Source organism: Cibotium barometz, chromosome 49 (assembly GCF_041138505.1).
Source record: "Cibotium barometz isolate CiBa-2024 chromosome 49, ASM4113850v1, whole genome shotgun sequence".
NCBI classification, from domain to species: domain Eukaryota; kingdom Viridiplantae; phylum Streptophyta; class Polypodiopsida; order Cyatheales; family Cibotiaceae; genus Cibotium; species Cibotium barometz.
Window position 1 is genome coordinate 17,462,356 of NC_141094.1, and position 144,179 is coordinate 17,606,534.

Consider the following 144,179-nt stretch of genomic DNA (forward strand, 5'->3'; position numbering starts at 1 on the left):
GTGACTTTGGCCACTTCATCATCTTTGGATGTTGGGGGTTCTTCGGCTTGCATATTGTTACATTCTAGGGTTTCTTCCTCTATTGAGTGCTTCGGTTCCTTGCTCAGTCCTTCAATGCATGCCATTAGGATTTTGACCTTGAATCTTAGATATAAGTCTAGCACTTGTCTTAGTCAGACCTGTCTATCCAGCAACATTGACATTACATTGGTTTGTAAAACCAGTCCAGCATTCTTATGGCCTTTTTCTAGGCATTCCTTATTGAGTTGCTCTACATGCTTTCCACTTGTTTTCGAGAGATCTGCAGTGATTTCGCATGAGCCATCCTCCTTTTTCTTACATTGCCTTCTCTCTATTTCCTTAGTAGTTTGAATCCTCCCCTTTTCTTGCTGTTCCCAATACACAGCTGCCCCGCGGGCCTAGGGTTATTCTTGATTTTGTAGCGAAATTATTACTACATCAGATTCATTAGCTTTAGCCCTTGTAACTGCCAAGATGTCATGCACCTCACTCTATATGTCATCTACCTGCATCATGTTGGTGCTTGGCAGATTTTCTTTGAGCTGTATCAATTCTGCTTGTCTTTCTTCATAATGCTTTTTCTTCATGGCACATTCCACTTTGGTGTGTCTAGGCTGTTGACAATAGTAGCATGTGAAGGTTGTAGAGCCACTGGCTTGTCCTTGGCCTCTCCTTCTTGAATAATTTTTGCACCCTCTATTTCCATACCTTCCCATTCCTAGGGGTCTTCTTTCTGCTCCTTCCATGTTGTTCACCATGGAAGCTCTATTTTTCATGTTATACTTGCAGTTCCATGTACTATGATTGTACATATTACAAATGGTACGAGTTGGTGGCACAGTGCATTCTTCCTTGAGGTGACCTTCCTATTTGCATTGGGAATAACACATCCTTGCAAAAATCTAAGCCTTTTCTCTTTTTCATTTCTTGCATCAACTTTACTTACAGCAACAATTCTCTGAGGCTTACTTATGCCTTCCTGGTTTTTTTCTTTTTCTTTATTGCCACTGGAGTGTCCTGTAGGAGTCACTTGAATCGTCCTCTTCAGTGGTGACACTCGTCCTGGGTTTCCTCTTTTATCTCCTTTCTTGAATTCTTTTTTCTATCATTTTGGCTAGCTCAACCAGTCCCTCAAACTCCTCTTCTATTTTTGCTTGCTTTGTGCTTGACTACTGTGGATATCTGGCATAAGCCCAAACTAATCAGCAACAATTTGCATTGAGGGTTGGGTTTTTTCTGACACTCTCTGCCTCAAGAGTAGCAGCTTTGTTGTATAAGCTTCCATATCCATATCCTCTTATCGGAGCTCTCTCATTTGATTCACAAAGTTGAGTTACAGACTTTATCTTTTGAAATCTTCCCAGAAAAGCAGTCATGAACTTTTCATAGGTCTAGAAATGGTTGTCTTGATATCTTGACACCCACTCCGTGGCTCTGTCTTTGAAGGTATTCATAAAAGCATCTCTACAGATTTCACTCAGCTTTGGCTCTTCCACATCCCGAGGTTTGGCCACTTCCCAGTATTACTCAAACCTCCCCACATGCAGATCTGCATCTTCCCCTTTTTCTCTTGAGAACACCAGGAAATTTTTAGCTAATGATGCCATGGCTCCCTTGAACCTTTTCTAGGGGTTTTGTTGCTGTTGTTCTTCTTGGTTTTGTTACTCCAACCTTTTTGGCCTTTCTAGACCTGGATTGTGCTCGGCTTCTCACTCTTGGCACTCCTTTTCTTGGTCCAAATTGCCTGAGTTCTGACACTTCCTCTTACTCGTGCTGGGTTGTAGAAGTTTCCACACACTTACTTCTTGATTTGTAATGGTGTGAGGGACTCCTAGTTGCGAGATTCCTAGAGGGTCTCTTGGAAGGCATTACTTTTCACCATCCTTAGATTCATGAACATGCAGAAACAATGCCTGAATCTGGTTGGGTTGTGTGGTGAAAGGCTCTCCGCATTGTCTTTTCTAGAAAGTTCCTTCCATGCTATGTGTGAGGTCCCTCTGTCCCCTCCGCGCACCGGACTCCCTCTGACACAGTGGAAGCAGCCCCCTCATACACGGGGCAAGGTTTCTCACTCAAAGCCTCACCCACGAATGTCCAGGCACGAGACTAGGCTAGTGGTCACTCCGAAAACCGAAACAAGGAAAATTTCCCATGCTCGGAAAGCAGGGACGATTCCACCTTTTTGAATTTTCTTAACGAATTTTTCTAACGAGATCAAAACCTAAACTATCCTTCACCTAAATAAACCAGATAGAAGGAAACTATCGCTGATATAATTTGATTATCTGAGCAATTCAACGCTTTTTTCCTAATCAAGATTAAGCACAGCCGTTGATCCACTCAATTGAGAAGTTTATCAAGGAATTAACTAACTACTCGAATCCTAGCGTAATCCTAAGATTTGTCAGTTTGATTATTAAAACTCCACTGATTCCGGCCCATGGGTTAGCCACCACCCTACCACTGGAATCGTAGAACAAACAAGTACTCACCCACCCATAATTGAATGCCTTTCTTAACTTTAGCTTTAGAAAAAAGGTACACACACACTCCTCTTTAAAACTTTAATATAAAAATAATCCATTGACAAAACAGATATGATCATAGATTTCATAACTCAAAATTTCCATTCAATCCCTTGTTTCACAAAAAGAGTACCACTCTGGACTCTCCGTTGTTGGGACCAGCTGGTCAGCCAACGAGATCCAGTAACAAATTACAATAATCATTTCGTTAACATTCATATATATCTTCCACGACATACGCATGGGTGTCCTAAGCACCGCGAGCCCGTGCATCACCTGGTCAGAACCCAGGATCCTCCTTAGGTGTCCTGGTACTTCACTCAGGGACCGCTTCGTCGGCCCTCGTCCATCGTACTGGAAGCACACCATTTTTCACCACACCCATGCTGGTCAAGACCTGGGCAGGTTTTTGCCGCGTGAGCTGTCCCTTGAACACTCCCCGCCAGCTGTTGCAACCGAACTTCCCTTAGATAAACACATATCCGAAATGCTCCCTCCACAGTAATCTGGCGTAAGACAGTCATTTAAGAAAATAGGGTTTCAATGCAAGTTTTCAGTTTTGATTTTGTTTTTGTGAATACAATGGTTATATCTTAATTCCATATCCCAATACTTCTAGATCACAGGTCTAGATTCCCAAGCAGAATTCCTCGAATTCTGTAATCTTGATCCTCAGATCAAAATCAAAGGTCTCAACTTAGTTTCAGATTCGTTGGGTGATTTGAGTGCATTTTTCCTGAACTGGGCACATCGTCATTGATCGAAGGAATTAGGTCTTGGTCAAAAGTCTGAATCAGAGTTTGAGTCTGGAAAGGTTCTTCCTAAACTATCTTTCTCGAAGGTAATATTTCAATTTCTCTTTTTCTAAATTTCGTTCATTGAATATTTGCTTACAGATTTCTAAACTAAACATGAATTCCTAGGAGGAATAAAATAATCATTTATCTCGATCTCCGACTTCGATAGTTTATTTGAATTTTCTCATTCCTATCTTAGTGAATATGAAATGGTAGAATTTCCTCTCACATATTACCTACTTATTCATTTTTCTAATTTTTGCAAAAATTAACAGAGGATTAAAGATAACCCTTATTTAATTATAAAAATTCTATATGCATCTATTTATGCATAAAATCCAATTCTGATGAAAGTCACACTTTTATCATCATAAAAATCATTTATGATAAAAATCACTCTTTTAATAGGAAAGAATTTCTTTTATGCATCCACTTATGCATAAAAATCATTTATGATAAAAATCACTCTTTTAATATAAAAGAATTTCTTCTATGCATTCATTTATGCATAAAAATCATTTATGATCAAAATCACACTTTTAATATAAAAAATTATCTTTTATGCATATATTTATGCATACAAATCATTTGTGATGAAAATCACTCTTTTAATATAAAATAATTTCTTTTATGCATTCAAATCATTTATGATGAAAAACACACTTTTAATATTAAAAAAAATTATCTTTTATGCATATATTTATGCATACAAATCATTTGTGATGAAAATCACTCTTTTAATATAAAAGAATTTCTTTTATGCATTCATTTATGCATAAAAATCATTTATGATAAAAATCACACTTTTAATATAAAAAAATTTATCTTTTATGCATATATTTATGCATACAATTATTTGTCATGAAAATCACTCTTTTAATATAAAAGAATTTCTTTTATGCATAAAAATCATTTATGATAAAAATCACTCTTTTAATATAAAATAATTTCTTTTATGCATAAAAATAACTTATGATAAAAATCACACTTTTAATATTAAAGTTTTTTATCTTTTATGCATATATTTATGCATACAAATCATTTGTGATGAAAATCACTCTTTTAATATTAAAAAAACTTTTATGCATACAATTTATTTATGATGAAAATAACACTTTTATAATCAAAATAAAAATTTCAATATGCTTCCTTCTATGCATAGAATTTAATTCTAAAGGAAGTAACACTTTTTTAATAAAACATTTTTAGTATGCATTTTTCTATAAAAAATAACACTTTAAGAATACATATACGATGGGAATTACTCTTTTTAAATTAAAAAAAAGTAAAACTTATTTTACACAATTTTAGAAAACCTCCTTTGTATGGCTGACTATTTTTTAATTTTTTTACTCTATAAAATTAATTAGAATTTCACCAAGAGTATTTAAATCATTCTAATGTAAACATTTTATACTTATTTAAGAGAAACATTATGAAAAAAAAACTTGATTTTATCCATTAATCATTCATCCAAGATAAAGAATGGTTGGATTTACTAAAGAAGAGAGGGAAATGCCTTTTTTCAATGAGGCATAACATCATATTCATATTAGAGAAGACAAAAATCATAAAAACCCATAAAATAAAATAGAAAAGAGAAGAATCTCCAACTTACAAGGAGAATTTGAGAGCTTTCCTTTGGCTTGATGGTTTGAGGGATCTACTTTTGTTTGAACAAGAGTGGCCACCAATCTTTAGAAGAGAGAAGGTCAAAAACTAATGAATTATGAGTAAATTCACAGTTTTTGGCTCTTGGGAGAAGTAGGGTAACATTGCAAAAACGCTATTGAGCTTCAACAAAGAGGAAGGCTTCTATTTATAGGAATGAGCTTCTAACCAAGCCAACTGATTCTAGAATTTTCCAGATCAGTTTGGTCAATTTTTGACCATTTTTGGGTTAGTTTAGTCCACTTTTTGGATCTAGTTGAAACAGGAGAGAGGAGAGATAAAAATATCTCATTATTTGGGAGTTTAAAACTCTCCCACACATGTGAAATAGGCACCTCCTTCATGAGGGAAATTTCGACCCTTTTGTACTTCTTGAAGAAATAATTTAAAAACTCACAAATTACATCAAAATTGAAACAAAGACTTGAATTAATTGAAAACTAAAGAACATAGCAAATACAACGCAAGAGAAATAGAATAACAGCGCCATCAAGAGTGAAAGAGTAAAGGATAAAGAATACCACACATAGAAGACAAGATTGGGTGCAATCTCCCCCCTCAAGCGTGTAAATCCACTTCCACGACTTGAGTATTTAGAGAATTTTACTCATAAAAATAGTCCAAGGAGCTAAGAATAGATGTGCATACAAATTGGGCTTGCTTTTTCCCACTTTTGTGTATTGCTTTATATATTATTAACTGTATGAAGTCTCCTAAGGTTTCTACATATATAAAAACCTTTACCCAAATATAATTGCTCATGGGTCTTGTTACATAAAATAACTTTGTGCACATTTGCACATATAATAATATTGTGCACATTTGCACATTCCATTAAGTTGAATCCTGTACAAATTAAATTAAGCATATTTTTGTACAATTATTAACTCATAAAAAATATGATAAAATATATACCTGTAACAGTACTACTTATAAAATTCTTGCAAGGCCATCAGTAACATCTCCAGCCTCTCACCTCCCAAACTTCATATATGGTACTCAAACAGGTTTCATCCATGAAAGGAGCATCTTGGATAACATGTTCACATTTTTGGGAGGCAAAACAACATCTAGAATATCTACAAAGAGGAATCGGTGGTGCTTCTCATAGATTTTGAGAGAGCAAACAATAGTGTGAGTTGGGAGTTTCTCTTAAGGGCACTATGCTCAAAATGTGATTTTTAGCCAATTGGGTGTAGGGGGTCTTAAGGGTTTCAAGCCTATACTCCTCTGCTTACGCAAGATTATTATTCAAGGAACTAGGGGAGATAATTTTTCAATCTCTAGATCTCTGTGCTAGGGCTACCACTCCATCTCCCTTTCACTTTTTGTTCATGGTAGAACCGATGAGAAACATATGATACAAGTCTCTAGGGCTTTCACTACTCATTAAGACTTTTAATGAGCTCTTAAATTTAGAGTTTACTGATGACTACTCTCAGGCAAACAAGGAAAAATTATGGTGGTTTGATTTTCGTAAAACAGATCTACCACATTGTCCCATGTAGACATGTACACCATGTCAGTCTCTCCATGGAGCCTTTCCCTAACATAATGATAATGCACGCTCAATGTGCGAGCATAAACATTTCCTCACTAGTGTCCCACACGTAGATCAATCAATAGGCTATTTCTAACTCAGCCACATAATATACATGATCCACCAAGGATGAAACAAGTACTATGAGTGGACACTATTATGTCATACAACTAGCCCAATTGCTATTTGTAAAAACATGCAAGCAAGATTACGAGCCTTGGCCATAGAAGAGACCCAATGTCTGAGTGCCTTTGAGATAACAAAAGACACATTTCACGGCTTGTCAATGCTTTGTGCCGGGGCTGTGCATAAATTTGCTTGACTAAGAAACCCCAAACTGAATATCTGACCAAGAATTGCACAAGTAAATTAGGCATCCCATAGCCTACCAATAAAGAGAGGCATCAACTGGTTCTCCAACATCTTCCAATAATGAAAACCTGAATCTGGTTTCTACAAGTGTAGAAACAGGCTTGCAATCTTCAAATTGAAACCTCTAAAGAAGATATCCAATGTACTTAGACTATATATGATGAGACCCCCCTTGACTTATACAAATTATATGCTGAGATAATAGTGCAAAAGCCCTAGATTAGTCACATCAAATGAGCACTGCAAGTCAACCTTGAGTGCTACATTCTACTTTTTACTGGACTAGTCAAAAAGCATGTCATCTACATAAAGTATGAGAATAAGTATGTCGTCTACATGAATGAGCACTGCAAGGCAGCCTCCTTAAGGGCAACATTTTACTTCTTATTGGACCATTCAAAAGCATGTCGTCTACATAAAGTATGAGAATAAGGATGCCGCTAAAAACCTAAACCAAACCATTATAGATCTAAATCCTTTATCTTAAGACCTAGAAGAGCTAGAAACAATAACAATATTAATGGAGCATGATCCCTAGGGAGAGGACATGGTAATCTTACTAGACCCTAAGTGCCCTTAGGAGGATCCTAATTTATACCTCAAGCAACACCTCCAAAAGGAACCAATGTAGCAGGCCATGTAAATCATGTCTCCCCACTAAGAGACTTTGTTGAGGTTGTAGAAAGGATGGAGGAGGTCCAAGGTAATATGACCTAGATGGCTATTGTTAATCTATTTGTCTCCCTTTTGATGATCATCAACACTCTGACCAATCCATGAGAGCCCCTCTATAATGCACTAACAGAGTAATCTCTGCACCATTGCCACTACCTATAGGGTGTGTGTGTGTGTGTCCACGTGCATGCGCGCGTACATGTGTGCATGCATACATGCATATGTGTGTGTATATGCACCTATGTGCATGCATACATGCATGCACTTAGGTGTAGATGCATGTGTTGTATGCATGCACTTAGGTGTAGATGCATGTGTGCATGCATATATATACATGTGTTTGTATATGCACATGTGTGCACGTACATGTGTTTGCGCATGTGTGAACATGCACGTATGCATGCATACATGCATATGTGTGTGTATATGCACAGGTGTGCATGCATATGTGTGTGATATGCACCTGTGTGCATACATGCATACGTGTGTGTATATGCATGTGTGCACGTGTGCGAGTGCATACGTGTGTGTATATGCATGTGTGCACATGTGCGAGTGCATACATGCATACGTGTGTATATGCATGTGTGCATGTGTGTGAGTGCATACATGCATACGTGTGTGCGTGTGTGCATGTGAGTGTGAGTGAGCATATTCTACAAAGAGCTAGATGTTCTCAAGCCTTGAAATCCAAACCCTCCTCTCGCACTCTATATTAAGGATACATTGGAGCACCATATAGTTGCAATAAACAATATCTACCCCATGAGAGGTTGATATTGTTTCTATTTACTCAATCCTAATGGGACGATTTACTTTCATTATCCACTAAACATGCATTATATAGTATAACATGCCCTATTTTTTTAGATACTTCGCTATTTATTTTCATGTATTGTGACATTTGGCCTACGCATGGATTGCATGTACTACCTTCTAATTCATGTATTGTTGACATTACTCATGGATCACATGTACTATCTTTGGGTCTTTTAGACCTTTTGAGTCTTTAATAAATCTCTCTCTCTCTCTCTCTCTCTCTCTCTCTCTCTCTCTCTCTCATAATTTACTACTAGTTATCTCTTCTTTATATTTATATTCCTTGTAACTTTCAATATTTAATACATGTTTTAAAAATGAATATACTCTCTCTCTCTCTCTCTCTCATAATTTACTACTAGTTATCTCTTCTTTATTTTTATATTCCTTGTAACTTTCAATATTTAATACATGTTATAAAAACGAATATATATGTGTGTGTAGATTTGATAGACCCTCGAATAACTTGATCTTATATTAATAGAAAGAAAAATTTATAATGCCTTTATTAGAATGAAGGATTTAAATATCCTTTGAAATAATGTAAATGCTCCTACTCAAAAATATTAATCCTTTACTTTAAACATCACCACTCATCTACAGCTACCACCATCCAAAAGATTAAGTTAATAAGGACATAATCCCATGGAAATACATGGTTCAACATAGTGATGGATTTGTTATTATTGTCCACATTAAAAAACAAATTAACCAAGAGGAACCACCACACAAAGAACATACACTTATTGATATACATCATTACGTAAAGATATAATTGATCCACATAAAACATCACATGTGGTGGTAGTATGGGACCCAATAAGTATATCTAATGGATTCAAGTATATTTGTATCATGTAGACAAAACCATATGGTCCATTATTAAACCAACTCCATGTCATTGTTGACGTGATAATGTTTCTTAGTATGACTAGGGAAGAACAAACTTACCCCATCCTTATAATGGACAGAATATGGAAAATTAGCACATAATGGTGGACATCACACACATGGCTATATGGATTCCAAATATTATTTAAGGCTTCATTACAAATAATTTTCTCACTTAATTAGTGGTCCTTAATATAACTAAAGTAGCACTAGCACCAGGCAACTTAGTAAGGTGGTGAATAGATGCCCATCCAAATGTGTAAAAATGATTGTAAGTATAATGCTATCCAAGTCAAACTCAAAAATTAGGTTCCTTGAATATAGGGTGAATGCCCACGGCGACCACAAAACCATGCAACACAAGGTAGAATGTAAAACATAAATAATAAGTACATCGCATAACGACACAAGTCATAATATTATTAGACCTTAGTATATCTAAGGAATGACTTGACAAAAACACTTGGTTACTTTAATCTCATAGCAACCATATTTTGGTTAAATCTTGTTCACCAAGAGAACACTTGAGCCTTGCAAGGTAAGGAGAAGGAGAGCACAATGCAAGGGTCTTATCGGCTTACACCTCAAGCCACTCTTGGTAGAGTAGGATCCTCAGCCTTACCTCTTTCGTGGTCTAACCACAAAGGAGCTTTGTAAATGGGTGGGGAACAAAGAGAGAGAGAGAGAGAGAGAGAGAGAGAGAGAGAGAGAGAGAGAGAGAGAGAGAGCTATGGAACCTCTACTTTGATGTCATGAGTGAGAGCATGAGATACTAGACAAGGGCAGGAGAGAGGGAGAAGAGAACGTACATCAGCACCATCACTTACCCACATAATCCCTAAGCATGTATTCAACAAAGTAGAAGAATAGAAAGCATACAAGACTCATTTTTACAATTCCTAGAGCAAGAAGACTCGAAATCAATTGTGAGAATGTAATTATGTGTTTTCTCATTAGTCAAAATGTCTTATATACAAGACTCATTCTTACAATGCCCAGCCTCCCAATAATGTGTTTTCTCATTAATAAAAATCAATTGTGAGAATGGGATTATGTGTTTTCTCATTAGTCATAATGTCTTATATACAAGACTCATTTGTACAATGCCCTACCACCCAATTAGTCCAGGCTAATTTTTTAGTCTAGTTGTACATTACCAACATTACATAAATTATAAGCTTGATGTTTAACTTTCTTTCGGCATTACACAAGTCATAAGCTCAGAGATTTCCCATAATTATTTTACATAAAGCGCACTGCATGCATGGTATAAAAAATATGGCTTGAAAGTATTGCTACGTGTTTGGAGTAATGTAAGCTAATGTGGTTAACATACCCCCCTCCTAAATTACGATTCCAATGAAGCTCAATCGGAGGCTAGTGGTAAAAGCTATTGAAGTTTCAATAAAATTCAAAACGAGACTTCGTTTGATGAAAGGCTTTGTAGGATATCTAGAAGCTATTTCAAACATATCTTCAAATGTGAGCATGCACCAACCTTGCATCCATTATAGTCACTTATAGTAGCCAAGTACCTGGCAAAGAGTGGGGCCCTTATTGATGTCAAAGGCAATGCCCTATTGACCTTTATCAAAATAAATACCATTCTAAAAACTCCACCAAAAGGACAATGATGAGCCGAAAACCATGGTGTGTGGCCTTTTGTATCCTCCTTGGTCCTTCTTGTGATGAGATCTAGACCATTGATTGAACTTACGCTCCAGATAAATCTTGATGAGGCATATATCAAGGTCATCGATGATCCTGTTGATATCAGGGGGTAGGGTCGAGTTGCTATCATTGTTCCATGATCTGGAGGGCTCTGCCAATTTCAATCCCATCGAGAGGATCATGTCAATTAAATGGACAATTAGGGGGTGCATTTGCTATTGCTCTGTGATGTGGGGTGCTGGGATCTCACCTTCTTCTAAGACTTGTGATGGGGGGACAGGTTGGTTTTGACTACGCTGTTTTTTTATGAACAACTCCTTTTGAGTAGCCACAGAGTTGTTTTTTTTTATGAACAACTCCTTTTGAGTAGCCACATAGTTGTTTTTATCCAATAGTTGGTGTCATGGCTTTGATTGGTGTATGCTGGACCTTCCTTTTGGGTACCTAGATTTTCCTTTTCCCTTCATAGTAACCTTGTACCCGCATCATTACTTTTGGTACCCACCATTTGTCAAGATTATCATGGAAACATTGGTGTTGCTAGGGAATAATGGGTGGCACCAATGGTCCTAATTCTATAAGGTTAGAAATGTTAGCAATATTGGTGTTAGTTGGGTTAGTTTGGAGAGAGGCCACTTATGTCGGGGGATACTTCACGATGAAGGTTACTCCTGCTTAAGTAAGGCCTTTAATGGAGCTTGGTCACTTAACCCTATGGGAATAGGCTTCTTTTTTAGCAGAAATGTTGGAGTATGGGGTACCTTTGGATGCTCGAAAGATTGGAGCACTTCTTTGATGGGAGAATGGTTTTTTGGTGTTGAAGTTTGACAAGAAATGGGCTCCTTGTCTATCATTAGGACAGTTACCTATCTGATGGCTAGTTGCAAGGTAGTTATTCACAATTCCTAGTCTATTTAACATCAATTGTGCCCCATCCATCCTTGTCTGAGGAGAATTTCTTCACTCATGGTACCTATAGACATAACATAGAAATTTCCTTCCTAGGGGCTATTTTCAATGTGAAAAACATAGTAGTGAATGAACTTATGCATGAGGTTTTGAATGCATTTACTGCTTCTACTCTCACTTTTATGGATGTCAACAAAGGTTGTTGTACTATACAACGGTTGTTGTGTAGTACATCAAGTGCACTACAACGGTTGTTTTAGTGCACATCAAGTCATGTGGGACATCAAGTTGCGCGTGTGGAACATTAGGTTATGGCTACTAGCGCCCATGTCAATGAGCACATGATTTTGTTCTAGAACCTTCTTTGTGGTCACTCGTAGGCTTCACCTCCCACTCCTCTTCTTCTAAGTCGATAACTTGGGCCATGTTCTGTTAAAACCCTAAAGATCTCTCTAGCTAATCACTATGCATAAACATACATAATCGAGGCATATACTCATCCACCCGACCACCCCCGAGCCCAAGAGTACACACATCAACATAATGAAGAACCACATAAGGGGTTTTCCCACATGGAAGAGAAAATTGAAGGAAAATTCCGATGAGACAGATAGAAATTATTCCGCGTACACGAGAGAACCCAATGTATCAACATGCTATCCCAACTGATTTTCAGCAAAAAATCGATAAAATTTTGCTAACATGCCCACAGGAAACCCGCAAAAATGCATTAAAATGCCCATTTTACCATAAAAATATCCTTTAAAATTAGGATAAATTCCTAAATTTTTTAGAAATGTAGGGAATCCTTTCTACCAAAAAATTCCCCCAATAGCATGTGCAATATTTTGGTTAAAAATCCATAAAATGCTTATTTTAACCATAAAAATTGAGAAAAATAGCATTTCCACTCACAAAATTTCCTCAGAACGTCGATATGCACCGCGTTCCGATCGCCATATTGGCGTTTATAAGCCACCAAAATAAACTAAAAAATAACATTTTTTGCTTAGTAAATATTAAAATTTACTTTAAAAATGCTTAAAATTTTGGCACAATAAGAAAACTAAGAGAAGAAGAAACATCAAAAATTAACTAGAGACTACTCTTATACCACTGTTAAAACCCCATAGATCTATCTAGCTAATCACTATGTATAAACATATATAATTCAAGCATATACTCATCCACCCAACCACCCCCGAGCCCAATGGTGCACACATCAACATAATGAAGAACCACATACCTAACCTTGGTGTCCCATACCACCAAGAAGTATGTCTTCAAAATCCAGTAGCATATAGCTGTAGCATGAAATGGCAAGAGAGTAGATACAATTCTCTACACAAGAGAACCTCCCTTGAGAGTGCCCCATGCCCCTATTATATAGGAGAGTACTCAAGTGACTCTTGGCCTTCCATTTCCAGAGTGACTCTTGGCCTTCCATTTCCATGTGTGACTCTTGGTTGCCTGACCCTAACATCAACCCAAGGTTTGGCCTAACCCTAGTCCCACTAAAGCATGTTCCCATGCTCACATGCTTAGGGTGGAGTATATTCACATGATGTGCACATAACACATGTTAACAAAAACTTGGTGGTTGCATAACTTTTCTTGTCTAGCGTTAGCTTCTTGTTGAGCCTCACATTTTATTATAGCTTCTTTTATTTTCTCCTTTTCCTTCTAATGAATGGCCTTTTTAAGGCGAATTATAGTTACAGGGCCATAGTAGCATCTAAGTTTGCTACCATTGAAGAATCCTTTCATGTCTGCACCATCAAGTGTTTCAATGTGGGTAGATCCTTGTGGGGTGAGTTTGCACACAAGGAATGGTCCCATCCCTTTATACTTTAGCTTGCGCTTTTGGTTTTTTATGTTGTACATGAGAACCATGTCCTTGGCTTTAATATCTTTGTCTTTAAACTTTTCATCGAACCACTTATTACGCATATGCTTTTTAATTATCATTTTGTAGTAGACGACACGCGCTTTGGCTTCTTCCAAGTATCTAAGCTCAAACAATCAGTTGGTCAGGATATTTCTTGTCAACCTTTCTTTGTTGATGGGAATTATTAAGCTTGGTACTAAGAATTCCATTTGCATGATGAAATTTATTTTATATGTCAAGTTTAAACGTGTAGTGTGGATGGCTACCTTGTAGGCAATTCTGTAAGCCCAAAGAGAAGCTGGTGAGTTTGTTCCTAGTTATTGTGTGAGGCTTCAACTATCTTAGTCAAGAAAGCACAAATAATCTTACTAGTGCCCTCAACCTTGCCATTGGCTTGGGGGTGGTAGGGTGAGGATTTGTGTTGCACTACCATAAATTTATTTAGCAAGAATTGGATTACATCATTGATGAAGTGAGTCTCGCCATCGCTTAAGAGTTTGAGTGGACACCCAAATCTACTAATTATAGTTTTATAAAGGAAGTAGTTGCCTAGCTTATTTATCGGTACCTTTGGAAAAGCTTGGTGATTGTCTCTTCCTTAGCAGGTTTGTCATTATCTCACTCATATGAGGAGTCTTGAATTGGTTATTCTTACATACCCGCTTTTAACCCTCCATCCATCCAATCCTTTAAGACCTTTTATAGGCTTACGCTTCCTTGTAGTAAGGATCCAACAGAAATTTAGACTTAGGAGGAAAGGAAGACAATGAGTCTCACTATGTCCTTAGGTGTTTGTCCATTATTACTTACATAGCTTTCAGGACCGGTAATGGTGTGCAGAATATGTATAGGCCCCTTCGAGTGTGGCACTCTTTTGTCATCACCCAAGAATCCTCTGGAGATTCAACATCCATTTGTGCTTGGCATACTCTTACCAGTTCCAGGTTTACTTCTAGCCTACTTTCCTTAATAAGATTGGGATATTCTACCAGTTTCTTAGGCAGGTTGTTAGAGTCTATGTGACTAGTTCTTCTAGGTCTCTAGTGGGCTGAGGAGTTAATTCTTCCTCTGAAGAGGATGAAGAGATGTGGAAATTGTATCCTTGCCTGAATTATCACATGGTCTTCCTCTTTTCCTACCTTCTTGGAACTTCATCTTTTGGTCCTAGGGGTAACTATAGCATGTTCTAAAAGTTTGTTTACTAATAGGACTAGGGCTAGTTTTTGTGCCCTTTGAGTACAAGAATCTAAAGCTTGTTCGACTTTATGAGAGATGGGCTCTCCTCTTATTATGTATTCTAGTCACAACATTAGAAGGAACCATTTATAACATCCCATCCTTGCTAATTCTTAGCAAGTTAAGGCTTGTACTTGGTTTATTCTCTTGGGCTGGACCCAAAATGGATGATGCTGTTATTGGGCAATATGGCCAATACCACATCCTAGTAGAGTGGTATTAGCAGCTATGGGTTGGTCGGTGTGACTACCATATCCTTCTTGATGGGAAACTCTACCACTCTGTGAGGTCCTTTGTCGTGATAGCATTATAGTGGCATATAGGATCCTAAGGCATTGATATCCCTTCCCTTATTAGATTGCATTACTGCTATATATATATAGGGTAGACACTATCGCCATATTGAATGTAGTGACTTAGGATTTGACTTGGGGAATTCTATGCCTCTAGGGTTTTAGGTAGTTAGTGTGCCCCCCCATTCCCTCTTCCTTCCCCTCAGGTATTTGTGTCATGTCATGAGGGTCACCCTAGGCATGGGTGGTTGTTGTGACAATATCGGAGGTAGAAAGGGTAACTCTCTGGAACTCTTAGAACTCATCTTTGACGAATGTACTACCCCATGTGAAGTGTGTTGGGGCAAGCATGGGTCTTGACAATGATGGAGAAGGCAAGCCACATGTTGGGCAGGAGGTGGAGCTAGTGGGGCGACTAGCGAGATGGCTAGTGTCTCTAAGGTTGACTCTTATAGAAATGGGTAGTATCATGGTTTTCCATCCTCATGTAGTATGCACACCATATTCCTCTCCTCCTTGTCTTGGTCTTAGGTGGGGGCATTCTGTGCTTATATGGTTAATAAGGCATATTAAACACCAGACACCAACTCACGTCTAGGGTATAGATGTGGTTGACCTATGTTATCTTTTCTTACCCCCCTAACCTTCTACTACTCAGGCATTTGCTACATGAGCACAGGCAAGGTCTCCTATGGGGCTGCTGTAGAGAATGTAGCTCTTTCCCTTTATCAATGACCTTTGAAGGCACTGTGCCAAAGGATGCTTATAATGGAGTTTCTTTAGGAAGATTCCTTGTAGAAGTTCCCATGAAGTTATCGCCAAAGTCTATGGCACTTCTATAGGATGTCTCAAAGTTTTTATTCTTTTCTGAGTACAAGGTGTTTTACAAGGTTAAATCAAGGATCCCTTCGAGTAGTAATTGATATGGTAAAGTTAATTGACTGGATCCCATCGGGTTCCCTGATGGTCGGGTTCCCATCGATTATTTCTCTTGTTGTTTGATATGGTAAAGTTTATTGACTAGATTCCATCAGGTTCCCTGATGGTGGGAGTACCCAATTGTGAAAGTAGTCTTTAAGGTGTCAAAGTTAGCCTTGTCATTTAGTTCTGTGATCGGAACCATTGACCTGCCTTTCCTTGCATGCTAAGGCCACTCACCATAATAAGGTTAAGAAGTCAACCACCACGTGTGTTGCACATCTGATTACACACTTCCACGTGCACAATGGGATCTCCAGTTCCATTGAACTTGGGCATTAATTTTATAATTTGCATAGGTTTGATAGTATTTTGATGTCTAGGGTTCGGTCTTGTTGCACATCTGGATCAAACACTTCCAAGTGCACAATGGGATCTCCATCCCCCTTGAACTTAGGCATTAATTTTACAACTTGCATAAGTTTGATAGTAATTTGATGTCTAGGGTTTGGTCTTGTTGTTGTTGTAGCTATAGTGGTGATGCTACTACTAGCCCCATTGCTACCCTCTCCCTAATTGTGATACTATCCTCAAGAAATTTTCAGTGGTTAGAGCAGCAAGTAATGTAGGTGGAGGTTGGGGTAGTAGCTCTATGAGTGATATTATGGGTATGGGTAGGTTGGTGGCATGGCATAGGGTTGGGATAGTGTGGAGGGTAGCCATGTGTAAGGTTAGGTCGTACTGTGGTGTATAGGCTCCTCCCAATGTCAGGTATAATCCAAAGCTCCCTCCTCCATGTTGCAAGGTCCCCATAGTCATGTATCCAGCAGCTTGGATTGACTCTTCAACCCTAGTAGCCTAGGTTATTGTTGGGGCCTCTGTGGTCCTATTAAACTTGAATCTCCCCTATATTGCTTGTATTGAGGTCTACTGCTGTGAAGGTAAAATGTCTGGTGGGCCTGCAGGCTATTCCAAACACTTGAAGGTTCATGTTCTAAGAGCTAGCCTGGCCAAAAGCTACAGATGTAACAACCACTACGATCATTCAACCTCTAGTTCTAGGAAGGATTACTCCTTCCTCTATAGGGTTGGTGCTTCTTGTTTCTCATCCATACTGATTAGGGCTCGGCGACGGCACGGCTGTGATAATGTCTGTAATGATGTCTACAAAATTCCTTTCAGTAGTTGTAGTCAAGCACTCTAACTTCTCGGTCCATGCTTGTCTTTAAAGAGATAGGCTTCCAGTAATAGGTCTCACTCAAGCTTGCTATTGCTTAAATGTTCAGTCCCTAGGGTTGCTTGGCTCTTGTGAGGTCTTAAGGATTATAAAGCATGTAGAGATTCCTCTTGAGAAGTTACTCTTGATTCATCATCCTTTGAGGAACTCTCCTTTAGTGTGGGATTGAGTCCAAAAATCCTTCTTAGCCTCATGTACATGTAAGGGTAATCAGCTTAGAGCACACCTCTCCAACACAAGTCAAGCAATGATTTTTGGATATTCTGGATTAGCTGAATTTCTTTGTTTTTTAGTCTCTGTTAGACTTGTGAATGTTCGTTTACAAGTTAGGCATGTGTGAAAACACACAGGTACATGTGTGGCTAAGTGAGTTGGAAAGCCAGGTCTGAATTAGACTTGCAAACATGCATTCACAACCTTGGGAACGTGTGTGGCTAAGGGTTTGTGGTAGACTTGTGAACATGCGTGGCCAAGTAAGACAGGAACATGTGTTTCGAGATGAGAATGTGCATGGCTAAGTGTTCATGGAGTTGTGAATGTGCATTCCCAATTTGGTACATGCGTATGCAATTTTAATAGGTCTACCACTTGCAAAGCAGTGGTAGAAGTTAGGGCCATGCGATTGTTAGTTTTTAACCGTTTCTATCATTAAGATCATTAATTGGGAAGAATATTATATGACTCTTCCTCAATGAGAATATTCCCTGTCAGACTTAGGAACGTGCATTCCTCCCAATCAAGCACATATGCAGGCAAACCAGAGAGAAGTTTTTTATGTTTTGGTAACAAAAAACCTAGATTTTTCTCTAATTTTTCCTTAATGGTGCATGTTTTTGAATTTTTTATTAGATATAGTACTTTAGCTTTCCCTAACCTATCTAATGATATGCACAATGAAACTTAATGATTTTTCTAGAGATTAATGGTGAGATTAAGTCCTACATAAAGAAAAACTCAAAAATTTATAAATTCAATAAGGAAATAGCATAAATCAAAGAAAAAAGAGGAGAATACTTACTTGTAATCATGCAACTTGAGCCCGAAGGGTTTCTCCATGCTCCATTACCCCAAGGTAGCAAAATAAACTAAAAAACAACAACAAACAAGAGTTAGACCGGTGGATTTGCAATCCAAGCCAGGTTAAGAAAATACTCCAAATACGAAATATAGCAAGGGAGTCCTAAGCAAAGGCACTTCCCAAGAAGGGGCACCAAAGATGTTTATTACTAATTGAGAATAATTGAGTCTTGCAGGAGAATGCAAGGGTCTTACCAGCTTGCACCTCAAGCCACTCTTGGTAGAGCAACCTCTCTCTTGTGGAGAGCTAGGGTCCTCAAACTTGTCTCCTTCATTGTCACCACAAAGGAGCTTTAAAAATGGGTGGGAACCAAAGAGAGAGAGAGAGTTATGGAAAGCTTGACCTCTACTTTGATGCCATGGTGAGTGAGAGCATAAGAGAGTAGACAAGGGAATGAGAGAGCAAGTAGAGAATATACATCAACACCATTACTCATCCATGTAATCGCTAAGCATGCATGCAACAAAGGAAAAGAAGAGAAAGTATACACGTAACTTTAATCACAAAAGCAAGAAGACTCAAACTCAATTATGAGAATGGGATTATGTGTTTTCTTATTAGTCAAAATGTCTTATATACAAGATTTATGCTTTAGACATGTTTCCCATGCTTACAAGCGCATCCACAACTACATCTCTGGGTTGTTACCTTTCACTTTGAGATTCTTTTGATCTTGGAGATCTTTCCTCTCAACAACTAGAAGTGTTTTTCTTCTGTTTCTAATAGATGAGTAGTAGCTGTCCCAACTTGGGACATCTATGAACGTACCATAATAATAATGAAGCACTGGTTTCACAAAAAAGTGAGTTCTGGTCTTTAAGGATGAGCCAAGATGTAGTTGTTGCTTTGATACTTATACAGAATCCCACATGAGAAACAAGACCATCGATCCTCTTTGTTAGGGTAGTAATGACACGTGAGGTCCATTGATCCCATATGGATCCTATGGCGTCGTGTATAAATAGCCAAGTAGCACCTCTATCCCAAGGCAATGTTTAGAGAAGACATTTTTTTTCAACAAATCAAAAAACTTAGAGCCTAGAAAATTTTTAGGTAATTTTTTCTTTTGGAGAATTTGAAGGTTTTTGAGCTAAAAGTAAACTAAAATGATTCAAACTTTTGCAATTTTCATATAAAAGTTTAAAAAAGATGAAAATGTTGCAGGTCCCTTTTTTTTTAATTAATCAAATGAAAATGTTGCAGGTCCCATTGTACATAGTTTACAGATTTTCTGTGAACACTTGCAAGGTCTTAAAGTATCACGGGATCCAATTAGTGGCATACAAGAAAAACTGAAGAAGGCTATGCAAATTCCCAATATGTCCAAGTTTGTCTTCTACCTCCTACAGCCTCCTCAAATACGGTATTCTTGAACTTGTCTAGGTTCTCTTTATTCTAAATCCAAAGCTTAAAGATGAGTTCTTAAATGTGCAATAGGCTCTTTCCTTAGAATGAAAGTGTGGTCGTGTGACTATGAAATACTCTATTCAACTCTCAGTTGCAGTAATTTTTACTGCATGAAAGTGAGTGGATCTCATTGTTAATAGTGTGCGCAAAATATACGACATGCTTGGAGGTGACAAGAAGTTTCATTCCATGTCTTGCAAAGGAGATTTGGTTAAACTTCATGGCTTGCAATGGAGGTTTGTTTATACTAGAAATGCACAAATGCCAAGTCCATCATGTCAAGTTTGCAAACGATTCATGTTAGTCAACCAATACACTTATCTAAACAAGGTGAGTTTATTGACAAGGTTGTCTCTCTCAATTGCAAGACCAGTTATATTTCAAAAAAGGATTAAGATGGATCAAGTAAGTTTAGCTCCACAATTGGACATTTTTTTGTGCATCTAGACGTGATTTTTTAATAAGAGATTGTTTTGGGTGCAATCACCTGATTCTTGAATCGTTACAAGTTTTACAAGTGGCCGATTCAACTCTTAAATCGTGGGTTCTTCTTCACCCATGAATCAATATGTGTTGATTTTCCAGTTCAAAATTGTATCTCTACTACATTCTTCCTGCATGCACTTTGTGTACTTCCATGGCTCGGGTAAAGTTGATTTGGTACCTTCACTCATGAGAACATGGTGCTTCTTTGGTTGTGATACATGCATGGACTTTAAAAAATCTCCTAAAGTTGCATGTGGGGGAATTGAATGCCTCAAAGAATGGGAGCAAAAGAAATACTCTTGGTGCCTAGGGATGCCAATCAGTAGCTACATATAGGAGAAATGATCATATATAGAAGATCACAAAAGGAGAGTTATCAACAAACAAATCATATTCCAAGCATGATAGTCATAATGGGACCAACTTACAAGCGACCTTACATTGGGTGAGCTTGAGTTGGTGTCTCTATCACTCAAGAGACTATGGTGTTCTTTTAATTTTAATGCATGCATGTACTAAAAATTCTTGTAATTATTTTTGTAGTACATGCCTGCATGCATGTACTAAAAAATGATTGCATGGCTTGAGTGAACTTGATTTGGTACCTTCACTCACGAGAGCATGGTGCTCTTATGATTGTGATGCATGCATGTCCTAACAATTTCTCCGCGGGTTTACGGGGGAATTGGATGTCTAAAAGAATGAGATGAAAGAATTACCCTTGATGGCTAGAGATGCTGAAAGGTAGCTACATTAAGGATACGAAAGATGCAATGGGAGAGAAAGATGCAGAAAACTTAGATGTAGCAGGGTCAACGTCTAGTAGCCCAAGAAGGGCAAATGGAGAAGCCGCTGATGAGCATCATATCTTTTCTCTTCTTCACTTTCTATTCGACATTTGGAATGCTTTGAAATTAGTCATGCCAAGAGGCTAGCAATTTCTTTGATCATTAGATTTCGAAGAGAAAGCAATCAAGTTATTTCAAAAATAATATATAGAAATCCACCACCCCTCTCATAATGCATGTAGACAGACAATCACAATTATTGACCAAAGATGTAATATCACAATGTCAAAGCAAACAAAACAAACACTTACTGCATCAGGGCAAGACATATACATCTTCCAACCAAAACTATAGAAAGTCATGGTGAGCTCCTGTAATCCACAAAATGGGATAACATAAACTAGACATTATCATGAGTCACCTAGGGTCAGTCCTTCAATTCATGTGACCACTGAGCAGTTGCAAGGCTGCCTTCAGTCTTTGTGGATTACATACAAGTTGAAAATTTGAAGAACATCAAGCATTACAATCTGGTATTTCATAGCTAAAAGGTATAGTTTTTTCCTGTTTTCATCAAATGCATCTTGTGAAATAATGTCCATTGATATAACCGCCAGCCATCGATCTCTTCACATTCGACTCAAACTGTTTCGGATTATCTCTCAACACTTCTGCAGCTTCTTGATTAAGAGGGTCATCTGGGTTAGGGTCCTGCACTTGAACATGTATTAGCAACATATGGTTTGAACTTCTCACAATAACGTAAAAGACAAATTGGCAGGCATAAAGAGAGCCTCTACTAACCAGAAACAAGTACTGCAATCCATAGATGATAGAATTTATGCTCAAAACCGGTTTCCAGTCTTCTCGCAGAATGTTTAGACACACATTGCCTTCCAGATCTATATTCGGATGGTACACCTTTCATAGAAAACCGACCATGTGGCAAACAACAACATGAGTGACTTGCTTCACGAATATGGTGGGTATTAATTACATATATCATAATCCTATCAAAACACCTTAGTTTTGCATTTCACTTTTGGAGCTTCGTGAGGGTAGATGGGCGAAATACTGAAGCTAAAAACAAACGTACCACCCCTGCACAAAAAGGAAAGACTTAAAAGGCTTGCATAGCTACTATGCGATCACATGGAAGCTGTAAACAAGACTGATACCAATGTGACTGAAAACAAGAGGTGAACTAGAGGAAAAATCTTACAGATAGTAACCCTCATCTGGTCGAATTGTGATTTCAAAGTTCAGAAGGTCATCCTTCCCATTGGGAAAAGATATGAAAGTTGTCTTAGCCAGATTTAACTCACTAATATCTGCACACACACACACACACACACACACACGGTGAAGGTTTTCTTTTTTATAGCAAAAGCCAAAACCTCATCACATCAGTTAAAAAAACAAAGCACACATGAAACCATTCACAAGCGTGCACCATAAATGCGATGTGCATATATAACCTAACCCAAAAATGTGTCTCAAGCCACTGAAATGGCTCAATCCCATGACGACAGTTTCTCTCCGTCTATTGGGGTACAAGTTGCTGTTTCCAAACTTGGACACTGGATGCTGAACCACCCATTGGCACACCGCAGACATGATTAGACCTAAAAGTCCATTTCTCATGTGATGGTGTAATGTGGCCAATTAATGTTTCAGAAGTACTGATGCATAAATCTAATGCCCAAATGGGTGCCCAATGCCTGCATTGGTGCCACCATGAACATGCAACTATCCAACCATTCATCGAACAGTCTAACAAGAACCTCTTGAAAAAGCACTAATCAAGCTATATACTTCCACGGGTATTATGGACAACTACACTTTCTGCACTACTATGGGGGATATCAAATGCTATGTACTACCTTGATCAGAAAGCAGGGCGGTCTTTCTGATGTGTTGGTGCCTCCTTGACAAACCAGTTTTTCAATAAGACCCAATTTGCAAGCTCCCAGCGTCGTCTTCTTGCAAATGTTGAAGACACCGGTCTTCTACAGCTTCTTTCAAAAGCCTGTCTTCCTCTTCCTGCTAAACTTCAAACATTTGAGCCAATGCCCCATTAGTTGCATGTGTAGCTGCTAGCTCTACATCTTCTGAAGGTGTTACTTCCATCATCATCTAGAGCTGCCAGTGGGGGGACTCTTCAATCCATGGGGTTGTACATCTGATTTGAGATTTGTGCCGCAAAGGCCTACTCCTCAAGGTAAGAAGTCATGCATCCATGTCCATCTGTCAACCAAAAGGCAGTACCATCTGACAGGAATCCGAGATTTGATTTTCATAATGGAAAGTTGCAAAGCTGGGTTTTATCCATTTACAGGACTTTGAAAAGATTACCAGGATTATGGGGCACTTTCCTAGGACCTGCAAACACCCAGGAAAGTGATCCTCAAGAAAGAGAAGAAGGGGGGGGAAGGGGGGACGGGGGAGGAAAAAGGCATGGGTCGGTCTGTTTGCTGACTCAAGGGCTCTGTGTGGTCCTCTATGACAGCAGATTCTATCTCGTTTGTGTTGAGGCCTGGTGACCCTACCTCCTCCCTGAAACCAGGTCTCAAGAGTGTTGGAGAACAAGCCTTATCCAAGTACAAAATATTAAAGGTAAGTGCAGCCTCTAAAAAGGCTACATGTGTATGTGTGTGAGAACCCACTCTTAGAGTGGTTGACTAAAATATCTAGATATTATACCGGTAATGACTTAAGCAATGATGGCATACAGGAGAGGCTCTAAGCCTATAAAAGCATTGTACTTGATTAAAGTAACATACAAGTCACATCATTGAGTCGTGCAATCTATCTCTTTTTGAGCATTGTCTTTCTCTCTCTAACTCTCTCTCCCTCCCTTACTTCTCTCTATTCATCAAATGCCATAGCCATGTTTGCCTTCAAGCCTCCATTGCTTCCATTAATTCGTAGTAGAGCCCCTGTTCCAGTTCGAATGGAGCTACTCACTGAACGACCCGTGACTATAAAGCAGAGCTACGTGAGCCCAGCTGTAGCTGCTCAGCTATCCCCCCATCATCTGCAGCCTGCACCAAACAACACTGCCCACAGGCTGCCGACTGAGAAGGTGGGGTCACAGGTGAAGCAGGCGACACTACAAGCATAGGACTTCGTAGCCGGGGCCTCTAAAGATGCCAGGGAAGCTGCCCAGAACGTGGCGGAGGGCACCCGCAATAAGGCTGGACAAGTGAAGGACAAAGTGCAGAGCTACGAGGAGGATCTGGAGACAGTGGCTCACAAGTACAGATCCAAGCTGGGTAACCAAGCAGAGAACGTCAAGAACGAAGCTGCCTCTGGTGCTGACAGGTTAAAGGGAAAGTCCATCAGCTGACCTGTCTTGCCTCTCTGCCCCACTGGCTCCTCCCAGTCCAGCCTGGTGCTCGTGATTTTCCTCTGCAGCCACGTAATTCAATCTGCCAACTACTGCTAATGTCGATGATGTGCAACCACTACAAACGCCAGCTAATCGACAGACCAAAATCAATCAGGAAAGTTTTTTTAAAAATCAATTTGGGCCTTTTTACATTTTCTACAACCCTTGGCCTCTCTGATAAGCTTATACACCATGTTGCAGATCTCCCAACCTCCAAGAAGCCATGAGAAGCTGGACAAGCTTTTTGGGACTTAGGAAAAGAATTCCAAAATTTCTTTGCAGATAGAGTTCTATGGCCTTATGATGCAACCACATGAGAGCTTTGATGCTCACATGAACATGATGAAGTCCTTAATAAACCAACTTACAAGTCTAAACGTACAAGTTGAAGATGATGTGGCCCTTGCAGTACTCATAAAGTCCATGCCGGAAAAGCTTTACGGGAACCTCATCACCACACTAAAGAACCTACCAAATCTTACCTTGGAAGGGGTCATAGCCTCCTTCAAGGAAGAAGAAAGGAAGATTAAGAACAAAGCGAAGGGGAACAACAACAACTTCACAAAGAAGAACTTCAAAGGTATAAAGTGTTCCCTTTGTGGTAGGAACAATCATGCAAAGGACTGCTATTCAAAGAAGCCTTACAAACATCATGGATAAAACAACTACAATGAGAAGAATTACATTTATAAAAAAGCAGAGGCCAATGTCACACAAGAAGAAGAAGAGACTTGAAAAGATGTGAACTCTGCAGAGCATGAAGACTCATGGGTCTTTTAAAGGTCTACTACACAAGGTGTGGCTTGACTACCATTGTACTATACTCCAAGGATAGAACCACACAACTTCCAGTGAAACTACATCATAGACATAGATTTATCCAAATGAAGTGTGAACTAGGATAACGCTTGAGGGGAGTGTTGGAAAACAAGTCTTATCCAAGTACAAAAGGATAAAGTTATGTGAACAGCCTCTAAAAGGGCTACATGTGTGTGTGTGTGTGTGTGTGTGTGTGTGTGTTTGAACCCACTCTTAGAGTGGTTCACTGAAATATCTAGATATTGTACTAGTAATGACTTAAGCAATGATGTCATACAAGAGAGGCTCAGCGCCTATAAAGCAGTGTACTAAATTGAAGTACGATATACAAGTCACATCACTAAGTCATGCAATCTTTCCCTTTTTAAGCAATCTTTCTCTCTCTCAATCTTTCTGTCTCTCTTACTTCCCATGGTTGTCTTGTGAACACAAGTTGTCACACCTTCACCAATGGGAAGATGAAGCCGCAAAACCACAAGGGTGTGATTGGAGACGGTAGTGCCCATCATTACCATGAAACGTTGTGAAAGGTGGCCAAAGCTCAAAACAAAAATGGAGTGTGGAAACAAATAATGAATAAATGATGAAGTGTAAAGAGACCAAGGTGGCAGAGACAACATGGCAATGGGGAGGATAAGAGCAAATGCTAAAAAACCAAAATAGAAAGAGTATGGGTGAAGAAAGGAGCCGACGCAAAGGTTCCAGACGGCGGCAAAGCAAAGGCACGACAGGGAAAAAGGAAGAGGGAGACAATTTACGACATAGGGAGACGAGAGAGGGAGGAACAGCAAGAAGCATAGGAGTGAGTGAAGTAAGATAAGTACCTACAATGAAGCAAGCTAGCTACAAACAAAAGATCTTATTTTCGACGGGAGTAGAAGTGATGTTCAGAGCGATCGAAGTGAATTTGGGTAAATCAGACTAGAGAAGGCTCAAGGTCTAGAGAATCTCAGGAGAGGTGTTCCCGGTGGTTTCTGTGAGGCGACTCTGTTAGAGACGTGATTTAATCCAAAATCATGTTCAATTGCTACTGCTGTAAGTCAATTGTGTGCTGAGTTGAGTCTGTCTAGGGAAGGCCTACAGTTTGTGATAGCTTGAATAGTAGCTAGAGTCTACAAGTGGAGAAACAACAAGTTTTCAGTGTGTGTGTGTGATAAGTTTGAACCCATTGTCTCCAAGGTGTTGAGACAGTCTATCTTTGTTTTGTGAAGAGAAAAGAGAGTTTGGAGCTTGTATCTGTGACATGGTCAATGAGAATTTGTGTTATGGGGTTTGGTTTGAGTTGTTTTGTTTGATTTTGTTGAGGTAGGGCACCTATCAAGAGATGTCTGACGTTCTAGGAGTCAAAGCTGTCCTATGATTGAAACAATCTTCTTCTGTTGAGAATATGCTGTCAGAAAGGGTCAGAAGGATGTCAGTTACAGGCAACTATGTGTCTAGGGGGTCGACAAATGAAGTAAAGAGTGATTTTGATCTTTTAGGATACAAGGGAAGTTATTTTGGGTTGAGTCTGACGGTCTTGAACCTGACAGAAGTCAGATGGGGTTGTGGGCAAACAGGTCATTCTGGAGCAGCTGTAACTTGATTGTGATCAGCTAGGTGTCTATAGAGTTATATCTATGTGTGGTTTGAGTGTTTAGAGGGTTTATAGATGTTAGAGGACTCAGAACTAAGAAAGCATGTTCTTGTTGAGTCAAGCAATCAGCCGTCAGCAAACAGAGGTCAGATTAGTCCATAGTAAGTCGGCGGTGGGCAGCACATCAAAAACAGCACACAAAGTCAAAGAAATTCAAACATACATCCTTATGCAATGCACAAGTAATGACCCTCTTGTTCATGGATTGTCTTGTTTGGTTTAATCAGAAACCGTGCTGAGCTATCTGGCTCCTGAGACTATCATCAAGGCCATCTGGTCACTAGGACCGCCCGAGAGTTCATCAATAGTCATCTGGGTCATCTGGTCGCATTGACCGTCCGACTATGAAATCCAATACAGTCATCTGAGCCATCTGGTCGCAATGACCGCCCGACTGTGAAATCCAATGTAGTCATCTGGTCCAAGCATTGTCCACACATCAAAAACAGCATACAAAGTCAAAGAAATTCAAACATACATCCATATGCAATGCACAATTAATGATCCTCCTGTTCATGGATTATCCTGTCTAGTTTCATCAGAAACCGTGCTGAGCTATCTGGCTCCCGAGAAAAACCACTTAGACTATCCTCAAGGCCATCTGGTCACTAGGACCACCCGAGAGTTCATCAACAGTCATCTGGGTCATCTGGTCACATTGACGGGCCGCTCGACTATGAAATCCAATACTAGTCATCTGAGCCATCTGGTCGCAATGACCGCCCAATTGTGAAATCCAATACAGTCATCTGGGTCCTCTGGTCGCAATGACCGCCCGACTGGGAAATCGAATACAATCATCTAGGCCCTCTCGTCGCAATGACCACCCAACTGTGAAGTCCAAGATATCTGCCATCTCGCATCGTTGTTGTCCAATGGGTCATCTCGCATCATTACCTCCCATATACAAATCTCGTTCTGGCATCGTTGCCGTCGTCATCTGCGTCCAAATACAAATCTTGCTCCTTGGGCTATCGGGCATCGTTGCCACCCAAACTAGAGCATGTCCAAGTAACCATTATATAAGCAGAATAATGATCAATTCCTGTCCAATATATATACAATGAAGAGGCCTAGAGATACAATCCCTCCCTCTTGAATCTGTCTTCATCACAATGTTAGAATTGTGCATCTCAGTGTTCTGGGACCTTTACCATTTATCTGGGTATTTTATTGTATTTCTCCTATTTATTTGTCCTGTGAGCAATCGGCCAGCCCTAGAGGCAATCAGCCAGCTCATTGAGGCACTATATAAGGAGTTCCCCTTTATTCATTTCTTCATCCAATCCACTTGCACATATTTCAACATTCAGTTGCTGGCCGTTGCCATTGTAAAGCATTACTGCTATTATAAAAGGTGATCTTGTCCAACTCTCTCTATCTCCTTTGCACTCTCTCATATGTTTACTGTTTATGCTTCCGCCTGTGCTTTCTCCTTCATGGTATCATACGCTTAGGTCCACGCTACTCCAAACCCTGCAAATCTGCCCACTTTTGCTGTGCGTTTTTCCTCCATCACTTCTCCGGCTGCAGATCAGTCCACACAGCTGCTGCATTTTCAGTACCTTGCTGTGTTTATGGTCCAGCCCTCTTCTGATTGCTGTTGGCCAGCCCTACAGGCTGTGTTTTGCTCTTCAGAGGCAGATCTTGAAGTGTTTTGGCTGCGTTTTCTCCTACAGAGGCTATCCGGCCAGTTTTGGTGGCTGCGATTTCTTCTACAGAGGCAAACATTGGAGTTGTGGCTGTGTTTTCTGCACCGGCATCAGATTTGGTGAGTTCTCTTGCATGTGGAGTTGCCAGACAAGTGGCTATACATTTTCTTTTTCCTCCACGAGTCCCTGACCTTCCGGTAGGAGGTTCCCGATGGATCTTGGACTGTTTTGCTGCTGTCCCACCTCTTTCTCTCTACGGTTTGAGAGGGGGCTGATTGTTCCTGGTGCCTCGCTTCGTTGGAAAGCACTTGAGAGAAGTGTTAGAGAGCTGAGATTTGTTCTTTGCTGCTGTGGATATGGCTCTACCCTGTACAAACAAAGATGACAAGTTGAAAGGACCCAACTACGCTCATTGGAAGCTTCAGATGCGGGTCTGGTTCATCCACAAGGGTTTGTGGGACATTGTTCAGGGCACTGAAAGGAAGCCCGAGCGTCCTCAAATCTCTAGGAGGTGGACTCAGGATCAAGAGGATAAATCTGCTGTGGAATTACAAGAGTGGGAGAATCAGGACTCCAAGGCGCATTCTCTGCTTGTGTGGACCATCACCGAGGAGGTCTCACCGGCAGTGCAAACTCTCTCCAGTGCTCATCAGGTATGGTCAAAGTTGGAGGATCTCTTTGCACGACATTCATCGACCAGGGCAGTTACCTTGCAGGGCAACTCTACGGTTTGTTATTTCCTAAAGGCAATTCCATGCAGTCTTTTCTCATAAAGGCCAAGGTTATCCATGACTAGTTACTGGCTATGGGTACTACTTTGTCCTTTTTTTTTTTTCCGAGAAAAGATCCTTTCATTAGTTATATAAAAACGCTCGTAGGGCTACAAAAGATCCTCTCCTGCTCACAAGAAAAACAGAGCAGTGAACAAAGCAAGGCAATCCGGGAGACTCTCCCTAGGTGCTGAAAAGTACAAGCATCAGTACAAAGAACTGAGGGGCTAAATCATACAATAGGAGGGGGGAAAAGCCAAACAGGTGGCCTGTAATGCCAACGGGGGGACCCCGCGTGTAGGGTATAGAAGGGGCCACTGCGCCAGGTGGTGTGAAAGGCCTGGCGCCGCAAGATCGCCTCATCCGAGTCACCCCGGATGCGGTCATACTGTCCTCGCAGGGTGTGGATCAACTCCTGCCAAATCCCCCGTACAGTCTCTGCTGGTGGCTCCAGTCTCCCCTCAAAGGCCCTGAAACACCGGGCCCTCCAGGTGAACCAGATGGTGAGGCTGCTGAGGAGCTCCCATCGTAAATCCCTCTCCTGTGTCTAGCTGGCGGACGAGAAATCCGGTGATGGAACAAGGCGAGGCTGGCCCCTAATGAATCTGATGGCCTGACTGTCCTGCTCCGTCTCATAGCCCATAGCAGGCCCTGACGAAGTCGACCAAGCAGCGGCACCCCACGTAAACATACCCTCTGGAGAGAGGGGGGCCAGAATACGCAACATCCGCAACCAAATCTGCTACGCCTGAGGACAATCCCATAGGCAATGTCTCTGTGTCTCCCTAGGGTGGCCACATCGGACGCAGGCCGCCGGAAGACCGCTGTAGACAAGCCAGGTGCCAACTGCTGAGCCCCTATGGGCGACCCCACTGGAAAGTCGAGATCCTGCGGGCCTGTCGACTAGCCTTGAGCCGAGCCCAAAAATCCTCCAGGAACTCCTGTGAGAGTCCCTGTAGCCGCCAGTGCCCCGCTTCAGCTGGAGAGCCCATCCTCCTCGCCGTCAAAATATGCCGCCCCAACCGAACAGTATATTGGAAAAAGGTGATCTCTGTGGCCTCAAGGGATGCATAAGGATCATGCCACTCGTACTCCCCAGGGTCCCACTGTAGCCGGGCCAAGGGGCGCGCTACATATGCCCATATGCGCCAATCTGGGAGCACATCTGCAGGGTCTGGGTCAATATGCCACTTCCGAGAAGCGGCGGCCACTACCCGTATCCTCTGAAAGGTGCACTCTGTAACCAAAGGCGACTCCACCTCCACTCTGTGAAGTCTACCCTCATCCTGAATCTCATAGTAGAGGCATGTGCCATCCTCAGTGCAAGCTCTGACAGCAATCAGGATCTCCAACTGTGTAAAGGCTCCCATCCACCGTGGGGCCACTAGCTCGATAGGCATGAACCACTCCTCTGTGAGTGCCTCCTGAATGTCATCCCTCATAATCAACCCCCCTCTGAAGTGACTCAGCCTCTCCACCTGGATCTCCTCTGGGAGACTGCAGAAGGCCTGCCAGTCTCCAAAGCTACGTGCTGGGCCTGCCGCCCGCCAAAGGTCCCCAGGCTAGACGAGGCCGAGAACCCAGCATATGACCCTGCTCTGTGCGAACCGCTAGGCTCCAGATGAGCGGTTGTCTAGCCCGCTCCTCAACACAAGAAGGAGGTCGCTGAGAGAGCCCCGGTCTCAGTAGCTCCCAAGCTCTCAGGATGCTCAAAGCAAATCTGTCCTCCCATCCTCTACTGAGGCCTGTCCTCCTCATCTCTATGAAGATCCATCAAATCTCTGGTGCCCAAGTGCTCCCTGCTGGGGGAGCCTGAGCCTGCAGCCGTTGCAAGAGAAGCTCTTTCCAAGGCTCAGTGCCTGGAAGCAGCCCCCGAACAATAAGCTTCCCCAATAAGGCTCTACTCTGATCGACTAGATCTATAATGCCCAAGCCTCCCTGAGCCAGCGGAAGTGTAATAACTGCCCATGCAACCTTTGCCCGGGCTGGCTGACCGTCCCGCCCAGACCAAAGAAAGTTCCTGATCAGCCTCTGTACCTAGCTGATGCAAGAGCTCGAGAAGATCCAGCAAGACGTAATGTACCACATGGTCGCTAACAGCACCTGATTTGCCACCACCACCCTCCCAGCCAAGGATAGTCGAGCTGTACTCCAATACAAAAGCTTCTTCCGAATGCTCGGAAGAAGCGGGGCGATCTGTTGCTCAGGTGACAAATCTAGTCCAATCTGGCATCCCAAATACCGCACTGCTGTGCCAGGAGGAATCCATCAAAAACCGGGGTCCGGGCTCCATGCCGGAGTGGGAGCGCTAGTGATCCAAAAGGCCACTGTCTTGCACCAATTGATCAATGCTCTCGAAGCTGCACTAAAAACCTAGAGCGACTGATCTGCCCGAAGAAGATTGACCTCCTGGCCATGCAAAAATAAGCCCGTGTCGTCAGCAAACTCAGCATCGAGCAGGTCCTCCCCCCGGACTGGGACGCTCAAACCAACCTCCTCTGCCGTCAAATACATGCTCATAGCCTCCGCAAAGAAGAGAAAAAGAAAAGGGACGAGGGGACACCCCTGACGGACTGATCTGGTCAGCTCAAAACTCGGCCCCCATCCTCTTGCAATCAACACCTGGCTACGAGCTGTGGAATACAGAGCCGCCACCCCTCTAATCCAACCTGGCTCAAAGCCCAGGCGAAGCATAGTGCCCTCTAAGAAACCCCAATCAACTCTATCGTATGCCTTCTCAAAATCGAGAAGCATCACGACCAAGTCCTCACCAAGAAATTTAGCTCGGACCGTCGCCTCCTAGAAGGTGAAAATGTTGTCAAGGATACTGCGCTCCTTGACGAATCCTGTCTGGGTAGCATGAATCAACTCCCCCAGGAAGGGCTGGATCCTCAAACTCAAGGCCTTTGCTAAGACCTTGTAGACAGTATTGAGGATCGTAATAGGTCTCCAATGCCGAGTATCATCTGATACTGCCTCTCCCTTGGGGATAAGAAAGATCAGGCCCTCTGAAAAGCTCTGTGGCATCACCCCAGTGTCCAAAACATACTGAAAGCCCCTGCGGAGGCCTGGCCCCAAAAGGTCCCAATAGCGCATAAAAAAGGCAGGCGTCGGTCCGTCCTCCCCTGGGCAACTATGTCGTGGCAGAACCCTCAAGGCCTCAGCAAGCTCAACCTCTGAAAGAGGCACACCAAGAACTATACGCATATGATCTGTGACCCTCCTTTGCACATGGGCCCACACAGTCTGTCTGCAAGCATCCCGAGCCTCAGTGGCTGGCTCCGCTGAAAGCAGGTCTCTATAGAACCCAGTGGCAATAGCTCTGATCTCCCCGGGCTCAGTAGCTACCGATCCATCCGGCCTCCCAAGCTGACGGACTCCTGCTCGAGCATGGCGGGGTCTAGTAATCTCAAAAAACTACCCAGTCACCCTATCACCAAGCTGCGTCCACTGAGAGGCCTGGCGACGATAGTAAAACTCATGTCTCTGCTCTTCTGCCTCTCTAACCTCCTGGCGTGCCTGGCTCAGCTGGGACGCCACCCACTCACATGCAGGCTGCTGCTCCTGGAGGCGCTGAAGCGAAGCAAGGCTGCGTCTCAGCCGATGCTCCCGCTCGCGAATCTCTCCCAGCCGTGTCAAAGCTGCAGCGTGCAGAAAAGAGCTAAGCTCAATGAGTCCCTGGGCACACTGGCTTGCTGCATCCTGGTCAGAGCACTGACTATCATGCCAGATCCTCTCAATGTCCTCAGCGAGACTAGGATTTGTAAGTACCCTCTCTGGGATCCTCAACTGCAAGCTGGGCTCCCGTGTCCTCTCCTCAAATGTCAAAATAACTGGCGCATGATCTGAAAATGAGGTGCCGGCGAGAATGCCGACGGAGCCCCCTCGCTCCCCTAACCAGTCGCCCACATAAAAACGATCAATCCGTGATAGATTAGTCCCTCCCTGCCGGCGATCCGACCGAGAGAAACTAAGACTGTCCTGAGAGCGGCAGAAGGCCCCATGCTGCCATGCATCAGTGATCCTCAATGACATGCAAAATCGCTCCCAAGCTGCAAGCTCCGTGCCGTGCACTGTAACATGACTGCCTCCCACCCTATCGGCCGGGTCCTCAAGCATGTTGAAGTCTCCCCCGACACACCAATGTGCGGCCTCTGGCAATGCATCCGTAACCTGGGTCCAGAACTCTGCTTTGGCACTAGCATGGTTGGGCGCATAGACGTTGAGCACGCCGAATAGCTCATCATGCATCCTCAGAATGACATACTGTGCTCTACCAGGCACAATTATCCCTCGATCCACAATGGCCTGCCGCCATACATCTGCAATGACCATGCATACTCCTCCCTGTCCACCCAAAAGGACCCAACCCTGCAGACCAAAAGGTGTCCCATCTACCAGGCATCACCGAACCATATCTCCGGATCCTGCTCTCACCCAAGTGGTGCTCCTGCATCATCAAAATATCAATGCCGCCACCAACCAGGCATCTCTGAAGCTCCTGCCTCAAGCAACCACGATAGCGTATATAATGTGCTCCGCCAAGGCCCTGTACATTCCATGAGATGATCCTCATGGATGACCTGCTGAGGTGGATGCTGTCTCAGCCGTACGGCGAGCCTTCGCAAGCGGCTTGGATGGAGAGTAGTCCCCATCCGAGCGGCTGCGAATCTGCCCACCCGGTGTACTGCAAGAATCACGGATTAGGCGTCAGTGGCTGTGTCCCATGGCGACTGCCTCCCGCTCAGACAGAGCAACCTCGTGTATACATACATATCCAGGGTCGCGTGCTAAGTCTGCCACTATGCGAACGACCCAATGCCGAATCCCTGAGGCATCCACACTCCCGGGATCCAAGAGAAAATGAGCCAACTCCCATAGTCGGCCTAACACATCCGTCACCTCCAGATCGCTCACATGGTGAGAAAACTCAACTACCTGAGTCTTCAAGGTGCTAAGAGCGAGCTCGAGAGTCCACTCCCGGTCGCATGGGCCACAGAGAGGGAACGAGAAGGCCACCGCTGAATCAAGTGCCTCCTCCCCGCGGGCCGGAGGTATCACTACATGAACTCGGATGAGTGCTGGCTCATGGGGACCCTCTGCTCCAAAAAGCCGTGTGAAGGAGTAATCAAAAGCCTCTGAGCGCTGTCTAGTGCCGAGGCGACTCAACCGACTGCGGATAGATGATATCCGTGAAGCCCGAATCGGCATGGTAAGTCTCGTCTGCGGTGCTCGATCAAATCGGTGCTCAGAGCCCTCCGGACTGCAGGTGAACGGCAGGGGACTGCCAGGGCCTCTCGGGGAGCTGAGGCGGGCGGGGGACGGAGGAGGGGGGGGACGAGGGGGGTGGAGAAGAAGCCGCTGCCAAAACCGGAGCGGGGACGGGAGGCGGCGAAGGAAGAAGCGATGCGGTAGGGGGGGATGGGGGGGGGGGTGAAGGAGGGGGTGCTGGCATCTCCTGGTCCTCAGTCGTCACAGGGGTCTCCTCCTGTAGGGGAGCAAAGCTGTTCCTCACGGGAACCCAGTGATGCTGAGACTGTGGCTGCTGTTGCATCGGTCTCGGGGCGTGCTGCTGTGGCTGTCTCCCTCGACGGCGCCCCTGTCCAGGCTGCCACTCCGAGGTCTCTGTGGCCTGAGCAGGTGTCCCGGAGGCTACCTGCCGAGCCGCATCTGTGGACGGGCCATCAGGGGCCTGCTGCTGCGGTGAGGGTCGGGGTCTCCTGCGAGGACAGGCCTTGGCCAGATGGCCGACTTGCCTGCAAATAAAGCACTGGTTCGGGAGCCCCGAGAACTCCACTCTCTGATCAATCCATCCCCCCCCCCCCCTATCCTAGGTAGCTGAATGACCTTCGGAAGGGAGGAGATGTCTGGAACCAAAACTCTGACCGAAGGTAGCCCAGCTGCTCTGGCCACCACTGAAGCTGCTGTGGGGCCAGTCTCTAGTACCGAACCCACCAATGCTCCTAGCCTAGAAAGGAGCGGCAGGTACTCACGGCGGAGTCCAGGGAAGCAAACTGTAACATGGAAAAGGCGCTCCCCCTGCTCGGCCGTTGCTGGGTCAAAGCCATGCTGCCAAGGTTTGAAGAATGCCCGAGCACCCCTGATGTCTAGGGGACTCATGGCTAGGACCTTGGCAACGCTCTGGGAAGTCTCGAACTCGATCTGGTAGTGACCACGGCCCAGTAGCTGAACGTCCAGGATCTTGCCCACATCTGCAAGAAGGCGGGCCTGGAGAAGATCTCGGATCTCCCCTCTGCTGGGGCGAGTGCCGACTATACGGCAAATGGTGGAGTGTGCCTGGAGGCGTTCCACCTCTGCGGCGAGGCTCGCTTCCTCTTCTGGCGAAAGAGAAAGCCTGATGGGGGTATCCGCAGGGGCGGGCGAGGGGGCTGCGGGAGAGTCCCTCTGAGGTGGGGCGGGAGGAGCCTCCATCAGTGTCTGAAGCTAAGTGGAAGGCGGAGTGAAAGCGGAGAGTCCTGCAAGAGCCAAGCTACACACAAAGGACGGAGGGGGAAGGCGGAAGGCAAAAAGAAAAAAAAAGGGAAGACCCCAGGGGACGGAAAAATCAGAAAAAAGGAGGAGGTAAGGCGGCGAAGACAAAAAAAAACCCCAAGGGGGGAGGCGGAAACAGCGCGAAACAGGGGGCGGGGGGGAAGATAAGGCGACGGCGGCGAAAAAAGGGGGGGCGGGGCACTCAAGAAAAACGGGAGAAGGAAAGGGGAGGAGAAGGAGCAGGGAGCGGGCGCTGCAGCGCTGGGGTGCGCAGGACAACGCAGGCGGGGGGGAGGGGGGGCAAACGTGAGCGCAAGCGGGGGGGGGGGGGGGGGGGGAAGACGCGATGGCGGGAGAGGGGGGAAGGCGTGCAGACAGCGCGAGCAGGGGGGGGGGGGGGGGGAGCGTAGCTTCAGCGAGCCGAGATGATTTACACCGGGATACTACTTTGTTCTCTTCTCAGTTGGCTGCTCTTATCCTCACCAAGCTTCCTGATCTTTGCGGTGCCAGGTCACATCCACTCAGTTGGATTTTGATGAGCTTACCTCCCTACTTTTGGAGGAGTCATCCGTTCTCACGAGTCTCACAGGGTAAGTTGAAGGTGCTAGTCAACAGTTCTGACCAGGCACTTTCCTCAGTTCAGAAGAAAGATCGGAGTCGTCGTTTCTCTTGCGGGAAAAGAGGACATTTGTCCAAGGATTGTTTGTCCAAGAAGAAGGACAAGACCAAGGGCAAGGCTTCACCTCAAAGAAAAGGCAAAGACACGACACAAGATAGTGATACAGATTCTAGTACCACTTCTAGGGCTCTCAGGGCGCTTCCGTCTTGAGAGACCCCAAATGGTGTGCTTCTCTAGTACACATGCAGTTTCCCCCCATGTGCTTCCAACCAGAAGAGGCTTGTGGGCGAGAGGGGACTGATTACAGCTCCACCTACTGTTGCATGGGGACCGTGATTCGGAGTTCCAAGCATTAGACATCTGGCAGGACATGGTTATCTTTGGTATAGCATAGATTATGAACTGGATCTGTTCCAAGTTCATTGTTCGAGGCTTTTGGGACGTGATGTGTTCCGTCCACTGCCGGGGATTATGGGCGCGCTGCATCCAACACCTCATCATCTATTTTTGGAGTTCACTGCACACTTGTGTAGGAATTCGTTGCCAAGCAAAGTTCCTTGCTGTTCGTGGTGGCATCTTGTTTTGAGGAAACAAGTTGGTGGGTGCTCTCTCCGAGGTGATTCCAGTATTCGCGGTGCTGGAGGGTCCACGGTTGCATCTTCATCGACTTATCTTCTTCCAATTCTTGCACACACTGAGCTGCAAAGGGGGTGTTAGAATTGTGCATCTCAGTGTTCTAGGGCCTTTACCATTTATATGGGTATTTTATTATATTTCTCCTATTTATTTGTCCTATGAGCAGTCGGCCAGCCCTAAAGGCAATCGGCCAGCTCACTGAGGCACTATATAAGCTATGGCATGCTCATTTTGGGCATGTAAATTTTCGGAGTTTAATGCTTATGCAGAAGCATCATATGGTTAATAATATGCCGCCTCTTGAGTCTCCAACAAGACATGTATGTGAGGGGTGTATTTTGGGAAAGATGCAACGAAAACCATTCCCCAAAGATGGAGCTGTTAGAGCTGAAAGTAAATTACAGCTCATACATAGAGATGTATGTGGTCCAATGCGGACACCATCCATAGGGGGGCATCTTTACTTCGTCACATTCATTGATGACTACTCCAGGTTTGCTTGGGCTTACCCCTTGAAAACGAAAGCAAATGTGTTTACATGCTTTCGACACTTTGTAGCAATGGCTGAAAATATGTGTGGATGTAAAGTCCAAACACTCCGCTCCGATAGAGGCGGAGAATACATGTCAAATGCATTCAAGGATTATATGCTTCAAAAGGGCATCAAACACCAATGTACTGTGCCTTATACACCGCAGCAAAATGGTGTAGCTGAAAGGAAAAATAGATCTCTCATGGAGATGGCAAGATGCATGGTGAAAGCACAAAAGTTGCCTCACAAATTTTGGATGGAAGCTATAATGTGTGCAACTCATGTGTTGAACAAGTGTCCAACAAAAGCTTTGAAAACCATAACACCATTTGAGGCTTGGTATAGCCGAAAGCCAACAGTGGATTATATGCATACATTTGGGTGTTTGGCATATATGCACATGTGCCAGAACAACTCCGAACAAAGCTAGATGACAAACCAATAAAATGCATTTTTGTGGGCTACAGAAATGAGAGCAAAGGATACCGTCTTTATAATTCAACTACACGAAGGATTTTTGTCAGTAGAGATGTGGTATTTGCTGAAAATTCAAAACAGCCCATGTACAGCTTGTATAAAAGTAATGATACAGGCATCAGGACATGTTTGATGGACTTTTACCCATTGCAATTAGGGGGGATTCAGATCAGCCAGCCCCTACACAAGAAAATCCTCATGTAGAACATGTGGAACAGCCAGCCATTCAGCTCCCTTCTATGGAAGAAGTGGAAGATCTTGTCAGGGAAAAGCAAACAGCCATAGACACAGCCAAGTCAGTGCCAAGATGGTTGCGGAAAACTTTGCAAGAAAGCAAACTTGCAACTCCACTCACAGGTAGAACAAGGGCTAGTTTCAGCCATGCTTTGAATATACATCGTGGGGAGTCTGCATTAGCAATGGGTGGTCTCTTTGATTCAAAAGAGCCTTCTTCTTATGAAGAAGCACATGAGAATGAGCATTGGGTGCAAGCTATGCAAGCTGAAATCTCTTCTATCATGAAGAACAATACTTGGGATCTTGTGGAATTGCCTAAAGGCAAGCATGTCATTGGAACAAAGTGGGTGTACAAAGTCAAAAGAAAGTCCGATGGTACTATTGACAGGTACAAAGCAAGACTTGTGGCTAAAGGCTACTCCCAGAAAAAGGGAATAGATTATGAAGAGACTTTTGCTCCTACTTCGAGAATGACCACAATAAGATCAGTGATTGCATTGGCTGCACATAAAGGATGGAAAGTGCATCAATTGGACATCAAAACTGCATGCTTAAATGGGGATTTACAGGAGGAAGTATATGTAAATCAGTCCATTGGTTTTGTAGTTCCTGGTGAGGAACATAAAGTATGCAGGTTACACAAAGCATTGTATGGGTTAAAGCAAGCTCCAAGAGCTTGGTATGATAGGATACATGCTCATCTAACCAGCCAAGGTTATGTGAATAGTCCAGCTGAAAGCACATTGTATGTGAAGAAAACCGATGCCGATATTCTCATAGTCATCTTGTATGTAGATGACATGCTCATTACAGGTACTAGCAAAGCACAAATTTCAGATTTCAAAGCTGATTTGAAAGCTGAATTTGATATGTCAGATTTGGGACCTTTACACTACTATCTCGGCATACAGATGATGGCATTGTTATGCAGCAAACTAAGTACATAAAAAGTTTGCTAAAAAGGTTTCACATGGATGAATGTAAGCCCATTTCTACTCCAGTAGAACCAGGTGTACGGCTTACTATGCATGATATTGGAGAGCCTTTTGAGGCTGGCATTTACAGCCAGGCAATGGGATGTCTCATTTACTTGTGTAACACGAGGCCAAACATATCTTTTGGGGTGTCTTTGTTAAGCAAATTCATGCACAGCCCAGGCACAAAGCATTGGCATGCAGTCAAACGCATTTTTCGTTATTTTAAGGATACCCTGGATCTTGGTTTGTTCTATCCAAGGGGGGGCAACTTGCAGCTTTATGCATACAGTGATTCAAATTGGGCTGGTGATTATGATACCAGACAATCCACCAGTGGGAATTGTTTTTTTCTTGGCAGTTCATGCATATCTTGGTTGAGTAAAAAGCAACCCACTGTTGCCACATCTACTTGTGAGACTGAGTACAGGGCAGTCTTCACAGCTACAGTAGATTGTGTATGGTTGAGGAGACTATTGGCTGATCTTCGTGAGTGTCAGCAGACACCCACCACCATTCTCACTGATAGCCAGAGTGCTATGGCCGTGGCATGAAATCCAGTATTTCATGCACGTACCAAGCACAGCAGATCTATTCACAAAGGCTTTACCTCGAGAAAAGTTTGAAGCTTTCCGCAAAGCTTTGGGCTTACTCTCATACAGAGAGTGATCTGCTACCTTGTACAGGTTCACACTTCCACTACAGGGGGGATTTGTAGGCATATGCTCACTTATGGTAGTGCTATGTGTGAACAGGGCTTAACCAAGGGCACTTTTTCCCATGTGGTTTTTCCCCTTGGATATCAAGTGTGAAAGGACACTCTACATATAATATTTTGTACTTCTATATTATATGGATGTGGCACACATGCAAGGGTTGACTTGCATTTTGTGGATACCACACTTTTGGCTCTCTCTCTTTCTCTCTCTCATTTCTGTGTGTGAGCTTCTCTATCCTGCACCTAAACCTAATGTGCACGTTTGTGTGTGTGAGTGTGTGAGTCCGACACCAACAGGAATCATCCTCGTACTCATCTAGTTCTCCAAGAAGTGGTGGCACCTCAACAGTGGAAGCTGGAACATGCTCATCAAAGACAACATCTTTGCTGACAACAACCTCGTTCTGCTCTAACCTGTAGCCTTTGGAAAGAGAGTTATATCCCACAGAAACAACCTTTTGGGACTTTGAGTCAAGCTTCCCCCTCTGCTTCTTTGGAATGTGAACACAGGCATCGCTCCCAAAAACACGAAAATGGGAGACATCTGGTTTCTTGCCAAAATAAGCCTCATATGGAGTCATCTTAGGTACTGAAGTCATTGGAGATCGGTTGAGGGTATGGACAGCCGTAGCCACGACCTCTCCCCAAAGGGGACAAGGAAGATCACGATGCTTCAACATCGTCCTCGCCATCTCCACCATAGTTTGGTTCTTACATTCAACTACTCCATTCTCTGAAGGCAACCCTATATTGACTAGCTCCTGCTTGATACCATGCTCTGTTAGAAGAAAACTCCCTTCCTTTGTCAGCCCGAACAATCTTTACCTGCAATCCATACTCCTTTTTTCCACCATAACATGCCAATCCTTGAACCGAGCAAAAGCTTGGTCCTTCAAGGAAAGAAAATACTCAGATTTGAACCTCCTACGATCATCCACAAGCAACATGAAATACAAGAAACATCCCACAGATGGGGTCTGCATAGGTCCACACAAGTCAATGTGCCCCAACTCCAAAGGTTTCGAAGCCCGCCTAGTAGCCAGCTTCGGAAAAGACTCCTTGTGCTACTCACCACGAACGTTAGAACTACAGTGTCCCTGCTTGCTGCCAATATCTGGCAAGCCATCCACCATCTGGTCCCGGAAAGCCCGCCGCAGTGCATCCACCTTCAAGTGGCCAAAACGGAAATGCCACAAATAGCCAAGCTGAGTACCTGTCAGAGAAGGATTCATCACTCGCATCTACACTTCCAAGGAAATCCTCTTCATGGGCGATACCCTACTATACAAAGAAGCCAAGTGCTGCCAAATCCCTCAGGCCAGTGTCATGTGTTTGACGTGATTGATCACTTGGGGTGTGCAATTAAGGAAGATGAAAGAACGCACATGGGCATTGACACGATCCCACAACTGTGCCTGAGCCTCCTGCTCTTTCCTAGTAGAAAGTGAAGGCTCCTCCTCCTCCAAACTCTCGCCTTGGAACTCCAACCACAATGAAATTAGCCAAATCATAAGACTCTAAGACAGACTCCATATTACCTTCCAAATGCCATAATTGGTCCCATCCAACTGTCAGTCCACCGGGAATGTCCGAAGGGTGGGGATCTTCACATGCTTCTCAACCATCTCGAGCAAATCTGACATCTCGAGGATTCACAAGGTCTTGTGAAGGAAGGGTGGGTGGGAAAAAAATGAAGAAGAGGCTGCAACTGCTATGCAAGGTGGCTGTCTAGCAACAATGTCTGCCTTCTACCTCCTCCTCCACGTCCCGAACAGCCCAGAAATTCTCCAATCAACACTAGAAAACAGCAAAGCCTCAAGCTCTCACTGTCTCCAAGCTTCAAGCCGTTGCGGCTCTGATACCATGTCCGAATGGGCAGCGAAAATGAGACAAACTGCTGTGAGAGAGAAGCTGTATAAACTCTACTATATACACGTGATCCGATACAATGAGAAGTGGGGGGGCAAGGGTGGTATATATACCACCCTGGGGCTGCTGGTCGGCTAGCCTAAAACAAGTCGACAGCCCCATGAGAGTTCCACAACTGGATAAAATCTAGTTGGCCAGCAGAAACAAAGTCGGCCGGCAAATGATAGGCCACTCCTGGGCGGCTAGCAAATCTACAGCCCGACAACAGAAAAAAACACCCCCCCATGGGTCTTAAAAATAGGGAAAATGGACAATGAGGAAAAAATAGAGAGGCACTCACTCCAGGAGGGCACACCCACAACAAAGGCCCTCACTCCCTACTACTGAGTAATATGTATAGATAGGAGATGACTGCTAACAACCACAACATTGCAGATGTGTTTACAAAGGCGTTGCCTCGAGAAAAGTTTGAAGCTTTCCGCAAAGCTTTAGGCTTACTCCCATTCAGAGAGTAATCTGCCCTCCCATTCGGAGAGTAATCTGCCACCCTGTACATGTTCACACTATCACTAAGGGGGGATTTGTAGGGTTATACATATGTCGTAGTGACCCGTGTGAACGGGGCCTTACCAGGGGGACTTTTTCCCTCTAAACATCATAGAGGGTTTTCTCCCCTAGACATTTGGTATGTCAAAACACCAAATGGTAGTGGTAGTGACCATGTGTGAATGGGGACTTACCAGGGGCACTTTTTCTCTCTACACATAGAGGTTTTTCCCCCCCATACATTTGGTGTGTCCAAACACCTATACTTTTACATTTCGGGTTTGTCCTTAGGGTACTTCTAGTTGTACACATCTTATCACTTCATTCTAGTATTATCCACACTTCAAGCTCTCTAATGCTCCCTACTTTGTGTTCTTGCTGTTTTGTGTGTATCTCTACTGAACATTAGGGTTTCTCAAAACCCAACAGTGCCCACACATTAAAGAGGGTTCACATCATCAAAAGGGTGCCCAAAGGTTGCTGCCCATACATGGGTCCCTTGGGCCCCGGGCACTCGCCAATGGCCAATGCCCAACTTTAATGAATGTGAACAACAAAGGTTATAAAACCTTTAAAATAATACACAAGGGTTTAATTGAATACTTACCACATGTTCACATGCCACAAACCATGTCAAAAAATAGGGCACTCGCATGGTTCACGGGTAGGCGTCCCCTGCTTGTGAATTGGACACGTCATAGCAGGCAGTCACACAAAATCAGTTTCAAGCAAGCAGAGATGTGTGCACATGTATTACGCAATGGATATATCTCTCGTTCTGGGAACCTATAAATAGCACGTCTTCCCGACCATGGAATTGGCTCAGTGGAAAACCTAAACTAGAAACCTTGACAGTGGGTTCAACAACCTAACCACACTACAGGTGACACGAGCCCAGGCCTCCTGTAGGTGACACGAGTTTTAACCTCAGTACGGGCGCGACACGAAATAAGGCAGAGCGACTTGGGTGGCCAGATGGTGACATCAGCACACTGCATATGGATGACATCAGCACACTGCATAGGGAAGACGAAGAAAAGGGAGGACAAGAGAAGGGAAGGAGAAGAGGAGAAGGATAAGGAGAAGAAAAGGTAGGAGAAGGAGAAGGAGAAGGAGAATGGAAGGGAAGGAGATAAGAAGGGAAGGAGAAGAGAAGAGAAGAGAAGGGAAGGAGAAGAGAAGAGAAGAGAAGGGAAGGAGAAAGGAAGGAGAACGAGGGGAGAAGGGGAGGAGGAGCTCACGGGCTGTTTCAAAACATTTTGTCCTTAAATAAAAAACCAATACATTTCAAAAAGTCAAAATATTAGTTTTCAAATATGATTAGAGCATTTAGTGACCATTATATACAATGCACATTGCATATTATTATGGATGACCAAAAAACGTAATGATTCATGAAGAGAAGGACAAGACAAGGAGAAGACAAGGGAAGGAGAAGGGAAGTAGATAGAGGGGAGAAGGGAAGGAGAAGGAGGAGCTCACATGCTGCTTACGGGTTGCAAACAGGTGCACAAAGGGAGGCGAAGCAGCTCACCAACAGGCAGAGACCACGCGCATGCAAAACGTAATGCAAACGAGCAAGAATTTCTTTCTAAACCCTGAAAAAATGGACGAAACAGGTTTCACAGATTTCATGTTTAGCACATTTCGTGAGGATGCAATACGTTGTGTTCCACCAACATAAGATCTCTTACTCTGTCTCACCGCTCATCCACGTCTTGGGGTGGAGGCTTGGCTCGCCACTATGTGCTGACTGGCATATTGCCATTGCTGCAAAGCACCATGAGAGTCTCAGCATCACTGCTCACGAGATTGCCCAGCTACTCCACAAGTTTGGCGTAGGATGGTGCGCCTCTTCACCCTGGACCACCACAATGAACACTTTACAGCTTGTGGTACAGCGGTGTGAATGATGGAGGCACAGACCAGCCATTCACTATGAGTAGAATGGCATTTGTCAGGCTCTTCATTAATCCAACCAACATATGTCCATCTGGCCTGCTCACCAGGTGCCCAAAATTCCATGCTTGCCGACAACCACCCCTGATCCCCCCCTGGGAGTTGATCATCGGTGTAGCAGTATGGCAGATTCAGCAGGCCTGGTGCTGCAAGACCATCAATGGATCGGCAACACCTCCTACAAAGTACACCTGTGCTATATGGACCGACCTTACTCACGCTCTTTGGCCGACCTTACTCACGCTCTTTGGGGCAACTGGCAGCACATTCACAGGGCAGCTCCAGGGCTATGCAAGAGAGGCGGTTTGCTTTTCTACCCACATGCAGCCCTGACCAGGGGTAAAGGCAGTATCATTGGGTATTAGATGCCTCGAGTGTGGCTACACCCCCCCCCCCCTTCTCCCTCACATGTAATCTCCCTCCAAGAGCTTCATCCATGAAGGCACACCCCCTTCCCGTTTCCTGTTTTGCAGACTTTACCTCTCGTTGATGTCTGTATTCACTCAGTATATTTTCTCTTTACTGATCAAAGGATCTTGTTTCAGAAGGAAAAAATAATGAGAGAAGCGTGAAACAAGTTTGACACTTGGTAAAGAGAACAAACCAAATCAGCTATATACATAGCATGTTTGCTTCGCTCATCCTTCCTACATTCTGTTCAGGGTGGTGGTTTTCAAGTGCATTGACACATTTTGCAGCTCATAGCTATAATACAAAGGCTTCCCCCGTACGATTTTCCTTCTACTTTGAGTGCCACTCAAAGCGATTAGCACTGTCCACTTCCCCTGTAATACTTTCTTTCTTCTGCTCAGCACTGAGCAGCTTAATTGGTCAGTTTTGGGTGTAGAAAGAAACTCACACTCTCATCCTGTCTATCCATAATGAGTCTTGTGTTCCATTTTCCTTTGACAAACTTGATTTATTACTTTCATTCACTATCTTAATGCAAATAATGTTCATCTCCACTGTCATGCTGTTGTAAAATATTCCCATAACAGTGCCCAGTCCACCACATTGTCAGATACTTCCGAACTTATGGTCTATCTGAAAAACTGCATGTGAGGTACAGGCTTCGAGCTTGCATGTGCTCATATCCTCAGACCTGCAAGCTGTGTATTAGCTGAAAGGAACTATAATGGATTCAGCAAGTATGTAGAAAAGATATATGCACTGTAGTACATAAAATTTGTAGGATTCAAACATCACATTCAACCAAATGATGTGACCAAAAAGACAAATTAACCCAACCTTTCTGCACACGGAGTTCTCCAGCGCTCTGCCTCTTCACGGGTGCTCTTCCATTTGCACTTTCTGCAGCTTCCTTTTGCTTCTGCTTTACACTGAAGAGTTTGATCATATTTGCAGGAAAAGCGTCTACATCAAAGAGGAAACAATTCATGACAAAATGTTATTTTTAATTTTGGACTACAAGTAGAGGGAATAAAAGCGACCAAACATCTCTCTCTCTCTCTCTCTCTCTCTCTCTCTCTCTCTCTCTTTCGTGAAATGGTGTTTTATATTATATGTAAAAATGTACATCAGCCACATGGCTCACACAGAACCTATGGCCCCAAAAAAACCCCCACAAAAGATCCTCTAAAGGATCATGACCATGCAAACCTGTACACTAATAAGAAAGCCTCCTAGCCAAATAAGCATCCCAGATAAAAGTATCGAAGATGAGCCAGCCGAGCCGCCGTAGACCATAACGAAATAACATCTGTATCCAGTAGCTGAGTTGAGAGAAGAGAAGAAAACTGCCAAAGCAGCAAACCGCGGATACGTAGAATGTGCCCATGTATTCCACACAAGGAATCAAAGATGAACCCATTCCGTGTAGTCCAAATATGCCAAAGTCCTGTCCATCTAAGGAAATGGGATATCACAAGGTGACTGTCCGAAGTAATGACTTGAGGACAAATCCCAAATATCCACTGATAAGCCGAAACAGTAGACCTCTCTATTGCCTCCCAAACGCGAGAGACAAAAGACCAAATCCGACGGGCCACTAGACAACTCATGAACAGATGCATAACTGTTTCAGTGCATGTCGTGCGGAAGAAGCAAGAGGCCAATGTAATTTTACGACGGCTGAGCTGATCCCGTGTAGGTAGCCCTCCCACCAACATCCTCCAAATGAAAACCTTACCTTGGTAAGGGAGTTTAGACTGCCAACCACGCATAAGAGTTTTCTACCACCATGATTTAGACTTGTGCAATCCCCACACCTTATTGGCCTTGGCTAAAACCCAATCTTTCTCTGATACGAGCTTATGATAGACCTGGTTAGCTGAAAGTGATATCAAGTCACCAGATTTACATAGTGCCCAATCAAGCCAAGGCTGATCTGCAGATGGCCGAGGCAATGGAGTAAAAGGCTCAACTGCATGCATGATGTCAACCCATAGTGGCTGAAATGTCCGAGGAACCCTAAAGTGCTGCCCAATACAACGAAACGAATATGGCCTGTCACGACCAGGTATCACAGCATCTCGGATTCTAACCAAGCCTAACCTGACCATGCGGTTGAGTCGTATGCGTGAAGCATCTCTGTCTGGCCAAACAATGACACGCGACTCCACAAATGTTTCGAACTACAAAGAGTTCAAAAGTAGTCTTTCATGACCAGGATCCCACCGAGCCAATAGTAGAACTTCATGCCAAGAAAGGAGAATATGCGATAAAATGTGAGATGAGCGAATACGGACAGGATGAGTCGCATTCACAATGTCCCACCATGAAGCCTGCACACGTGTTCGTCCATGTGACAATCCCTCCAACTCAATCAAGTCACGAGCCATGAATACCCAAGGCTGCTCCTGCAATCTCTCTCTCTCTCTCTCTCTCTCTCTCTCTCTCTCTCTCTTCTTTTTTTCAAAATGGTTGGTTGATTAGATTACGAAAATGTAATACAAAGCAAAGGTCACATGACCAGCTATACAAACATGTACATAGAGGCCGTCAGACCGCACACACTAAAAGGCCACATGAGGCATGCCCACCATACAAAGAGCATGTAACCAATGGTCAGCTTGCGCCCTGGTGATAACATGTGCATCGATCAAAGAAGAAACTTGCCAAAGCAATAGACCAGGAACACGCTGATATGACCTTTCACCCCTGATTGTGAATCAAAGATGAAAGCATTTCGCATGAGCCAATTATGCCAAAGACCCAAGAAGACCTCATGTTGCTGATTGTTCCCCCCGGGCTGATCATGTCCAAATACCCACTGCCTGGGTGACAAAGTGTGTCCAGACACCATTTGCCACACTAAAGAGATGAGCTCCCATATCTGGCAAGCCGCCGTGCAAGAAATAAACATGTGCCGACTAGATTCTGGACAAGTCTAACAAAAGAAACGGTTGCCATTCGAAAGTCTCCAACGCCAAAGGGCAGTGGCCGAAGGCAGGCCCCCAACCATGACTCGCCAAATAAACACTTTGCCCTGAAAAGGAAGCTTGGAATGCCAACCACAGAATAGGATGCGCTTCCACCAGGAGGCCATTTTCTTAACATTCCATACTTTATTAGCGTTTTCTGCAAGCCATCTCTTCTCTTGGACCAAAAGATGATATACAACATTAGCGGAAGCCTTCAACAGCCTGGTCTTGTGACCCAACACCCAATCATCCCATGCATGAGAAGAATCCATCCTAGGAAGGCGCCCTAGAGACTGCACTTGTTGCTGTAACTGCAACCAAATACACATGTAACCTCGGGGCACACGAAATCTATGACGAGCATGGCGGAATGATAATTCGCAGCTGCCTGGGCAACAAAGTATCAGACATCCTCATAACACCCAGCCTCGCCATACGATTGAATTGCTGTCTACAATTATTCTTCTCTAGCCAAGTAATCACATGAGAGGTGGCCAATATCTCTGCAAGCAGCTTTTTTTTTTTTTCGCTCGCTGAAGCTCCCGCCCCCTCTCCCTACTCGCGTTGCTGCACAGCGCCCGTCGCCCTCCCTGCCTGCTCGCCCCCTCGCCTTCCCCTCGCTCCTCGCGCCTCTCCTTGCCCCCCCGCCTGCCTTTGCTACTGCGCCCTGCATTGCCCGCCGCTTTTCTTTTAGCCCCCCCCCCCCCCCCCCCCCCCCCCCCCCCCCCATTCGCTGCTGCGCCCCCTTCCGCCTGCCTTCGTTGCCGCCGCCCTGCTCTGCTCGCCGCCCTCCCTCTCCTTCGCGCCCCCCCCCCCCCCTTGTCTTCGCGCCCTCCTCCCCTCTGCAGCGCCTCATCCCCCCCCCCCTCCCCCAGCTCGCTTTCCTCCCCTCCCCCTTGCGCGCAGCTCCCGCCCTCCCCCCCCCTTTTAGGGTTTCTCCTTCGCCTGCTCCCCCCCCCCCCTCCCTCCTTTTTCTTGCTTCCGCCCTCAGGGGGTTTTGTTTTCCTTTTTGCTCCGTCTTCCGTCTCTCTGTGTGCAACGCGATTCCAGCAGGATCCCGCCTTCGCCGCAGCTTCAGACTCTGATGGAGGCTCCTCCCGCCCCGCCTCAGAGGGACTCATCCGCAGCCCCCTCGCTCGCCCCTGAGGACACCCCCATCAGGCTTTCTCTTTCGCCAGAAGAGGAAGCGAGCCTCACGACAGAGGTGGAACGCCTCCAGGCTCATTCCACCATCTGCCGTATAGTCGGCACTCGCCCCAACAGAGGGGAGATCAGGGATCTTCTTCAAGCCCGACTTCTTGCAGATGTGGGCAAGATCCTGGATGTACAGCTCCTGGGCCGGGGACATTATCAGATCGAGTTCGAGGCCGCCCAGAGCGTTGCCAAGGTCCTTGCCATGAGTCCCCTTGACATCAGGGGTGCTCGGGCTTTCTTCAAACCTTGGCAGCATGGATTTGACCCAGTAGCGGCGGAGCAAGGAGAGCGCCTTTTCCATGTTACAGTTTGCTTCCCTGGACTCCGCCGGGAGTATCTTCCGCTCCTCTCCAGGCTCGGAGCATTGGTGGGCTCGGTACTAGAGACCGGCCCCTCAGCGGCTTCAGTGATGGCCAGAGCAGCTGGGCTACCTTCGATCAGAGTGTTGGTATCTGACATCTCCTCCCTTCCTAAGGTCATTCAGCTACCTAGGATAGGGGGGGGATGGATAGATCACAGAGTGGAGTTCTCGGGGCTCCCGAATCAGTGCTTCATTTGCAGGCAGGTCAGCCATCTGGCCAAGGCCTGCCCTCGCAGGAGACCCCGACCCTCACCACAACAGCAGGCTACTGATGGCCCGCCCACAGATTCGGCTCGGCAGGGTGCCTCCGGGACACCTGCTCAGGCCACAGAGACCTCGGAGTGGCAGCCTGGACAGGGGCGCCGCCGAGGGAGACAGCCACAGCAGCACGCCCAGAGACCGCTGCAGCAGCAGCCACAGTCTCAGCCTCACTGGGTTCCCGTGAGGAACAGCTTTTCTCCCCTCCAGGAGGAGACCCCCGCGGCGACGACTGAGGACCAGGAGATGCCAGCACCCCCTCCTTTACCCCCCCCACCCACGTCCCCTCCCACCGCCTCGCTTCCACCATCGCCTCATCCCGTCCCCGCTCCAGTTTCGGCAGCAGCTCCCTCTCCACCCCCCTCGCCCCCCCCTCCTCCCCCACCGCCCGCCTCACCTTCCCGGGAGGCCCTGGCAGTCCCCTGGCGTTCACCTGCAGTCCGGAGGGCGCTGAGCACTGACCTCGCTCGAGCATCAAAGAGGAGACCTACTATGCCGATTCGGGCTTCACGGATTTCATCTATCCGCAGTCGGCTGAGTTGCCTTGGCATTAGACAACGCTCGGAGGCTTTTGATTATGCCTTCACACGGCTTTTTGGAGCAGAGGCCCCCCATGAGCCAGCACCCATCCGAGTTCATGTAGTGATACCTCCGGCCCGCGGGGAGGAGGCACTAGACTCAGCGGTGGCCTTCTCGTTCCCTCAGTGTGGCCCTTGCGACCGGGAGTGGACTCTAGAGCTCGCTCTCAGCACTTTGAAGACTCAGGCAGTTGACTTTTCTCATCACATGAGCGATCTGGAGGTGACAGATGTGATAGGCCGACTTTGGGAGTTAGCTCATTTTTTCTTGGATGCCGGGAGTGTGGATACCTCAGGGATTCGGCATTTGGTCGTGCGCATAGTGGCAGACTTAGCACGCGACCCTGGATATGTGTGTATACACAAGGTTGCTCTATCTGAGCGGGAGGCAGTCGCCATGGGCCACAGCCACTGGCGCCTGATCCGGGATTCTTGCAGTACACCAGGCGGGCAGATTCGCAGCCGCTCGGATGGGGACTACTCTCCATCCAAGCCGCTTGCGAAGGCCCGCCGTACGGCTGAGACGGCATCCACCTCAGCAGGGCATCCATGAGGATCATCTCATGGAATGTACAGGGCCTTGGCGGAGCACACTTTATACGCTATCGTGGTTGCTTGAGGCAGGAGCTTCAGAGATGCCTGGTTGGTGGCAGCATTGATATTTTGATGATGCAGGAGCACCACTTGGGTGAGAGCAGGATCCGGAGATATGGTTCGGTGATGCTTGGTAGATGGGACACTTTTTGGTCTGCAGGGTTTGGTCCTTTGGGTGGACAGGGAGGAGTATGCATGGTCATTGCAGATGTATGGTGGCAGGCCATTGTGGATCGAGGCATCATTGTGCCTGGTAGAGCACAGTATGTCATTCTGAGGATGCATAATGAGCAATTGGGTGTGCTCAACGTCTATGCACCCAATCATGCTAGTGCCAGAGCAGAGTTCTGGACCCAGGTTACGGATGCATTGCCAGAGGCCGCACATTGGTGTGTCGGGGGAGACTTCAACATGCTTGAGGACCCGGCAGATAGGGTGGGAGGCAGTCATGTTACAGTGCACGGCACGGAGCTTGCAGCTTGGGACCGGTTTTGCATGTCACTGAGGATCACTGATGCATGGCAGCATGGGGCTTTCTCCCGGTCTCAGGACAGTCTTAGTTTCTCTCGGTCGGATCGCCGGCAGGGAGGGACTAATCTATCACGGATTGATCGCTTTTATGTGGACGACTGGTTAGGGAAGCGAGGGGCTCCGTCGGCATTCTCGCTGCTGGCACCTCATTTTCAGATCATGCGCCAGTTATATTGACATTGGAGGAGGGGACACGGGAGCCCAGCTTGCAGTTGAGGATCCCAGAGAGGGTACTTACAGATCCCAGTCTCGCTGAGGACATTGAGAGGATCTGGCATGATAGTCAGTGCTCTGACCAGGATGCAACGGGCCAGTGTGCCCAGGGACTCACCGATCTTAGCTCTTTTCTACACGCTGCAGCTTTGACACGACTGGGAGAGATTCGCGAGCGGGAGCATCGGCTGAGACGCAGCCTTGCTTCGCTACAGCGCCTTCAGGAGCAGCAGCCTGCATGTGTGGGTGGCGTCCCAGCTGAGCCAGGCACGCCAGGAGGTTAGAGAGGTAGAGAAGCAGAGACGAGTTTTACTATCGTCGTCAGGCCTCTCAGTGGACGCAGCTTTATGATAGAGTGACTGGAGAGTTTTTTGAGATCACTGGACCCCGTCATGCACGAGCAGGAGTCCGCCAGCCTGGTAGACCGGATGGATCGGTAGCTACAGAGCTCGGGGAGATCAGAGCCATTGCCACTGCATTCTATAGAGACCTGCTTTCAGCGGAGCCAGCCACAAAGGATCGAGATGTTTGCAGACAGACTGTGTGGGCCCATGTGCAGAGGAGGGTCACAGACCGTATGCGTACAGTTCTAGGCGCGCCTCTGTCAGAGATTGAGCTTGCCGAGGCCTTGAGGGTCTTGCCGCGACATAGTTGCCCAGGGAAGGACGGACTGACGCCGGCCTTTTTTATGCGCTATTGGGACCTTTTGGGGCCAGGCCTCCGCAAGGGCTTTCAGCATGTTTTGGACACTGGGGTGATGCCGCAGAGCTTTTCAGAGGGCTTGATCTATCTTATCCCCAAGGGGGAGGGAGTATCAGATGATATTCGGCATTGGAGGCCTATTACGATCCTCAATACTGTCTACAAGGTCTTAGCAAAGGCCTTGCGTTTGAGAATCCAGCCCTTCCTGGGGGAGTTGATTCATGCTACTCAGACAGGATTTGTCAAGGAGCGCAGTATCCTTGACAACATCTTTACTTTCTGGGAGGCGACGGCCCGAGCTAGATTTCTTGGTGAGGACTTGGTCGTGATGCTTCTCGATTTTGAGAAGGCATACGATAGAGTTGATTGGGGTTTCTTAGAGGGCACTATGCTTCGCCTGGGCTTTGAGCCAGGATGGATCAGAGGGGTGGCGGCTTTGTATTCCACAGCTCGCAGCCAGGTGCTGATTGCAGGAGGACGGGGGCCGAGTTTTGAGCTGACCAGATCACTCCGTCAGGGGTGTCCCCTCGCCCCTTTTCTTTTTCTCTTCTTTGCGGAGGCTATGAGCATGTTTTTGACAGCCGAGGAGGTTGGTTTGAGAGGACTTCAGCTCCCAGTCCGCGGGGGGGGGGGGGGGGGGGGGGGGGGGGGGAGACCTGCTTGATGCTGAGTTTGCAAACGACACAGGCTTATTTTTGCATGGCCAAGAGGCCAATCTTCTTTGGGCAGAGCAGTCGCTCCAGGGTTTTTAGTGCAGCTTCGGGAGCATTGATCAATTGGCGCAAGACAATGGCCTTTTGGATCAGTAGTGCTCCCACTCCGGCATGGAGCCCGGACCCCGGTTTTAGATGGATTCCTCCAGGCACAGCAGTGCAGTATTTGGGATGCCAGATTGGCCTAGATTTGTCACCTGAGCAGCAGATTGCCCCGCTTCTTCTGAGCATTCGGAAGAAGCTTTTGTATTGGAGTAAAGCTCGACTATCCTTGGCTGGGAGGGTGGTGGTGGCAAATTAGGTGCTGTTAGCGACCATGTGGTATATTACGTCTTGCTGGATTTTCTCGAGCTCTTGCATCAGCCAGGCACAGAGGCTGATTAGGAACTTTCTGTGGTCTGGGCGGGACGGTCAGCCAGCTCGGGCAAAGGTTGCATGGGCAGTTATTACACTTCCGCTGGCTCAGGGAGGTTTGGGCATTATAGATCCAGTCGATCAGAGTAGAGCCTTATTGGGGAAGCTTATTGTTCGGGGGTTGCTTCCAGGCGCTGAGCCTTGGAAAGAGCTCCTCTTGCAGCGGCTGCAGGCTCGGGCGCCCCCAGCAGGGGGCACTTGGGCACCAGAGATTCGCTGGATCTTCATAGAGATGAGGAGGACAGGCCTCAGTAGAGGATGGGAGGACAGATTTGCTTTGAGTATCTTGAGAGCTTGGGAGCTGCTGAGACCGGGGCTCTCTCAACGACCTCCTTCTTGTGTTGAGGAGCGGGCCAGACAGCCGCTCATCTGGAGCCCAGCGGTTCGCACGGAGCAGGGTCATATGCTGGGTTCTCGGCCTCGTCTAGCCTGGGGACCTTTAGCGGCAGGCCCAGCTCGAGTTTTGGAGACTGGCAAGCCTTCTGCAATCTCCCAGAGGAGATCCAGGTGGAGAGACTGAGTCACTTCAGAGGGGGGTTGATTATGAGGGATGATATTGAGGAGGCACTCACAGAGGAGTGGTTCACGCCTCTCGAGCCAGTGGTCCCACGGTGGATGGGAGCCTTTACACAGTTGGAGATCCTGATTGCAGTCAGAGCTTGCACTGAGGATGGCAATTGACTCTACTATGAGATTCAGGATGAGGGCAGACTCCAGAGAGTGGAGGTGGAGTCGCCTTTGGTTGCAGAGTGCACCTTTCAAAGGATTCGGGTAGTGCCGCCACTTCTCGGAAGTGGCATATTGACCCCGACCCTGCAGATGTGCTCCCGGATTGGCGCATATGGGCATATGCAGCGCGCCCCTTGGCCCGGCTACAGTGGGACCCCGAGGAGTATGAGTGGCATGATCCTTATGCATCCCTTGAGGCCACAGAGATTTCCTTTTCCAGTATACTGTTCGGCTGGGGCGGCATATTTTGACGGCGAGGAGGACGGTCTCTCCAACGACAGCAGGGCATTGGCGGCTACAGGGACTCTCACAGGAGTTCCTGGAGGATTTTTGGACTCGGCTCTGGGCTAGTCGACAGGCCCGCAGGATCTCGACTTTTCAGTGGCTGGTCGCCCACAGCGGCTCAACAGTTGGCACTTGGCTTGTTTACAGCGGTCTTCAGGCGGCCTGCGTCCGATGCGGCCACCCTATGGAGACACAGAGACATTGCCTTTGGGATTGCCCTCAGGCGCAGCAGATTTGGCTGCGGATGCTACATATTCTGGCTCCCCTCTCTCCAGAGGGTATGTTTACGTGGGGTGCCGCTGCTTGGTCGACCTCGTCATCAGGGCCTGCGAGATGGGCTATGAGATGGAGCAAGGCAGTCAGGCCATCAGATTTATTAGGGGCCAGCCTCGCCTGGTTCCGGCATCGGATTTCTCGTCCGCCAGCTGGACACAGGAGAGGGATTTACGATGGGAGCTCCTCAGCAGCCTCACCATCTGGTTCACCTGGAGGGCCCGGTGCTTTCACGGCCTTTGAGGGGAGATTGGAGCCACCAGCAGAGACTGTGTACGGGGGATTTGGCAAGAGTTGATCCACACCCTGCGAGGACAGTACGACCGCATCCGGGGAGACTCGGACGAGGCGATCTTGCGGCGCCAGGACTTTCACACCACTTGGCGCTGTGGCCCCTTCTACACCTTACACACGGGATTCCCCCGTTGGCACTACAGGCCACCTGTTTGGCTCCCCCCCCCCCCTATTGTATGATTTAGCCTCTCGGTCCTTTGTGCTGATGCTTGTATTTTGCAGCACCTAGGGAGAGTCTCCCGGGCTGCCATGCTGTATTCACTGCTCTTTTTCTCTTATGAGCAGGAGAGATTTTTTGTAGCCCTACGGGCGTTTTTTATATAACTAATGAAAGGATCTTGTCTCGGTAAAAAAAAATACCTCTACAAGCAGGGAGTTCTCATCTCGACGAGAATCTGGAGGTCTCCAAGAAGTGAACCGTAACCCCTCCTGCCATGATTTAACCAAATGATCCAGCAAAGGAGAAGCAGATACATGCACAAACTGTGAAGCATTTAGAACATCCCACCAAGATGCAACAATCCGGGTCTTCCCATGCACAATACCCACATCCTCCAAAAATGCAACAGTCATGTCTATCCATGGTTGGGAATCAACACACATAGCCTAAAGTAAAGTCCACCTACGGGCAAGAAGGTGTACCCAAACATCCAATAGAGCTGCCCCTCCCAATCTCTTCGAGGTGGTAATATGCTTCCATGAAACCCAAGTCAACCCTAGATTATTGCCTTTCTTTTTCCACAATATGAATCGAAGCGGCTCAGTGAGAGCTATCAAAGCCTTTCGAGACCAAGGAAGTAAGGGCAAGAAATAAGAAAGCATAACTAGCATACTGACCTGTGCCACTTTCAACCAGGTGTGAAACGGCCATGCCTGAGACTTCCAATACACAAACGTATCCCCAATACGGCCTGAGGTCCATTCTAAAAGTTGTTTGTTGGTGACATCCACCCCAATAGGATAGCCCAAGTGACGTACAATGGTCCCACGCGGCACAACATGACCCTGCCAACCAAGCTCTTGTAAATCTCTCTGTGTGCAACTAAGAAGGGCTGACTTCTAGGTATTTATATACAACCCAGAAGCTTTCACAAACAAAGACCAAGCCTCTCAACATTGGATTTGTTGGCTTTAAGAAACATAAATGAATCATCAGCCAATGCTTGACCCACCAATTGTTGACCCGAAGGCAAAGTTAGCCCAACCACCTCCCCCTCCTGAGCGAACTTAGTAAGCAAAGTAAGCATGGGATGGGTAACCAAAATAAATAGCAAAGGGCTCAACGGACATCCTTGTCGTAGAGAGCAAGTAAGGGACACTGGGGATGTAACTCCACCATTCATCATAATCCCAGAGTGCGATCCATGGCTGAGTGTAGATCAAATGAGACATACGTGGCTCAAAACCGATAGAATGCATCAATTCAGCAAGGAAAGACCAACTGACATGACCAAAGGCTTTCTCCAAATCCAACTAAACCATCACCACCTCCTGCTTTGTTTTCCTTGCATAATCAATGCCTATTTGAATATTAAGGATATTATGCAAGATATTGCGCCCCTTTATAAACCCATACTGAGCAGGGTGTATCGAGTCTGGCAGAAACTTATGCAATCTGTTTGCCAAGACTTTAGAGAAAACCTTATACATACAACCCATCAAAGAGATAGGCCTCCAATGTTTTAAAGCAAAGGAAGAAGGCACCTTCGGCAACAACTGAATCACCCCCACTTTCCAAGAATCGGGCATAGCTCCAAGTTGCCAGATCTCCTGAAAAATGGATGTCAATGGACCCTTCAACTAATCCGCATACTTGGAAAACAATTCATTAGTAATGCCATCCCAACCTGGGCTCTTGTCTTAGCAAGCACAAAGCCAACCTCCTGCTCTGTAATATCAGCATCTAAAATATTGGCCGAGTCCAAAGATACTTGATGTTGCACCAAAGCTAGAATACTAGCACGTGCTTGATGAACATCATTAGATAGCACCTCAAGAGTGCCCAAAAGCTCGTGGTAAAACTGAACACACAAATCAATGATGCTATGAGGCTCTAAAATTATCTCTCCCAATGAATTTTCAAGCCTCACAATATTCTCTCTAGCATAAGAGGGATGCAACTAAGCATAAAATTTATGTGTCCGATAATTATTATCCTTAAGGGCCTCCAACCGGGCAGATAGCTTAGCCCTCGTATAAATTGCCTCCTGACATTTAGCAACTCTACGAGAGAGCCAAGTAACAACAGTATCCACTCTATCATTCCCCGGTGATATAGCCGCCTGAGATTGCAAGGCCCCTAGTAAAGATTGCAACAGTATCAGCTCTTGCCTCCTTTTCAAGGCCTGATGAATACCATATTGACGAGCAAGGCGTTGAACATTAGACAAAAAGCAATCCCAGGCTGACATTCCCTACTGTATAAAACATAGCTGAAAATTATCAATCAATTGCAACATGTATCCATGAAAGACCTCATGATCAAGAAAGCTGTGATTGCAGCACAGGCAGCCTCCCAAGCAAAGTTTTATAAACATCCATAGGCTGATGCATATGTCCAAGACCATTGGGAAATGATCCAAAAGAACATGCTGCCTCTCCACAGCCACTTTCAATATCTCAAGAAAAAATAAATCATCATGCATAACATACATTCTATCTAGCCTGCTCCAAGTACCAAGATACTGGCGAGACTGAAAAGTAAAGCCAGAATCATAAGGATGCAGCCAAGACCAAACGTCCTGTTTAAGGACTAGAGACATAAAAGAGTCCCAAACCCGCCTTTCCGGATTATCCATTATAAAGTGAGGCGAATTAGCTTGATCAACAGAAGAGAGGATATTAAAATCCCCCATGAGAAAACCTGGTTTTCCTAACCTCAAACATCGTTGCAGATCCCGCCAAAGAGAAGAACGAGCCCCTATTGTATGGGGAGCATACACACCAACCAACCAAAGAAGTTGTTCTTCATAAGTGATCTCCACAACCATAAATCTACCATGTACATCTTGATACACAACAAAAGGCTGAAAACGATCATGGACAATCATCATCACCCCCGACTGGGTGGAAGGGTGTCCATTGAAGAAAACATGAAAACATCTATGTATAAAGCCACCACCCGCCTGACTATGTTGTTTGTGCTCAACTGCACAAAGAACATCCCATTGATTAGACAACAATGTTTGCCACAAGACATACTGCTTTTTACGCTAGGAAATCCCGCTCACATTCCAATGAACCAACTTAATAAAGACAAGAAACAAAGTCAATGAGAGCGAGGCTGCGGACTGCCCTGCCTTTCATTAGCAACCAACGCTACACATACATCACCCATATAGTCACCCAAAACTTTAAAGGCATTTTGCAAAACCCCAGAAGATGGTTGACTGGATGAAGAGGGCTCATTCCATTGTTTACCTCTTTCACTCGTATACCTTCTATCCCAAACAACATGGCCTTGTCTATCAAAAGCCAGAGGAGAAGAAGGCTCATTAGCCCTAGTAGATCAAGGACGCAAATTATATTGCATAGGAAGAGATCCACGTCCTTGGACAGAAGGCTAACGGTCCTAAGAATGAGCACCACCCTGACGTGAAGTAGCCCGACGCCCATAAGTAATCTGAGGATTATGCAAATTCCAGATTTCCCCTTGGCCAGATGACTGATCCATCTTTTGCCTTTACGACTAACCACATCTTTCCAAGGAGCCTCCTCCTAAACTACTTGTTTTCCTCTATCCTCAACCTAGTGTACATCAACATGTTGTACATCAGAAGTATTGCATGTGTCCTCCACAACCATGTTCGAAATACCCCAATTGACCACAGTGTCCAGCCAAAGCTCCCCAACGGAGCTTGAAATGCTTACACCTCATTCGTGGTGACTTAAGGTGCAACCATGGAGGACGGGGACGAGTGGTATTCCATAACATACATAATCTATTCCGATTGTTGGACTAGAACGGGGCGGAACCAAGACTTTCCCCAAAGATTGCATTGCCTCATGCAGCAGAGGCCAATACATAGCAAGACAATTCTCCACTTCCACCCAAATGGGACGTTCCTACTTAAGAATTTCCTGAAACTCAGCCAAGGGTCTCTATGGGACAGCATGCACCAACAACTGGCCCTCAAAAAACAAAGGAACTTTCTAAAACACCAACTACCGAGCTTCACGCGTTTTAAACATAATTTCAAAAAGTCCCCTTGGTCCATCAAAAATTTCATCTATCACATCTGACTGCAAAAGGGAAGTCAACCACTAACGGATCATATGCATTGGCGACAAGCGTCCTTTGAAAAAGAAAATTACAGCCTTCTCATGGAAGGCTGCCAGGACCTACAAAACACAAGGCGTGTCCATTGACACTTCCAAAACATCCTCTTCAGGGATATCCACTCCCTTTGTTCATTATGTTCCACATATTCCTGAAGAAGGGAATTCGCAAAATCCAACAAGAGATCCCAATCCACTTGTGCATCAATACAAACATTGTTCCACACATCACCCAACAAGGGCATGTTTGTCTCCGAGGTTGCTGCCATTACCATAGCCTCATCTTTATTGTCACTACCAGAACATTTAGGCCTCTTAGAAAGGCCTAGCTCACGAAGTTCATCCTCTGTCTCGCCTTTGTCAATGTCAAGACCCAAGCAGCCATTGTCTTGGTAATGAAATCTTCATTGAGAGTCGACATCTCCCCCACTTTCTCCTCTCTCTCCCTCCCTCTCTCTTTGTGCTGAAAGCCTAAAACAGCAGAATACAGCTGTACAAAACCCTAAAACAACAGCCCAAAACCCTAAAATAGCAGTTTGAAACCCTAAAACAGCAGCCCAAAACCCTAAAACAGAAGTTTGAAACCCTAAAAACAGCAACCCAAAACCCTGAAACAGCAGGTCAAACCCCTAAAACAGCAGCCCAAAACCCTAAAACAGAGAAAAACAGCAATTCGAAAACCTAAAATAGTAGTATGAGAGCAATCTGAAACCCTAAAACAGCAGAAAACAGCAATTCGAAACCCTAAAACAGCTCTCTCTCTCTCTCTCTCTCTCTCTCTCTCTCTCTCTCTCGCGAGCATCACACACACCCTGAGGACTTCTCTCTCTCTCTCTCTCTCTCTCTCTCTCTCTCTCAAACCGGGCCTCTGCATTCAAGCGTGCCCGGCACACCACCACCCCCCGCCCGTCCACCACAATTGCCTCATCAGCTCCAAATCCAAGACATGCTCCATCCCCATCGAGCTACCTTTCCACATGACATAGCTGAGAGAGACCTCTCAGCCATGCTCATATTTTGGAGAGTGGTATACCATCTATTGGGGGTTGATGCTCCTCTCATGATTCATGTTCCTTGTATTCAATGATGAGATTTCCATGGATAGTTTTGTTTCACTCCTGTGAGATAATTTTGATTTGTGCTATTTTATTTTCCGTTCCATGATGAGATATGCCATGGACAGTATTGTGCCACTTTGGTCTCGTAAGCCCATTCGGTCTTTAATAGACGCTTAATATATCTTTCTTTCTTTCTACAATGACTTTGAGAACAAATGCCAGACAAGCTCAAAACTGGTGTTAGAAGACCAAGAAACACCTCTTCGATGCCGTAGCCACAACAGTGATCGTATGTGGAGTAGAGGTTTGGAAATGTGGTATTTCTATATCTACATGGAATGATGGGCACCCTCTCCACTTCTGGGAGAGGTGTGGCTTCTGTTGAGGCGGCCCAATGGCCATCTTCTCTCACAATGGAAAGGCTTGTCCTCTTTTTCTTTTTTCTTTTTCATGAAATGGTGTTTTATATTATATGTAAAAATGTACATCAGCCACATGGCTCACACAGAACCTATGGCCCCAAAAAAACCCCCACAAAAGATCCTCTAAAGGATCATGACCATGCAAACCTGTACACTAATAAGAAAGCCTCCTAGCCAAATAAGCATCCCAGATAAAAGCATCAAAGATGAGCCAGCCGAGCCGCCGTAGACCATAATGAAATAACATCTGCATCCAGTAGCTGAGCTGAGAGAAGAGAAGAAAACTGCCAAAGCAGCAAACTGCGGATGCGTAGAATGTGCCCATGTATTCCACACAAGGAATCAAAGATGAACCCATTCCGTGTAGTCCAAATATGCCAAAGTCCTGTCCATCTAAGGAAATGGAATATCACAAGGTGACTGTCCGAAGTAATGACTTGAGGACAAATCCCAAATATCCACTGATGAGCTGAAACAGTAGACCTCTCTACTGCCTCCCAAACGCGAGAGACAAAAGACCAAATCTGACGAGCCACTAGACAGCTCATGAACAGATGCATAACTGTTTCAGTGCATGTCGTGCGGAAGAAGCAAGAGGCCAATGTAATTTTACGACGGCAAAGCTGATCCCGTGTAGGTAACTCTCCCACCAACATCCTCCAAATGAAAACCTTACCTTGGTAAGGGAGTTTAGACTGCCAACCACGCATAAGAGTTTTCTGCTACCATGATTTAGACTTGTGCAATCCCCACACCTTATTGGCCTTGGCTGAAACCCAATCTTTCTCTGATACGAGCTTATGATAGACCTAGTTAGCTGAAAGTGATATCAAGTCACCAGATTTACATAGTGCCCAATCAAGCCAAGGCTGATCTGCAGATGGCCGAGGCAATGGAGTAAAAGGCTCAACTGCATGCATGATGTCAACCCATAGCTGAAATGTCCAAGGAACCCTAAAGTGCTGCCCAATACAACGAAACGAATATGGCCTGTCTCACGACCAGGTATCACAGCATCTCGGATTCTAACCAAGCCTAACCTGACCATGCGGTTGAGTCGTATGCGTGAAGCATCTCTGTCTGGCCAAACAATGACACGCGACTCCACAAATGTTTCGAACTGCAAAGAGTTCAAAAGTAGTCTTTCATGACTAGGATCCCACGGAGCCAATAGTAGAACTTCATGCCAAGAAAGGAGAATATGCGATAAAATGTGAGATGAGCGAATACGGACATGATGAGCCGCATTCACAATGTCCCACCATGAAGCCTGCACACGTGTCCGTCCATGTGACAATCCCTCCAACTCAATCAAGTCACGAGCCATGAATACCCAAGGCTGCTCCTGCAAACACATATCCTAAAAAAGCGCCCACCTACGCGCCACCATATGCAAGCGGACATCCAATAAAGCAGTCCCACCCATTCTTTTGGGCGTCGTAATGTGATTCCAAGCTATCTATGTTTGACCCATAATATTTCCTTGCCTCTTCCACAGCATAAACCGAATGGGAGCAACCAAACGGAGAAGAGATTTGTGCGTCCAAGGTAGCAAAGGCAAAAAATAGGAAATCATGCTAAGCATAATAACCTAAGCTACCTTAACCCGCACGTGCATAGGCCATCCTTGAGCTTTCCAATACACAAATTTATCCGAGATCCGAGCAAAAATCCAAGCAAGAAGCGCTTGGGGGTCCACATCCGCACCCACCGGATACCCAAGTTGACGAACAATGTCTCCTGTATGCACCACACGGCCTTGCCACCCTAATGTCTCGAGATCAAATTCCGGGCATACAATGAGGGCTGATTTTGTTGAATTTATTTTCAGCCCAGAAGCCAATGCAAAATTATTCCAAGCTTCCATTGCTCGATCTATATTGGCTTTTTCAGCCCTGAGAAACATAAAAGTGTCATCCGCAAGGGCTTGAGCAACCAATTGCTTGCCATGAGGGAGATGCAAACCAACCACTTCACCATGCGATGCCATAGCATCTAGGCGAGATAACATAGGATGAGTGGCAATGGCAAAGAAAGAGGGCTAAGAGGACAGCCTGTCGGAGAGAACGGGTGAGAGAAATACAATCCGAAACATTGAGCATAATCTGCGTAATAGAGCCAGAGCCAAGTAAATGCACCAAATTAGCCATTTTGGGACCAAAGCCCATGGCTGTCATTAACTGAGAAAGGAAAGACCAGCTGACATGATCAAAAGCTTTTTCAAGATCCAGCTGCACCATCACAATCTCTTGCTTCTTTGCCTTGGCATAATCCACTCCAATTTGAACATTAAGAATATTATGCAAAATATTCCTGCCATGCACAAATCCATATTGATATGGATGAATAAGAGTAGGAAGCACCTTCTGCATAAGAGATTGGCAAAAATCTTTGTGAAGATTTTATACATAATACCCATAAGTGAGATCGGCCGCCATTGAGCCAAAGAAGTAGACGAAGGGACTTTGGGCAACAAACGAAGTATGCCCAACTTCCAATCGGCAGGCATATATCCCTCATCCCAAACCCTTTGACAAACAAGCGTCAAAGGCTCTGCAAGATGATCAGCATATTTTCGGAAAAACTCATTTGTCAAACCATCCCAACCAGGGCTCTTTCCCATGGGAAGTTTGGAGAGAACAGCTTCCACTTCGCCTTGAGTAACAGGAGCATCAAGCTGAACCGCCACATCAGGGTCAACTTGATATCGTACTTCAGCAAACAACGACTCCCTTGCAGCAAGGACAGCCGCCGGCGAGACATCCTCTCGAGGGGCAAGCAAATCTTCATAAAACCTGATGCAATGCTGAATAACCTCAAAAGATTGAGTAACAAGGTTGCCTTGGGCATCCATCAGCCTAACAATATTCTCACGCATATGTTTTTGATGCAACTTATCATAGAAGCAATGAGATTGACAGTTAGCATCCCGCAAAGCATCAAGACGTGCAAGTAGTTTAAAGCGAACATATTGTGCATCCTACACCCTAGATAAGTCCTTTTTCAGCCATTCTATGGCATCCACAACTTCAACATCCATAGAGTCAGTAAACATGAATGCCTGCAAGCCCTTTAAAAGCGACTCAAGAAGAGCCACGTGCTGTTTTTGTATAGAGGCATTAGCAAGACCATAATGCCGCGCTAATTTCCGAGTGTTGGTAAGGAACACTGGCCAAGCATGATAATCAGCCATGGACACTCTTGTGGAGAAAAGTCGTATCAACTGACACATATAAACATCAAAAACTTCATGCTCCAAAAAAGTGTGATTTAAGCGCAAAGCAAGCGTCCCAACAAGCCTTTATATGCATCCACAGGATGATAGACCATTTCAAACACAAGCGGCCAATGATCCGACAAAACCTGTTGTTGATCAACCATCATAGTAAGAACCTCTGGCAAAAAGAGATCTTGATGTAAAATATACATCCTATCCAATCTAGCATAAGTGCCCCGAAGCTGTTGTGAGGCATAAGTGTAACCCCTTTCATCTGGATGCAACTAAGACCACATGTCTTGTTTTAGCGACCTTGATGCAAAAGCTTCCCACGCCATTCTCTCCGGGCCATCCATTACAAAATGAGGCGACGTGGCTTGCTCCCTGGAGACACACATATTAAAGTCTCCCATCACAAAGCCAGGATGAGAGATTGAAAGAGCACACAAGTCATTTCACAGCAAACGGCGTGCACGAGCATTATTTGGAGCATACACCCCTAACAGCCATAAAGGCGTATCATCCCAAACAATCTGTATCACTAGAAATCTTCCATGAACATCTTGAATCACAAGAGAAGGCTGAAACTGCGAACGAACAGCAAACATAACACCTGACTGCGAAGCAGGATGTCCGTTGTAGAAAACATGAAACCCCTTATATACATAGGCTTTGCCAACCAACTTATGGTGCTTATGTTCAACTGCACACAAAACATCCCAACCATGACAAAAAGTTGTACGCCAAAGCGTTGTCGTGATGTGTGCGGAGTAGCCAGGAAAGTACGAGACTTCTAGCTGTGAGAGTTGGTGCCAATCCTAACAAGGAAACTCCCATTCAAAATTTTCCAAAGAGCATAGGACAAATCCATCCTCGAATTCGTGTTCCAATTGCTTATCCCTTTCCAAGCATAGATTCACTGGCTTCTTTTTCCAAAACTTTCCAGCTAATCACATGTAGGCATAACATAACCTTTAATTATTTCCAACATACATGTGACCCCTTTCATTCCATACATCCACTGTCACCATTCCCAACATCTCATAATGTTCTTTATCACCTGAAAATCTGGCTTAAAATTCCAACAACTCACAAACACAAAACGATATATGGCATAGCTTTAACATATTCATATGATTTTAAAAGAAATCCATGGCCTGCATTTAGTTCCACTAAGATAGAATCAAAATCAATTCTCACTAGAGTCGTTGCTGTATTTCTGACTCTTTGATTCCATGTCACTTGAAGGAAAATCCTCACATAACTTCATATCAAAATCCACCCTTTATTTTTTTTACAAAACCTTTGAAGGTTTGTTGGCATCGTGTATTTACAAGAGGTAGGTAGGAAAAATAAAGAGATTTTATCCAAAAAGCTTTACTTATCTGATGGCGGGGAAAAGCGATTCTTTCGAATTTCTTTTAAAAAAAATTCTTTCCACGCTTCACTGCAAGCAGCGTACAGCCAGCGCATAGTTGGGTTTGTGAATTTGTAGTAAGCATATCATAAGGTAGAAGCAACTTTGCTCTCTATTTCGAGCCCCAACACGCCATACACAGTCGCTCACTGCATGAAACCAAACGTACTGGTCGAATGGACGCTGTTCCCCTATCTCTGCAGATTTTTTCCTCACACTGGTTCGCCGCCGTCTGCCTCCGGTTCTTTTCTCTTTTTCCCCGCGGAGAACTCGGCGCCCCTTACCATCTTTTGCAGCTATACATGCGGGAGTTTCCAATGAAAAAGGCTGCGCTCGCATTTTCCTCCATGCTATCTAGAAAACTCCCAAATAAAAGAAATGCATTTTCTTTTTCCACGTATGCTGCTAGCCTTAGTGCTTTGTTTCTAACCTTAGCATTAAGGTTAAAATTCCCAATGCAAGGCATAACCTTAGCGCTAGTCCATCTTTCACCACACTATTCTTGTCTTTTAGGTATGATGTTCCCTTCTTTTTAATGGTCACAACAATTTCCTCAAACACTTCAACATGGATTACTCTTTGTGTTCTTGTTGCTTCCAGAGGGTATATAAGAAGTTTCTTGTCTGACCCCCACATGACATACATTCACCCATAAGGCATTTTAGCCGATGATACTTTGAATTCTCTGCTTTGGCACAAACACAAGATTCCCAAGGCATTCTCACACCTATGAAGACATGCTTACAAGCCCCATGTTTTCTATCTCCACATTAGATATACATAAGATACATGTACCTCTACATGATGATCCATGAAGTCCAAGTGCAGTTTTCTATCTCCACATTTCCCCAACATTCAATGAACTCTTCGGCACTATGATGTTCATTAAATCTCCATTTCTCTTGACACCTTCATAGTTTATAAATCATCATATCGGCCCATGTGATTTATAGAATCCCCAATTGCTCATTCAAGTATTTCTCCATGCCTTCATAAATGCATTCCTTTGTGCATTGGTATACCCTCATGCCATCATATATAACTGGATGCTTCTAACTTGCCCATGGGCTCTGAGTAACAGCAAAAACATCATCCTCCATACTCATATACAAAAAAAAACTCCTAAATCTGACTCAGCCTCAGCTTGTCTTATTGAACCTCATATACAATATGAACATATGTACATGGCATCATATAATGACTCGTCATGGCACTTAACCCCATGCATCTGGATGTGTATTTGATGGCCTCACATGCACGGTTTCACATCATAGACGTGCCATGGCACGACAGCGTGAACTGCTTTTGGCGCGAAGAAATACCCTTTACATTTCATTGTACAATTTTCATAAGCCTTCCCAGAAAAGGAATCAACAAGGCCGTGTACTAGGCCCAAGACAATCTGCCAAATCACGAACCTTTTGAAGCATTGCATTTTTAGACATGGTATTTGTGATCTCAGACTGCCCTTGGAGTTCCCGAGCACGTGCCGAAGGGTAATGACCATCCCATGGCGAGATGACCTCACCCTTCGAACCAAACACAAGAGGCAATTGTTGTTGTGCTTCTTTTGTTAGGCAACTTCTAATAGGATAGCGTTCTACTCTATCCACCCCAAGAGCCCCTGTACCCTGAGAAAGTTGACCTCCCAGCCTTTCAATCTTGGTCTGTTTTGCTGGGCACCTAAACCCAAAGGGCGAATGTATGTAAGGGCCCCTGATGAGTACGCAAAGGCCCCCACCAAACAGCATCTGAGAAATCCCCCCCGCGGGGCAACAAATCGTGTCTTTTTACCACGTACTTCCACCCATGGCTGCTCAACCTCATTCTGAACATCCACATGTACATCCATGTGCTGGGCATCATGTAAAGGAGCATCATGCTCATCTTCCACGGGCAACTGCCCATCAACGATATCCTTGGTAGCAACAACTTGTTCATTCTTAGGACATTCGGAGACAAAGTGGCCCATCTCACCACATTTGAAACAGTGGCCAGCAAATGTATCCCACCTCAATTCATACAATAAAGGTTGCAGCCCAACCATATTGACACGCAAATGTGTCGGCCTAGGTCTCCCAGTATCCCACAACATGCATAGACAATTTCGGTTTCTAAACGTCATTCGAGGCACCACCAAGACATCACCGATACCCGCATGAGACCTAGTAAAACACGCCAAAAGATTGGTGGGAATTGTTTCACTTCAACCCAAACTGGGCAAGCCTGGCGCAACATATCTTGGTACTCTGCCATAGGCTTCCACGGAACCACATGAACCAACTGCCCATCCAAAAAGAGTGGCACCTGCTCCAAGACTGCCCTACGGGCTTCCGAAGTGCGAAGAAGTATTTCATAAAAGCCTCTCGGACCATCATAAATCTCCTCAAGTGCCTCCGGCGACACCAAGCGGCCCAACCATGCTCTAAGACGAGGCAACAACGGAATACGCCCAGTAAAGAAGAAGATAGCAGCACGATCATGAAAATCTGCTAGCTGTTGTAGCAACAAAGGAGTCTCCATGCATACATCAACCACACCACCATTATCTACTGCAGCCATTTGCACGCTATTTGCCTTCACATATTCTTGCAGAAGCTCACCAGTGATCTGCAGAGCAAACATGCAAACTCCGGAGAAGGTACCTGAGAACTTTCCTATCTCCTCAATAAGATCCATGTTAAGGCTATTGGCAGCCATGCCACCAACAGCAGCAGCCGGGTCATCCAAATCCATGTACAAAAGCAAAGAAAACCCGTTCTCTCAAACCCTAATTCAGCACCTGAAAACCCTAATTCAGCACCACACACTGCACACGATCTGTGTCTCTCATGGAAAGTTGTTTTTTGGTATTTAAGACACCCTCTCTCTCTCTCTCTCTCTCTCTCTCTCTCTCACGTGCACACCATTCAGGTGTACAGTGGCATGGCATCATTTTAGCATCATAGACATCATCAGGCATTATTCAGGCATTTAAATGAATGTTTTCAGCATGTACCACATGGTATGAGTTGGATTCAGCATTGTAGCATCATATTAATCATCTAGACAAGCATTGGGACATGGTGGAGGCAGCCGACAGCATGTTTACTTCAGCCGACTAGCATTATATACCATTTATGGTATTTTATGGGAGTTATGAGCATTTTAGTACTGGCCGACTACAGCCAAGCTGGCCAACCAGCACCCCTCACCCATATATATACAGGCGCCTCTCCATTCAGCACTCCAAGTCCATTTTCAGCATTCAGCCAAGTGTCCCTCAGCGTTTCTACTCCAGAAGGGCTGAGAGCAGCAGCGCATCCATCATCATCAGCATTCAGTCCATCAACGCATCCAGTTCAGCAAACGCATCCATCTCCTCAGCGTTTCCTTCACAGGTACCAGGAGAACATCTGCATTTTCAGCATCACATCAGCATTGCATCAGTCCCAAAGCCATCCCTTCAGCGTTTCCTTCCCAGGAGACAAGGGAAAGACAGTGGGACAGCAGTACATTCAGCATATCAGTATATTCAGCATATAGGCAGTATATTCAGCAGCATAGATCCATTTGGATCTCATTGTAACCGCATTCATCATCTAATATAGTTGCATTGCATTGACACATATTTGTCTATCTCTTAAACATCATTAAGTGCAGTTTAGTTAGACTAAGGTTGTGTTTACTACGGTCGAAGACCTCACATGTCACATTGGTATCAGAGCGTTACAGGGTAACCAAGCTTAGATCATGTTCATTCCATCAGTCATTCAGTCAGACATCATGTTAATCGCTTCCGCATTGTTAAACCCAGTTCTCAAAATCTTGCAGGCCACCCTTAGGGATTTTCCCTTAGGTATGCATTAGTAACCCATCCATCTGCATTCTTGCACAGCATATAAGGTTGCACATGGCTTGCATAGTAGTCATCTTAGTAGTCATCGTAGCAGTCAGTCTTGCACCTGCAAGGCATACATGTTGCCCATGAACTCTCTCGGAAGAATGACATCCATCATCAAAGGAGGACATAAGTTTTGGGCTTCAACTGGCAGCAGCAGGGGGTTTCTCTTCCACAGAAGACGGAAGTTTGCTCCAACATCGCCTCAGGAGGTTCAGAGCTTCAGGAACGACGGAGATGGTAGGTGAAAGGTTTCCACAGGCAAATCAGGGGTGACTCAGGTATTCCCAAGCAGTTTTAGCAGCATTTGCTGTTCAGTTCCCGCAATACATAGAGTCTTGGCTCAAAGGATTTCACTCCTGCGGACGACCTCAGTCCCGGCAGCAGAAGACAGAAGGGGGCAGTGGTTCGGAGGAGAAGGATCACCAGAGGAGTCGAAGGTTGCCAGGTATACCACCCAGCAACAGTTTAGCAGCGGGGAATGTTACGTGCACACCATTCAAGTGTACAGTGACATGGCATCATTTTAGCATCATAGACATCATCAGGCATTATTCAGGCATTTAAATGAATGTTTTCAGCATGTACCACATGGTATGAGTTGGATTCAGCATTGTAGCATCATATTAATCATCTAGACAAGCATTGGGACATGGTGGAGGCAGCCGATAGCATGTTTACTTTAGCCGACTAGCATTATATACCATTTATGGTATTTTATGGGAGTTATGAGCATTTCAGTACTAGCCGACTACAGCCAAGCTGGCCGACCAACACCCCTCACCCATATATATACAGGCGCCTGTCCATTCAGCACTCCAAGTCCATTTTCAGCATTCAGCCAAGTGTCCCTCAGCGTTTCTACTCCAGAAGGGCTGACAGCAGCAGCGCATCCATCATCATCAGCATTCAGTCCATCAACGCATCCAGTTCAGCAAACGCATCCATCTCCTCAGCCTGTCCTTCACAGGTAACAGGAGAACATCTGCGTTTTCAGCATCACATCAGCATTGCATCAGTCCCAAAGCCATCCCTTCAGTGTTTCCTTCCCAAGAGACAAGGGAAAGACAGTGGGACAGCAGGACATTCAGCATATCAATATATTCAGCATATAGGCAGTATATTCAGCAGCATAGATCCATTTGGATCTCATTGTAACCGCATTCATCATCTAATATAGCTGCATTGCATTGACACATATTTGTCTATCTCTTAAACATCATTAAGTGTAGTTTAGTTAGACTAAGGTTGTGTTTCCTACGGTCGAAGACCTCACATGTCACTCTCTCTCTCTCTCTCTCTCTCTCTCTCTCTCTCTCACACACACACACACACACACACACACTCTCTGAGAAGGTGATGTACAGAGAGGAGAAACAAAAGGCAGAAATCGACTGGTTACAATAAGCAGACACAAAGCACAGGAAGCAAACGAACGGGTCACAAGAAATAAGATGGAAGATGCAGAGAGCAGGTCGCAAGTCTTAGTTGAGGAGGCAATCAAGTCACACGTTGAACAGGGGCGCAGATCATAGAGACGCAGGCGAGCAGAATCACAAGCGAACAAGCGAGCAAAGTCACACATGAGCAAGGTCGCAGGAGGCAAGCAGAGTCGCAGAGTTGTAGGTGAGCAGATCGTAAAGTCACAGGCAAGCAGGTCATAGGGTCACAGCGTCGCAGGGGATCTCGCTCATTTCATCTCTCTCTCTCTCTCTCTCTCTCTCTCTCTCTCTCTCTCTCTCCTTGGGGAAATAGGCGCCTTTTTCATGAGAAGGTAGAAGAAGACAATTTTCAGCATAACTAGTCCATATACATAATTTTTGGCATGGTTTCTTGTTTCTCCAACCCTTGGATCAGCCAGCAAACGAATGCTACACTGTTGTCCAGCCCTTGGGAGTCCTTCTCAACTACTATCTTTTGGATATGTGCCTACTGAAAATGTTTTTGAGCATTTCTATCGTCGACAACTTGACCAAAAGCTGATTTCTACTGCAAATTCATTGGTAACAGCTTCTCGAAGTTAACCTATTGGACATCCATGTGATTGACCATTAAGGTCTTCTATGTCTCAGCCTGGCGCACACATGCTTGTGTATGGATGTCAATGGAGCATAGCTACTTGTGACAAGTCCCTAGGGATTGGGAAGTGAGGTTCTTTGCAACAAAAGTTGTGGAATCAAACCCAACTTCAACAAATCGTGTTTGCAAAGTGTTTTCATCACATGAATGTCATTGGAAATCTTGCAAAGTGATGCCCATGAAACTTGTATCTTGACGAATCCTTGGTAATGCAATCATATTGCAAGGGGGTCCTTTCCAACCCAATTGCAGTGTCATTTAAATTTCAGCATTGCTATTTTGTTTGGTTTTGTGCCATTTCATCTTCTTTAATAGTTTTAAGTGTGTGGCAAGGTTGTGCTCAACCCCTTTAGGAGGATGTTAATCCCAGCAAGAGAACCAAAGAGTTCAACATAGGAGACAAATCTGTAAATTTGAGAACTACCATGATGAGAATGACTCCACCAAAGCTTTATCTTTTATCTCCGCCTTTCATGAAGGAGAGTTTGCCGATGGATCAAAGCTTAGACATGTTGGTATGTATTTGAAAGGGACTGTTGCACATTGGTGGTTGGCTGAGAATGTTGGGTATCTTGGAGTCTCTATGTGTGAACATCCCTTATATATGTGTGAACACTCACTTATGTGACTAAGTGAGTATTAGAGTGTGAACCACCTCTTGTAGCCAGTAGTGTGCTTGTATGTGTAAGCAGTGATGTCACTGGCCTAGCCATGCATAGTTGCAAGCATTCGTTGCATTCGTGCATTCGCATTCGAGTTTGCCAAGTTTGCTAAAGAATGCTTCAAACCTTGGCATAGATGCATTCGTGACATTTACTAGATGGCCAATTTCCAAAAGAAAACCATCTCGGTAGACTAACATGTCAAATTTGGGGCTTTTCTGGGAGAGTTTCCAATTTCAAAAATATCAATAGACACTCTACCTGAAGATTGCAGGCTTTAGGCTATAGTGGGCTATGGTGGTGGGGTGCATCACACCCCTTCAAGCTTCTTCACAATGTTGAAAGGTGAATGGCAATTATACTCCCTGCATTGCAATTTACTTGAGTGCGATTCCCAACATTCAGCAACGTTTTAGTTCGGTATGCTTTGATGAGCCATGCCACCCAATGTTTAGTATTTACACGCTACCCAAGAAAAACCTAAAACATGACCGGCCACCCAAATTTTAAGTTGCAAAAAAGTCAAGTTTGCAAGGTGTTGCAAACGTGAGAATGTAGCAAATGTTTGGTAACCTATGCAAACGAGAATGTTTGCAAGTATGTAGCCATGTGTCATTGCCCCCTTACTTGTGATGTAAGAAAATAAGGCGTTCCTGCCTATGTGTGAAAATGGCATTTTTCCCAGCCCTAAAAGGGGGAATTTTTTGGGTTTTATTGGATTTATTTGTTTTGGGGTCTTGCTGCTGGCCGACAGCCACTTTATTGGGCCGACCAGCAGCACACCACCACTATATATAGCATAGCCTCATCATTCAGCATCTGTACCACTTCATAGACCACATCAAGTACCACATCTCCTGGCTGTTGCTGCTGCCGGGGCCTGCACTACATCTGCTTCATCATCATTGGCAAGCACACCGCGTTTTATCTTCAGTTCATGGGACAGCAGCCCTCTCTGCTACATAGAGCACACCAACGTTTTATCTTCAGTTCACACCTTGGGACAACAGCCCACTCTCTGCTACAGTACAGCACCTCAGCGTTTTAACATCAGCACATATCTTGGGACAGCAGCCCACTCTCGCCTACAGTACATCATCGTTTTTCTTCTACATTTTACCTTGGGACAGCAGCCCTCTCTGCTCACCATCTCACATCATCGGGAAGCCCTCTCTGCTCCTCTCTTTTTTCTTCTTTTTTTCGTGAAATGGTGTTTTATATTATATGTAAAAATGTACATCAACCACAAGGCTCACACAGAACCTATGGCCCCAAAAAAACCCCCACAAAAGATCCTCTCAAGGATCATGACCATGCAAACCTGTACGCTAATAAGAAAGCCTCCTAGCCAAATAAGCATCCAGATAAAAGCATCAAAGATGAGCCAGCCGAGCCGCCGTAGACCATAAGGAAATAACATCTGTATCCAGTAGCTGAGATGAGAGAAGAGAAGAAAACTGCCAAAGCAGCAAACCGCGGATACGTAGAATGTGCCCATGTATTCCACACAAGGAATCAAAGATGAACCCATTCCGTGTAGTCCAAATATGCCAAAGTCCCGTCCATCTAAGGAAATGGAATATCACAAGATGACTGTCCGAAGTAATCACTTGAGGACAAATCCCAAATATCCACTGATGAGCCGAAACAGTAGACCTCTCTACTGCCTCCCAAACGCGAGAGACAAAAGACCAAATCTGACGGGCCACTGGACAACTCATGAACAGATGCATAACTGTTTCAGTGCATGTCGTGCAAAAGAAGCAAGAGGCCAATGTAATTTTACAACGGCGGAGCTGGTCCCGTGTAGGTAACCCTCCCACCAACATCCTCCAAATGAAAACCTTACCTTGGTAAGGGAGTTTAGACTGCCAACCACGCATAAGAGTTTTCTGCCACCATGATTTAGACTTGTGCAATCCCCACACCTTATTGGCCTTGGCTGAAACCCAATCTTTCTCTGATACGAGCTTATGATAGACCTCGTTAGCTGAAAGTGATATCAAGTCACCAGATTTACATAGTGCCCAATCAAGCCAAGGCTGATCTGCAGATGGCCGAGGCAATGGAGTAAAAGGCTCAACTGCATGCATGATGTCAACCCATAGTGGCTGAAATGTCCGAGGAACCCTAAAGTGCTGCCCAATACGACGAAACGAATATGACCTGTCACGACCAGGTATCACAGCATCTCGGATTCTAACCAAGCCTAACTTGACCATGCGGTTGAGTCGTATACGTGAAGCATCTCTATCTGGCCAAACAATGACACACGACTCCACAAATGTTTCAAACTGCAAAGAGTTCAAAAGTAGTCTTTCATGACTAGGATCCCACCGAGCCAATAGTAGAACTTCAAGCCAAGAAAGGAGAATATGCGATAAAATGTGAGATGAGCGAATACGGACAGGATGAGCCGCATTCACAATGTCCCACCATGAAGCTTGCACACGTGTCCGTCCATGTGACAATCCCTCCAACTCAATCAAGTCACGAGCCATGAATACCCAAGGGTGCTCCTGCAAACACATATCCTAAAAAAGCGCCCACCTACGCGCCACCATATGCAAGCGGACATCCAATAAAGCAGTCCCACCCATTCTTTTGGGCGTCGTAATGTGATTCCAAGCTATCCATGTTTGACCCATAATATTTCCTTGCCCCTTCCACAGCATAAACCGAATGGGAGCAACCAAACGGAGAAGAGATTTATGCGTCCAAGGTAGCAAAGGCAAAAAATAGGAAATCATGCTAAGAATAATAACCTGAGCTACCTTAACCCTCACGTGCATAGGCCATCCTTGAGCTTTCCAATACACAAATTTATCCGAGATCTGAGCAGAAATCCAAGCAAGAAGCGCTTGGGGGTCCACATCCACACCCACCGGATACCCAAGATGACGAACAATGTCTCCTGTATGCACCACACGGCCTTGCCACCCTAATGCCTCAAGATCAAATTCCGTGCATACAATGAGGGCTAATTTTGTTGAATTTATTTTCAGCCCAGAAGCCAATGCAAAATTATTCCAAGCTTCAATTGCTCGATCTATATTGGCTTTTTCGGCCCTGAGAAACATAAAAGTGTCATCCGCAAGGGCTTGAGCAACCAATTGCTTGCCATGAGGGAGATGCAAACCAACCACTTCACCATGCGATGCCATAGCATCTAGGCGAGATAACATAGGATGAGTGGCAATGGCAAAGAAAGAGGGCTAAGAGGACAGCCCTGCCGGAGAGAACGGGTGAGAGAAATACCATCCGAAAGTCCTCCATTGAGCATAATCCGCGTGATAGAGCCAGAGCCAAGTAAATGCACCAAATTAGCTATTTTGGGACCAAAGCCCATGGCTATCATTAACTGAGAAAGGACAGACCAGCTGACATGATCAAAAGCTTTTTCAAGATCCAGCTGCACCATCACAATCTCTTGCTTCTTTGCCTTGGCATAATCCACTCCAATTTGAACATTAAGAATATTATGCAAAATATTCCTGCCATGCACAAATCCATATTGATATGGATGAATAAGAGTAGGAAGCACCTTCTGCATAAGAGATTGGCAAAAATCTTTGTGAAGATTTTATACATAATACCCATAAGTGAGATCGGCCGCCATTGAGCCAAAGAAGTAGGCGAAGGGACTTTGGGCAACAAACGAAGTATGCCCAACTTCCAATCGGCAGGCATATATCCCTCATCCCAAACCCTTTGATAAATAAGCGTCAAAGGCTCTGCAAGCTGATCAACATATTTTCGGAAAAACTCATTTGTCAAACCATCCTAACCAGGGCTCTTTCCCATGGGAAGTTTGGAGAGAACAGCTTCCACTTCCCCTTGAGACAGGAGCATCAAGCTGAACCGCCGCATCAGGGTCAACTTGATATCGTACTTCAGCAAACAACGACTCCCTTGCAGCAAGGACAGCCGGCGAGACATCCTCTCGAGGGGCAAGCAAATCTTCATAAAACGTGATGCAATGCTGAATAACCTCAGAAGGTTGAGTAACAAGGTTGCCTTGGGCATCCATCAGCCTAACAATATTCTCACGCATATGTTTTTGATGCAACTTATCATAGAAGCGATGAGATTGACAGTTAGCATCCCGCAAAGCATCAAGACGTGCAAGTAGTTTAAAGCGAACATAAGGATATCGTTGATGGGCAGTTGCCCGTGGAAGATGAGCATGATGCTCCTTTACATGATGCCCAGCACATGGATGTACATGTGGATGTTCAGAATGAGGTTGAGCAGCCATGGGTGGAAGTACATGGTAAAAAGACACGATTTGTTGCCCTGCGGGGGGGAGTTCTCAGATGCTGTTTGGCGGGGGCCTTTGCGTACTCATCAAGGACCCTTACATACATATGCTCGTCGCCCTTTGGGTTCAGGTGCCCAGCAACAGACCAGGATTGAGAGGTCGGGAGGCCAACTTTCTCAGGGTACACGGGCTCGTGGGGTGGATAGAGTAGAACACTATCCTATTAGAAGTCGCCTAACAAAAGAAGCACAACAACAATTGTCTCTGGTGTTTGGTTCAAAGGGTGAGGTCATCTCGCCATGGAATGGTCATTACCCTTCGGCACGTGCTCGAGAACTCCAAGGGCAGTCTGAGATCACAAATACCATGTCTAAAAATGCAATGCTTCAAAAGGTTCGTGATTTGGCATATTGTCCTGGGCCTAGTACACGGCCTTGTTGATTCCTTTTCGGGGAAGGCTTATGAAAATTGTACAATGAAATGTAAAGGGTATTTCTTCGCGCCAAAAGCAGTTCACGCTTTGGCGTACAACTTTTTGTCATGGTTGGGATGTTTTGTGTGCAGTTGAACATAAGCACCATAAGTTGGTTGGCAAAGCCTATGTATATAAGGGGTTTCATGTTTTCTACAGCGGACATCCTGCTTCGCAGTCAGGTGTTATGTTTGCTGTTCGTTCGCAGTTTCAGCCTTCTCTTGTGATTCAAGATGTTCATGGAAGATTTCTAGTGATACAGATTGTTTGGGATGATACGCCTTTATGGTTGTTAGGGGTGTATGCTCCAAATAATGCTCGTGCACGCCGTTTGCTGTGGAATGACTTGTGTGCTCTTTCAATCTCTCATCCTGGCTTTGTGATGGGAGACTTTAATATGTGTGTCTCCAGGGAGCAAGCCACGTCGCCTCATTTTGTAATGGATGGCCCGGAGAGAATGGCGTGGGAAGCTTTTGCATCAAGGTCGCTAAAACAAGACATGTGGTCTTAGTTACATCCAGATGAAAGGGGTTACACTTATGCCTCACAACAGCTTCGGGGCACTTATGCTAGATTGGATAGGATGTATATTTTACATCAAGATCTCTTTTTGCCAGAGGTTCTTACTATGATGGTTGATCAACAACAGGTTTTGTCGGATCATTGGCCGCTTGTGTTTGAAATGGTCTATCATCCTGTGGATGCATATAAAGGCTTGTTGGGACGCTTGCTTTGCGCTTAAATCACACTTTTTTGGAGCATGAAGTTTTTGATGTTTATATGCGTCAGTTGATACGACTTTTCTCCACAAGAGTGTCCATGGCTGATTATCATGCTTGGCCAGTGTTCCTTACCAACACTTGGAAATTAGCGCAACATTATGGTCTTGCTAATGCCTCTATACAAAAACAGCACGTGGCTCTTCTTGAGTCGCTTTTAAAGGGCTTGCAGGCGTTCATGTTTATTGACTCTATGGATGCTGAAGTTGTGGATGCCATAGAATGGCTGAAAAAGGAGCTCTCTGCTCCTCTCTCTCACTCAGGTATTGCAACACCCTTGTCACTCGATCTTGCACCACTACACCACTCGGGACGGCAGCCCTCTTTGCTCTTCATCACCCCTAAGGTACCGCAGCACCCGTCACCACAGCCTGCATCACTTCACCTTCCGCTGTCCACTACCACCTCGAAGAGCCTCTACATCCACCGACGCGAGCCTTCGACACTGGCCACCTCACGGAGTGCCTTCGCCTCACATCGACGCGAGCCTTCATCATCGAGCGTGCGTCCACTCCGACATCGTCTTTGCTTCTGCACTGGTCTTCTACTCTGAGTCTCCTCACATCACAGGGCCTCTTGTACATATTTTCAATCACCATTATATATACACTCACATTTCATGCCGTGTTGATTTGCTCTGATTTCTCCTACATCTGGTCCTTTCATACTTTTTCCCTCACATGGTATCAGAGCTATCGTGAGCAAAGGGATTGAAGACCTCGAGAGCACACAGCGTGGATCATCTACCCGCACTCTCAGAGGACCAATTTTTCTTACCAGAAGTTGATTCTCCAAAATCCGATCTGGACCACACAAGGAATGGAACTTCTTACTCAGAGGAGAGCCCCCTTCGAGATCTTACTTTGGGAGACGATCGACCCATTTACATCAACTCACCTTCACTACCTTTGCCATCACAATCTCCCTCTTTGCCTTTATCGGACTTCGCTTCCAAAGAGGGATACATTCCTTCTACCAGAGTGTTAGTGTGGGACCCTGGCATCCTTCATTTTTTCTCATCTTCTCTCATGGTCCCCTTTTTGGCTTGAGAGGGGGTGAGTGAAAATGGCATTTTTCCCAACCCTAAAAAGGGAGAATTTTTGGGTTTTCTTGGACTTGTTTGTTTTTTGGGTCTTGCTGCTGGCCAACAGCCCCTTTACTAGGCCGACCAGCAACACACCACCACTATATATAGCAAAGCCTCATCATTCAACATCTGTACCACTTCATAGACCACATCAAGTACCACATCTGCCGGCTGTTGCTACTGTCGGAGCCTGGATATGCACCCTTTTTGCCACACCTCTTTGCAAGTCTTGCTTTCTCAAATTTCAGCAATATCCAATCATTCTCTTTAACATCCAATTGCCTTCTATGCTTGTCGGCAGCCTTTTTATGCTTGTCTTGTGACCTTGCAATGGCTGTCCACACCTGAGCAAAAGCAATATCCAAGTCTCTTACATACTCATCAACTGCAAATATCTCATCCTTTGTGTGCGAAGGATGGGTGACAAAACCACTTTACCATAAACAATCTCAAACGGGGCTTTTCCCGATGCATGCACCGTGTTGTTGTATGCCAATTCCACAAGCAGTACGTACTTCTCCCAAGAAGACTTCTGATCCGCCACATAACATTTCAAGAGATCCAACACGGCTGAATTTGCAACCTCACTTTGCCCATCTGTTCGAGAGTGATAAGCTGATGAGAAGTCCAATTTGGTGCCCATGTTATGAAATAAGGCCCGCCAAAAGAGACTTATAGTCCTGGGATCTCTATCCCCCACAATGGACTTTGGCATTCCATGATGCTGGAACACTTGTGCAAGATATATTTTAACCATATGCTCAACTTTGATGGTCTTTTTGACCGGCAAGAAGTGAGCTTGCTTGCTAAACCTGTCTACAATTGTCCAAATAGCATCATTACCCTGTTGGGTCCGTGGAAAGTCCATAATGAAATCCATTGTAATATGCTTTCCCATGGTTGCGTGGGAATAGGCAATGGCTGAAGCAAATCAGATGCCTTTTGCCTATCAAATTTCACCTTTTGACACATGATACATGCACCTACATGTGCCTCTATGTCCTTCCGCATACCTGGCCAAAAGAAACACCGCTCAATCATGTGCGTAGTAGGCATTATGCCTCTATGACCAACATATGGAGGAGCATGGCACTCATCCAAAACCTTTTGCCTCATGTAAGACACCACACATAGACAATTATCTTTCATAAGATAACCCTCTTTGATCACATATGAGGCATGTGCATGACCAGCCATCAAATCAGCCCAAATAGTGGCAAAATCAGCATCCGTATGATACAAATCACGCATGGTAGACAAGTCTCCATGAGAGGCAACCGAAATAGCTGCTACATACGGCTTTCGTGACAATGCATTTGCCACTACATTCTTCTTTCCTAGGGTATATAAGATCTGAAAATTAAACATAGAGAGGAAATTAGCCATCCTTATATGCTTCTCTGACAATTTAGTTTGGGTAAGAAAATACCTCAAACTCTAGTGATCTGTCTTCACAGTGAAATCAGCCCCAAGAAAGTAATGTTTCCATATGGTGAGTGCATGAATTACAACCAAGAGCTCTTTCTCATAAATGCCAAGAGAAAGCTCTGCATCATGCAATCTACGGCTCTCGTAAGCCACAACATGTCCCTCTTGATTTAGGAGGGCTCCAATGCAATTTCCAAAGGCATCACATTCCACATTAAAAGGCTTTTGCAAATCCCGAATGATCAACACTGGACCATGAGTAGTTGCATCTTTCAATTTGAGGAATGCATCCCTCTCTACATTAGTCCATTTGAATGTAGCCTTCTTCTTTGTCAAATCATGCAAAGAAGAAGCAATCCATGTAACGTGCCAAATGAACCTGCAATAATAAGAGCATAATCCAAGAAAGCTACGGATCTCATGCACCGAACTCAATTCGGACCAATTCCGAATTGCATCAATCTTTGCAAGATCCATCCGCACTCCATCTTTAGACACAATATGTCCAAGATAATGTATCTCTGACAAGAAGAACTCACTCTTCTTTGCATTTATGAAGAGTTTTTGCTTACAGAGTTCTTCAAAAACAATAGCCAAATGAGCTCTATGCTCTTCTTCAGTCTTCGAGACGACTAGGATGTCATCAAAGAAGACACCTGTAAATTTCCTATACCCACGGAATATGCGATCCATCATTCTATTGAATGTAGCTGGGGCATTCGTAAGACCAAAAGGCATAACAAGATACTCATAAAGCCCAAATGTTGTCTTGAAAGCAGTTTTGTGTACATCCTCAAGCACTACACGCACTTGATGATACCCACTCTTGAGATCGATTCAGCTAAAGCATGCCAATCCATCTAACTTGTCAAGGATGTCATCTATGCGTGGAATCAAAAACCGATTCTTAATAGTAAGCTTATTCAAAGCTCTATAATCCACACACACACAAAAGGATCCATCCTTCTTTTGAACCAAGAGAACGGGTGAACAATATGGTGAAGAGCTTTGCTGAACCAATCCCTTCTCAAGAAGCTCATTTACCTGCTTCATGGTCTCCTCTTTTTGGGATGCACTTACACGATAGGCTGGCCTGTTAGGTGGTAAGCTATCCGGCACAAGATCAATGCGATGATCTTCTGGACATATGGGTGGCAACTCATTTGGTAACTCATCAACAAAACAATCATTATACTCTTGCAAGAATTTCAACCTATCATTACTAAGAGTGTTTACCTGCACATTATTTTCCTCAACATGATCCCGTACAAAAATCAAGTACACAAAAACACTCTTTTTCATTACTTTCTTAATTTGTACATGAGATACAAGGGGAATGGTATCACCCTCTTCACCAGCATCAATTACATGCTCTCCGCCTTTATGCATGAAGGTGATCATGTTGGTCTTGTAAGCCTTGCACGGATCAATGTGTGTATGCCAAGGCTTTCCAAGTAATACATCACAATCATTCAAAGGCGCCACAAGAAAGTCCTCATGATCCACATAGCCTTGAATGTGTATACGCAACTTGCCAATAATAGGCATAACCTGCACTTCTCTACCAACAAAGGCAACCCCTACTTCAATTTGAGGACCCATGTCCTCCACTTCAATACCCAAAGTAGCTGCCATCTGTGTAAATATGAAGTTCTCAGTTACACAATCATCAAACATGAACAAAGTGGGCTGATCCTTAAGTTGTCCCCAAGCTTTACATACAACCCTGTCTTTGCTATCATGTGAAGTGTTGCCCTGCACATCCGGAACCATATGCACGTTGGGCTTTGATGCATTTGCATTATCACGCTTCTTCTTGTTTGGGCATGCATTTGCAATATGCTCGTTGCTACCACAAGTAAAGCATTTCCCCTCGCTCATAAATTGCTTTTTCTGCTCCAGAGTGAGACCATAGTCTCTCACTTTGAAGGGACGCTTCTAGGTAGAGTTATTTTCAGCCTCTGGACCATTTTTATCTTGGTTTTGGTCCTTTTTAGGTGGTTGTCCATTATTTTGCAAGTTTTGGACAGACCCCTCTTTGCCTTGAAATGAGGGTTTAGCCTTATTGGATAGACTCAATTTGAGTTCCAATTGCTCGGTGGCAGTGGTGGCTGCAATTAGTTGGTATAAGGTGTGACCAGGATACATTTGTAGTCCCGCTTTGTACATGGGTTGCAATCCCGATTGAAACCTTCTCTTCCTTTCCGCCTCAGTGACATGCATAAATGGAGACACCTCCAAAAGCACTTTCCAAAACTTTTGCACATATGCATTCACTGTTTCCCCCTCATTTTGCTTCACCCAATCCCACTTCATTGTTATATCATTCAATGCATTAGGAGGCAAGAATTGGACATAGAACCTCTCCTTGAACTCTCCCCATGATCTAACAGGCTTCGGTGAGAGCATCATTGAAATCAATATCAAACTGGGCAATAAAAGCAAGTGCCTTTGATGATACATCATATTCCCCATGATATGTGTCAAACTTCACAGATTTGTCTCCGGCTTTGAAGTCACGAGACTTTGATTCATGAACCTGCATCTCAACATGTTTTCCCGCAAGTTTATCCATTGGGACAGCCCCTATGACTGGTATCATTTTAGGAGTAAAAGGTGATGCATAAGGCATAGATACATGTGTCCTGTAAGCATGAGGCATGGCTGGCCCCTCAACATGCATTGATGCATTTTCAGCCATAGCTTCTCCCTCATGAGCACACTGAGAGATATGTGGAATACCTGCACCAACAGAAAATTGCAGCCCATGTTGCATGTGTTGTGTATACACATTTTCAACCGGGCAGGCGTCCCCTTACCTAGAACTACACATTGGTCAAGCAAGCATGAAAACAACATACAATTTCAATTGCAATCAAGCACATAAAGATGCTATGCAATGCAACACTGGTATGGACAATCCCATTCATGAGACTATACCAAAATAGACGTGCTCCAGATAAGTACACGAGGTACCAGACCCAATGGAACACCAATCCACCATGCATTTCCGGGCATGTACACAAAGGCACAAGTCCCAACGGAAAGCCAATTCCACAGTATCACATGAGTGGCATCAATCCCCGGCATATACAACTGCCATGGTCACTAGTCCAATGTACATACATGATGAGAAAGCACGGGTGGACCGATTGGGTGGCCAAATGGTGGCATGTCCCAATGTGTGGTCCGACCAAAAATGCTGATGTGTTGAATGGCACGCGAGGAGGATGAAGCTGCGTTGTGTAGAGCCCGGCAGAAGCAACAGCAACAACATATGGTACTGGATATGTGCAATGAAGTGGTACGCCGTAGTGAATGATGAGGCTAAGCTATATATACTGAGGGGAGCTGCTGGTCTGTCACATGCACTCTGCACTCAGTGCATGGTGACAAGATGACTCATCATCAGCAATGCAACATCTCTACATTATAAGAACCCAGTAGGATGATATTTGTCATATGGCGTGACCCCATTGTATATCCTCAGTCCAGGATAAGTTAGGCACGAGCTACGTAGGTCATTCCTCAACCTTAGCGGGTCAGCCAATCAGTCAAGTCCCTTAACCAACTTGGAGAGAATCATTCATGCATGTAGGGTCAGTAGAAGCCTTAGGGTTTGCTTCAGAAAGCACTCTGCATTTTGCATAACATGCATTCATATGCCTGTGCATCACGTAGAACATCACAGAAGCCTTAGGAAATTAACTAGGATTTATCTGGTATTTTTCAAATATTTTATAGTATTTTATCTTTGTCCATGACCTGAAGACCGGATTTCTCCCGCCCCAGTACATGACCGGTCTAGCAGATGAGTTCTATGGACACAGACATAACGGATCCCCAGTGCTTCAGTTTTTCGGAAAGGTAATTACTTTAGCACATTAGTTAGGGTTATCTGCGCAGGCCAAGATGGAGCAATTCATTCGTGGATTGGATCCTAACATTCGGTTCACAGTTTGTAACTTCGAACCCAATACATATGACCGGACTCTGACTCGCTCAGAAAGAAGAAATGAAGATGAACGGAGGCAAGCCCAAGCAATCATCTCAGTCCAGTACCAAACCCCAGCAGAGCAGCAATCCACTGCACAGCTGTGTAAGGTAACGCATCTTCTAAAGATGCTAAGAAAAACGGCAGTAATAGCTCTAGTTCAGGGGGTAAGAAAGACAAAGAATCTAAGCCTAAGAAAACCCCCAATGAAAAGGCTAAAGTAGGCATTACTGGAGGTTATCTTCCTCCAGAGGAGCAAAAGAAGTATCAGTCAGAAAATAGGTGTTTTTTCTGTCACATCATAGGGCATGGTAAGAAGGATTGCCACAAATGGCAAACGGAACAAGCCACTAAAGCCCCTTCTGCCACAGTTGCCACAGCCTCCCCAGCTCCTCCAGCCCCGCCTACTACCACCAATGCAATTCAACTTTTACCTTCTATGCGTCCTATGCCATCAGTGGTATTTGATGCTAAGCAAGAGGGTGAGAGCGATGCTGCACAGAAGAGCCTCAAACAAGCTTATGGCTCTGCCAAGGACCGACAGTTTGTAGTCCTTTTCGATATGGGTAGTTCTGAAGACGCCATCTCTCCCCAATTGACTAATAAATTGAACTGCACATTAGTCCCATATCATCTGGATGTGGCCGGGTTTACACCTTGTCTTCGCACCCACATTTCCCAGAAGGCACAGCAATTTGCCTTTGAAGTTCAAAAGGCCTCATTTCAACGAGATTTCATCGTCTCGCCTCTGTTGAGGTGTGACATGATCTTAGGAATTCAGTGGTTCCATCAGTATGAGCCTATTCCCGATTGGGGGCAGGACACTTTTACTATCTGTGAAGGTTTTCTTAAGCCTATCATGATTCGTGGGGATAGAAGCATTCTTGGCATCCCATTGATTTCAAATCTCCAGGCCAGACGAGCTATCTGCAAGGAGACAGAAGGAGCACTACTTTATGTTCGTGCTCAATCAGCCTCTACCTCATTGGTAGCATCCATTTCATCTTCGGTCCCTCAGTTAGCAGACCTCCTGTCCAGAAATCAGGACATTATGCTCAAGGACGATCTCCGCCGAGTCTCCCACCCTCTCGCCATGAGGACCATCACATTGATTTGGTCCCTGGATCAGATCCTCCTAGCAGGTTTCCCTATCGTCTTTCCAAGACTTTAGAGGACGAGATAGAAAAGCCGTTATCTGAGCTTCTCCGAGCCAGATTTATTCGGCCTTCTTCCTCACCATTTGTTGCACCTATCCTATTTGTTCAAAAGACGGACAAGTCTGCACGCCTTTGTGTAGATTACAGGGCATTAACAAACTCACCATCAAGAATAAGTTTCCTATGCCAAGGATAGAGTACATTTTGGAGCGTTTAGACGGTGCTAAGTTTTTCACTAAGATCGACCTCAAGCGTGGTTACCATCAGATCCGCATTTTTTAAGCTGACATTCCAAAAACAACTTTCCGAACAGAGCGTGGTCACTAGTTCGTAGTCATGCCTTTTAGGCTTACAAATGCACCCGCAACCTTCAATAAGATGATGTCTAGGAATTTCGCAGTCCACATTGGGAAGTATATTTTCATATTCCTTGATGACATACTAGTCTTCTCAGCCACTGCGGAGCAGCACGAGAGATGTGGAGAAAGTCTTGCAACTTTTGCGAGATAATCAGCTCTACATAAACGCCAAAAAGTTTGTCTTTGGTGTTAAAGAAGTTCAGTATTTGGGCTATATATCATTGGTTCCGATGGGATTAGACAAGATCCATCAAAGGTTCAGGAAATCTTAGATTGGGACATTCCTAAGACCGCGCCCAAGAAATCCGCTCATTCGTAGGTCTTTGTCAGGCCTACAGTACCCAATGTCCATCAATTTTCCAACCTTGCAGCACCTCTTACCGACTTGCTCAAGGTGGTGAAGACTCGCAAGCAGAAAGTTTCAATTACAGGCAAGGCACTTGATGCATTCTGTGCACTGCAGAAAGCTGCCTCAGAAGCGCCTTTACTAAAGTTAGCATCTTGGGATGAACCTTTCGAGGTCATTATCGATGCAAGCAATGTAACCATAGGTGCAGTTCTCCAACAGGACAATAGACCTACAGTAGGTCTTTGTCAGGCCTCCAGTACCCATGTCCATCAATTTTCCAACCTTGCAGCACCTCTTACCGACTTGCTCAAGGGAGTGAAGACTCGCAAGCAGAAAGTTTCAGTTACAGGCAAGGCACTTGATGCATTCCGTGCACTCCAGAAAGCTACCTTAGAAGCGCCTGTACTAAAGTTAGCATCTTGGGATGAACCTTTTGAGTACCCATGTCATAGTCACAAGGGAACGGGAACGTTTTGGGGAACGGATGACTGTTTGGAACGGGAACGAAAAGCTTGAATAAAAGGGAACGGAATCGGGAACGCCACATCATTGCATAAATGTGTTTATAAATTTACTTTATATATCTGTAAATGCTTTGGAAAGAGTCATAGTAAAGAAAGAACCTCAAACCATCTCAGTAGTGGCCATGATAATGCATAGATGTGTTCTACATGATACATAGTTCACTTATATTTCTTACATGGTCTGCGGTGCCATTTTGGAACGGAAACGGGAACGGCTATCTCTATGGAACGCGTTCCCCCGTTCCAAGAGCTTGGAACGACGTTCCCTTGTGACTATGACCCATGTCCATCAGTTTTCCAACCTTGCAGCACCTCTTACCGACTTGCTCAAGGGGGTGAAGACTCGCAAGCAAAAAGTTTCAGTTTACAGGCAAGGCACTTGATGCATTCCGTGCACTCCAAAAAGCTGCCTTAGAAGCGCCTGTACTAAAGTTAGCATCTTGGGATGAACCTTTCGAAGTCATTATCGATGCAAGCAATGTAACCATAGGTGCAGTTCTCCAGCAGAGCACAATAGACCCGTGGCATATTACAGTAGAAAGTTGGATGTCACCGAAAAGAATTATTTAGTATATGACAAAGAGCTTTTGGGTGTGATCACAGCACTCAAACATTGGAAGCCTTTTCTTTATGGACAGGTTTTCACAGTGAAAACAGACCACCAAGTGCCAAGTCCCCAGTGGAGTGATTGACAGGCCAGGTGGAGTCAACTCTTCCAACAGTTTGAAGGAATGATTGAATATATCCCTGGTAAGCATAACCCAGTGTGGCAGATGCTCTTAGTAGAAAGGCCAACATCCAGGCAATCCAAGATTCTACCATTCTCGAAATCACGGGGAAGGACTTAGATAGTATGAAAGACCAATATGTCGACTCCCCTGAGTTTGGTACTCAGTACGCTTTGGCCCTCAATTCTGAGCCTGGCCACTATTCAGTTCAGAACAGTTGGTTGTTCTACAAGAACCGTCTCTGTGTCACTCGGGAAAAGCGTTCCGCTCTTCTCCATGATGCCCATGACTCCTTAGTTGGAGGATGGGATATCAATAGTACCCTCGAGAAATTAGAACGATCCTTTTATTGGCCAAAGATGAGGCGTGATGCCTATGCACGTGTACAAGCCTGTAAGATTTGTCAAAAAGTTAAGGTTCCACATACACAGAAGGCTGGTTGAAGGACTGCAAACCACCAAGAAAGCTTGGGTTGAGATGGTGAAGAAGCACAAACCCACAAAGCATCATACATGAGACTCTCAAGGAGGAGAAACGCAAGAAGGATAGGGCCCTCCATGTGCGAGTGCGGGGGCTACAAGTGTGAGCTCCAAGTGCTCTTGTTGCTCCACAAGAGCTAGGGGCCCTTTTTTATAGGCATGAATTCATATTTCCCACTTTTAAACTTCCAAATAGAACCCTTGAGCTCATTTTTAGACTTCATCTCTTGCCCCGGCCATATATTTATGTGGAGACCCCATTTCTCCACATTTCCTCGTGTAAACTTGTTTCTCCATTTGATTCCCCACTCTCTTGGAACGTGTCGCATCAACAGACTCCTCCATAAACTTTGCGGGCTCTAAACTCAAGTGCCTTTACCTCGATCTTTCCCCTCTTTTTCCTTGTGTTTATATGCCTCTTGAGACCTGGTGCTGGTTTCTAGTTTCTTGCTGAATATACTTTCCTTGTGCAATCAAAGAATGATCGCTCCAAGAAAAATCTATCATATTTCTCAAGAAAGGTTATAAATGTAATTTCCAGCCATCCCAGGGCTCCATCTCTGCCACCGATCTCGCCCATCCAAATCCTGACCTTCCGATGGGCGGGGCTTTGTCATTAAATAGCCTCAGATAGCGATTGCTACATATATTCCTAAACATAGAATGTGAAGCTCAAGCTCCACAAACATTTACAATTATGATGGCACTTTTGATGGTGCCAGACATCATTTTAGGTGTAAAGTTCATGCATCGGAACATCCATCCAGCAGGTGGCTACATTACATCATCATTATCGGTAAGGGACTTCCAATATAGAGTACAGGGCAAGGGATAATCAATGTCCGCGGTACACATGACAGACAGCCCATCAGAAGATTCCAAAGGATATACCAGCTTTGAAGTGTGCTGTCTAAGGTCATGAATGATGACCCATGATTCTGCGGACATGACGAGGACTGGCTAAACTACCCTACCCCTAGTCTGTGTGGGCCACACTAGCTCCACCATGAAAAACATATGCGTTTTTGAAAGAGAGACGAGAAGCATATCAAAAAACGATGAGCAAGACAATCGAGGCTAGATCGAAGCACTTACAGCTACACGCACCTTCTCTGCAAGGATGTCGATCACACTGCCACGTCCAGGTATCGCGCCAACACAGTCACCAGCGTAACAAGAGGCGTGTTTACAAATGATTGTTGTAAGACAATACGCTTCCGTTTATCTTCCAAATTTTTTAATGTGATAAGTGCCTTTAATTAAGGAGGTGGCAGCTTAAAAAAAAGGCATTGTAGGCCTAAAGGCTAAGAGGCACGTAAAGAGCTAATTATTGGATACTCCCATTTTTTAAAATAATGTCCACCCCTTTATAAAGCTTAAAAGGCTTTAACTTTTTTACAATAAAAGTTAAGAAACACAAAATCCAAGGTGGCATTTTCTTATTGGCTATAACAGTGCAACGAACATGGTCTTTTTATGTCCATAATTTGGAGGTTGCAATGTCCATACATGACTTTTCAACCTTAGGGACCTTTGAAGTTGATGGAAAAAAAATATTACTTTAGTGTCAATATATTTATATTAACCCTTGAACTATATTATTTCTAATTTAAAGGTTGAAAAATAATTAGTAACTAGGTACATGTAGGTGTTGGCATCCACAGGATCACACATGGAGCTATGGAGGATTGAATATCATCATCATAGTGGAGAGAGAGAGAGAGAGAGAGAGAGAGAGAGAGAGAGAAACAATAGAGCTCAAGTATGAGAAAGAGATTGCACAACTTGAATGGTACTCATATTGTGAGAATGAAGGACCCAAGTACATGCTTTTAAAGACACCAGGGCCTTATCTTTTGACCAAACCTAAATAAAGGGTGTTCACACCACAAAAGACATTGGACTAACTCTGAAATATCCAACAAACCCTCCTTCGGAGTGATGGTGGAGTTGCATGCATTACCTTCAATAGTCTCGTACACTAACACAAGCAAAGATACAAGACGTGTTCCCCCCTTCAGACTCAAAGGCCAGTAAGCCTGGCTCGTAGGCCAGTAAACATGGCACAAAAGGCTCAGAGGCTCAACAAGCATGGCTCAAAGGCTTAACAAGCATGGTCTTGGCAAAAGACTCAGAGGTCATGTCCTGCCTTAGGTGACAAAGATAGCCTACATTGATGCATACCAAAACAACCCCCCCTCACCTAAAGCAGAGGCAAAAAGGGTATAATGGAGAGGAGCCTTTTATAAAAATAAGGTGTTATATAATCCAAAAGATAAATAACTCATATTTTGGGGACTACGAGAGCAAAGAACCCTTGACTCAAACATAATGGAAACTAGAAGTAGAGGAAGAAACTCCCCTCGGTGTAAAACCCGTTTGTCTTCATTGCAATACTTGAGTGTGGAGCTCAATCGTGAACACAAAAGTTCTCGAAGAAGATCCCATGGTAGAAAAGATGAGTGTTGTGGAGGCATGGATCTCATATGCTGCGTAGAAGGGCTCAAAAGCTAAACACGCTGATGAAAACTCCTCATAATGGTTTTTTTATATGAAAATACCTTCTATGAATTTTTTAAAAAAAATTCCTAAAAAAATGTCGAAGCTGCATTTTATTGTTCTTCTAATGAAGAGAAGCTGGTAGCATTTTGTTAAAGGCGCTCCAGGGGGCTAAGGCCGGTGGAGCTAGCGGACCAGTCGGGAGCCCAGCACGGGTGGGCCAACAGGAGGCGCACACAGAGTGTTGGAGGCTGCACGGCCTTAAAGTTGTCACTTCTTGTAGAGAGACACCAATCGTGGAGCACCAGCGTGAGAGGCCCAGCACAACTAATATGTAACGCAGGAGCTGTGGCGGGCAGAGCTGAAGGTGGCGGCCAAGTGATGCAGCCAACAGTGGTAGAGTCTGGCCACTAAAGTCATCGGTCCATGCGGTGTAAACGGGCGGCCACAACAGTTTGCAGTAGCGATTTCTAAGGCAAATGGCGCCCAGTTCAAAAAATGCAAAGTGGATATAGGAGACGTTGCGGGCTAATCAACAGGGAGGAGCCCAAACGCAGATGCTGTTCAACCTCGTTGAAGGTAAGAGAAGGTGATGCTCACGACCGAGTACTACTCACTAATTGGAGTTGTTAGCGTCATGAAGAGCACAAACATTCTTTATTTAAAAAAAACGCAAAGGCTATAAGGGACAAGCGATGCTAGCTGTGAGCGCCAATGTTAATGATGTGGTGGTGTGGCTTGTTGTAGAAAAGCATATTGAGGCAGCATCAATGATGGACTGAGTAATGAAGAAGATGGTGGCTCTGATACCATGTTGGCATCCATAGGATCACACATGGAGCTATGGAGGATGAAATATCATCATCATAGTGGAGTGTGTAAGAGAGAGAGAGAGAGAGAGATTGCACAACTTGAATGGTATTTATTGTCATAATGAAGGACCCAAGTACATGCTTTTATAGGCACTAAGGCCTTATCTTTTGACCTAGACCTAAATAAGGGGTTTTCACAAACCACAAAAGACACTAGACTAGACTCCACACTAACTCCGAAATATCCAACAGTATGAAGCATCAATTCACTTGTAACTTCCTTCTACTAGTGGTAGTTGAGTCAATCTGCAAGTGGTCTCACTGGTGGTAGTTGAGTCGTTTTGCAAGTGGTCTCACTGGTGGTAGTTGAGTCATTCTGCAAGTGGTCTCATTGGTGGTAGTTGGGTCATTTTGCAAGTGGTCTCAATGGTGGATGATAATTACATGCATGGACGATGGGGTAGGTGTAGACATCTTTAAAAGTTTGAGTTGTCTAGTAGGAAGGCCTAGCGGGAATATAGAGTTTACGGCCAAGCTTGGCCTATAGCGCAGCATTTCTTTATGTTGCTTCAAAGCCACCTTCCCTTTTGTTCTATGTACTCTTAGAGCTATCATGATACATCTTTCTCCTTTGATTGTTTGTATTGCAGTCAAAAATAAGATATCAATTCTATTGTATTGTGTAGATGGTGATTGTGCTTACATTAGATCTTAGCAGCATTGTTATGTGCACTCTGAGAGTTTGATTGTTTGTATTCCAATCACAAATAAGAGATCAATTCTATTGTATTATGTAGACAATGATAGTGCTTGCATTAGCTCTTAGTAGTAGCAGCATTGTTATGTGCTTGGCGATATGCTTAGATATGTTATTCTTTTCATATTGGTGTATGGGTAAAGGAAGGAATGAGCTCTCATGTGATTGTTGCAATGAAGTTTACAGCTATTGAGATTCTAAAATGCGTTCCAAATGGAATTTTTTTAATGTATCATGCTTGCATTACTCTTAGCAGTACTGTTATGTGCTTGGCAATATGCTTAGATACATTATTCTTTTCATATTGGTGTATAGGCAAAGGAAGGGGTGATCCTTTGCAATGAAGTTTGCACCTACTGAGATTCTAGGATGTGTTCCAAATGGCTTTGTATCATGCTTGTTTTCAATTATTATTTTTTACTTCAGCTTTTCCCTTTGAAAACTTATAGTATCACATAGTAGCCACTTGCTTCGAAAAAGATTTGGGGTGTTTTCCTTGCTTGTTCAATATCTATAGCCAAGTATAGCTACTAGAAGAAGTTTCTAGATACAGAACGCAGTTAAATACAACCTTACCAACATTTGACTCTTAGGAGTGTTTCCCTTTCTAATAATTTTACGATGATTGGGTAGGATGACTCTAGGGAGCCTCGATCGCGTTAAGGAAACCCGTATTGTGCTTGAGTCTAGGGCATATGAGAACTTATTAGAAGCGCTCAAAGCCTTGCACAAGCTCACCTCTCATTGCTTCAAATACCTCAAGTATACAAGGGACCCATTGTTCGGGTACAACCGGTACATATAGTACGAGCTACATGTTGGCGAGAGCAAAGCTATCTTAAGTGGAGACGTGATAAGAATAGGAAAAAACCCCGAATGGCTAGGCCTCTACCTGCACTAAACTAATTCAGATATTAATACCATATGGTATTAATATCTACTATCAAGTTGTCTTATTGTATTACTCAAAGGAAACCAAGTTGTTGATGCCTTATTAAATTTGTAAAAGACCATCACTATCTCCACATTGTAAAGGTTGCTTGCTCTTGCATCCACCCTTTACAACAGTCATGACCTCTTTTGAAGCACAGTTTCCCTTTTTACACTCCCCTTCATCTTCTCCAAACTTACCTACCATAGGCGAATTCAAACCTCTTTTGTCACATGACCTCTTTTCAAGCACAGTTTCCCATTTTACACTCGTTCATCTTCTCCAAGCTTACGTGCCATAGGCAATTTCAAACCCCCTTTTGTAACCTTGTTTGACAACTTGCACTCCTATGTGCCCTTTTGTGAGCTTTTGTGAAGTCCCCTACTTCAATGACCATAGCCTCTACATCACTCCCGTTCACTAGCTTAAATATAGCCTTGTAGTATATTGCTATGTTGAAATTGACTAAGCTACTGATGGATGCCACTACTTCAATGACTAACCCTTAATGTGTTGTCTTGAATGCAAATATGTAATAATTAGACTCCCTTTCTTGTTAGCTTAGATGTGGCCCAAGACGATTGGCCCCAAAGGCTAACTTAGCCATTGATCTATTATAGACCAACCCATGAATAAGGATACAGAACAAGCGTTGATTGACCTGTGTAATGCACACATTGTTGCAACCTAACTTAATCGACTTGTGTCACGCACACATTGTTGCAACCTAACTTAATCGACTTGTGTCATGCACACATTGTTGCAAGCTAACTTAATTGCAAAAATGGCAAAACTTACGCCAAGAGCACTAAAACTTACTAATGATGATAAATCAGCTTGTAGGCCTAGCCATAATAAATTGACTTGTACACGTATGCACATTATAATAAATCCAGGCTATACAAATAGAATATCAATTAAATACTTAAATGTCGTCACACACAATGTTATGAGAATGTATTTTAAGCTCTCTTGAAAATATTATTCTACCCTTTTAGATAATTTGGGGATGCTTGGATTATCTTTACGACATGCGAAATAATGTTAATATCATGGGCGAAGCCATTGTAAATATTAATACATTTGGTGTACATTGATGTATGTTTGAGGCCTCCAATGTTTGTTACAATTGGTTTATATGGTAGGGCAATTTCGAGGTTTCTTATGCCTAGTACATATATGTGTGGTGATGGTTTGTATGCTTATGGAATTTTTTTTAACCAATTTATTGTTGGATATTTTATAGGTGAAGAGGATTCAGATGATTGTGAGGATGCACACATTATTATTTGATGGCATACATTTTTAGAAACAAGCTTTATATATATTTGTGCTAGCTTATACACATTTTGATTTAAATTGGAAGCTTAGATTTATCAAACTTATACTTGGACATTCAAACTTTAATACTTTTGTAAAGCATTATATGTTATATGCTTTAACCCTAGCCTTAATTTATGGACACTCTATTTTGAGCATAAGAGAGTGCTGTGCAAGGAAAAGCACACTTTTTGTATTTTTGGAGGCTATGGTCTATTCTTGGAATACTCATGTGTAGGGAGAGGCCACACACATAAGGGTGGAAGATTGCACCCATTCCTATGTTGCTTTCATGAGCTAAGTATTTTTGCAAGCTATTTATTCAATTCTTGAATATGTTGAACTTGTGGTTTTTGATGTGTTATTTGGATTGAATAATATATTTCTTGTTGTGATTCTCTATTTTCCTAGAAGTGGATCTGTGTCAATGGCATCAGAGCCATTCGTCTAGGAAGATGGAGGCAAGATTTAAGAGCTTGAAGGATTAATCAAAGGTTTGAAGAGTTACAAGCTTTTATTCAAAGGGAAAAGACCACAAGGTAAAAGAAGGTGGTAAACCACTCAATATAAACCAAAAACCATCCTTCTTCATGAAAATTGGTTTTTTACAACTCTTAACCTCTCCATGATCTGACCGTATGGATGGAATCAGAATCGAAGGAGGCATGAGCTCAATTCTCATATTGCTAAACTAGTGACAGTGTTAGAAATGTATAATAGATGGCTGTGGTTGGCTCTCAAATCAATTTTGAGAAAAAGAAGAGGAAATCACTTTTCGTGCAGGCTATCAATCTTTTAATTAAATATTAATTAAGTATGATTCCCAAGCCTACAAAGAAGAAGAATTAAATCTCTATTTATTGATCTTCTCTCTCCATCATAATCGGTGGCGAATTCGCAAATTCAAGCGTGGGCGCTTTTCTCTCTCTCTTTCTATTACCCCCCTTGTGAAGCATTCTAACTGCAAGTGTGACTCTTCTGACTATGATAAGGAGGAAAGTGATCATGTTAAGGCTACATCGCATGCCCATAGTTCTCGAAAAGACTCACGGATTAGCCAAAAGGCATTTACTTTCCAGAACTAAGATGGGAAGAAAGACGCTCAAGTGCTTATTACATGGCTCACTTAATTGGATGATTATTTTTCAAGCAAAATTTCTTGGAAGAAGATAAGATTAAATGTGCTTACACTCATTTGATTGAAGATAAGGCTACATCGCATGCTCAGAGTTCTCAAAAAGACTCATGGATTAGGCGAAAGGCATTCACTTTCCAGAACTATGATGGGAAGAAAGACGCTCGAGTGCTTATTACATGGCTCACTCAATTGGATGATTATTTTTCAAGCAAAAATTCTTGGAAAAATATAAGAATAAATGTGCTTACAATCATTTGATCGAAAGTAATGCCTTATGGTGGAATGTGGTTAAGCAGGGCAAGCATCTACCTATGACATGGAAGGGATTCCATAAACTTTTAAAGAAACATTCTCTTTCTTCATAATACAAGGCTAAAATTCGTCTCAACAATGGGATACTTTATGCCAAGTCAAGAAAGAGAATGTCCAAGCATCGATAAATTTTGAGATACTATATTGCAAGTTCAAGTGATCGAGAAGGTCAAAGAAAGAGAGAAAAGAAGAAAATTTATTGCCAGTCTCAAGCCTACTATTAGGGCACATGTTAATATCATGTTTCATCCTCGTAATCTCAGTTCTGCTATGGAGCTTGCTCTGAATTTCTAACACAAAACTTCTATTTCTAAGGATTGTAGAATGTAGGAAAAGTCCTATGCAAAGTCTTCTAAACCATATTTTCCTTCAAGCAATTTTGATAAATCAAGGATGTATAAGGATAAAGATGTAGCCAAAGAAGATATTCGAAAGGATAATAATAGCAAACCCTCAAATGGCTAGCTGAAGAATCGTATCGTTGAGTGTTACAAATGTCACAAGGGGGGGCACATTGCACCAGAATGTCTAGAGAAGAAAAAGAACTTTGCACCTGTGGCTTGTGTCAACATGGTTGAAGATGATGACGAGACAATTCATTCAAGCAAGAGGGTAATTCCAATCTCGACTATTCGGATGAAGGTAAGATTCCTATTCATGCTTTGTTAAGAATTCAAGGAAAAATAAAAGAAAAACAAATTTTTATTTTGCATGATGGTGGTTCTCATGATTTCATTTTCGAAAAGACATTGAAAGAACTTAACCTAGATGCATCGCACTCGAGCTATAAAGTGAAAGCTGCATCTCAAGGAACTAAGTACGATTGCACTAAAGAGGTTAGAATCTAGACTTAGAAATAGACTTATTGAAAGAAAAGATAACATTTTTAGTTTCTCCTTTGCAAGGTGTTGATGTCATTTTAGGAATGCCATGGAGACATGAATCCTGAAATTGATTAATGACACCCCTACAATATGGTTAATGAAAGATGATAAAGAAATTCATTTGCGGTGTCATGCTTGTTGGAATCAGGGTTAGGGTTGCAACAATGCACACACACAAGATAGAGAAGCTTGAGAGCACACAAACTCACTAGATTAGAATGAAAAAATGTGTGCCAAATACAAAAGATAAGTACACACCCCAAAATGAGTAGATAAGAGGGTGTACATACGCACGGGGGAAAAAACCTCCTAGTGAGGGAAAAAGTGCCCCGGAGGTCCTAAGTGTGTTCACACACATCACTACCATATAATGCTACAAATCCCCCCTTGGAGTGATGATGTGAACATGTACAGGGTATGGCTGATCAATCCTGAAAAGGTAGTAAGCCCAAAGCTTTACGAAAAGCTTCGAACTTTTCACAAGGAAGAGCCTTCGTGAATAAATCTGCCATGTTGTCATGTGTAGGCACATGGACCAAGTTGATCTCTATTGTAGAGAGTCTTTCCCTGACAAAGTGGTAATGCATCTCAATGTGCTTAGTGCGAGCATGAAACACTGGGTTCCTCGCAACTGCTAATGCGCTCTGGCTGTCAATGAAAATTGTAGTGTTAGACGACACCCAAATCAGCCATAAAATGTATGAGCCACACACACTCAACTGTTAGCTGTAAAAGCTGCCATGTACTCAGCTTCACAACTGGAAGTGGCCACTATAGGCTGCTTCTTGCGCTGAGCTATGATATACATGAATCACCAAGGCGAAAGCAAAACCCACTAGTGGACACTCGTGTGTCATAACATCCAGCCCAATTTGAATCACTAAAAGTATGCAGCTATGACTCACCCCCATCTGGATAAAATAATCCAAAATACTGAGTGCCCTACAAATAGCGAAAAATCCGCTTGATAGCCTGCCAATGCTTTGTACTTGGGCTCTGCATAAATCAGCTCAACTATGAGACCGCATACTGTATATCTGGCCTCGTGTTGCATACATAAAGAAGGGATCCAACAGCCTGCTGATACAAACTAGCATCAAAAGAGTCTCCTACATCTTGAAGGCTAAGTCGAGTACCTGTCTCCATAGGTGTAGCCAGAGGTTTACAGTCTTCAAGATTAAATTTCTTCAATAGCTTCTGTATATATTTAGACTGTAGCATAACAATGCCATCATTGCGCTGCATAAACTGAATCCCCAAATAATAATGCAAGGGCCCCAAATCTGACATCTCAAACGATGACTGCAAATCAGCCTTAAAGGCTGAAATTTGATCTATATCGGGTCCTGTGAGCAACATGTCATCATACGAGATGTGGGTGCAAAGGTCTCATCATAATCAATGCCCTTTTGTTGGGCATACCCCCTTTGCAACAAGTCTGGCCTTGTATAGCGATCAATGCTACCATCTGCTTTGTGTTTTAACTTGTAAACCCACTTAGTACCAATGGCCTTCTTGCCATGAGGTAGATCTGTCAAGTACCAGGTGTCATTCTTGAGTATAGAGCTATACTCATCCTGCATAGCATGCATCCAATGATCATTATCCTGTGCTTCTTCAAAGGAAACAGGTTCCTCCTCATTACATAAAGTAGAAATGAGAACATGATCCACATGAGAATAATCTACATGATGAGAACCTACACGAGTTCTGCTAGGTAAAGGAGCTGCCAACTTGCTATCCCTCAATGTCTACACAAGCCATTTGGCATACGCCTAGATTCTTCTATGGTTGCTCTCTCCTCATCCACTACATCCTCAATAATTGCCTCATCAAAAGGCTGATTTGCAGGTTGATTTTGAACTTGCAAAAACGGCTGAATTTCAGCACTTGGTTGAGCATTCAATTGCTCTACATATGGCTGACCTCCATTAAACAAAGGTAGGAGTGAATCAAACATGTCCTGTGAGCATACATTCTGCTTATTCCTTGCTTTCTAAACTTTCTAAACTGTATCCCACAAATATGCATTTAACTGCCTTATCATCAAGCTTACTGCGTTGTTGCTCAAGCATAAGAGCATAAGCAAGACAGCCAAAAACACACAAAAGAGCCACAGAAGGCTTCCTACTATGCCAAGCTTCATAAGGAGTTTTAGACTACAAGGCCTTGGTAGGGCATTTGTTCCACACATAGTTTGCGCACATAGTTACCTCTAACCAAAAAACCATGAGGTAAATCTTGGGCTTTCACCATACATCGTGCCATCTCCATGAGAGACATGTTCTTCCTCTCAGCCACACCATTTGTTGAGGTGTATATGGCACCGTACATTGATGCCTTACACCTTTTTCAACCATATATACATGAAATTCCTTGGACATATACTCTCCCTCCCCCCCTCGATCTGAATGAAGGGTGCCAACTTTACATTCACATGCATTTTCAGCCATGGATACAAAGTGCCTAAAGCACATAAAAACCTCTGACTTCTGTTTTAATGGATACACCCAGCTATATCTGGAGTGATCATGAATAAAAGTGACGAAGTAGAGATATCCCCCAATAGATGGTGTCCTCATAGGACTACATACATCACTATGTATAAGCTGTAATTTCTTAACAGCTCTAACAGATCCATCCTTTGGAAATGATGCCTAATGCATTTTACCAAGAATACACCCCTCACATACATGTCTAGTAGGAGTCTCAAGAGTTGGCAATTGAGACACCATATCATGCCTTTGAAGGCGTAACAAACTGCCATGATTCAGATGGCCAAATCATGCATGCCATAATTCTACATCACTCATAACACGAGTCGTAGAGACTGAGCAAGCATCATGCTGCAACTTCTCAAATACATCCATCTTGTATAGCCCATGAAACAAGGTACCTGAGGCAATGATAGAATAACCATCATTTCTATCCTGAACTGTACATTTGTCCCCCACAAATTTCACCATCAAGCCTAACAAGGCTAAGGCTGAAACTGACAGTAAGTTCTTCTTAATGCCTGGCATATATAAAACTTTAAAAAGAGTAAATGCGCTCCCATTTGCAGCAGTGAGAACAACTCTACCAACTCCTTTGACAGGGTATGAGGAACCATTTGCACATGTGACGGTTCCTGCACTTGGGACAGATTCTAGAGATGAGAACAAACCTTTTTGTGAAGTAATGTGCTTACTAGCACCACTGTCAAAGTACCAAGCATCCGATTCTACCACCACTGACATGCATACATCATGAATAGAAGGGTCATAACTGCAATGTATAGTCCATGCCCAATCATCTTGAGCAAAACTTGCAGATTCCTTCTTCTCTGCACTCGGTGCAGATGCATCAGCCATAGCCATGCCTGATTCTTTCTTTTTATCCTTCTCTAGCCTTTTCTTGCACTCATGTATGTAGTGCCCTGGTTTCCTGCAATAGTGACACTTGCCCTTCCTTTTATGCTTGTCACCTTCTTTCTCTACATCCTTACTTGAGGATTCTGATTTTGGCTTATAGCCACCATGCAAAGAAACTTTACCTTTGCCTTTCCGATTGGCAACAAAAGCTTGGTCACCAACTCACATATTAGATCTGTTTTGCCTAGATTGCTCTTCTTGCAAGAGTACTAAAAACAGCTCATCAAATGTAAGGGCATTTGGATTTTCCTTCATCATGAGTCTAAGGGTAAAGGCAAAACTCTAATAAGAATTAGGCAATGCATTGAGAACTGTGGGCACCAATGTACTGCAGGATATATTTCATCCACACTAGCAAGTTGCTCCTTAAAATCTTTGATCTTGGTCAAGAAGCTGTCCATTGAGTCTCCCTCATTCATGTGCTCAGACTTTAACTGTTTGCGCAGATATGCAATACGTGCTTCATTGCGCACTTGATATAATGCAGCAAGTGCATCCCATGCCTGTTTTGAAGTCTTACATGACCGAATATGAGGAATAATGCTTCTCTTCACAGAAAGTGCAAGCAATGCATGTGCCTGTGCATCTCCTCCATCCCATCTCGTTTGAGCGCAGCGGTGGGAGGTACTGGTGGTGCATGTGGAGGAGCCACATCTGTAATCATATTCTACTTTAGATGTACCTGCAGCACTTGGTAAGTTGGTTGCACTGGTAGTTGTAAAATAGGACGAGTTTCACTACCACTGACCACATTCCAAAGGCCTTTAGCAACCAATACATGCCTCATCATATAGGACCACAATGGGTAGTTAGTCCCATCACGTTTGTTCTCATCAGACAATATGTTGAATACATCACTACTGCCAGCCAATGACTTTCTACCAAATGTAAAATCTTTCGACACACTGCAAGTACTTTTCACTGAATGCAACCCTGGATGGCTGCCAACAACTGACTGAATCACCTGCAAAGTGTATGAAAAATAACACAAAGTATAGAATAGAGTGTTACTGGCAAAAGTATGATGGCCGATGTTGTCGAAGACACTGTAGATGTTGCTGCACACCAAATCTTTGCCGCTACACATCCCAAACACCCAAAATCGAGCAGAACCAATCTAAAATGACGCCTCTCCAGAATGTCTGCAGAAACCTTGCGATGCCCAAAATGCACCCGAATCACGCCGCGGACCCCAAAATCTCTGTGTACTTTGAATACAACACACTACAGTATATACCTTCTTCTCCTAAGAGGGTATCTCAATTGGCGACAGAAAAACAGGTCGTGAAGAGGGAGACACACTACTAGATCAAGTGTCAAGGAAGCTAGCTCTGATACTAATTGTTGGAACTAGGGTTAGGATTGCAAACAATGCACACACACACAAGATAGAGAAGCTTGAGAGCACACAAACTCACTAGATTAGAATGAACAAATATGTGCCAGATACAAAAGATAAGTACACACCCCAAAATGAGTAGATAAGAGGGTGTATATGAGTAGATAAGTACACACCCCAAAATGAGTAGATAAGAGGGCGTATATATGCACGGGGGAAAAAACCTCCTAGTGAGGGAAAAAGTGCCTCGGTGGTCCTAAGTGTGTTCACACACATCACTACCATATAATGCTACAATGTTGAGGGTGATTTAAGTCCTCTTTTAACTCAGGCTGACTCTAAACCAACATGTCTCATAATCCTTTTATTTCTAAGTTCTCTAATTGCTTTATAGAAGACCTACCTCCTAGTTTACCTAAACCTTGTCCAAAAGATCATAATCCTTGGAAGCTCTCTGCCATGTAAAGCTCCTTATCGAGTTAACATGCTTGAGAAGAAAGAGATTCAGATCTTAAACAAGATTTATGGTTGAATGTTGTATTTGTCAGAAAATTAAAAGCTATAAAGGTAAGACCCAAGGAATTCTCACACCTCTACCAATCCCTAATGATACTTGGGAATAGATATAAATGGATCTCATCATGAGTTTGCCTACTACACCTCGTCATAATGACATGATTTGGACTATGTTGGACTGTTTAAGTAAGTAAGCCTATTTCTTACCTTCTAAGAAAACGTTGACTTCTTAGAAAGCCGTGATTATGTTTATTTAGCAAATATTTATGTATCATGAGTTGCCAAAATTCATTGTTTGTGGCAGAGATTCTAGATTCTACAGTAATTCTTGGATCACTCTTTTCTCCAACTTAAGCACTAAGATAGACTTCTCCACCGCTTTCCATCCTTTAAAAAATGGACAAATCGAGGTTACCAATAGCACTATCTTGGATCTACTTAGAGTCTATGTTGTCCAAAAGCCTAGTTCATGGGATAAGCACATTCATCTACTATAGTTTGCATATGATAATACTCCTCATTCATTCTATCGGTCAAGCACCTTTCAAGATTGTGTATGAAAAAGCTCTGCCTATTTTGGCTACTAGACTTTCCCACAAAATTGAAGCTGTTGGTCAACTCACTATCAATTTTAGTAGCATTTTGAATGGTATAAGACATTCAATTGCACATGCTCAAGAGTAGTATGTTTAGAAAGCAAACCGCAAATATAAAGCTATCTCTTTTAAAATTGAAGATTATATACTTTTGAGAATTGAGAAATGTAGACTTAAGAGTGTTGAGAAATTCCCAGATGTTAAGCTCGCCCTAAGATCTTATGGACCTTTTAAGGTTATTCGCAAAATTAATGATGTTGCTTACTAACTAGAATTACCTTCTCATTGATGACAGATTCATAATTCATTTCATGTAGTTTGCTTTAACCTTTCACGGGATCACTTCCCACTCATCTTGTGTATGAGGATCCACCTCTTATTGAGGGTGAGGAAGAACTTTTGATTCCAGATACTATCATTGACCAATAGATTACATCAACTCATACTAGAAATCAATATATCAAATACTTGGTGACTTTTCAAAATCATCCTTGTGAAGATGCAAGATGGGTGCTTGAGAAATATTTTTGTGCCTTCCCTAAAATCCTCCGTTCTTTTCAACAAACCTGCAATTCAGAGCAACTACAGACTCAAGCAAGAGGGAATGTTATGAGAATACATTTTAAGCTCTCTTAAAAGTCTTATTCTACCCTCTTAGATTTGGGGATGCTTGGATTATCTTTGCATCTTGCCAAATTATGTCAATATCATGGGTGAATCCATTATAAATATTAATACGTTTGGTGTACATTGACGTATATTTGGGGCCTCCAATGTTTGTTACAGTTGGTTTGTAAGGCATGTTGATTCCTGGGTTACTTACGCCTAGTAAATATGTGTGTGGTGATGGTTTGTATGCTTATAGATTATTTTTTTACCAATTTATTGTTGGATATTTTATAGGTGAAGAGGATTCAGATGATTAAGGAGAATGTGCATATTATTATTTGATGACACACATTTTTGGAAACAAGATTTGTATATATTTGTGCTAGCTTGTGCAAATTTCAATTCAATTTGGAAGCTTAGATTTATTAAGCTTAGACTTGAACATTCAAACTTTAATACTTTTGTAAAGCGTTATATGCTTCAACCCTAGCCTTAATTTATGGACACTCTATTTTAAGCATAAGAGAGTGCCCCGTGCAAGGAAAAGCACACTTTTTGTATTTTTCAAGGCCGTGGTCTATTCTTGGAATGAAATTACATAAATACTCATGTGTGGAGAGAGGCCACACACACGAGGAGGGAAGATTATATACATTGCTGTGTCGTTTTTATGAGCTAAGTATTTTTGCAAGTTATTATTCAATTCTTGAATATGTTGAACTTGTGGTTTTTGATGTGTTATTTGGGTTGAATAATATATTTCTTGTAAGTCTCTATTTTTCTCTATTTTCCTAGAAGTGCATCCATGTTAGTCAATTACAAAATATTATATTTAATCTTAGTCTTCACATTATCGCTCAATCCACCATCCATGCAACACCTCTGTTGATACCCTTGCATAGCTCATTACCTAAAACTCACAAATGTAAACCACATCAGTTAAAAAATTAATTGAACCCACATCAATCAATCCCAATGAGATCACAAGAAATAGGCATAATGAAATCATAAAAAATAGGCATAATAAAAATGCAAAACCAAATAACCAAAATGTTAGCATAAACACATGGGAGTTCACCCACACATGGAAATCCATCCACCATTAGCAGGCATCAAAGCAAAATGGACAGAGTTCACATGGGCATCCCCCATCAAGAACTAAAAATATAATGTCCTAAATAAAATCATGGATAGAAAATTTGTAACATTACTCCAAATATAACATAAGACCATCAATCTCACACAAACACATATTCAAATCACTTAACCATAGCTTAGACAAAAATATTCAAGAAGATAGAGACAAACTTATTGGGTGCAATTTGCCCCACAATGTGTGTGGCTCCACTCCCCATCCATGGTATTTAAATCATATTTATAAAATTAACCCTTGGAGCCATAAATAACATCTTTTCCAAGTTTGGGATTTCTTTATATAAAAAGTAACCTTTGTCAAATGTTCTAATGTACTGGTAACTAAAATAATAACCTTTTCCCAATAACTATGTACAAGTGTGCCTAGCCATAATAAATCAACTCTTGCACACACACACACATTACAATAATACCGAGCTAGCGATAATAAATCAACTCTTGCACACACACACACATTACAATAATACCGGGCTATATAAATAGCATATCAAACAAATACTCAAATATTGTCATCACCACACAATCACAAAATATTATATTTAATATTCAGATCTCAGTCTTCACCCATCACTCAATCCGCCATCCATGCGACACCTCGATCAATTAATTGAAGTCACATCAATCTATCCCTATGAGATCATGAGAAATAGGTATCCATGTGACACCTCAATCAAACAACATCCATTAATTAAAGTCACATCAATCACTCCCCATGAGATCATGAGAAATAAGCATTAAAAAATACAATACCAAATAAAAACACATCAATCAATCCAAATGAGATCATGAGAAATAAGCATAATAATAATACAATATCAAAATAAACAAAATGTTAACATAAACACATGGGAGTCCACCCTAGCATGGAAATCCATCCACCCTTAATCATTTAGCCAGTATCAAAGTAAAATGGGCACAATTCACATAAGTGCCCCCATTAAGAACTAAAAATATAATGTCCCCAATGAACTCTTGGATGGATAATTCATAGCATTCCCTCTTGCTTAGGTTGCAACTATCCTTAGATGCATATTATATGAGCGGATGACTTCATAATAAATGTGGAAGGCGTGATCTTGTATTTCAGTAAAAAATTTCTCAAACCCCAATCAAGTAATCGTGTGTGAAATAGGTCTAAGTGTCCCATACCACGAAGGCACATTCCACATACAAATGCTTATTTGTAGAAGGTAAGAGACATAAATATATGTAGAGTATTCACACCTAATCATTCTAAGTGTCCCATACCACCATATTAACTCTATATAAAAGACTCGTTAACATAAGGTTGAGATGAAAGAGCTAGTTCTCCCTAAAACTTACATCCCAACATAAATTTTCCTGAGATGCATATTATATGAGCGGATGACTTCATAATAAATGTGGAAGGCGTGATTTTGTATTTCAGTAAACAATTTCTCAAAACCCAATCAAGTAATCATGTGTGAAATAGGTCTAAGTGTCCCATACCATGAGGCACATTCCACATATAAATGCTTATTTGTAGAAGGTAAGAGACATAAATATATGTAGAGTATTCACACCTAATCATTCTAAGTGTCCCATACCACCATATTAACTCCATATGAAAGACTCATTAAGAACATAAGGTTGAGAAGAAAGGGCCAGTTCTCCCTAAAACTTACATCTCGACATAAATTTTCCTTACCTTTAAACTAATGACAATTATAAATTTTAAACTTGTTACTTGAAAATACTTCACTCATAGTCAATGTTGAAAATAAATATAATCAAAGTGTGTTAAAATCAAAGAGTCTTATCAAATCATAGATCACTAAATATCCTATCAAACTCTTGTTGTTTTGTTACTTATCTTGTCAATGCTTGTAAATTTTCTTGGAAGGGTTCAGATGGTTTATTGAATTTTCTTTGGATGTCTTGTGGTGAATGTTGGTACTTGGAAAAAAAAAATTTAATTTCTCTCTTAAGTATTTATAAGCTATACTTGCAAAAAGAAAATTCTAGATGCTTTAATTTAGAATTTGAGCTTTAGTAATATTCAATACTTGCCAAAGGTAATAGTCTTGTATATCTTTTTCTCAAAATCTATTAAATTAGTCTTTACAAATTGTTATTTAGCTCTTGGATCTTATATGATCTTAATTGTAGTAAATTTTAGTGCTTGAAAAATTGTCAACTTTAATGTTCATAATACTTGGCAAATGAATTTGGAAGAGTCTTGAACTTAGAAAAATTATTTTGGATCAACTTGTTAAAATCTTGGTCAACTTAATAGTATCAAGTTCTTCTCTTGAGTTAATAAAATTTAATGATGTCTTTTTTTCATCTTGAAGTTTTGGTATTATCAATCTAGAATAGTACTAAAATCGTGAGTAAATATGAATTCTTAATTGACTATCTGTACTTCACCATTCTTGTCACAAAATTCGGTTGCCCTTGGAATTGAATAATCTTCTTGACTCTAAATAGTTCTAGAACTTGAGCTTACAACAGAGTAACCTTGAACTTGAGGAAGTCTTCTTCTTGATGAATTCTCGTTCCTAAGCTTGTATTGGAATCTATACTTGAGACATAACTTACATAAAAGTTATCCCTAACACTTGGTCATCACACTTAGTGTATAAATTGCCATTTTTCCTCTTCTTTCCATGGCCAATAACAAGCTAAATACTGCTTAATTATTTTGTCTAGATTAATGAAATAGAGTTTTCACTTAAACTTTACTTAAAGCTTCTATAGTTACCAAGCACATGAGTAATTTTATCTATCTTGTTCTTGGTATCTATTCCTTAATAGTTCAATTTTTAACATGATGAACTTGCAGTAGAATCTTGTGTTATTGATGCAATGAATCTAAACTTGCTTCCTCTAAATAAGTTTATAGTCTCAAAGTAGAAGTCTGTAAGATATATGGTTTCTTACTTCTTTTTTGCTTAAGGGTCAGCCAAAGAAGAAGCCATGTTATAATCTATCAAATACCTTGTATGTGTGGCCATGAGTGTGATGCTAGGAATTGATGTGGATGTGAGTTTTTTAAAAAGTGTTTAAGGAAATAAGAAACATATATTTTTGCCCTTGAAGTGTGTGTAATATTGGTTTATGGAACAATACAAGGGTTGTGAAGAAAAGCGGTATGATGAGGGTTTGTTAAAACACTAGGTGAATCTTGGAGTGATGAGGGTTTGCTAAAACACTAGGTGAAAGCATAACCATGGCTAAGTGCAAATATAAAGGGTGTACAATTCTGTATGCATTAGGGTATGTAGATGGAAATAAATAGGGAGACCACACGGTGGATAAAATGATGATCATCACAACATAAGGTATAGCATGACTTACAACAGTGGGTGGATTTTGTGAATGTTAGATTGTGAGAATTATGTAAAGGAATGAAAACTTGTTAACCCATTCTAGGATTAACAAATGTTACCACTAATATTCTACATCAAAGAGCAAAGACGAACGTATTAAAAGGTTTTATGATCAAGCTATGAAGCAACAGTGTCCAAATCTACAACTTGGATGGGCTCATGTAATGGTTTGACAAAATACTTATGGGGCGATTCCACTCTAGGAGTGTGTGGTAGCAAACTAGGATGATTCCACTCGAGGAGTATGTGGTATAGCTAGAAAGGATGAATCCCTTATGAATGTACTTCATGCATGGACGATAAGATTAAGCATTATATAAGAAATAGGGCCGACCACGGTTTTCGTGTGTGTGAACACTTATGGTCTTGTATATAAGTCTATTTATCTCATAATGTAACACACTCTCCCATTTTGCAATTGAGTCTTAATCTTGCTTCTCTACTCTATCATTATGCTTGTGTAGCTACCATATGTATAAGAGAGAGGAGTGGGTGGCTACCCAGTGTGGTGAGTGGAGGTGACAACGGATTGGAAGAGTATAATCACTCAAAGCTCTCTAAAATGCATCCATTTGCAGCAGCACATTAGTAAGTTCCCCACAACATGGTGAATCTTATTCTTTGTTTCTTTGTGAACGAGAGAGTAGAGATTTCTAAAGAGATCTCAGGCCATAACATTCTTGGTGATGTGCTCCTAATAAGGAGCACCATTGCGCTTCTATAGTCTTGCTTCTTGAATTGTTATCTCAAGCATTCCATAGCTCAATGTGGTGAGTGATGTGTTCACTTCCGTTATATGGTTGGAAAGGTGAGTGAGGAAGAAGAGAAAAACAAGTGTACCTTAGATCTCTTATGAATTTTAGTTGTTTTTTACTAGCTAGATATATTTAAAATGTATAGTTGCATATAGTAGCTTTAAATATAAGAGATTTTTACATTTTAGGAGAAGCTTTGGAGGCGTATGGGTTTTACCCAACATAGGGTCTCTTGGCACTATGCCCACCGGAACTGTGTCGCCCCCTAGCATTTCGGGGTATCAGGTAGTTTACCACCATCACAGGCACTACATCAGTACCAGCTTATGTGCCTACTCAAGGATTTGTGCCTCAACCAGGCATTCTACATGCACCGAATGCCCAGCCTTATATACCGTCTTATGGTTTACCCTTATCATCAGGTCCTACACTTGTGCCGGGTATTAGTGGTTATTTTGGCGTACCACCTAACCCTCTACACTCCGAATATCGGACCCCCCCAACTCCTTCCCTTTGTGTCTATGTCCAAAAATGCTTTCACAAAAAAAGACTCGTTTCAATGGGTCTAATTACACCACCTAGGCTAGCCTTATGGAATAGGTTTTCACTTCCCAAGGTTCTTGGAACGTGGTGAAGGGAGTTGAACCAAAACCCCACCCTCACTAGCACCTCCTGATGAATAGGAAGCTAGGAATGCCACTGCCATAGTGGAGCTCATGCAAGGCCTTGTGTCGGAGTTTCATTCATTACTCCAACAGTTCCCTATGTCTCTAACAGATGGGCACACCTTGCATAGAGATATGAAGCATGTGATTGCATGCATCGAATTGATCTTGAGCATCAAATCTAAAAATTCTCTATTAAAGAGGGGGATGACTTGAAAGTCAAGGTTTCTGAGTACCAGTGCCTTAACGTGGAGCACACCACCATTGGCTCCGTCAAGTCTCAGGAAGACTAGGTCTTGAGACTTGGCTCCGTCAAGTCTCAGGAAGACTAGGTCATTACATTATTGAACAAGTTTCCACCTAGTTTCTTTACTTTTGTCACATAGACCATTAGTTTAGAACCTATGCCTAACCTGTATGAGTGTGAGTGCCAACTCCTCTGCTTTGCTCGGTTGCATGCCTAGTTTCACCCCAAGAAGTCATCTTCTTTGTCCTCTACCCCCAAGAGGGGGCCCTTGTTTCCAATACCACCTCTACCCACAAAGGGTAGCATGATCCCAAAAACATTACCTCGACACCTACTCCGTACTGGCGCATAATATTCCTAAAAAGAATAGATACTGCACTCATTGCTAGATGTCTGGACATGTTGATGATGAGTCTGGCATCAAAGCTAGGGAAAACAGAGATACCAACCCTAACACCAATAACTCGAATGACTAAAACAACCAAGGTGATGGCAATGCCCCAAATTGGTGGTCGAGAGGGGTAATATTCTAGCACTTACTCTACAGGTCCCCCACTAGGGAACTAGCAAACAAGGCATTGGTACAAGTTGGCCTAGATCTTCTCAGTGGTGAACCACTGGTCAGGTTGCTCAAGGTCCACCCCCTAGTCAATATCCTTCGCCACCCCAAAAGGGATGTCTAATTGGTCTTCTCTTACACCTCATCTTGGCCCCTCGACCAATGTTTCTCGGGCCACATCTGAGTAGACTCTAGCAACTCTTTAGAAAGGAAGAAGAAACATCGAACTAAGTGAGGCAGTAAGTGTATGGAAGCTTCTACCCTCATTTCAATCTATCAGTTACCTGATGATCAATTTGTGCCAATCATCAAAGCCCACCCAACTCTTCCTTGTGGCCATCCATTCACTTGAATAGTCGACAGTGGAGCTACACACCATATGGCATGTAATGCCAACATTTTCATCTCTTAGTGTCCTACTCAGGGTGAAGTTTGATGTGGAAACAATACCTTGATGCCCATCAAATTTGTTGGCACTGTATTATTTAACACTACCAGAGGTCCCAACTAAGCAACCTTGGACAATGTCTATCTTGTTCCTAACTTGGGCCTCAACTTACTTCTATATCCCAGCTGATTCAACTCGATCTTGGAGTTTACTTCAACAAGTAAGTTATTGAGGTAATTGATGAGACTACCGATCTCGTTGTTTGCCCCGGTCAAGCACATAAGGATGGCTTATACTAGATGTCTACCTTTCTATCTGAGTCATCTTCCGAGGGTTCTAAGTTTCATCGGGGTTAGACACTGAAAGACTATGGCACTATCACTATGGTCACCTTCCCTATGACACGCTCTATGAGTTGTCTAGAGACTAGTTGGTTGAAGACATACCATAAACTAACCAAGGATGACTGCCAACCATATCAAATGGGTAAACAGCATCATACACCATCCCCACAGCATGCTACTCATCATGGTCAAGGTATCCTTAAGTTGATTCACTTCGACTTAAGTGGGCAATGCCCAACCCCCTCCTTGAGCGGGTCACTCTACTACATGGTAATTGTAGATGACTATTTGAGGTACATGTGGGTGTATTTCTTGAAGCATAAATCAGATGCTTTCCAATACTTTACCATGTGGGTTTGGTTAGTCACTAACCAAATGGGTGTCTCAATTAGGATTTCTCATAGTGACAATGGTGGTGAGATTATCTTCCATCAATTTGCCAAGTTCTTGCAAGAGTAGGGCATTTAACACCAGCTCACCTCCACCAACTCCCCCTCACAAAATGGAGTGGTCGAGCGCAAGCAATTGTTGTCCCTCACATAAGACTATTTGAGGCATTTTATGGCGAGGAACCCACTATTTCTCATCTTCGTGTCTTTAGGTATCGTGCTGCTTACACACACAATTCGATGACACAAGGGGAAAGCTTGAGCCAAGGAGTGAGTTAGTCATTTTTGTGGGCTACTCTTATAAATCAAGGGCCTATAAAGTCTTTGATCCAAGATCAAACAAAGTCTTCGTTCATCGAGACATTGTCTTTGATGAGCGGAACTTACTTTGCTTTCTGTTGCCCATACCATCTGAATAAGAATCTTTGATTGTGCCACATGAACCCAATCAGTCGACTATTATTCCGCCACTTGAGGAGCCTTCCTCCTACCGACAGCCATCCAAGGACCATTTACCCTGCTGGTAGCACAACAGACCATTTACCCCGCTCTGGTAGCAACAGACCATGCAAATTTAAGCATGCTTCTAGCCTCGGGCATGGGGACAAAGTCTTCCGCCTGCATAAATCTCTTTACAGGCTTAAGCAAGCCCCCTGAGTGTGGTATCATTGCATCAACAAATTTCTACATAGACAAGGTTTTCAACCATCCCACTGCGATCCCAATATCTATATCCACATAGATCAGGGGATGGTGTGCTACCTAGTGTTGTATGTCGATGATCATATCATCTTTGGTTCAAATCAAGCCAAAGTGGCTGATATCATGGCGCAACTAAGACAAATGTTTGAGATGATTGATGTCAGTCTTCTCTTGTATTTCCTTGGCATGGAGGTGGTCCAACATCTTGATGGTGTTTTTGTGTCACAACAAAATTACTATCAACTCATTACTTCCTAGTTTCCTGATGGTGCTATCCCTGTGGCTACCCCACTAGATCCAACCATCAAACTTACAAAGGAAGTGGATTCACTGCCACATGAAGAGTGAGCCCACCACCAAGTGGTTGGGAAACTCATATGGCTCACTAACTCTAGACCTAATATTTCCTATTGCACATCCATATTAAGTTTTTATTTCAATGCTCCCAACGAGCCATATTGGAGTTCAGGGAGATGAGGATTTATATGTTTGGACTTCACATGGGTTCACCCTACGTGGTTACATGGACTCCAACTGGGCCGATGATATCGATTCCTAGCGTTCTCATGGTGGCCCTTTCTCTTGGTCTAGCAAGAAGCAGAATATCGTTGCACGTTCTTCAATTGAGGCCGAGTACCGGTCCCTTTATGATGCCATCAAAGAGGCTATGTATCTCTGTGTTAGCAGAGATGTGCTTCCCATGGACACCGCTACTACCATCTTCATCGACAATCAGAGTGTGATTGCCCTTGCTAGAAATCCTATTTTTTCTAACCGTACCAAGCATGTTGGTTTCCATTTTCATTTTACCAGGAAACAAGCTGAGCTTGGTAACCATTAGGCTCTAGTACATTCCTATAGAGTGGACAACCATGTCGTTCTTACAAAGTCCTTCAATCGGCCTATCCTCAAGGCGTCTTTGCAAGTGGATCAGCATCGGTCTTTTCCACACTTCATAAGCCATCAAGCTCTTGTCCCCGCACTCGAGTATATAAGACTAAGGGTTGTACAATTCCCAATTTAGTTGGAAATCCTAGCCATAACCAATCTTTTTTCCTCTTGTATCTTTGCTTATTTAAGAGCTTGCTTCTTCATTTCAAATTCATATAGCTTCCTTTGTTGCATAAAATTTATTTCTCTCTTAACATGTTTTAAGTTAAGGGCCCATGAAATATTCTCAGTTTTCTCCCATTCACATATGAGTCAAATAGAATATTGTCTAAGGTTTCAAGTCTAGCTACACAAAAGTGTCTGAACTCTAAAATTCTGAAGGGTCCTAAACCCCACAATCGCAACTTCTGTTTGTTTTTTTTTACCACATACAGAGTACTAGGTCACCCTCGTTGGATTCAAATTTGACCAAGTGGTTATCAAACCATTTCTTCCTACAAAACTTCTCAACATAAAGCTTATAAGCTACTCATTGCCTTGTCTCATCCAATTGCTCAAGTTGAGTTAATCCCACTAAAATTTCATGGCCAATTAGCACCCAAGTCTACAATACCAAGGGTTGTACAATTCCCAATTTACTTGGAAATCCTAGTCATAACCGTCCTAGTTCAATTTTTTCTTCTACCTCCTTAGAGGTTGGGGAGATAGTTTCAATTTTATTGATGTATCTTTTCTTTTAACCCTAGCTTTCTTCTCTCATATCTTTGCTTCTTTTAGTGCTTGCTTTTTCATTTCCAATTCATATAGTTTCCTTTGTTGTACAAAATTGATTTCTCTTAACATGCTCTCAATTAAGGGCCCATGAAATATTCTCAGTTTTCTCCCATACACACGAGTCAAATAAATAATGTATAAGGTTTCAAGTCTAGCTACACTAGAGTGTGTGAACTCTAAATTTTTGAAGGGTCCTAAACCTAGCATTTAAAGTTTTGTTTGTTTTTCTTAACCACATACATGAGTACTAGATCACCCTCATTGAATTCATGTTTGACCAAGTGGTTATCAAACCATTTCTTTATACAAAGCTTCTCAACATAAAGCTTATTAGCTACTCATAGCCTTGTTTCATCCAATTGCTCAAGCTAAGTTAATCTCTTTAAAAATTCATATCTAGTTAGCACCCAAGTCTGTAAGACCAAGGGTTGTACAATTTTCAATTTAGTTGGAAATCCCAACCATAATCGTCCTAGTTCAATTTTTTCTTCTACCACTTCAGAGGTTGGGGAGATAGTTTCAATTTTATTGATGGATCTTTTCTTTTAAGCCTAGCTTTCTACTCTCGTATCTTTGCTTCTTTTGGTGTCTACTTTTTCATTTCCAATTCATATAGTTTCCTTTGTTGCACAAAATTGATTTCTCTTAACATGTTCTTAGTTAAGGCTCCATGATATATTCTTAGTTTTCTCCCATTCACATATGAGTCAAATAGAATACTGTCTAAGGTTTCAAGTCTAGCTGCACCAAAGTGTGTGAACTCTGAAATTCTGAATGGTCCTAAACCTCGAAATTGCAACTTCTGTTTGTTTTTCTTAACCACATACATGAGTACTAGGTCACCCTCGTTGAATTCATGTTTGAACAAGTGGTTATCAAACCATTTCTTCCTAGACACATCCTCTTCCATTTGTTCTTCTTTCCGAGTTTTGTTTTTGGTCTCTTTTTCAACCTCTTCTAGAAGTTTGTTGTTTCCATTTGCGAGCTGATCTAGAAAACGTTTTAGAGGGAACCACTTCCAAGTCTATCTCTTTGGGCTATCAACTTCCTGAACAGGGTCCATTGTTTGGACAGGAGTTGTATTGCTCCACTCTTCACCCAAAGTTTTGGTGAGCTTGTTAAAAGATTCGACTGCCCCCACATATTACAAGAAATGTTCCTCACTCTCCAAATAAGGGTGGGGAGTTGGAACTTTCATTTTTAATGGTCTATTCCTTAATTTTTCCAATTTCTTTTTGGCTTTTCTCATCTTGCTAGAAAGAATATCATTGAAATTACTTCCTTCAGATGATTCATCTAGTGGCACATCTATAAAAGAAGATGCACTCATCATGCATAGAGATTTAAATATCCTTTCCATTGACATTCTTGAATGTAGACCCAATTTTGTGTTGGATCACATCTAGGCTAGTCAATAACCGCATCGAATTTTGTGTTGGATCACATTTAGGGTAGTCAATAAATGCATCCAATTTTCACAATAAGATGGGTCTGCAATTAAAATAATGTCTCTTTCTTCACCCTTAATGTTTGCTCCAACCTTTTTAAGATCCACATTAAAGTCTTTATTTATAAAAAATTCCTTTGTAGAAAAAATTTGTTGTTCGAGACTCAAGATCTTACCGTTACACATTAAATAAACACTTGTTTTCAACGGACCTCCTTGAATAGGTTTTCGTGTCAGATTCTAGATCTATAATAAGAGATCTAGTGACTACTATGATTATTCAAGTTGCTGGATCATCTACGAATGGAGAGTCGGATCGGGTCATTTGAGATCGGAGAGTTGAATCAGATCATCTACTAATGCTAGATTGTCTATGATCGGAGAATTGAATCCGATCGTCTCTACTGATGCTAGATTGTCTATGATCGGAGAGTCGAATGTGATCGTCTCTGATAGTAGATCACCTACGATCGAACAGTCAAGAGTTGAGTCGAATCGTCTCTGATGATGGATCCTCGTCATGAGAGAGTCAAGTCGAATCGTTTATTTGGATCATCTATGATTGAAAGAACTGAATCGGATCGTCTGCTACTTTAGATCGTTTACGATCGTCTGCTTCTCTGGATCGTCTGCAATTATTTCCTTCTGCAATTTGAAAGAAACGGGAAGGTACAACACCTGCTTCTGCTTTTGCTTCTACGATCTGAGAGAACCGAGAACTGAGAAGGTATAGCACTTGCTTCTGTGATCTAAAACCCTGGATAGATCGTTGGAGCAGTACAAAACTTGCTTTTGTTTTTGCTTCTGTGACCTAAGAGAAATGGGAAGGTACAACCGATCTAAGCATGGGAATGAAAGCCAATTTGAATGTTAAAATTCTAAAATCGATCAGCGATGTTGAGATCGTCACCTACATCAGCGATTTGAAGCTGATCGATCTGAGCGTTGGGCTGGAAGAAGTCGCATGTGATGCTAAGATAATCAGTGATTGTTCTAGGGCCAAGGTATATAGAGATTTGAATATTCCACAAATATAATAATAAAGGAAATAAACCATAAACACCATAGCATAACTCATAACTCAAGAGCATGAAAATCAAAGAACACCATATTGGGTACAATCCCCCCCACGTGTGTGGCTCCACTCTCACATGTCTTATTTAAATCATATTTCATAGATTTAGTCCTTGGATCCATAAATAACATAGTTTTTTCAAAATTGGGCTTTTACAAAATTGAACCATAGTCCAATGTTTTTAAAGTATCATAAAAAATAAACCTTGTCCAACATATGTACAATGGGCCAAACCATACAAAATTAATTATTTTGTACACATGTGCACGGCTTCATAATTCCGTCCAATGTCCACCTTTGTTGTCCCGAACTTATGATCTATGCTCAAAAATAGTCCACAAGGTTAGATCACAATTACTTTGGAATCACTCATAAAAATAATATTGACAAATGGAAATCATTCACTACCATGCTTCACACATATACCATACATCACACATGATTAATCGTATTCACTCCTACATTGGATTCACTCACAATGCCTTTGCATAATTAATTGGATTCACTCACAATGCCTTTGTATAATTAATTGGATTCACTCCCACATTGGATTCACCCATAATGCCTTTGCATGGATTCACTCCCACATTGGATTCACATAGTTGATCGGATTCACTCACCATCAAATGCACACCACACGTCTCACATGTTACCGTTAATCAGATTCACTCACAATCAACTTAGCTTGGGCACGTCTACTCACAATCAACTTAACCCAAGCTATTCTTTTCACTTGTTGGGTCACTCATTACTGTAATAGTGATCTTGAATAATAGAGCTAGAAGTCGCATGTGCTGTTGTTGAGATCATCATCGATCTTGGATCATAGATTGTTAAACGTTGGAAAATGCGTGTGATCTGAGATCGTAGATCCTTTGCTGGTAAATCCTCCACTTGATAGTAGCTATTCTCTTGGAGAAAAACATAGCTAACCCTAACCCCAGCAAGGATCAAGAACTTGCTCACACAAACCCTAGATTTAAACCAACATTAAAGAAAAAGCTCTGAGAAAGGATGCAAACTATGAAAGAAAACCATGTTATTCATTAACCGAGGTTTACACAGTTTAGACTCAAGAGGACTATACACTCTAGCTCTCATATGGGAGAGAATACTATAACCAGGAAAGCTTAAGAAAGCTTGATTTGATTAGCAAAATGATTATCCCTTGGTTAGTACCCATAATTGGCATTTATATTTCCTACCTTGGTTAGTGCCCATAATTAGCATTTCTACCTCCTACCCTTACACACTACCACTTATTAATGTCCCCCATACTTAGGTAGCCCCCCTCCCCCCCCCACCCATGGCATTGGCCCTATTATTATAGATGGGCCATAAGCACTTTGTTCAGAGACCAACATATCATACCCTATATTGAAGCTTAGGAGAAGAAGTTGAAAATGCAAGCTACCTTTCTAGAGATGATGGTCCTTTAAACCTTAAAGAAAATGACCAAAGAAGCACCAACTTGCATATCAATACCAAGCTAGTCATTTGAGGACTCTCTATCTCTCTCTTTTTGTATTAATATATTTTCACATTATATATATATATATATATATAACTTGCATGTTTTAATATTGATGTTTATATTTGAGAGTATTAATGAACATATTAGTATATATAACTTGCATGTTTTAATATTGATGTTTATATTTGAGAATTTTAATGAACATAGATATACTAATAAGCCACCAAAACGTTTTTTTCCCTGCCATTAATTAATTAGTTTTCCTCTTTACACCCTCCGTGCACAATATGCATTGGCACGAATATATTTTTAGTAATATATCCATCGATATCCTCTCGAAAAAAAAACAACTGTGTGAATGAAGCGATCTAGAAATGTCGCTCTCTTTTTCTCCCTCTCTCACTCGCTTGGAAGTGAACCGAGCCTCTCTCTCGTTGGGGCTACATGCAATGGAACTTTGTCTATCTCGTGGAAGTGAACCGAGATGTCTGTCTCTCACTATCTCTTGCTGGCTCTCGCTGTCTATGGACCTGCTTAGCAGGAGGCGTCTTCTCTCAGGAGGAAGAGAAGCGCGTAGGAGGAGGGTATCCTCATTGTCATCTCCCTTAGGAGGAGGCGTAGGCAAGGTAAGGCGGCGATGGGGCGATTAGCTGCCTGCAGAGGTGCTCGACATGAAGCGTTGAGTTTTCCTAAGGAACATTAATTAATTAATGCCCACGACATTGGGCATTAATTAATTAATATGTACCCATTAAAAGTTGTGAATAGGGGCAGACAACAAGTGAAAAAAGTTATTCAATTAATTAATGGAGGGGAACTTAGATAACATTTGTTATTGTTAGTAAGGTTTGACCATAGGATAAAAAAAAACTTACCGTTAGTAAGGTATAATATTATTCAATATATTTTTTTTACTTATAGTGTTTCTTTCTTCAGCATATTCCTTTCATTGTCCATTCACATATAAAAATACAACCTTTGACTTAGTCTTACCTACTATAAACCTATACATGATATTATGCACTCCTAATATCCGATAAGTAAAAAACAAAGAAGCTATGCAACACCAAATAGCTTCTCTTTGTTTTTTAAAAATAGTATTAGATTTTTTTTTCGTACACACCCGGGGCCCACTCAAGTGGGTGGAGCCGATTTCCCCTTCCAACAATTAGCCAATTATCATGGTCGGCGGGCAAGGGCCACGCACCATCGGGCAAGAGCCACGAATTAGGCATCCCCTATGACCACCTCAATGAGTCGAGCACTGGAACAATGGAAGGGTCTCGTATGGATCCTCCTATCTCGGGTGATCCACCACCCGAGGAGGAGTCACTCGAGTGTTCAAGGGGCAAGAGCCCGAACAACCAAACACATCAAGCGAGCATAGGTGTCCCTTTATAACATGAGAGAGCCTAGTGGGACTTGAACTCATAACCTAGAGGTTACAAGTCACAAGCTTTGACCACTACACTAACTCAATTGGGACAATAGTATTAGATTTATCTTCTTTCATATAAAATAGACCCTTTCTCTTAACGAAATTACAATTGGTACACATAAATATCCCTTGTAAATCTCCCTTTTTTTTATAAATATACTTTTTATAAATTTGTGAAAACCCACGCCCAGTCTTCCATTACAAGCCCATATTCTTCCACATGTGTGTAGGTTCCATTCGTGGCTGTGTGTTTGCATGGTGGATCCCAAGCTCTTGAAATGAAGAAGTGCTTGAGGATTTAGCCTATATAGACTAGGAAGTGTATGCAATCCACTTTGACAAAGGTTCTCCGTGGCTTAATTCCCAACTCCAATGAGATTTCATGGGCACAGAGGCATACATTCCATAGGCAAAAGACATAACCTTCACATGGCTAATGCTGGCAAGCCAGCCAAACAGCATAAAAGCCCACCCTAAGCACCCTAAGCCACCCTTCAAGGCTTTTTAGTCTATGCTACCACACATCATTGATTGCATATCACCTCCCATCCCATACCACATCAAGGAGAGCAATTTACAAGTAGAAAAAGATTCACATATCGCCAAAGTTCGCTTGACATGATGACTTATGTCAACTGTATGATCTCTTTAAGAGTAATTGAAGGAGGGATAACTAACATGTTAAAGAAAGGGTTTCCCTCAAGGAGTGTTAAAACTTAAAACACAAAGAGTGCATGAGCAATGTTGTATACTAAACCCTTTTAAGGAATGTTAAAACTTAAAACACAAACAGTGTATAAACAATGTTGTATACTTTTTCAAGCATATACCCCCCTCCCCCTCCTCGACATCTCAAGGGTGGAGAGTGATGGATATGGTGCGGTAATTTGGTTGCCACCATAGCTGCTATGTGGTAGAATTGGATGGTGGACTAGAGAGACAACACATCAAAGACAAGCAACGGGTAATGAAGGACAACCTGTTATAGTTGTTAGCTTGATCATAGTGATTGGTGGTGGTGGTGGATGGGGCTACTGCTTGCTCCATCTCCGTGTGGGAATTATCCTCTACTTCTTCTTCTTCCTCCTCCTCCTTCAGTGGAAGGGGAGACTCATAGTCCCATATCTGAGGTATCCTTTGATCATCTTTGGCACCTTGCCCTCTCAACAAAACCTTTCTCAAGCAGTGAGCTGAGTAGATTGCAATGGGTTTCTCCTTTAGCATTCGAAAATCATGCATGGAGAGAGTACCTCCTCCTGCAATGCAGAGCTGATGAGCTCTGCATTTGAGAGCTGCTATCGGAGAGGGAGTTGTTAAGATGAAATCACCACCATGTGAAGGACATCTGTGATCCCATACACTAACAACAGTGCCACTTCCATTGACATAATGAGGTCCTGCTGCAATGGCTACCCTTGAAGCAGAGTCCACACAGAGTGCAGAAACAGGCCTTGTTTGGTTGTGAAGAGAATTCAAGCACATGCTCTCCTCAATATCCCACAGGGTGATTTTGCCGGTGTGGGTTCCCACACGTGCCAACCCCACCTCAATTGTTGAAACGGTAGCGGGCCGGGCCACTTCCAATAGCTTCTTTCGCTGGCCAGACCACACCTTCACAATATCATGTGTGCCCAAGTGTGGATGAAAGCCTAGTGATGATTGGGCTCTCTTTGCTGTTGCTGTGTATTGCCAAGCTAGGCCCACACGTGTGGAAATTCGCCTGTGTAAACCTTTGCTCCACAAGAGATGGAGCTCATTTGATGGAACCGGCGGTTGAATAGCCTCTACAAGTCTATATACCCCACAGTGAGGGGTTAGCATCTCAGGCGTTTCTTCCAGTGCCTCATCCTCCTTTTCCCAGCAAGCTTCCCATCTTCGATGCAGAAAATGCGAGGAATTTGAAGGTTTGATCTTCCCCTCCTCTTGCTGCTCTACACAAGCTGTAGCTTGCTCCTGTGGATCACTTTCTGATAAGGCTTTCTCCGTGGGTGGACGATGGAGCTTGATTTGCAGAGCCTCTTGCTGCTCTACACAAGCTGTAGCTTGCTCCTGTGGATCACGTTCTGATAAGGCTTTCTCCGTGGGCGGATGATGGAGCTTGATTTGCAGAGGAGAGAGAAGCTTGCGGATAATCGCAGTTTCCATTACAAATGAGAGCAGAGGGAGGCGAGAGAAGGTGGCAATGGTGGCAACAAAGAGGGCAATGAGGCAAGCCCAAGGGCTGGCCAACGCAAGAGGGTCTAAAGGCAGAGAGAGCTCAAACACAGGCATGGCTATGGCGAGAGGGCGATACTGCTCTTGCATATGTATATAAAGAGAAGAGAAGAGAAGAGGAGGGGGGAGGCGGGGGGAGGTACATTCCTTTGAAGTGGGCTACTAGATGCTGATTCCAATATATACTTGGATCCTAATAAATACATACATCCTTTGAAGTATAAATGCCTTCTTATATGTGGCCTATCATCCATATGCTGAGAATATACCTCCACTTGACACGTGCCCTAGAAAAGCTTGATATGCACAAGTTGTGCTGATACGCACAGGTGGTGATAAAGAACTGTTCCCAAATTTCCAATGCCGCCTCATTATTTGATTTGATGCTATGGACTCTCTGGTGCCCCGACACCTTTCATATTGCACGACTTGCCCATCATGAATTTGATCCTTTTCACTCATCCCATAAGTCCCAAAAAGACATGGGAATTGATACTCTTTCAATTACAAATAGAATTTGAGTGGCTTCTTGAGTCTCTATGGACATAGACATAGGAAGAATAACGGCCGCGTGTCCTTCAAGTGTGACCTCCCTCCCTCCTAGAAATAGATAATATTATTATTTATTTTCTTCTTTTTTGTAGGACACTATGTTGAAACAATTGGACTCGAGAATTTTCACTAGGAAACAAGCCAAAAAGATTCTCAAGCTAAGCACTCTAGGGGGACATGCGAATAATTATTGATTCTGAGACTCAAAAATAGACAATAATAGTTATTCTTAAGCTAAGCATTATAGGGGGCCATGCTAATAATTATTGATTATGAGACTCAGAAATAGATAATAATAGTTATTTTCTAAATTTTACAAGGCAATACTTATGTAAATATTGTACAAGAACATTTTTATTGGGTAAGGAGCTAGAAACATTCTTAAGTAGAGCATCATAGGGGGTCATGGTGATAAATATTGATTTTGAGCTAGGTGAGGTACACTAGGAATTTATCATAGAAAAATAATAAATTATCTTTGCAAATTAGAGTAAAAAAACTCTTGTGGATTTTGGTAAAGGGTGTCTAGTGTAAGTGATCATTTGGGCACCTAAGTGTGCATAGATTGTAATCTTAGCTATTTAGACCTTATTAATAAGGGGGTTAGGGTTTTGTGGTCTCAGGGATTTCTAGAAAAAATTGGGAAGGGGATTCTTGTAAGCTTTCTAAGCTTTTTTGAGTGATGTAAATATTTTACATATATAAAGATTTTACCTGAGAGTGGTTTTTTCTTGAGAGGCTATTAAACTAGCTAAAGGTTTCTATACTTTGTTTTAAAGAAGCATGACCCCCTAAGCTAGTGGAGTTGGCCAAGGTGACGTGCATGATGAGCTTCATGATCTCTTGCATGGTGCTGTCCAAATAGGGACATTCTCGGGTGAAGGCTCCAATGTAGGAGAGACCTTGGGATAATGGATTGACTCTAAAAGTCTTTTCTACCATGGTTAGCTACAATGAAAGAAGTAAATCAATCATGGCTTGCTTGAAGCTATGTGGACTGTAAGCCAAGTCATGGTGGAAATCGACTTCCTAGACCACCCACCAGCACATCAAATGAGAATAACCATACTCAGAGAAAATCAAAGCCATTCTTAAGGAAAGGTACTGTCCCATTGACTTTGAATAAAAGAGGATGGATGCCTTTCTTAAATGTCAATGAAGAGGCATACCTCTATTCAACTCTTGAAGTATGCACCTCCCATGTCAGTGACACAATATTTAAGGTTGTTTATCACTAGATTGGGGCCTCCTCTCAACTTTAAAATAGAGGCCCTCCATGTGCCACATCAATATCGAATGTAGTAGTTTGAGCCAAGGCTAAGGAAGAAGCCATGTAGAGCCAAGGCTAAGGAAGAAGCCATGTAGAGCCAAGGCAGTTTTGGGACAAGTCAAACTTCAAATCAGTCTTATCCCCATTGAATAGAAAGTGAACACTTCCTCATCCCAAGGATAATTGGATGCTGGCCAAGATTCCAAAGCCCTTGAATTTGAGATACGAAATACTCCACCCTTTATAATTCTCTCTCTAGAACTTTTCCAAAGAGCCAAGGAGCAGAACATATGTTGCAAGTTTTTTGATAAAAAAACCATAAGGCTCACGTATTAGTTAACTCTTGCCCAAATCCCATAAATAATCGTGCTAGTGGGAGTGTAGCTCATGTAGTCACTTTGGAAGACCAAGAAGAAGAAGTGGCCCATTGTGGAACCTTTGAGGGCCGAATAGATAATATTCCATCTCATTGAGATTATGGCTGCTTTTAGAGGTAAACGTTTCCACCTCTTGATTGACTTAGGCAGCTTATCTCTCCTCAATGTCTAAAATTGTTTGCAGGTGAACATTCACCTCAATGCTTTGTGAATGGTTCTTTGCATCTTATGGACTAACCTCCATATAGTCCCCAGTTCATGTAGACATGTGCTAGGCATTTTTTTTGTCCACTTATGGCATTGGCCACAAACGAATAGCTTGGCTAGATGATGCTAGCTAGGTGGTCCAAAATAAATGAAGAACTTAGGGGAGCGGTCTAACCATGTCGTGGAAAGCGTGAGATCATTATGTCATGACAGGAGCTATGGCCACAATAAGCTATGCACATGGAAGCTACATGGAAAATGATGAACTCTCATCCACATTATGTCGCGACAGGAGCTATGGCCACAATAAGCTATGCACATGGAAGCTACATGGAAAATGATGAACTCTCATCCACATTATGTCGTGATAGGAGCTGCGGCCATAATAAGTGATTTCTAGAAGTTGTGCACATAAAAGCTACATGGAAAATGATGAACTCTCATTCAGGTCAGTGTATTCATGACACAGCCAAGGATAACCAGAAATGGTGGGTGAGGCATAGCATGCAAATCATCTCTAGAGAGAACAACTGCAGGAGCAACAACAAGAAGTTATGAGGGAAGTTGAACTCCAAGATCGAGAGGATCAGACCAAGGAATTCAAGAGGATCAAGACCAAGGAATTAAACTCCAAGATCAAGAAAGACCAAGGAATTCAAGAGGATTAAGGCTAAAGAATTCAAGAAAATTAAGAATTTCAAGAAGGACAAGCTAGAGGAGCAAGATAGAGGACCAAAGGGAAGCCAAAGAACCTAAACTAGTTAGTAATGGCACTAAAGTACCCAAAGTTTAAGGGAAAGAGTGAATGCTCATGTCTTCTCATTCGAAACCAAATTTTTGGCCATGAGAGCTCCAATAGCCCAAAAAATAGTATTATTCTTTGCAATAACATTGGGTGGTAAAGTGACCGATTGGTATGCACAATGTGTTATGAATCACTTCCAGACATTTGATTATCTCAAGAAAGATTTCCTGAAGAGATTCTGGTGTGTGAAAGGACAAGATAACCACATAGGTGTTGGTATACGTAGTATTTTTTGGATCACTTCCAAAAATTTGAATAGCTCAAGAGTGCTTTCCTCAAGAGATTTCAGTGGAAGGACTAAGCAACATAGGAGTTGGTGAAGCTGCAAAGACTCACCCCAAAAAAAAGGCCCATAGAAGACTATGCTACTGAGTTCAGAGCACTCTTAATATGAGACTAGATTAAGCTGACACAAGCAAGCAACTACTTTGAGCCATTGGTTCGTGGGAGGATTACAAATGTTGCTTTAGACCAATGTGGCATCATCTGACCTAGAAACTCTCACATTAGAGCAAGCATTAGCATGAGTAATGAGAGTAGAGAGGACCTTGAGGAATAGCAAGGAAGAGCCTAAGAAGAAGAAGTTTGAGAAAGGAAAAGAGAAAGAAGAGGAGTCTTCAGTGTCATAATATGAAGAAGACACTTCTAACTTGGACTCCAGTTCAAATTTAGATATTGAAGAAGAGCAGAAACCCCCAAAGAAGGAAGGTACAAAGCATGCAATGATTGTTTAGAAAGGCAAGAAGCAAGCAATGAACGTTTAGAAAGGCAAGAAGCAGGTAATGGATGTTTAGGAAGAATTGAAGGCAAGAAGCAAGTAATGGATGTTTAGAAAGGCAAGAAGCAAGTAATGGATGTTTAGGAAGGCAAGAAACAGGTAATGGACATTTAGCAAGAATTAAAGGCCACCCTATCCAAGCTTGCTTGAGTACATGTAGGAAAGAAGGGATCCAGGCTGAGACCGAATGTCTGATGTACAAATTACAAGAATAATCAAGGTCACACTAAGGGAAGGAGTGTCAGCTCCCTTTTGCTCACGTGTGCGCCATTTATAGCAAGACCAACCACACCACTAATAATAGTTACTAGGAATAAGAATCCTATAGTAGGTAATCCGAGGGTAGCATAGAGGCATCAACATCAGCAACCACCACTGGACATTAATCAAGTAGCCAATGCACCTCAAAATAATTGCCATATGGAAGAGGAGGTGGTGGAACGTTTGGCCAAAGAAGAGCAGGATTGAACCGCTCTTCTTGTAACATATGGGCAAACTGTCATGTCTAGAATAGACATTAGCAAGAGTTGCAAGACATGAGAGAACAAACAAACACAGTTCCAGGAGGACCAAATCTGACTGTGAACGTGGTAAAAGTGGATTTTGCACCCGAGATATTGCAAGAAGAAAAGCCCCCAGCAGTGTTGGAAGTAAGGTTGCAAGGACCATTGAAGGCAACGATAGAGAAGAGATCTAACTCGAAAAACTTGCTAAAGCCAAAAAAACGGTGGGGATAGAAGAGGGTCTATGAACAAGTCACCAAGCTTGTGAAGAAGGAGTGGTCTAGACTATGCAAGCGAACTCATGCCTACCAAGGACAAGATGAGGAAAATTTAGACACGACCACTTTGTCTAAGAAAAGAGAAGAAATTGCTATAGGAAAGAAGCCATAAGGTAGCATGAATGTGTTGGATGAAAGGATGCAAGAGTGCTAGAGAGAGCCCAAAGTAACCTAGATTGACAGAACACCTAAGTGTGGGGACCAGAGGTCGATAAAAAACCCGAGTGTGGACTAGAGGCAAGACATAAACAAAATCTAAATAAGAAAAAGGAAACTTGGAGCAAGGAGAGCTGAGAAATTTCTTGCTCGAGTAGGAGAGTAGTGGAACTAGAGTGGGATATGAGCTATGGGAAGACTTGTGCAAAATGAGGCTCAATATCCCTCTAGAACAAATGTTGAACTGGGTACCTAACTATAAGAAAAAACTGCTCCAAAAAATAATGCCCACAAAGAAGCTAATAGGACTTACAAGTATTAATGCTAAAGCACTAGTATAGACTATATGAGCGTGGAAAAAGTACAAGATTGGGGCATTGTAGTTCTTGAAGTGATAGTTGGCATAAGAGGACAAGTGGTGTCCTAAGTGATCTCAAATGCACGGTATGGTGTTAACATATTTTCAAATAGCCTAGCAAATAAGCTAGGAATCATAACAATGTGACGAGCTCCGTTTCCAACGAGTCAGAAAGTGGACCAAAGGAGAATCGGGCTACTTTGGCACTATCTAGGGGAAAAGGATTGAGATAGTAGGATGCACATTCCTCATAGTTTTCATTGTCTTGAAGCTGTAATCCATGTGTGTGAATGCTAGATGGGTCTCTAAGTAGACAAAACTTTGGATTTCTTTCTTACCCCACGAGACCAAATTTAGGGATGACTATAATAAGCTCCAGATATATTAAGTAGCATGTTCATAACTAAGCCAGCAAGCTTGTTAAGATACTTTAGTGGTTCTGATTTACACTAGCACAAGCCAACTCCCATTGGTTGAAAATATTTGATCACTCTAGGCAATCATGAAATCTTATGCACCTAGGTACTGAAAAGGTTCCTTAGGCAAGAAAATGCAACTCGTGCATTCACACCAATGATAGAACTTTCCATAAAATAAAAAGACAAAGAACTTGATACAAGAGAGATAAAAAATAATTATAATGTCCTCATTTTAAGTTTATCAATGTTGGAGATCCCAATCATGACAGAATTGTGTATGCGCATGTTTTATTCTTGATAAGTGAATTGTGTATACACATGTTTTATTCCTGATAAGAGAAAATAATAGAGAAAATTAGTGTGTACTAGTATAGTATAAGGACTCCCAAATTGGATTATAGGTATGGCAATTTGGTCCCCTTGAATACTTGCTTGTAAGCTCCTCTCCTTTTATTTAAATGGGATAACCAAATGTAATATCTAGATCAGGTTAATCCAAATGATCTACACTAGCCCACCACCACCACCACATACAATACTAGATAAGTATGCGAGAAGACATTCGGTGGGGCCGATAAGTATGCAAGCTAGACTATGTGTTGCGCATCTACTTCAAACTCAACATTAAACTTAATTCAATGTGGGAGGAAGCTCAAGACCTTACTTGTGTAATGTGTTATTGTCATGAATCTATTATACTCAAGATTAACCCAAAAAATATAGTTAGAATGTCCACATTATATCATCCTAAGCTCTACAAAAATTATTATGCTCTTCCTTGTTGCGTGGAAAGCACATTTATGGAGAGTGAAAAAAATTAATGTGCTCTTCCTTGTTGCATGGAAAGCACATTTGTTGTGGTCCCAAACCATGCAATGAGGACAATGAGATCAAGATAAAATCCTTACTATAACACATGAAGAAAAACATGCAATAACGTGGAAGAGCTTGTCGTATATCCTTGTCACATAGTCACTTTAACTTATTTCCAGGTTAAATTAGAGCCCTTGGATCATAAAGTCTTGATTTTGATCCAAGGGGCTTAAAAGGATTTTGGTTTTAGCCTCTCCTTCATTTCCATGGCTATGCTCACACAAGTAGAGAAAATACTCAACCATATCAAGTTTGAGCATGATGGTGGCCAAGCTATGTGATGTAGTAAGGGGCTAAGGGAACTCTTGGGTGTGTGAGTTTAAAAGCTCTCTCTCTCTCTCTCTCTCTCTCTCTCTCTCTCTCTCTCTCTCACACACACACACACACACACACACACACACACACATTCATAGAAAAAGCTAGCATTATTCCCAAAGAGTTAACATGTGGTTTGTTCCTTCTCATTGATAGATATAATCATTCACATGTGCATGATGTAGAGCTTGTCAATCTAAGTGCATCCAAATTTAGTTCCTTCTCCATTGGGTAAACAAGTTAGCACATAAGGAGGTATCACTCCAGATTCATGTGGAGGCACATAACAATTATTTATGTGAGTTTAAATACCATTCTAGAGAAAATAAATCCAAAGGATTAATCCAATTATATATGTGATTTTAAACACCATTGTAGAGAAAATAAATCCAATGGCGTATCTAAATTTTAATTTCCATCCAAGCTTATGACAATATTCAAAAGTAAATTACAAATGAAGATAAGGGCAATAATCTTGAAACCTACCGTGACCCACTTTATAGTGCTAAGTGTTGCATAGGTGAACTCACCATGGTTGCATACATAAATAGTGGAAAATGGAGCCCTTCATCAACTATTGAGAATGGAAGGGAAAAAATATCCATGAGTGTGCATAGGATGCAAACTCACATAATCAAAAGGGAAGAGGTCACATGTTCTTTCCATTGTGAGTTTGCATCATGTGTGCTACACAAGATACAAACTCACATAATCAAAAGGGAAGAGGTCACCTGTTCTCTTTCCAGTGCATCAAATAGACGAAAGTATGTGGGCACCATCATGTGAAAAAGTTCACTTTTTCTTTTGACCCAGTCAAAGGAGTGGAAAACATTGAGTATTAATGAAAATTTGTGTGGGGCACTAAACACTGTAGCTCCATCTTCTATCGTAGTTTCATCTTCTATCATAGTTTCATCTTCTGTTGTGTAGTTTCATCTTCTAGTCATAAACAAGATGTGCCCAAACAAGGAGGTTCCCATCTCTACTTCCTTGGGGTGAGAAGCTAAAAGTTAATGTACACTAGACTGCTAAAGCTAGTATAAGGATGGGTTGCCCATTTAGAAATGAAAGTTAAAATCCTTGAAAGCTCCATAGGCAAGTAAACATAGTGGACTCATAAAAAGAGGCATGTGGCTTGTTTTGCATGCATGGAAGTAGCCCAATGTAGGTGAGATGCTAGTTTATTCATTCCAAGAACTAAGCTAACATCTACAAGTGCAGTAAACTTGTGGGTAAGTATAAATTGGTAAGTTACTATTTTAGGTTGAATAGAGAAGTTTTTAAGACGGAACCACTTACTAAAAGTTTTCATGTAGTAAATTCACTATTTTTAATTACTAAAATTAGAATGAAAATGTTGTAATAGCCCTATGATCATGGACATGTGTACAAAAAATTGTGTCTTTGGTTGATAGAGAGGTACATATAAATGGACTAAACATATATATAGAAGAATTTTTGTATCGCATTTATACTATGCTTAAAAGATTTAAGGTGTTTTCAAAGTAAATTTTTTTTAAAAAAGGAACTTTTTTACAAAAGAAAGACTAATGGAGATATTTTTTAAAAAAATGGCACTTAATAATTTGTTTAAAACTATTATCTTGTGTTGAGATTATTTTCATAGTAGGAATTTCATTGATAATACTTTTTTAAAGAGAAATATATTTTTTAACAGAAGTCTCTAGAAGCCTCTGCTGAGTGGTATGATACTCATTTGGTTTAGTTGAGGATGCCTAGCTAGACTGTGTGTGTACTTGCTAGTTAGCAGTATCGTGGTGGGTGATGCCATATAGTAGTACTTGAAATTTTGTAGTTATTCTTGATGCACCATGCTAGTAGATTAGTATTATGGGGAATGTTTGTGTTAATACTAGTGGTGATGGTGTATTTGTGTTAAGTCACGTGCTATGTACCAGTATAGGACATAAAAGTGTCCTTTTAAGGGTCCTAACATGTTGGTTTTATAACTCATGAGACTTTCCTTACAGAGGCTACTGACAAGTTTAGGTAAAAAATATTGCCTACAAATTAGCCATTTCCATGCCTCCCAATTAAGTCTATGAAGCAACCAAGGCCTTAGAACATTTCACTTAGCACACATTTTCTAGAGAATACAATGCTACGTGAAGAAAAAAACTCCATCACAAGTGTACAAAATTTCTCATGTTCATTTACTATAATAAAATAATCAATAAGATCACTTTTAAGTTTAAGAAAATTCATTTTTATTGATAAAAAAATCAATACAAAAATAATGTGTGTTGATTAAGACCTTGGTCACACTTTATAGAGTCATTGGAGGGGCATGAAAATGCCTATTTTGACAGTAAATATTCCACTCCATTGTGCCATGCTAGTAGGTAGTATCATGGGACACCATTGTGCCATGCTAGTAGGTAGGATGCCTGAGACACCATTGTGCCATGCTAGTAGGTAGTATCATGGGTGATACCACATTAATACTAATAGGCTAGTGTTATTGGTAGTTATTATTGTAGGTGATACCACATTAATACTATAATAGAGTAGTGTTATTGGTAGTTAGTATTGTGGGTGATACCGAATTAATACTAACAGGCTAGTAGTTAGTATTGTGGCTGATACCACATTAAGAATAACAGGCTAGTGTTATTGGTATATGCATTTGGGGCCATTTTTTTGTACCATGTTGGTAGGTAGTATCGTGGGTGATACCACATTAACATTGATGGGCTACTATTATTGGTTGTTAGTATTATGGGTGAGATCACTTAATACTAACATGCTAGTGTTATTGGTAGTTAGTATTGTGGGTGAGAGCACATTAATACTAACATGCAAGTGGTATTGGTATACGCATTTGGGGCCATGCTAGTGTTATTGTTGGTAGTTAGTATAGTGGGTGAGAGCACATTAATGCTAACATGCTAATGTTATTGGTATATGCATTTGGGGCCATGTTAGTGTTATTGGTTATTGGTAATAGCACATTAATACGAATGGGCTAGTGTTATTGGTATATGCATTTGGGGCTATGCTAGTGTTATTGATTATTGGTAAACCAATAACACTAGAATGGCCCTGAATATATATACCTATAACACTAGCCTGTCACTATTAATGTGGTATCACTCATGATACTAACTACCACCATGGTACAATGGCCCCAAATGCATATACCAATAACACTAGCCCGTTAGTATTAATGCGGTATCACCCATGGTACTAACTACTGCCATGGTACAATGGTGTCTTAAGTGTCCCCGATCAACATTCTATGGTATATTTTACCACAATAAGGCAAGAAAAGTCATTTGAAGCTCTTAAAATACTCTTACTCATGCACCTCCCTTACACTTATTAAACTTTACAAGAACATTAGATTTGTGGTTATTGATGCAAGTGGGTATGAAATAAGAGTAGTTCTTATGCAACCTAATGCTAGATAAGACACCCAATAGCATATAGGAGTTATAAATTGAGACCAACAAAAAGACATTATAGCACATATAACAACCTGGAGATAACTATTTTATCTCATGGGATCATAATTTTGTATCAAACCTTTGAAACATGATCGTCATATCAAGTGGGCTGTTGATGGTCCATTATCAACTTGGAAAATAAAATGTTACTAACTCTCGAAGTAGAAGACCCAATATTTCCCACATCTCAACAATAGAAATTCAATCTCTCTACAACCAAGACCCACATAAAATTACTACTCTAACTAGGATCAATTTGCATTTGTGTAGGCATTGTGAGTGAAAGAGATCAAGTAATGCTACAACCAAGACCCACATAAAATTACTAACTAGGATCAATTTGCATTTGTGTAGGCATTGTGAGTGAAAGAGATCAAGTAATGCTAATAAAGATTTAAGAGTTAATGCACAATTAAGAAAAGTGGAGGCACAATCACCCATAAAGATGAGAACATAGTATTATATTCAAATCTAAGAGATGTTAAAAGCTTTAATAACCTTTTAACATAGGGACATGTGCCACTTTCTTTCACACCCTTTTGCTAAATGCATGACTTTAACCTTTTGACACCTTAAGGCATGACTTAGCACTTTCTATGTCTCCATATTTGGACCTTAGACATTTTGCACCTTATAAATATTTTGTGAACCTTTCACAAACCCTTTTAACCAAGTTTATGCTCAACCTTAGCCTTGATCTCATATCCCTAGACCTCAAACTAGCTTTTAGAGATACAAATGAGGTAAATTTTAATTCTCACCTAAATACTTAAAAAGTGAGCAATGACCTTGGATGGGAGTAAATACAAGACACTTTTAAGAAAAGATGCTCATCCTCAAGTGAAGATGATTTTGTTGTATCTTTAGTGAGCTCCATGGTTGCTAAGTGTTTCTTTTACTTATTTTGAACCATCAACCATAGAGTGCACTTCTTGATTTTTTGTCCTAAAGAAGGGTTTTTCTCCATGAGCAACTTAAAATGTCACTTTTTAGTCTTTGTTCTCTTCCATGAGAGGGAACCTCCAAATCCATCAAATGTGGTTGTTCTCCATGAGCAACTTAAATGTCACTTTTAGGTATTTTTTTCTCTTCCATAATGAGAGAACCTACAATACCATCAAAGGTGGGATCTAGAAGTTTTTTTTCATGGGTTATGAAGGGATTGAATTCCTTGGGCATGCTCTTCAATAAGGTTGCAAAAGTATCTTCTTATTCTATAGAGAGCATCAATACTTGATAACTAGTGCATTGTGAATCACACTAATTAGTTCTTTAATTGAGCTAAATATCTAGCTAATCAAGTATATAATGGGTAGTAAACATAATCCCTCATTCTTGAATACCAACATAAAATTTCTACTCTAACCAAGATCAATTTTGCATTTGGCTAGGCATTATCAAGGAGATCAAGCAATGCTAATTGATATTAAGAATTAATGCACGATTAGAAAAATTGGATGCACAATTAGGCATGAAATTTGAAGGCTTCACTAGTTGTCATTCATACTTTTGGGTGTCAAGAGAAGTCCAAGAGAAATTTGGGTTTCAAAATAAACTCAACGCAAAAAATTAGCTGTCAAGAGATGTACATGTTGACTCTCTCATTTCCAAAACAAGTCCACACTAAAAACATAGGTTTCAAATTTTAATTTAATTAATCTTTATATATAACCAATCTAAGACACTATAAATAATACAAGAAATTATAGATAAAACATAAATATTAAAGGGAAAGTAGATTGAGGAAACTAATTTCCTTTAACAATTTTATATATTATTTTCTAACAATTAACTTTATATATTGTTTCTAAAAGTTTGGCTCTTGACTCAATAGCCAGCTATGTCTTTACGGATGTGTCTTTGGGTTACCATGCTGACATCCAAACATTAGTAGAACTGCCCAGACACACCTCTACAAGTGTGGACTCACTGGACATCTCTTCTAAGTTAAACATTAGACAAAATAGTGGTAAATCATTCTCAACTATAGACAACAATCCGTAAACCATTTTCAACTTTGGACAATGGTTTACTACAAAGCAAGAATTGAGAATTCCTTTCTTGTTTAATCAGTTTATATATACATATACTACAATATGTGGTCTAGGTATGCCTCTAACATACCTTACACACAGATAGACAAATAATCTCAATCTCAATCCTTTGAGATTTCTACGACATGAAAATTAGCATCTAATTTGTGTTTAGCACCAATATGACATATAACATTTCCTTGTTGCCTCCTCATTCTAGTGGCAATGCACTACCTACCAGTAGGTAGTAATATACTATTGGGTCCTCATATAAAATTCATAAAATATTTTCAAAACACAAATTAGTACAAGTTGGCTTTTCTTTTTTTGTTATGTTTGCTTGGTAAAGTTGAACTATGTCCACTGTACCTTGTCTATCTAAAACTCCAAATCCTTCCCTTGACTTGGTTGAGTAACTCTGTACTCATGGATATACTCTTCCTAAGTTGAAATATCTAAAGAAGCCATCTCTTATACAAGATGCTCGAGCCACTTACTACGAAATGCTCATTAGATTAACTTTAAACCCTTGGCACTATGGCACAAAGTAAGGAAATTTCAACACCAAATCCTTGTTAATTTAATGCCATTAGATCAACAGTTATGTCAATCTCTGAACTCTATGGTTCAGCATCTAACTATGATTCCACCTAGGCCGTGATAGTAGCCTTAGACTCAAGCTTCAGTGTGGATATAAATTGTAAAGTCCTGCAAGAACTTTCCTAAATACTTTGTGGATCCATCTCATGGCTACTTGCCATGCTTGAGCATAGTGTGAAAACACTTTCCTAAATACTTTGTGGATCCATCTCATGGCTACCTGCCATGCTTGAGCATAGTGTGAAAACACTTTCACACCTACCCAACTACACACTGAACACGCTTGGCGATTTGGCCACACTCAATTGACAAGTTCACGGCTTTATCTAGAATATCAAGCACCTAAGGTTCGTGACTTTTCATAAAATTTGAGCTTGTTGGAAGCCAACACCTAATATCATTAGAACTACCACTTTTTTGCCTGATAAATTTTATCACCCCCATTCAACACAAGGATAATTGGGCACAAAGGGTCCACCCCTGAGCGCTCCGTCTTAGTACATAACCCAAGAGATTTGTCTGATTACTCTGGATCAGCACTCACTCTTCTTCTCGTAGAACCCTTGGTTAATCTCTCCAAATTAACACACCTTTCTAGCTAGCAAGAGGAAGCCATGACTTCTAGAAATTGCAATCACCTATAGCAAGCCATTCTTTAATATATTAAGTCCCAATAAAGTTAACTATTGGGTTCTCCATAAGAGTAACTTGATCAAGATTTTGTGTAATCACTCTGGATAAACACCAAATCCGTTGTGGTTTTCCTTTGATCTCTTTGGACCATTTTCAACTTTGAGTTTATTCCTGAATCACCATGTTCAATCTTAAACTCAACATCCATGTCAAGAGACCCCTTTGATCACTCCGTAGTATCAACAGCCCTCTAGACATAGTAGACTATGGCCCTGCAAGCACCAATGGTTAGCAAAGTCTATCAATAATATAATCTACATAGCGACTATGCACTACAAAAACAAAAGCCAAGAAAGTGAACTTTGGTGTCCCCCCATACCACCAAGGTCACAAGAGCCTGCCTAGAACATTTGATGTGCCATACCATCAAATGATTACGAAAACTACTATCACAACATAAAAAGTGAACCTTATTTCTTTTGGTTGGATGATTCCACATCCCCAAAACCCAGTGATACAAAATATCACCATTTATATAAGGCACAATTTATTTTAATCACGTGTTCACTATTTAGGAGATTAAAAATCTCATCTCAAAGCTCTACAATACTCACTCCGAAGTATACTTATGGATTGATTCGATAAATCTTGGGCTACATGTAAGCCCAACCACTTGGAATGAAAAATTTTACGGAGTTATAATACAAAAATGAGGAAACTTACTACCGATATCTTCCTAGATGATATAACATGTCATATACCTTCCTAATTTATCAAACAAATGGACATATACATATCCCACGTAACATAGAGTAGTTACATAATACTTATATATAAACACGATGAACAAGAAAACAATAAATGTGCTTGAACTTGGGTTTTACATACTCAAAGTCTATTAATTCCAAGCTTGGGAAATTAAGAAGCCCACTGACTATGAGCATGGGATTACTATGAATCCCATTAAAAGCGTAGCAAAAAATATTTTTGCCTCTCTTCCCATAAATGGGGTCAAGACTTGGCCTAGACATCTTTGCAACCAAAGATTCTTTTCTTTTTCTATTGGCATGTTGGAATTCATGCAAAAGGTGATGCATCTCTATGAACATCACACAAATGCTTATGTTTCTACGAACCAAGCTAATAATGCTCCGGTTGTCAAATAGCACAACACTACGGTTGTTAAACACCCAAAGATTCATATCATTTAGTGATAAGAACACGAGATTTAAGGCCAATGCCAAGTACTTTTTAGTTGGTCTAAACTTTGTCTTAATAAACTAGTGGAGACATATTAACTCTTTAGAGACACAGAATTTGAGCCATAAAACCCATCTCCATAAAAGTATGGTTAAACCCAACCATAATTATACCCAAATGGGCAAGTTTCCTTTGCCCAAAAAGTAAAAAAAGAAATTGATTGATATTAATCATCTCAAACGGAGGCTAACATTTGTTTTTGCCCACGTAAAAGTCGGTAGGGTCTTACAAATTCCGCAACTTATACACCGACACGATTGCTTTAAGTTCACTTTTGAATTAAACTTACCAATTTTTGAAGAGAAATGGTAACTCCCACGGTCAAGGTGCATCACAACAAAACTATTCCCAGACTACATCGAAACAATGGCAATTCCCACATAGACCACAAAATTGTTCTCGGACTACGTTGGAACATTGGAAATTCCCATGGACAAGCTACGTCATTGCCAAATTATTCTTGGACTACACCAAAACATTGGCAATTCATGTCTCATGGACAAGTTACGTCACCACCAAACTATTCTTGGACTACACTAGAACACTTCGCTCGCTTATATCCTCCCGCATACCCATAGGCATGCACGAGAGGTAAGAGCACTCAAATTCCATACGACGCATGGCTACACATGCACATGTAGCAAACGAGATCTGGGGAATAAATGGTAGCTAATGTCACCTATCTTCGAGTGCGCTCACAACACAATAGTCATGGACATTCGTTGGGTGTAGAACCTTGTTCCCAAACTCCAGGGACCCATACACAAACACTTGGTGACAAATATGAGTGTGTACATTGCAAATTGATGATGGCTTGTATTTGAACCGGAGTTTTCCCCAAGAATGGGAACCTTTGCTAAGGGCAAGTGATAACATTATCTACAACACTTTGACTTCTTAAGGTGGTGGTGCTGAGAAACTGGTTGTTGCTGCTCCTTATCTATTCTCATAGGCGCGCTAGGGGAGGACGAGCACACAAGAGGAGGAGGTCGAAGTGTTGGTGCCATTGGTCTTTGCAGCAAGGGAAATTTCATCTAGGGAGGAGTGTAGTACCAAGAAGAAGAAGAAACTAACGAGGGCGACAATTAATGCATACCAAAAGCATCTCCTCGCTGGGGGATCAAATCTGTGCCACTCGCTCTTCTTCCGTGCCTCTGCATGGTGGCGAGTGCTCTGCCTCCACAATTCGCCCCACTTAGCTTCTCTCCGCCTGTGCATAGTCTTCCCTGTCCATGGTCATATTAGATGTGCGAAAATTGCTTCTTTTGGAAGCAAATCATGGCGATGAATCTTATTAGGTTGATGTCTATTTTTGGATCATTCCTTTATGACGGACTAGGCGCGACATTATGATGATCACTAGGAGTGTCGCCCCACCACTGCGCATCACTGGATAGTCTATCATGGATGAGAACTATGAGGCTGCTAAAGAAGTCAAAGCACTTGCTAAAGAGGAGGATGGGCCTTAAGATATTGGGGTTATGGAAGATATATTCAATGAGCATTTTGATGAAAGATAGTCGCAATACAGATGATCATAACTCGGTTAACTCACCGATAGCTATCCCTAGTGTGGCCCAGAACCGATTGATTTTTGGGTTGCTGGCTTGCTAGAGTAGGCGCGGATCTATCCTTAACACATCATCCAAAGTCTCAGACTCCAACTACTCTTAGGGTGGTTCCCCTTCTTATATGCAGTCTTATAGGCACATCATTACCTCCATTGTTACCCATCATGGCTCAAAGTTTCATAGTAAGAAGAAGGAGGATTCGAATACACACCTAGTTGGCCACCAATGGCATGTTGCTTATAGTTACAACTGCTCAAAAGCATAATATATTTAGTGGCACTTTTGGTGGGCAAGCGACCATTTGGCATGTGTAGTATAGCCCCAATGCATTTCCAACATATGAGGAACTGCACAATGTATTTTTACACTGATTCCAAGAGGATAAGACATCCTTGTAGGTTCTAGAGAAACTATGTTACTTGGAGTAGAAAACCTTGGTATAAGATTACATGACTAAATTCTGCACTCTGTGGAGTCAAGTGGACCTAGTGGATCAACCAACTGAGGTGCTTATGTTACTTGGAGTAGAAAACCTTGGTATAAGATTACATGACTAAATTCTGCACTCTGCGGAGTCAAGTGGACCTAGTGGATCAGCCAACTGAGGTGCTTATGGAAGAATGGTTTGTCCGGGGTCTATGGAAGAAGTTGAAGCCTACTGTAGTATTTATTGATCTCACCATCAGCAGGTTTGATGGGCTAGTGGAAGCTACTCAAAGATTGGAGCGTAGTTTAGGAGAAATCTCAACTTCAAAGAAGGGGAAGAAAAAGCGAGAATTAGATTCCTCAGAGGATGACACTTCAAATGATGACTCAGATGAGGGTTGGATTCAAAATCCCAAGCTTAGGAACCAAAAGAAGAAAAGCCAAAAGCTGAAGACAATCAAAGAACAACTAGTGGGCAGCATGGGCTAAGCTTTAGGGTGCAAGTGCAATATGAGTTAGATCTAGATTGTGATTGGATATCTGGTGCATGAAGTGTTTAAATCAAGGTCGCACCAAGGAGGAATGTAGGCTTACTTCCTACTGTGCTATATGTTAGACCACCACTCATGTTATGGAGGCTTATCGGTATAGTAGCAAAGTGCATCGTTCGCATCGTCAGGTAGAGCAAATTGAGGCTAGAATTCCAATTCAATAGATAGCACCAATGAACCACGTCACTACTATAGGCATATCATAGGCCCATTCTTATGGACAAGTGCTCGTGTGATTGGCATACCTTTCTAGTGCTATGCAAAGGAATCAATCATTCGTAAGACAGAGTGCAATCATTCATAAGACAGAGTGTCTAGCATGGTAATGTTATTCGGCAAGAACTCCAAAAAAGACAAGCGAAGCAATCAACCTCGTGCAAATTCAGCCATATCTAGAGGCATCTAAGCCTCTGCAAGCTTTCCTGGTAGTCACAAGGGCACGAGGCCTAGTAGTTGCTTTAGATAATGAGGATGGACCAAGGACAAAGAAAACCCCCAGAATTGGGAGGAGCACCAGCATGCCTAGAACCAAGTCACAACAAAGATGGTGCAGGAAGCACAAGGTGAGGTCTAGAAAGCTCCCCTACCAAGGACGGTCGCAGATGTTCTGAAGGCCATTCGATCACATAAAGGAATTAGTCTAAAAGAACTAGAAAGATGCAAGTTGTAGTGTAGAGCTAGAAAGTGCTAGATGCATCAAGATCAAGGAGTATAGGTGTAGTCCATAGCCAAAAAGTGCTAGATGCATCAACATCAAGCAGTATAGGTGTAGTCCATAGCCAAAAAGTGCTAGATGCATCAACATCAAGTAGCAAAGGTGAAGTCGAAAGCCAGGAAGTGTAAGATGCATCAGGATCAAGTAGAAGAGGTGCAATGCAAGACCAGCCAATGCCAAAAACACCAAAATTAGACCGTAGAGCCGACAAAGTTGTAGAGGAACTGTCTGACATAATAAAGCATACTGTTGAAGTTCAGAAGAAAGAAGTTCAAAACGAAGGAGGAAAATAAAAAGTTAGCTCAATTAAGGATAATGACATCTAGGAGCAGTGCTTGGCCAAGAGAGGGGTAGATGTTTTGCTCATAAATTTGGAAGCAAGGGACATACAATTTAAGAATCACATAAATATGATCGATGGGAGGACTTGCAAAAATGAAGTCGAAGGTGATAGTAACATTTAAAGGTCAGACAATGTGTCTAACGTCCTTATAGACAAAGGATCCAAAGTCAATGTGTTGTCAGAAGAAATGGCCCATAGATTAGGTATCACAGAGATACAGTCGACACCCTTTTCCATCAAGATGGTAGATCAGTGGAGAGTTATACCTACATGTATCATCTGTAACTAAGATCATGGATGATCTCAATGTGTTTGGAAAGCATTTAGGGCATCTTCAATATTTCACATTGTGTATGGGGAGGTGCCAATAAACCAAATTGAGCCTTAATCTGGCAAAGTGTGCATTTGCATTAGCAGAGTAGAGCGTTACTAAAAATATAGTTTTAGAGGAAGGATTAGAAGTGGATCCTTGGAAGGTGATCATCATAGTCAGGCTTCAAGCTCCGCTCAATATCAACAACGAATTGGGAAGGTTTCTAGGGCAAATCAAATGGCACACAAGTTCCTTTATTATTTGTTGGTAGATGTGGAATATCCACTATATATACTCACAAAGAAGAATGCTTAGTATATATGGAATGATAAATGTGAGTAAGGATTATGGCATCTTAAAATGATGTTATTAGGCAGCACTAATAGTGCAACCTCCAAATTGGAAGAGGTTATTTCATGTTTTTGTGGATGCATCGGATGTTGCAATTGGAAGTGCATTAATGCAGTAATACAATTGCTACATCTTCCATATAGGCTGAATACAAAACTAACAGTCTTTGCTTTGTGTAGGTTTTGGGAGACATGGAGTGTGTTAACCAAAGTTGCATGGAAATCACAAGAGAACCTGATATTCTATGCTCGTACAAAGCACATCAAGATTCAATACATGGAGTGTGATAACCAAAGTTGCGCTCCTAGAAGTCAAAAGCTTTCACACGATCAAAGCCTTTTATATAAGACTTTCCTTATACTTGGACTTGGACTTGACTTTATACACGTATTTAGTACCAAGAGCCTCCACATGTTGCAGCTCATATTTTTTTGAGAGTAGCATTTATCCTTGATAAGCTCTTGTACACATATGTAAGAGATTATCCATGATGCATTTTGTACTTATGCTCTTGTATTTAAGTAGCATTTATCCATGATAAGCTCTTGTACTTATGCGAGATGGATGAGATTATGAAGCTTATTTGCCTCACTTAAGAGAGATGAGATTATGAAGCTTCATTGCATTTTGTACTTATGCTCTTGTATTTGAGTAGCATTTATCCATGTTAAGCTCTTGTACTTATGCGAGAGAGGTGAGATTATGAAGCTTCATTGCCTCAATTGAGATGGCATAACTGGTGAGATTCTCTCGAGACATTATTCTCCTATGTCCTCTTAGTTCTACAACCACAAGGTACTTAAGTCCTTATTAAGCAACATGCAAGTCCTCTCCATTTAGCACCTCCTTTAGGCATTGGGGTGTTGGCCTCCATAGTGAGATGGCATAACTGGTGAGATTCTCTTGAGACATTATTCTCCTATGTCCTCTTAGTTCTACAACCACAAGGTACTTAAGTCCTTATTAAGCAACATGCAAGTCCTCTCCATTTAGCACCTCCTTTAGGCATTGGGGTGTTGGCCTCCATAGTGGTACATCATCAAACTCTTGACCTCTACTATCATATACCATAGAACAACATTCAAGTCTTCTCCATTTAGTACCTCCTTTAGGCATTGGGGTGTTGGTTTCCATAGTGGTACGTCATCAAACTCTTGAACTCTACTATCATATATGATAGAACATGTAGTTGTTAGTCCCTTCAAAGATCAAGGTGTAACTAGCTTAGGTGGTGCTATTGATGTGGTTTCTTATGCTTGGTATGGGGGAGGGCTCTTCTTGTAGTTCATGTGGCTCCTTGTAAAGAGCACATCTCAACTCATAATAATGGGGGGGGGAGGGAGGGAGGTTTGTAGATCTAGTAATCTTTGGACTTCACACTTGATCTTGAGAAGATGCATTTGTAGCTGTTTGGGCTGATTTTGCTTCTCTAGACTTTTGGCTACATGTACACGGTAGTAACATCAAGAAATTCTCAAATGTAAACTAGTGAAATTTTACCAAAACATATATAATGTACAAGGTAATAACATTAAAAAATTCTCAAATGTAAACTAATGAACTTTTATCATAACATGCATAATGTGGAGCTATAGTAGGGATTTATTTAGTTGCACTCATGTTGAGGTTGTAGACCTTAGTGTAGCTACCTTGGCTAAGAAGAAATATAAAAGATTCTTAGCTACCTTGGCTTAGAAGACCAATAAAAGATTATTTGCATGTAGCATATATGCTTCAAGCCATCTTAAAGATTGAATGGCTCTTTCTCTTTGCCATTTTTTTTGGGAAGTATGAGTAGTGCTAAGCTAGTACTTTTTCTCATGCTCCTTGCAAAAGCCATCAAATTTGAATTCACCTCGCTTGTTAGTTTTGAAAACTGAAGGCTGTAATATGTCATCCTAAACTTTTACTAGCCATTCTTTAAGCATTTATGAATGTTAAGAAGTAGAAGGAACACCCCTAAATCTTGAGGAGTTTTCTTGAGGAAGTACACCAAATCTCTCTATTGTAAGCATTTATGAATGTCAAGAAGTAGAAGGAACCTCCTAAAGCACGTGCAGTAATGTTTCGATAAAGATGAATGTGAACAACTTTATAAAGGAACAATTACCCTAAAATCAACTTTTTAAAGGGCTAATTACCCTAAAATCAACTTTTTAAAGGGCTAATTACCCTAAAATCAGCCTTTTATATTATATGGCCAAATGACAAGTTTCATAGTAGGGTTAAAAAGAGGTGGAGTGAAGGTATAAGTATTTGTAGGCTAATAAGTACATTACATATATCATCATGGAAATAGAGAAACCTTGAGTGAATCTCTTAACATTTCTATCATATATGCAAGGTACAATTAATGCAATCTTGGTGCTTTTATTTTCATAACTTACTCAAAATGATAAATTTAGGCTAATATTTGACAAAGTTTTCCTTTCAAATTAGGGCAACACTTTTGCAAGATAGCATGAAATCTATATGAGGCATCCCCATAAGAGTTTCTAAAATCAAGTTGAAATGGAGTGACCATAAATTGAGATTTGGGACAAATCATTATGTTGATTAACATACAATTAGCAAGAAATTATGCACAACACCTAAGTTATTTAGCCTTTCACCAAAGGATAGAAATAGCCTTCCATAAGCCACGGTATGGTAGCTCTAGGCTCAAATGTACATTCTAAGAGTCATATGATAAAAAGTATCAAAAGGTACAAATGAAGATCCATGAGCCCCTTTTATAGTTGAGCCCATGCCCATGCCCTAACTCAAGTTTCTACTTTATTACAAACCATCCCTTCCCCAAATATTTTGTCCTCAAATTTGCTCTATGTACACTTGGATACATCCTCCAATATACATCAATGGAGAGGATGGTAATGAGCTCATAATAGGTTGCAAATGCATCAATCAAGTAGCCAATATTCTCCTCAATGTATACACTCCTCATCATTTTGACCATTGAAGCCCACCAATAGCAATGAGAAGAAGTCTTCAAATGAACTTCTGCAAAATTTGTCCAGAAAATTCCAGCATGTATACTTCCTCATCAAACCCTTGTAAATTAAAAAAAAGCATGCCACATGGTCAAGAAACACTCTCCATAGACCTTGTTGTTACACGTAAGAAAGTGGTTACCATGTAGCCTCATCCAAGGGTAAATGCTTCTATTTGATGAGGAATTCTTCAATGATCCTATTCCTCAATTCTTTTATTCTTCTCCCAACAATCCATTTCGGCTCATGTACAATCTCCCCTTCTTCATCCATGGGTGGAAGCTCCTCCATCACTTGCGGTATAGGCCCCACAAATTTCTTAAGATTCGATACATGAAATACATAATGGATTCTTGTAGAAGTGGGAAAATCAAGCTTGTAGGCCAAGTCACCAACCTTCTTAAGCACCAAATATAGCCCATAATATCTATGAGCAAGCTTTGGGTTGGTGGAGCCTTTGAGAATGTTATGACGGCTCTTTGGAAGCTCCAACAACACATAGTCACCCTCCTAAAACTTCACATTACATCTATTCTCATCCACATTAGCCTTCATGACATCTTGAGTCTTCTTCATGTTGTCCTTGCAAAGTTGAAGAAGTTGTCTCATTCTTTCCAATTCATCTTTGGCTAAAGGATTAACCACCTTGTCCTCTTGAAAAGCTATGGATGGCATATGCACTTGATATCCATAAACAATGTCAAAAGGAGACATCCCAATGCAAAAACTCTTGCTTGAATTATGACAAAATCTAGCAAGATGCAACCATGAAGCTTGTATATCATGATAATAGCGTCTCAAGTACACCGCAACCCACCTGTTAATACACTCCATTTGCCCATCCATGTAAGGATGATAGGCTGTAGATGGAGTGATTTGTGTGCCCATATTCTCATATAAAGATCTCCAAAAAATTCCCATGAGCTTGGTGTCTCTATCATACACTATGTTGAGTGGCAACCCATGCAACTTGAATACACGCTCCATGAATTGTTCAACAATTTGAGATGCTCTATATTCACCTTGTAAGCAATAAAATGGGTTGATTTGGTAAGATGATCAACCACTACAAATATTTGATCCCACCCATGCTTAGACTCTTGAGAAGACCTATAATGAAATCCATTGATATGTGAGTCCACTTCCCACATGCCTTTCCAAAAGAAGCTTTTCCTCACTTTGTCATATGTCATCATCAACACACCAAGATTACCCACAAGTGGAGAAGAATGCATCTCATGAAGCACCTTTGGTATGTAGGATGAGGTAGAAACAAGATACACTAGATCCTTGTACCATAAGAGGTTGTTATGAAGCTTGTAATGAGGATTATCTTCC

At 42.5% G+C, this 144,179-nt stretch overlaps 2 protein-coding genes across 3 annotated transcripts; both read right to left on the minus strand.

Moving 5' to 3' along the window:
• Window positions 1–21,512: 21,512 nt before the first annotated feature.
• LOC147610359 (NEDD8-conjugating enzyme Ubc12-like) lies at window positions 21,513–88,955 on the minus strand. 2 transcript variants are annotated; one of them, XM_086786091.1, is made up of 6 exons: window positions 88,809–88,955; window positions 45,798–45,923; window positions 22,445–22,553; window positions 22,245–22,323; window positions 22,027–22,143; window positions 21,513–21,933 (listed from the first exon to the last, which is right to left on the minus strand). In XM_086786091.1, the coding sequence occupies exons 2-6, from the start codon at window positions 45,904–45,906 to the stop codon at window positions 21,796–21,798; spliced, it is 552 nt and encodes a 183-aa protein (XP_086642217.1). In that variant the 5' UTR covers window positions 45,907–45,923; window positions 88,809–88,955; the 3' UTR covers window positions 21,513–21,795. The 2 variants fall into 2 exon arrangements, with proteins under 2 accessions (XP_086642217.1, XP_086642216.1); XM_086786090.1 differs by having other exon boundaries at window positions 88,797–88,951.
• A 30,299-nt stretch (window positions 88,956–119,254) lies between these two features.
• LOC147610360 (uncharacterized) lies at window positions 119,255–120,818 on the minus strand. The gene has a single exon (XM_086786158.1). The coding sequence runs from the start codon at window positions 120,785–120,787 to the stop codon at window positions 119,390–119,392; it is 1,398 nt and encodes a 465-aa protein (XP_086642284.1). The 5' UTR covers window positions 120,788–120,818; the 3' UTR covers window positions 119,255–119,389.
• Between the last annotated feature and the right edge of the window lie 23,361 nt (window positions 120,819–144,179).

Bases quoted from the DNA above. Each gene is read 5' to 3' on its own strand.
- LOC147610359 (XM_086786091.1), bottom strand. From the start codon at position 45,906: ATGATCAAACTCTTCAGTGTAAAGCAGAAGCAAAAGGAAGCTGCAGAA. The intron at 22,554-45,797 runs GTTGGGTTAATT...GTGTGTGTGCAG, and splicing joins AGAACTCCGTGTGCAGAAAG to ATATTAGTGAGTTAAATCTG. The intron at 21,934-22,026 runs GTTAGTAGAGGC...GTTCAAGTGCAG, and splicing joins GATTGCAGTACTTGTTTCTG to GACCCTAACCCAGATGACCC.
- LOC147610360 (XM_086786158.1), bottom strand. From the start codon at position 120,787: ATGCAAGAGCAGTATCGCCCTCTCGCCATAGCCATGCCTGTGTTTGAG.